This window comes from Monocercomonoides exilis, assembly GCF_001643675.1.
Source record: "Monocercomonoides exilis strain PA203 chromosome Unknown scaffold14-1859848, whole genome shotgun sequence".
NCBI classification, from domain to species: Eukaryota; Preaxostyla; order Oxymonadida; family Polymastigidae; genus Monocercomonoides; species Monocercomonoides exilis.
Genome location: NW_027150559.1, coordinates 1,061,314 through 1,183,209, shown reverse-complemented (window position 1 = coordinate 1,183,209; position 121,896 = coordinate 1,061,314). Strand labels below are relative to the sequence as shown.

At 38.1% G+C, this 121,896-nt stretch overlaps 26 protein-coding genes across 26 annotated transcripts in view; 17 read left to right on the top strand and 9 right to left on the bottom strand.

The window, feature by feature from the left end:
• Positions 1-245: 245 nt before the first annotated feature.
• MONOS_2483 (putative Protein tyrosine and serine/threonine kinase) lies at positions 246-6,854 on the bottom strand (the record flags this gene model as incomplete). The annotated part of the gene is made up of 2 exons (XM_067872407.1): positions 246-6,238; positions 6,323-6,854. The coding sequence occupies 2 exons, from the start codon at positions 6,852-6,854 to the stop codon at positions 246-248; spliced, it is 6,525 nt and encodes a 2,174-aa protein (XP_067730434.1).
• Positions 6,855-10,152: 3,298 nt separating this feature from the next.
• Positions 10,153-11,900, top strand: MONOS_2484 (putative Pogo transposable element with ZNF domain; the record flags this gene model as incomplete). The annotated part of the gene is made up of 3 exons (XM_067872408.1): positions 10,153-10,341; positions 10,429-11,573; positions 11,690-11,900. The coding sequence occupies 3 exons, from the start codon at positions 10,153-10,155 to the stop codon at positions 11,898-11,900; spliced, it is 1,545 nt and encodes a 514-aa protein (XP_067730433.1).
• A 1,741-nt stretch (positions 11,901-13,641) lies between these two features.
• On the top strand, positions 13,642-15,377 carry MONOS_17377 (uncharacterized protein). The gene is made up of 2 exons (XM_067870291.1): positions 13,642-14,106; positions 14,165-15,377. Exons 1-2 carry the CDS (start codon positions 13,684-13,686, stop codon positions 14,942-14,944), a joined length of 1,203 nt encoding a protein of 400 aa, XP_067730432.1. The 5' UTR covers positions 13,642-13,683; the 3' UTR covers positions 14,945-15,377.
• Positions 15,368-21,172, bottom strand: MONOS_2485 (uncharacterized protein; the record flags this gene model as incomplete). Its single annotated transcript, XM_067872409.1, has 2 exons — positions 15,368-17,016; positions 17,148-21,172. The coding sequence occupies 2 exons, from the start codon at positions 21,170-21,172 to the stop codon at positions 15,759-15,761; spliced, it is 5,283 nt and encodes a 1,760-aa protein (XP_067730431.1). The 3' UTR covers positions 15,368-15,758.
• A 75-nt stretch (positions 21,173-21,247) lies between these two features.
• MONOS_2486 (uncharacterized protein) lies at positions 21,248-21,658 on the bottom strand (the record flags this gene model as incomplete). Its single annotated transcript, XM_067872410.1, has 1 exon — positions 21,248-21,658. One exon carries the CDS (start codon positions 21,656-21,658, stop codon positions 21,248-21,250), a length of 411 nt encoding a protein of 136 aa, XP_067730430.1.
• Positions 21,659-21,736: 78 nt separating this feature from the next.
• Positions 21,737-23,377, bottom strand: MONOS_2487 (uncharacterized protein; the record flags this gene model as incomplete). The annotated part of the gene is made up of 1 exon (XM_067872411.1): positions 21,737-23,377. One exon carries the CDS (start codon positions 23,375-23,377, stop codon positions 21,737-21,739), a length of 1,641 nt encoding a protein of 546 aa, XP_067730429.1.
• A 174-nt stretch (positions 23,378-23,551) lies between these two features.
• MONOS_2488 (kinesin 1) lies at positions 23,552-31,259 on the top strand. The gene is made up of 8 exons (XM_067872412.1): positions 23,552-23,589; positions 23,648-23,776; positions 23,850-23,949; positions 24,022-24,095; positions 24,142-24,298; positions 24,358-24,501; positions 24,675-24,866; positions 24,995-31,259. Exons 1-8 carry the CDS (start codon positions 23,587-23,589, stop codon positions 30,919-30,921), a joined length of 6,726 nt encoding a protein of 2,241 aa, XP_067730428.1. The 5' UTR covers positions 23,552-23,586; the 3' UTR covers positions 30,922-31,259.
• Positions 31,260-31,553: 294 nt separating this feature from the next.
• MONOS_2489 (uncharacterized protein) lies at positions 31,554-34,002 on the bottom strand (the record flags this gene model as incomplete). The annotated part of the gene is made up of 2 exons (XM_067872413.1): positions 33,911-34,002; positions 31,554-33,791 (listed from the first exon to the last, which is right to left on the bottom strand). Exons 1-2 carry the CDS (start codon positions 33,950-33,952, stop codon positions 31,554-31,556), a joined length of 2,280 nt encoding a protein of 759 aa, XP_067730427.1. The 5' UTR covers positions 33,953-34,002.
• A 23-nt stretch (positions 34,003-34,025) lies between these two features.
• Positions 34,026-36,505, top strand: MONOS_2490 (putative ubiquitin-conjugating enzyme 1, E2-like protein; the record flags this gene model as incomplete). Its single annotated transcript, XM_067872415.1, has 11 exons — positions 34,026-34,041; positions 34,095-34,353; positions 34,412-34,492; positions 34,560-35,421; positions 35,664-35,732; positions 35,778-35,783; positions 35,806-35,875; positions 35,985-36,023; positions 36,082-36,174; positions 36,242-36,405; positions 36,455-36,505. The coding sequence occupies 11 exons, from the start codon at positions 34,026-34,028 to the stop codon at positions 36,503-36,505; spliced, it is 1,710 nt and encodes a 569-aa protein (XP_067730426.1).
• Positions 36,506-45,192: 8,687 nt separating this feature from the next.
• MONOS_7895 (uncharacterized protein) lies at positions 45,193-46,005 on the top strand (the record flags this gene model as incomplete). The annotated part of the gene is made up of 3 exons (XM_067878257.1): positions 45,193-45,205; positions 45,256-45,454; positions 45,505-46,005. The coding sequence occupies 3 exons, from the start codon at positions 45,193-45,195 to the stop codon at positions 45,914-45,916; spliced, it is 624 nt and encodes a 207-aa protein (XP_067730425.1). The 3' UTR covers positions 45,917-46,005.
• On the bottom strand, positions 45,988-47,930 carry MONOS_7896 (putative RNA polymerase II-associated protein 3). Its single transcript, XM_067878258.1, has 2 exons — positions 46,290-47,930; positions 45,988-46,114 (listed from the first exon to the last, which is right to left on the bottom strand). Exons 1-2 carry the CDS (start codon positions 47,890-47,892, stop codon positions 46,038-46,040), a joined length of 1,680 nt encoding a protein of 559 aa, XP_067730424.1. The 5' UTR covers positions 47,893-47,930; the 3' UTR covers positions 45,988-46,037.
• Positions 47,931-48,069: 139 nt separating this feature from the next.
• MONOS_7897 (Homotypic fusion and vacuole protein sorting (HOPS) complex component Vps41C) lies at positions 48,070-53,554 on the top strand (the record flags this gene model as incomplete). Its single annotated transcript, XM_067878259.1, has 3 exons — positions 48,070-48,505; positions 48,564-49,778; positions 49,919-53,554. The coding sequence occupies 3 exons, from the start codon at positions 48,070-48,072 to the stop codon at positions 53,347-53,349; spliced, it is 5,082 nt and encodes a 1,693-aa protein (XP_067730423.1). The 3' UTR covers positions 53,350-53,554.
• On the bottom strand, positions 53,121-55,696 carry MONOS_7898 (putative tryptophanyl-tRNA synthetase). The gene has a single exon (XM_067878260.1). The coding sequence runs from the start codon at positions 55,674-55,676 to the stop codon at positions 53,745-53,747; it is 1,932 nt and encodes a 643-aa protein (XP_067730422.1). The 5' UTR covers positions 55,677-55,696; the 3' UTR covers positions 53,121-53,744.
• A 1,636-nt stretch (positions 55,697-57,332) lies between these two features.
• MONOS_7899 (uncharacterized protein) lies at positions 57,333-65,441 on the top strand (the record flags this gene model as incomplete). Its single annotated transcript, XM_067878261.1, has 2 exons — positions 57,333-60,942; positions 60,982-65,441. The coding sequence occupies 2 exons, from the start codon at positions 57,333-57,335 to the stop codon at positions 65,439-65,441; spliced, it is 8,070 nt and encodes a 2,689-aa protein (XP_067730421.1).
• Positions 65,442-66,340: 899 nt separating this feature from the next.
• Positions 66,341-70,445, top strand: MONOS_7900 (uncharacterized protein). Its single transcript, XM_067878264.1, has 6 exons — positions 66,341-66,411; positions 66,547-66,577; positions 66,634-66,670; positions 66,715-68,252; positions 68,426-68,510; positions 68,618-70,445. Exons 1-6 carry the CDS (start codon positions 66,355-66,357, stop codon positions 69,936-69,938), a joined length of 3,069 nt encoding a protein of 1,022 aa, XP_067730420.1. The 5' UTR covers positions 66,341-66,354; the 3' UTR covers positions 69,939-70,445.
• A 625-nt stretch (positions 70,446-71,070) lies between these two features.
• MONOS_7901 (Endonuclease III) lies at positions 71,071-72,206 on the top strand (the record flags this gene model as incomplete). Its single annotated transcript, XM_067878265.1, has 4 exons — positions 71,071-71,327; positions 71,409-71,543; positions 71,607-71,697; positions 71,799-72,206. The coding sequence occupies 4 exons, from the start codon at positions 71,071-71,073 to the stop codon at positions 72,204-72,206; spliced, it is 891 nt and encodes a 296-aa protein (XP_067730419.1).
• Positions 72,207-72,297: 91 nt separating this feature from the next.
• MONOS_7902 (putative palmitoyltransferase ZDHHC6) lies at positions 72,298-79,993 on the bottom strand (the record flags this gene model as incomplete). Its single annotated transcript, XM_067878266.1, has 9 exons — positions 72,298-77,906; positions 77,962-78,063; positions 78,112-78,427; positions 78,490-78,580; positions 78,660-78,782; positions 78,869-78,875; positions 78,918-79,405; positions 79,628-79,758; positions 79,989-79,993. The coding sequence occupies 9 exons, from the start codon at positions 79,991-79,993 to the stop codon at positions 72,414-72,416; spliced, it is 6,756 nt and encodes a 2,251-aa protein (XP_067730418.1). The 3' UTR covers positions 72,298-72,413.
• A 482-nt stretch (positions 79,994-80,475) lies between these two features.
• On the top strand, positions 80,476-85,140 carry MONOS_7903 (putative Rubrerythrin; the record flags this gene model as incomplete). The annotated part of the gene is made up of 5 exons (XM_067878267.1): positions 80,476-80,544; positions 80,611-80,721; positions 80,815-84,535; positions 84,679-84,736; positions 84,838-85,140. 5 exons carry the CDS (start codon positions 80,476-80,478, stop codon positions 85,052-85,054), a joined length of 4,176 nt encoding a protein of 1,391 aa, XP_067730417.1. The 3' UTR covers positions 85,055-85,140.
• A 73-nt stretch (positions 85,141-85,213) lies between these two features.
• MONOS_16811 (Rubrerythrin) lies at positions 85,214-86,027 on the top strand. Its single transcript, XM_067869684.1, has 3 exons — positions 85,214-85,282; positions 85,342-85,447; positions 85,506-86,027. The coding sequence occupies exons 1-3, from the start codon at positions 85,244-85,246 to the stop codon at positions 85,868-85,870; spliced, it is 510 nt and encodes a 169-aa protein (XP_067730416.1). The 5' UTR covers positions 85,214-85,243; the 3' UTR covers positions 85,871-86,027.
• A 1,063-nt stretch (positions 86,028-87,090) lies between these two features.
• MONOS_7904 (uncharacterized protein) lies at positions 87,091-88,474 on the top strand (the record flags this gene model as incomplete). Its single annotated transcript, XM_067878268.1, has 3 exons — positions 87,091-87,119; positions 87,172-87,498; positions 87,595-88,474. The coding sequence occupies 3 exons, from the start codon at positions 87,091-87,093 to the stop codon at positions 88,472-88,474; spliced, it is 1,236 nt and encodes a 411-aa protein (XP_067730415.1).
• Positions 88,475-93,559: 5,085 nt separating this feature from the next.
• MONOS_7905 (uncharacterized protein) lies at positions 93,560-93,886 on the top strand (the record flags this gene model as incomplete). Its single annotated transcript, XM_067878269.1, has 1 exon — positions 93,560-93,886. One exon carries the CDS (start codon positions 93,560-93,562, stop codon positions 93,884-93,886), a length of 327 nt encoding a protein of 108 aa, XP_067730414.1.
• Positions 93,887-98,076: 4,190 nt separating this feature from the next.
• Positions 98,077-107,099, top strand: MONOS_7906 (uncharacterized protein; the record flags this gene model as incomplete). The annotated part of the gene is made up of 2 exons (XM_067878270.1): positions 98,077-98,488; positions 98,612-107,099. 2 exons carry the CDS (start codon positions 98,077-98,079, stop codon positions 106,624-106,626), a joined length of 8,427 nt encoding a protein of 2,808 aa, XP_067730413.1. The 3' UTR covers positions 106,627-107,099.
• A 456-nt stretch (positions 107,100-107,555) lies between these two features.
• MONOS_7907 (uncharacterized protein) lies at positions 107,556-110,085 on the top strand (the record flags this gene model as incomplete). Its single annotated transcript, XM_067878271.1, has 3 exons — positions 107,556-107,919; positions 108,001-108,447; positions 108,674-110,085. The coding sequence occupies 3 exons, from the start codon at positions 107,556-107,558 to the stop codon at positions 110,083-110,085; spliced, it is 2,223 nt and encodes a 740-aa protein (XP_067730412.1).
• A 983-nt stretch (positions 110,086-111,068) lies between these two features.
• On the top strand, positions 111,069-112,594 carry MONOS_7908 (uncharacterized protein; the record flags this gene model as incomplete). The annotated part of the gene is made up of 4 exons (XM_067878272.1): positions 111,069-111,198; positions 111,252-111,328; positions 111,417-111,708; positions 111,771-112,594. 4 exons carry the CDS (start codon positions 111,069-111,071, stop codon positions 112,361-112,363), a joined length of 1,092 nt encoding a protein of 363 aa, XP_067730411.1. The 3' UTR covers positions 112,364-112,594.
• Positions 112,595-117,665: 5,071 nt separating this feature from the next.
• Positions 117,666-119,037, bottom strand: MONOS_14513 (putative DDE superfamily endonuclease; the record flags this gene model as incomplete). The annotated part of the gene is made up of 2 exons (XM_067867321.1): positions 117,666-118,676; positions 118,726-119,037. 2 exons carry the CDS (start codon positions 119,035-119,037, stop codon positions 117,666-117,668), a joined length of 1,323 nt encoding a protein of 440 aa, XP_067730410.1.
• Positions 119,038-121,647: 2,610 nt separating this feature from the next.
• The window catches only part of MONOS_14514 (uncharacterized protein), a gene marked incomplete at its 5' end in the record, with an annotated part of 2,063 nt that continues 1,814 nt past the window's right edge, over positions 121,648-121,896 (top strand). The window contains one exon of the mRNA XM_067867322.1: positions 121,648-121,843. Coding sequence (XP_067730409.1) covers positions 121,648-121,843 — 196 coding nt within the window. The remainder of the gene's footprint in view (positions 121,844-121,896) is intronic.

Below are 121,896 nucleotides of genomic sequence, written 5' to 3'. Positions count from 1 at the left end.
GTCTGAGAGATGTGGAAACGTCAAAACGAAAAGATTAACACATGAAACAATCGTGAAAAGATCGCACAGAAACACAAATTTGATGAACCCTTCAATATAATTATCCACACGATCAGGAAGTTCAATTGGATCGGATTTAAAACAAATCACAAGGTCTGAGATGTTTTTATAAATCATCATTTCCAAAGTTTTGCTCCATTCTTCAAGCATGCAGACAAGAAACAAAGAAATCAAACCAAGAAGCGTCAAATCTCTTCCTCAAGCTCTTTCAACAAGTCAATCACCTCTGCCAACATGGGTCTGTCATTTGGTTCATCTGCCCACATCTTCTCCATCAGCTCAACCAGATCTTCTCCTTCGATTCCTTCTGTCAGCGGTCGCACTCCATCCCTCATCATTTCCTGCGCTTCTTCTGCATTGCATTCGCTCAAAGGCACTTCCCCTGTTGTCATTTCATGGAGAATCAGTCCAAGTGTGAAAACAACTGCCTTTTCAATTCCCTCTTCTTCATCTACCGCTTCAGGTGCCTTCCATCGCTTCATTTCCTCTTTCTGTTTTTCATCAGTCAGCTCTTCGGTTAATAGGTATATTTCATTTTCGTTTCCTTCCTCAACAAAGATTGAATATGGGCACAGCTGTTTCCCCATCATTTCCATTCTTTCGTCTCCAACTGAAATCAAATGCCCAAACAGCTCTGCAACTGCCAAAACCACTTCTTTCCCATCAACAACATCCATCGCTCTTGTTCCCAGCGTGAAATCACCTTGAACTGAATGAATGACCGAATGCAATATTTTGATGTTCTTTTTCTCTTTCTCTCGAAATGGCTTCTTTGCTGATATAACACTGAGCGAATGAGATTTTGGTGCTCCAGCAGCAGAATCTTCCTCGGGAAATGGCAATGGAGATTCCAAATCTGGCATATCATTTTCATTCAGCTCTTCATCGGCCATTAACGGAGACTCTGGAAGTTCTTCATCGTTGTCAATGAGAAGTGGAAGTTGGCTCGTCATCCCTTCCAGTAATGTTGATGGGATTTCATTCATCTCAAAGCTTCCTCCATTGCTTCCTCTTCTCTTCTCAATCTTTTCCATTATTTGATCGTTTTCTGATTTCTCATTTTCAACTTTCTTTTCTGCTTCTTTCAGTTTCTTTCTCAGCAGCACAATGACTACAACAAATACCAGAAGCACAACTACAAACAAAACAATTAGCACAATAATAACTATTATTATCCATGATGATCGCACTTCATTCCCTCCTTCAACCACCTTTTCATTTCCTTTTTTTGATTCTGTTTTGTTCTTCAGTATTTGTGGAGAGGTTGCAGCCAATTGCTTCCCAAACAGAATCATCACTGATACCTCTGTCTCATCTGCAATCATTGAAATATTTTCTGATGGGATTGTCCCAGTCACTTCTGTTTCTGACACAAAACTGCGTTCCTCAAATTGATATGTCTCAACCAACTCAACATCTCCTGTTTTATACACAAGTCTGAATGACAAATCACATGGCAAAAAGAGCTCTCCCCTGAATTTCACAACAATGTTGCTGCCATTCTCATTCACTGAAACTTCTTCCAGTCTGGGAATGAAGAAAAGAGATGATCTTTCTCCTGCTATTCCTCTCAAATCACATCCATCATCCAGAATCCAAAGAGAAGAATTGGGCAACACTCCATCTCCCCCTTTCAAGCTGGAGACAGACAGTGAAGCAGAATCTGAGCATATGATATTTCTTCGAAGTGATGGATATTTTTCAATGAATGGATTGTTGTTCATAAACTCTCCTTTCTCGATTGTTATATTGCCAGCTAACACCGATAATCCACCTGATGAAGTATTCAATATTGTCACATATTTCATCATTATTGTTGAGTTTGTTGAATGAACCAGAGACCCATTCCATTTGCATATTTCTTCAAAATTATTGTTTCTCTCATTTTCACTTTCTTTTCCAAGCACTCCAACAAATCGACATAAATCCATCAAAGCATCAATCGCATTGCTCAATTCCATAACACTCCCTTTGCCAGACATGGAACTACAGTTTGAGCAAGAGCAATTAGAAAGAGCCATTTGAGCAGAAGTTGAAAACGCAGTGAAAACAGAAGTGCCTTCTGAATTTCTTGAACAGTTATTGAATGTGGAGCCTCCAACGGAAATTGTTCCTGAAGTTGAATCATTTATTGAAAAGATGCAGCCATCAGACAATTTCACTCCATCAGCATCAATTCCATTGAATACAACTTTTTTGCATCCATCAATCACAAACACATTCCCCATTGCTTCAAAATTATTCATTTTCACATTTTTCAATGATATCTCATCTCCGCAAAGCAGAAACGAAGGCTTCTTGAATGATAGGAGTGACACTGAGCAGTTGTCAACATGAAGAATTCCATTTTCGATGCTCAGCAATGTTGAATTAAGAAAAACAACAGGTTGATTGTTGCTTGACAATCCAGCAGAAGAGAAATCAACAAATAAAAGAGAAAGCTGTCCGCTTGCTTTGTGAATGATAGAACTGCCCGAATAAGAAAATAACTGCCCAAAGTTGAATTTCAATCTTTCAATCCGAACATTTTCTGAGGTCGTGATTAGATTTTCTCTACCAGCAACAATCCAGTTCAGATGAATGAGAGAAGCCGACATTGATTGCAATGAATATATGATTACATTCTGTACACTGAATTCTCCAACAATCACAGCTTCCTTTGAGATTAGCAGCTGAGAATAATTCGATGGCACGATATGTTGCGCTCCAACATTCAATGATTGACATGGTGCTTCAAATTCTCCGCATTGCTTGCTGTCTGTGTGATTTTCTGCAACAGCTGATACAAATATTGTCTCACTCTGGTATTTCACAACCATCAGCAGAAGATCTTCTTCCCCAACAAACGAGTCTGTTGTGCAGCCCCAAATCGCCAGCTCCTTCTCAAATGGCGCTCTGAAATCCAGTAAGAATTGTCTATCAACTATTTGTGCATCAATTGAGTAGCATTTCACATAAACATCTCTTCCCCTCTGTGCAGTATTGTCTCTGAATGTGACATTCGATAAAACAAACTTCAGAGGCTGTTCAACTATCGAGGTTCCTTCCAAAAACAGCCACCCTCCTCTTCCAGTGGTCGAGCAGAAACACTCAGATATCATGCAAAATGAACAGTCAAACTTTCCTCCCTCATTCAACACAGAAAATATACCTCCACCCTTTCTACACCTTGTTCCTCCGCATCTCTTCATCGTTGTGTTTCTGATATCAATTTTCAATGGCTCATCATTATCATTTCGAATGATAGGAATATCATTGATTGTGTTCTGAGTGACTTCTTCGAATGAGCTCCACTCAACGAGAACATCTTGATCAATTTCATTTTTTTCTCTCATTGAACTCTTTGAAATACTCAATCCGCTTGCTCCTTCCAGCTCAACATTCTTCATTGTCAGATTATTAATGTTCAATGCTGTTGTTGACAACACAGAAATAATATCTTGTGAAAAGCAAAGTGATTGAATCGTCACAAATTCCAACTGAACTATTCCTCCATCTGCTTTTATCAACCCAAAGTTTATTATTTCTTCTTCTCTGCTTTCCTCATTTTTGCTGAATGAACAATCTTTTACAGTCAACAATCCTTCACTCGATCCAACTTGTAACAAAACATTCAGCCCATTCGTGAATGACGATGGAATCACAAAGTTTATCAGTTCGAAATATGTAATTCCAGAAATTTTCATTGCAGTATCTTGGACTGGTTCAAGTGATAAGACACATTCCAATGAGCACATGCTGCTCTTATCCGATTTCACTGATATTCCACTCACATCAACACTTTTCTGAAGATTCCCTTTTCCAATGATGTTGATATTCCTTTCATTTCCTTCTGCCAGTCTTGTCAACGAATGATCCATCGACAGACAAGGATAATCTGAGAATCCACACACGCACACATCGCAACCTTCGCTCCCAATAAATATCTCTGACCCAATCGCTCGCCAGAAATTGAGCAGTGGAATGGCATTCGTTGTGTCGCTCCCATCAAAGCCGCTCAATGAATCCAACGAAATGTTATTTAAATGCTCAGATACAAATGGAAGGGAGGAGTTTGTGATGCTCTTTGTCAAGTTTGATGATTCGATAAACAGGTCATTTCCATATTTCGCAACATTTGGCTTGCTAGCATCAAAAACAGGGGATGAGATCACAAATGAAGAATCATCATCAATCAGCTTCAGTGCAATTCCTCCTCCAAACCCAGTCTTCTCTTCTTTAGCTGGTGCTGTGCATCCTGTGAATGTGCATGAAATAATATCCAAATGCGTATTCCCTTTCAACTGAGCATCAATGGCCCCTCCTCTGCTTCCATCAGCGAAAACAGAGGATTCATCAAAATCACATCCTTCAATAATTATTTCACCATTTGAATTTTCATCGTTGCTGTTGTCAATACTCACACAGCCTCCACTTCCCGCTGATCTTTCCACATTTGTGAAATGGCATTTCGTCATGTTCAACCACAGAGTGCTCATCAACTCGGTATTTGTTCCACTTCCAGACAATGAAATCAGAGGATTTCTTCTCAATACAATTGATGAAGCTGAGAATGTGTCGATGGCTAAGATCCCTGACTCAACAGACAAGAACAGAAATGTCAATTCTGATGATGGATCTTGAAGAGAAAGAGAACATTGAGACAGAGTTATTGATGATGAAGATGACGAAATGAAAGTGGAGTGAAGAGGAAGGGAAGATGGAAGAGAAAAGATGAGTTTTGATAATTCTGTTTCAACACTTGCTGAAATCATCGATGAATTGGATGTTGAACTTGAATCAGAGATTGTCCAACCACTTTGATCATCATTTCCTCGGATTTCATGTTTCTGTCCAGCTAAGGCCAATTCATCGCTCATCATAATCATTCCACTCATAACCACACGTTTTGAAGCTTCTTGCCTTGTGAGCGAGTGCTTCAAAGTCAAGCAAGGGAATTGGACAATTCCACAATGAGAATGGTCAGATGCCTCGACGTTGCTCACATGTATTTCTTCTGGAGTGGGGAGGAGATAGATGCAGAGAGGAATGGCAACACTGTTGTTTCCATTGTCATATCCTCGAACTTTGTCAAAAGAATCCAAAGTGGCTGAAACGCAAGAAATCTTTTGAAGATTGGCGATTGCTTGCAGATTGGGTGAAATAACAAAGATATCATTCCCCCATTTGGCTGTGTTTGTTCCGAATGAAGAAGAAATCATGAAATTGGGATTTTCATTCAGCAATCGAAGAAGGATTCCTCCTCCAAGTCCATATGATGCTGAACAATAGCATTCATCAAAATTACCGCCTTTCACTTTCACTTCATTTCTATCACTAACGCACAGCATCATCGATCCCCCATCAGCAGATGTTCTGCTTCCACAACCTTTAAATGTGCAAAAATCCATATCGATATTTACCTTGTCATTGGAAAATGACATTACAGCTGCTCCGCTCGTTGTTCTCTCAATCCCATCAAATGCACACTCGGAAAGTGCCAATGAAATCTCATTTGTTGAAGAAAGCGAAAACAGTGAATTTCTGGAAATCGTCTTTGCCCAGTTCACATGTTCCATCTGAAACATCCCATTCTGGGCATTGATCAGTTCTGTCGAAAATGCTGTTTCTGCTGATTGTCTGCTCCCAAAAGTTATGTTCACTCTGCTGATGCTCATTCCTCCTGCTCCACTTATCTCAAACAGCCTTGACCCACGATTATTCGGATGATCCGAGTCATGCACAAGAACAAAGTCTCTGGCAGCCAATGTGCCTGTTGAGACTGAAAATAGAGACAACCCAGATGCTTCAAATTCTGAATGGATTGCTGTGCTCATATTGCTTTGGCCATAAACAGTAAAAGTGTTGACTCCACAATCAAAACTATTTGTTTCGATAATCGTTCCCGAAGATACTTCTACATTGGGAACCAAGTCTGGAATGAGTTGTGTGAGGCAACGGCTGATCGTGCTGCATGGATATGATTCATAAATTCCACAAGCATATGTGTCGTTGCCTTTTGGTTGTGAATCAGTTGAAGAAACAAATCTCACATTTCCAAAATCATTGCGAAGCCATTCGCTTCTGTCTGAAGTCTGATTCCAATTTGTACTAACTCTGTATGATGTTTGCCTTGTCGAATAGCAAGTTGGATCAATATTATTAGATGTTGAACCATGAAGAATAATATCACGTCCACCTTCATTACAAGTATTGTTATGAAAGAAACAGTAATAAAACAAAATACCATTATTATTTGTATTCAGCAACAAGCAAACTGCACCTGCATAAAATGAAGAGCAATGATAAAATAAACAATTTGAAATTACAACTTGATCAGTGCAGTTCCAATGCATAACAGCGCCTCCACAATCAAGTGTTGAATGGCAAAGCAAAAAGACAGAATTAATAATGCAACGTTTTTGTTTAATTGTCATTGTTGGTCGTAGGTTTATTGCCCCTCCATCGTTTCCCGAAGAACAGTTTTGAAAATAGCAATCATCAACCATTGACTGGACATACGCATTCTCAGCCATAATTCCTCCTCCTCCAAAGTCCGAGGTGGCTTGTGCTGAACATTCAGCAAATGTTGTGTGTCGCACAATACATTCTGCAATCTTCAAAGCATATATTGCTCCACCTTTTGTTGAAGAAATGCATCTTGAAAATGAACAATTTTCAACAGTGAGAATAGCATTTTCATTGTCATGAACATAAAGAGCGCCTCCTTGTGGTGCTGTGCAATCAATCCATTCACACAACGAAAACGATTGACTATCTGTAATATTCAGTTTTTCTTTTTTTCTGAAGAGCATTTGTTTCTCTTTTCCCGTTGCTTATTGTTGTGTTTTTGCAGACAAATTCGTGTGAAGAATAAGATCCACTCGAAATCCCTCCTTCAAAGACATTCACACACGAATAAATGAGGCTGTTCTCCATTGAACTGAACAAGTATGAATGGTCCATCTGGTAATCACTGTTCTTGTCATATTTCACAGACATGTTACTGAAGGCACAATGATCAATCTGTTTCATTTTGCTCTTTCCAGACAACAGGAAATAGTCCGATGATGAAACAGTCAGATCTGCAACGATGGAATTTCTCAAAATGACAGAATTCGAATCATCAGATGAAAATATGAGGCTGGAAGGACAAAGATTCTTTTGGGGGATCAAACTCAGGTTTGAAAGGCAGATTGTCCCACTTTGCAAATGAAATGGAGTTACCAATTTTTGGTGAGAAATGCAGGAATCCACAATTACAGTTGATTTTCCTGTAATTATCATAAATGGATAATTTGTGTATCCAATTGCAATACTTTGTAATAAAGCAGAGGAGTTGAAGAATTCAAAAAACGAATTTAACGCACTTGATGGAACTTGATGCAATCCTTTCACTTCAGAAAATATACTTAGTAAAATCAAACTTGCATGAGCGTTCTTTAAACATAAATATTTATTTTCTGGGCCTCCTTTATTTGAATAAGCACGGTTATTGTGCAGATATGTTTCAGAGCAAGTATCCTGTTGTTCTGACTCAAAAAATCGAAACACATCTTGTTCTTCAAACGCTTTGGCGATGAGTAGACAAATCAAAAAAAGCGAACATCCGCTCATGCCCAATTAAAACAGATAATTAAATAATTGATTAAATATTATATTATTTGATCAAAAATTTTTCACATAAATATGATTCTGCAAATTAATATCGGACATAAACAAGAAAAAATGAATATTAAAACAAAAGTTAAAAAAAATTCATTTAACTTTTGTTAACAAACTTTTCAAATTAATATTTGTTCTATTCATTATTCACTTATTTGTTTTTCAAAAGTGATGAGACTTTCTTTTTTTTTATCGCATGCTTCATTTACAGTTGAAGTGCAAAGGAACATTCCTGAAGTAAAAAACTGGAATTTAAAACACATATAACCATTCATTTTTTCCTATTTCGGCTCCAACATTTCCAACAGCAAAGAAAACAATTCATTGAAACCTCAAACAGTTCAAAAAGAATTGTGACACATGAACGCATTCAGATTCAACAGTTTCTTATTTCGCGCCTGCGTTTCTTCTAGCTTCGAATGACTCCTCTTCACAAGCAGTCTTTTGTGAGTGTAAATTGCCTTTCTGTAAGAGACAGCTGGCTCGTCTGTCATCCAATTTCTTTTTTACCTAACAACCTCTTCTCCCCAAAAAATGCTTCTGTTTGACATTTTTTTCATTCTTTCAGATAATAATCTCCAATTATTACTGTTTGTCCTCTTTCGTCCTCATTTCGTCCTCCTTTCTTCTCCCAAACTCCTCTTTCATTCTTTCGAATATTATTCCATATCCCTCTCTTTCCCCTCTTCTTCCAACAGCGATCCAAACCAAAGACATTCACATTGTCTTCTCCCAAAGCTCACTCACTCAGCATTCTCACGACCCAGCAACTGCAGCATAAATCAGCTGTATATGTTTGATAGCATCCTTTGAACGCTTCCAACGAACAACCTGCGGAACAAAGATGAAGATGAATATGAAGACGAAGTCAAAGCAAAAATGGTGGATAAAATGGTCTATTATTGAAATGTCGATAAAAGCAATGAAGACAAGTAAGAGTGATAGCAGAAAAAGAAAAAGAAGAAGAAGAAGCGAAAGACATCAACAGGGTAAAGACTGATATGAATGGGAATCAAATGCTTTTTATTGATAATACAGCAAATCCAGCTGAAGCCATCTCTTCAGAATCAAAAATAATATCATGGTTTGTCTCTTTTCTTCATATTTCTTTTCATTTATTTATTTCCTGCCGTTATCATCATGCTTCATCTTCTTCTCTTTCTTTTTTTCCGCATTCTTTTTTTCCACATTTCCAAGATGACGATGTGTCACACGAACTCAATGAAAAAAAGCCATCTTCTTTCCGGATGTATTGAATAGCTTTCCAGCTTTCTGCTCAAATAATAATCGCGATGAACTCCTTTGATTTGGGCAAAGTGCAGTTCGATAACGCAATCTTCATACTTCTTCTTTCATCCTTTCAAACATCTCTATTTTGGTCCTTTCTTTTCGCTTTATCTTTTCCATCTTTCTTCTTCCATTTCAATTTCCTTGAAACATTCATAAAAAATAACATGCATTGTTCGTTTTTGTGTCACTCCTAAACAGCATCAACAGCTCCGACTTTTTGAAACCCTTCAACGTTCACATTTCTATTTTCTGCTGCATTCCTCAAGGAATAAATGCGCCAGTCGCAAATTTCTCTTTTATTTTTTCTTGCAGCTCGAAACACTCTCACAATGCTGTTGATAAGTCGAAAAATTCTTCATTCCTCAATTTGCACAAATGAAAGAAATCATAAATTTCTGATAACCATCTCCCGATGATGATCTTTTCTTTCTCAATTTTTCCTCCCTTTTCCTCTTCCCTTCTCTCCAAATTACACATTTCATCGATTCTACCAATTCTCTTCTTGCTTCTCTCGTAAAATGCAGCTCATTCACAATCACCTCTTCTAAATTCACATCGAAAAATAATCGATTTATCAACAACCGCCAAGCACGCTGACATGCGAACTTTCAAAGATTGTTGCGTTCCTGATGATTTTTGATGATTTCTTTGATTTCATTCAAATACCATCGGTGCTTGACCCGCACCCTGGTGCCAAACCCGCCCCCTCTTAATGCAGCATTCTGTTGTTTTTTATTATTATAAACAATAGAAATAAAAACATTTCAAAAACAATCGAAATTGTGTTTTATAATGAAAAAACAATCGTTCTTCTTCTTCATCATGTCTTCTTCCAGCTGAATGTTGCTATTTTTTATTTCATTCCCATATTTGATTTTCTGCAAAAATTTGGAAAGTTGATAATTTCATTGTTTCAATAAAGATATATATTTACAAAATAACAAACCATCCATCTGAAAAGGATTGCCTATGATAGAAACATTAATTTTGATAATTCTGGAGTAATTGATCATTCCCAATTTTGATGACAGAAAAAACAGAATTATCATCATCTCAATTGAACAGAGTTCTGGCAACTAAGAACATCGCGCGTTCAAATCCCCATCAAAAAAGCTATTTGCAATTCGGCAGAGTTTCAAAGTTAAATATTCAACTGCTATGAAAGCCAAAGTTATTCCAAAGGATGCTTGGAAACGAGGGATAAGAGCAGAGGAAGCAGGAAGAGAGGTCGGAAGGAATGGACATCCACAAATATTCACAGACAACCAGTTGGAAACAATTGAAAACCAAGTTTTGGTTCTATTGTCTAACCAAACAATTGTTCGAATTCGTGATGTGCAAAACATGGTTTGTAATATTCATTTTCAAAGTTTTTTTAAACTTTTTTAAATGGTTTGGTGTGTTGATCTGATTGAAAATGATCCAAAAACTAAGAATGATTTGAAAATGATCAATAAAAAATATACATACAAATTAATTCTACGAAGCGAAATTTTGAAAGCCGCTATTGCTAGGCCAATAGAAGTTGCAAAAATCAAAGCACAGTCACAAGAAAGAATTAGCAGATGGTTTTCAGAACTGTCAGCTTTAATTTCAGACTATAACATCACATCATCCGACATATGCAATTTCGACGAAACTTCAATCACTTGCGGGGAATCATCATCAAAATTGGTTGTTTGCTTCAAAGATCAAACTCCTCCAGCCGTTCCATCGCCTCCAAAAGAACCGAATGCCACAATTTGCCTCTGTGTCTGCGCTGACGGATCTTCGTTGCCTCGTTTTCTTCTTTTCCCTAAGAAAACACTCCCGAAAGAGTTTCGTTCTCTATCATCATTTGATATCAGATATATCAACTCTTCTTCGGGGTGGATTTCGAAAGAAATCTTCAGACATATCATGATCAATTGTTGGATTCCATTAATCGCAGAGAAAGTCAAACCAACCAGCTTTCATAGCGCTCTTCTGTTGATGGACAATCATTCAACACATAATGATGAATTTGTAATAGAAGCCGCTGAAAAAAACAACATCATTTTGAAGCGATTCCCACCCAGCATGACACACTTTCTTCAACCGTGCGATTCCTGTATCTTTTCTCGACTGAAATCAACATTGAACAACAAATTTGTCATTCCATCTCCATTCTCCCTCTCTTCTTATCGAACACAACTCGCAGAAGTTCTTCCTGAAGCCTTGGCATCTGCATGGACACTTTCAACAATAAAAGCAGCATTCATAAAGAAAGGAGTTTGGCCTGTTGCTGCGGCCCTTGTGCTCTCAAGAGTGGCAGGAGCACCTATTGAAACCTCTGCATTGAAAGAAGATCTTCATTCTTCGTCTCAAGATTGGCGTGAAAAACTTTTTGGAGGCTATTCTCCACCAAAAAGGCAAAGTGTTTCAGCTTCATCAAAACCATCAGATATTTATTCTGTAGAAAAAGAAAACTCCGCAAAATCAACTTCATCAAACATTCCTACCTGTTCTTCTCCATCTGATGATCACGAATTAAATTCAACAACAATTATTGAAGATTTGGATAGCTTTGAGTTGAAAAAACAACTTGAAGATGCTGAAAAGTATTTTGAATTTATTCGATCGAAATATAAAGAAATTGAAAATTTAAAAGCTTCTTCGACTTCTTCAACCTTTAAACAAAGCATTTTTGAAAAAAAATTTTTATTATTTTGTAAAGCTCTACTTCAGATGAAGATAAAAGAGAAATGAAGCAGAAAAAGAAAAAGAAAATATATGAAATCGTGCACGATGATGTAAGTAGAGGAAGCTATTTTGAGGAAAGAAGAAAAATGGAAATTGAAAAGCCAATTCAAAGAGCACTTTCACCGGCTTTTAGTAAAAAAGAAATTGAATATCGCAAAAAATATTATTCTTCTTTGTCGTTGTAGTTTCTTTCTATCGATCTTTCTTTTATCAATAAAAAAGTTTGGAACCGCGAAATGTTGAGATCAATAAAGAAAAACAAATGAATAATGCTTTTGCTGTTCTCACTTCTAGCGACAATGGAGAATGCTTTGTTCAAAGTTATTTGAAGATTGATATTTAATTATTTATAAACTTTTGCAGAACATTTTAATGAAATCATTTCATTTCAATCATATATTCCTTTTCTTTTTTTAAGCGAATATGAAGAAATCTGTAGAAATAAAAACAATTATATTTGTGTTTTGCAAAATTGAGAGGGGGCGGGTTTGGCACCAGGGTGCGGGTTAAGCACCAATGGGACAGTTCTCGTTCGATAAACATATTAGAAATATAGGGGAAAAAAATCAATATAATGAAAGAAAAATATAAACACTCATTCTTGATATCCTGTCTTGCTCAATGCAAGCAATGCCACTTCCACTTCCCCTTGAGCTTCCATTTTTTCCTCTTTCTTCGAAGAAACTTTCAGAAGACAGGGCACGCAAATAGAAAGCACTTCACACAAAAGCTCCTCGTTAAGCAAAAGATAACATTCGCAATGATCAGTCATAAGCTTCTCATCTTTTTATTTTCTCATTTTCATCATCATCTCTGGCTTTTTTTTGACAATGAATAGAATATGCATCATTTCTAATTGTTCTATTGATTATTTTGCAATATCCTATTTGCTTTAATAACATCAGGACATTGTCCAAATGCGCTTTCATTTCTTTGATCATTCTGAAAATTCACAAAAATATTTCTGTTGAAAAAATATAAAAAAAGTTCACTTTTATCTATTTCTTCAATCCTTCCATTCAATTTGTGGATTTTCTGAATATATTCTTTCAGTGGAAGTGCTCTGTTTCAGAAAACAATTCTACATAAATAATTTTAACAACAAATGTGGAATGTTTCAATATCAAAAAATAAATAAACTTAAAACCTCTTCTTTTGAAGATAACTCTTGAAAAAAATTTGTTCCCCCTTTTTCAGCAATTGCATCCATCTTGTTTGTTATTTGTTCGACTTGAGTTGCAAAAATGAAAATTTTTCATTGTTAATTCTGAGAACATTTGTTTTTTTCAAAAATGAATTTGCAATTAAAAGAGAATGGATATGAAGCAGATTCGACACACTTATCGTTTCTATTCTTTTGTCACACTCTCGTAATTCTGTATTCTTGATCAGATTTTTATGGAAAAATTAAAAAAAAAAACAAAAGAAAACCCTTGCAAAAACGAAATATGCATTTTTTGTTCAATTTTAATAGAAAGAGAAAGAAAACAAAAAATAAAAAAAATGAGAAAATTTTACACAAAGATTTTTTTCTAAATAATTTTAATAATATGATGAATAGAGTTGACAAATACAGTGCATCAAATATCAGATGCATTCAAAAAATAAAACCATTATTTTTTAACTGAATTATCGTAATAGCAAATCTCAACATAAATATGAATGAGTTTATCTTTTGTTTCTTTTTAAATTTGAGACATCAAATAATGAAATATCAAAAAATTTTTACAAATTTGAACGCTCTGATTCTTTGATTTATGGATGAAATAACACCTTAGACCTTATCAACAAGAACATAATCAGACTTCTTTCATTTTCGGTTTTAATGATTACTTTTTTTTTTTAAATATCCTTTCTTTCTTTCTTTTTTTTTTCTTCGCTAATATCTAATCCACAGAATTGTTTTTTCGACTTGAACATTGTACAACTTCTGAACAAAAACAGAAATTTGATGAAATTTACAATGAAATGAACAAAATCAATATTAAAGAATTGGAATCCTTCTACAATGACGATGTGTATTATATAATTGAAGAAATAATGAAAGGGAAGAAAATTTCATTGGAAAATTTCATTTTGATATCAAAACGTGTTGGATATTTAAAAGCTTTGAAACGTGTTCACGTTTCGTTTACTTGCGATTCTTGGTTGCGTTACCAATTTAAAACTATGATAATTGATGAAGAAAAGAAAGAAGATATGAATGGAAATTTGCTGGTTGATTTTTGTGAATGTTATGCATTACTATTTGGAATATACGAGACAGATGAATTTCTTTCAATTTGTTTACGTTGTCTTTTAAAAGTCTCTTCAAATAAGGAGAAAAACGAAGAAACACAAAAAGACGTAGAAATGGCTTTGCTATCTTTGAGTGAACTGTCAAATGTCAAGGTATCATGGATCATTACATCTTTTTTAATCTTTATTTAATTTTAAAATGAATCTATAGGAAGCTAGAAAAGAGTTGTATTTGAATCAGATTGTGGAAATCATCAAATACCACCAGGAACATCGCAACCTCACTCAACTTGCATATCAATCGACTTGGAAGTTTTTGTTTTACAGAATTGTCCATCAACAAGAATTAAAAGAATATGTGGAAGAGCTTCATTTCGTGAGTGAAGCTGCGAGAGAATTAGAGGAGCTTGATAGAGGAGTGGATTGGAAGAAAGATGCGAAAAAAGAAAAAGAAAAGCCAAATGTGTGGACAATTAAAAGATGGACTTTATCAATTATAGAATATTACGTTTCTGAAAGATGTCGTGGAGGCGAAGATAATATTCATCTGATTGAAAACATTGTTAAAGTGTACAGATCATCAAAGAAAAATTTCAAAGAAATCACTTTTGAATACTTTTATCTTTTTTACAGAATAATTGAAAATAGGAGTTTGAAAATTGAATATTTGCTGGAAGGCGGTGCATTTAATTTGATATTAGAAGAAACAATGCTTTTAAGTACGGAAAGAGAGAAAACGGAGGCATGTTTGAAATTCTTTCACCTTCTTTCACGAAGATTGGACGATGAGTCTGACGAAACAAATGAAACAAAAGGAGAAGAAGAAAACTATAAGGAAAATAGAATCAAACAGAAAGTGATAAAAAGAAACATATTTGAAAAAATGGAGGAAGAAGGATATGAAGATGCAATCATCAGCTATCACACTTATGAAATGAAATTTATCTATTTTTTGCCTCATGAAATTGACATTTATCTTCATTTTAATTGAAACAACATGTTTCTTGCTATATTTTGTGGACTTTTCCAGTGGACAGTTGCTTTGAATCTGCAAGTGAAATGGATTGATGAACCAAAAGAAATAGGATAATAATAATAATAATTATTATTATTTTATGTTTTTTCTCATGACTGTTCATTTTCATTTTCATTTATTATTCCTTTCATTTTTTCAAAATGAACGAAAAATAGATTTTTCATAAACAATTGTCTCAAAACTATGTCTGTGATTTTCTAGCTATTTTTGATTAATATGTTTTGAAAATTATTTATTGTCGTATATTTTCTTTCATAGTTATATTGTCATGTTATTCTTTTTGCTATCTGCATGTATTTCCTCGCTCAGTTGATTTTCAAAAAGGAAGTTGATATTTTTGATTTTATTTTAAAGTCACTGTTTCCAAAAAAGACATTGCATTAATCAATTAGTGTTTTTTACATATCAATGAGAAACGAAAAATATTAACAAAATGAAGAATTTTGACAGAATGTTCGGACTGCAAAACAAAAATATAAGGATAACTACACCAAACACAAGTTATCGAAAAAATAAAGAGAGAGATTTATTTATCAAAAAGAAACTTTTATGAAAAACAAAGAAGAAGAAGAAACTAATAGGAAACATCTTTATAATTAAAACAAATCGAATTCGAACAATTTCACACAAAATAAAACAATAAATTAAGAGGCATGCTCGTAATAAATGAAAAATCAACTAATTGACGATCTGACCAATAAAAGTTTAATGTACATATCAAAATCATTTTCCGAAAAGCAAAAATCTACAAAATCTACATATATAACATTTAAACAATAGACATAGACAGAACTGTCTGAAGTTTACAGTCAAGCAAACTAAATGAAGAATCACTTGGAAACGTCGAATTATCTGAATTTCTTGGCTCCAAAAACAAAGTCAACGATGAACAAAGCAATTTGAAATTGCGATGTGCAGACTGCACAGGCGACAAAAGCAGACCCTGTTGACCACTTACTTTTCCCTTGGCTTTGCCTTTGTTTTTGCTCTGGCTGTCAAGCTGATCAATCACATGCTGCTCAATCTTTTCAGTCAACTGCGCTAACATTTTTTGCTCCTCCATGCGCTTCGCATCTTCCGTCATTGGCTGATCATCTTCTTTTGCTTCTTTTGCTTCTTTCTCAATCAAAATGACTGTTGATGTTTCCTTTTCTTGTGTGGCCACTGATTCAGCAACAGAATCTGACAAGGAACTCGAACTTGACGAAGCTGAAGCTGAATCCGAAGTGGCTGAACACGCTGAAATACGACTTGCTCCAGACACAACGGAAGAAGCGGAAGCAGCAGGAGCAACATGCACAAAATTACTTGCATACAGCATGTGATTGAATACTTCAACGTTAATTGCATCTGTTTCTATCAGCGTGTCGTCTCGCTTTGCGCAAATATCAGCTTCTGCTGCTCGGCACTCCGTCTCCTTCTCCCACAGCGCCTCTTTCTCTTCAAAGCGGCGCTGCACCACAATGTCGTCGAGCACCTCCTTTGGTGGGACGGTGCCAGACATGGGACACGGCTGGATGCGCTGCAGCAGCACTGCCAGTGCACGCACAGAGAGCGACCGGCAGAGCTCCTTGCGCGTGGCAGACGACAGCAGCAGCGTCATGTCCGTCGTCAGAGCGATGCTCATCTCACAGAGCGGATTCAGCAGGTCGTCGAGCGACGAGTATGGCGGAACGAACATCAACGAGGCAGTTGAAGGCGAAGCTGCACGTGGCTGTTTGGAAGACGAGCGGCAGAGTGAGGCTGGGTGGCTGAGGCGCGGGCAGTGCAGGCGCACCCAGTCACCGATCTCTGTGCACATCATCCGCAGCTGGAAGCCCATTGAGACGGAGAAGCGTGTCTCGAAGTTCAAAAGGTGGTTGGCCAGTGATGCTGAGTACTGTTGCAGAATCTCAGCTATAATGGCATCGACAACAGAGGTGGATAAGATTCGCTTTTGAGGGTCGTCGGGTGATGACAGCTTCTGAAGGTGGGCGTGGATGCTGGTTAATGTGGCTAGTAGACCAGCTGTTGTGTCGTCAGAATATCTGTGTGAACGAAAAACAAAAGTTGACAATGAGAAAGAGAGAAAATCAAACGATTTTAAAGAAATATGTTAATTATTTTTTTTTTCACAGCCAATATTAAAGAAACAACAACACTAAAGAAAATAACAAACTCTAACACATTTGCATTCTTTGTGTGCTTGAATCCCCCTCTGATTTCCATTTCCAGTGCTCTCAGAATCTCCACTGTAACATGCTTGTTCATTTCTGTCTGGAGATAAAACTTGCCCACCCGATGGATGATGTAATTGCAGCAGCTAAGCAAAAGCTCAATGGTTGTATTCAGCAATGAAAGCAGCATTGAGGAGTTAGACTCACTGAACCGAAGAGAACTCGAAGAATGCTGCAGAGAAGAAGGAGATGGAGAAGCAGAAGCAGAGGAAGAGGAAAAAGGTGAAGGAGAAGTTGAAGAAACAGACAAAGGAGAAGGTGGGGGAGAAGACGAAGTAGTAGAAGAAGCCGCCAAAGGAGAGTTCAAAGATGATGACGAACGCGAAAGAAAGCGCAAAGAAAACGATCCAGTTTTTGAGTGCAGTCCTCGTTTCTGAGCAGGTCGAGGGGGAACGCTCTGACGCAGCGGCGTCGAAGTCGCAGCAGCAACAGCAAGAGCAACAGGGCTTTTTGTGCTCTCTCTCATCTTCGCGAAAAAGGAGAGGAGGCAGAAGCAGATGCCGAGCCAAAAGGCAGCTGAGTGCAGAAGAGGCGACTGTGAAGACACAGACAAGTCGCGGACGATGGCTGGCACGAGCAAAGAAAGCAGCAGAGATAAGCAATGGCGCAGAGAAGGGCAGTCGGCTGCTTCGTTCAGACGGAACATTGGCGGAGGCTCGCGAGGGCTGTGAATATCCACCATGGAATCTGAATGTGTCAGAGAAGAATGAGGAGAGGAAGAGGAAGAGGAAGACAAAGACAAAGAAGAAGAAGAAGAAGAAGAAGAAGAGTCCAGAGGAAGCGGAGGGACGTTTGAAGGAGCGAGGATAGGTGACACTGAGAACGAGGCAGCATGTTTCAAAGCTGGTACCGGTGGTGTCTGGTCTTTGTTCAACAGAAGGAAGCAGACGCGGCAGAGAAGCACAGCAGCCAGCGGAACACACATCGGAGCAGCAGATGATCCGCCTTCATCTTCCGAATATTCTGCAACATGGAGCGGTGAAAAAGAAGCTGGCACAGAAAGAGCAAAACGCAAGGGAATGCTGCGAACATATGTGACAGGGTATTCAGTGACTGGAGGATACTTGATGATGTGCAGTGGCGTTTCTGGTCGGGCCATTACAAGCAGTAGCTGAGGCAGCGGTGGGAATGAAGCTGGAATGGGGACAAGCAAAGAATACGCAGAAGGAGAATTAATAAAGAGATGCGGGTATAAAAACAAGGAATTAAACAGGATTGAAGGCAGAGTGGAGATAAACTCAGAAAGCTGTTTGGAATAAAAGCTCTGCGAAGATGGCACATTTGGATTCCACATCAGAAGCGACGCAGCATCTGAAGCAAACTGTAATGATGACTGAGACGTTGGCTGCTTCAACGGGATTTCTTGTATTTGTGTAGAGATTGCTATTGACGAACGAGGAGACGGAGGATTTTTCACAGAAAGAGATTCTTGTTCTGCTTGTTTTAATATTGAATTGTCTTTGCCTTGTTCACTCAACAAAGTATTTTCCTTTATTTCTTCCTCCTTCTTCTTCTCCTTCTCTTTCGATTCTTCTTCCATTTTTCTTGCTTCCTTTTTAGCTTTCTTTTCTTGAATGTCCGCCAGCGCCTTTTCAGCAGCTTCTCTTCTGCTCTTTTCGTCTTCGATTTCTTTCTGCGCAATTTTCAGCTGAAACTGCATGTGGCTAAGCTCAGCTTCCAAACTGTCTTCTTTAATAAACTCAGCTTCGCTCTGTGATTTTTCTTTCTTTTCATTCAATTCTTCTGCTTCATTGGATGATTCGTCAGATTTTATTGCACTTTCATTAGGCTCGTCTTTTGTCATCTTCATTTCTGTTGATTCCTCTTGTGGAGCGTTATTAGAAACAGCTAATCCTTGAACACTTTCTTCTTCAGTCTGAACACCAAATTCTTCCATAAAGCACAAATCTGAAGTATCACAAGCAGCGTCTTCGATCAAATCATCTTTTTCCAATTTCTCTTCTTCTTCTTCTTCTTCTTTCTTTTCTTGATCTGTTTGCATCATAGCGTCTTTCCTCTGTTTCATTTTTTTGGCTTCTTCTTCCTCTTTCTCCTCATACTCCCTCACTTGCTGGCTCAATCTCTCAATCGCATTCACCTTCTCTTTGACTGATTGATCAAGATCCAACAGCTGCTCGCTCGCCATCGTCAGCTCCTCTTCTTTTTCATTCAATTCTTCTCTGGCAGCATCTGCGGCTTCTGCTTTTTCTGCCTCTGCTTTCTGTAATCGATTCTTAAGTCCCTCATTTTCTCTCTTCAATTCATTCCGCAAAGCATCAAGTGCTTCTATTCTTTGACTCAGCTCCTTCTCTTCCTTCTCATATTTGGCTGCCAAAGCAGTTTCTTCAGCTGCTTTTGATTCAATTCTCTCTTTGACCTCTTCGTTCTCTGCTCTCAACTGAATCACATTCGCCTTCGCTTCATTGCATTCCTTTTCCACAGCCAGCAGATTTCCCTTCAGTCTTTCAATCTCCTTCTTCAGCAGCCCTTCCTTCTGCTGATAAATCTGCTGCGTCTCCAGCAAAACCTGGGCATTTGCGGCTTTCTCTTTGCTTTCTTTCATCTGCTCTTCTTTGAGCTGCTCAATCATTCGCTCCAACTTCTTCTTCTCTTCCTCTTCCGCCTGCCGCTCCTGAATAACATTCTCATTGATTTCATCTATTTCCTTCTGCAGCTCTTCAATTTCCTGCTTCAAGGCGCTGATCAGCTCCGAAACCCTTTGCTTCTCCTTCTCTTGAGCCTCCAGCTCTTTCAAGTGTCTTTTCACCAATTCTTCTCTTTCGCTTTCAAGTGCTAAGGAAATTTCCTTTTGTTTTTTGAATCTTTCTGCAAATTCCCCTTCCACTTCAGCGAGTCCCATCTCAAAGTTGTTATTTTCCTGCTCCAAAGTAGCAATCATCTGCATTTTTTCTGCAACCAGCGCATCCACCTCCTTCCGCTGTTCCCTCAATTCTAAGCCATCATTCTCAAGTTCTTCAATCCGCTTGAGCAATGCTTCATTTTCCCTTTGTGCCTCATCCAACTTCTGTGCTGTCAGCATCTCGTCCGCCTCCAGCAGCGCCTTCTCTTCTTCGAATCCTTGCACCAGCCTATCCATCGCGTCCTCATTCGCTTCCTTCAGCTGGGCTATCTCTTCTGCATACTTCTTGTTCCGCTCTCTTTCTCTTTCCTCCATTTCCTGCAGGAGCACTTCACGTTCGCGCTTCAGACGCTCAATCATATTTGTTTCATCCATTGAATGTGCTTCGATCTCCTCCGAAAGCGCATCCATTCGCATTTCGATTTCGTTCTTTTCTGCAAGCAATACTTCCATTTTCCTTTTCAGTTTCTGAACCATGTCGCAATAGTTTTCTATCTCTGCGTCATGTTCTTTTTCTTTAAGTTCAATGGCCATTTTGCATTCCATTTTCTGCTCTTGCAACTTTCTCTTGCTTTCCTCTCGCAACTCTTCCTCCGTCTTCTTTGCCAACTCCTTCAATTTTTTGATCTCATCCTCCAGCTCCTTCCTTTCCTCTGCCTCTTTCTCCTTCTCTTCTGCAATGATCTCTGCCTTGTCTGATTCTGTCGCCGGGCCATCCATCAAAATAGCCAGCTGGCTGCGCATCTTTTCCTTCTTTTCCTTCTCTTTTGCTGCTTCCGCTTCTGCCGCAGCCACTTCCTCCTCCAACCGCTCTTTCTCTAACTTCATCGCCTCTTCCCTTTTCCTCATCTGCTCTTCGATTTCCCTTCTTGCTTCCTTCAGCTGGTCAATTTCCTTCGCATTCTTTTCCTGCTCCTCCTTCATTGTCTTCTGTTGGCTGCTCAGCAAGTCTTTCATTTCGTTTTCCTTCTGTTGCAACGCTTTAATAGCCTCTTTGCTCTTATTTGCAATCATTTCAATTTTTGTCTGGCTTTTGTCTATTTCTATCTTGAATTCTTCTTCAATCTTCCTCCTCAGCTCTTTTTCTGTTACGAGATCCTTTTGCATTGCACTTAGCGTAAAGACCATTTCCTTCTTCTCTGCCTCCGCTTTTACACTGCTTTTTTGGAAGTTTTCTTCAATCTAAGCAAGTTTCATTGAAGTCTCCTCCTTCTCGCGCTCCAAAGCAGCGACTTGTGCTTCTAACTTAGCATTCAGTCTCATCAACCGCATGTTCTGTTCGTTTTTCTGCTCCAGTGCTTCTCTTACCTGTAAATTCTGCTTCAATTGCCGTTCTTTCTCTTCAATCTCACTCACCCACTGCTTTTCTCGGCTTTTCAGCTCATTTTCAGCCCTTTGAGCATTTTGAATCAAAATTTCCATCTCTTCTTGCATATTTTGCCGCTCCTCAGAAAATCTCATTTTTTCCTCTTCGATCAAGCTTTTCATCTTCTCTTGTTCTTTTTCCAGTTCCTCCCTCTTTTCACTTTCTTCCATCACTTGTTTTCTTAACGCTTCAATCTGCTCATTCAATTCCTCTGCTTCTCCTTGCATCACTGCGATTCTCTGCTCCTTTTCGCTGTTCTCCTCCTCCAGCTTCTCGCAGTCCGCCCTCATTTTGTCGCTGATGCTTCACGCCTCCGAGTTCAGCCCGCTCAGCTCGTCTTTCTCTTCCTCCAGCTTTTTGCTCGCGTCAATCGCATTCTGCAGCCGGTCAAGCGCACCCAGCAGCTCCTGCGTGTGCACACTCAGATCTGCTTTCAGTTGGCTGATTTCTGCATCCTTGGCGGAAATGAGCTGTTCATTCGAGTCAACGCACTCACGATGCTTCTGCTCCATTTGAGCTAATTTGTCTTCGAGCTGCCTGAGCTCGTTTTCTTTGCTCAGCAGTGTTTTCTGAGTGGTTTCGTGCTCTTCTTTTAACTTGCAAATTTCCTTCTCATGCATCAGACAAGCATCTCTTAAAGATCCCTGAGCAGTCTGAATTTTCTGCTCTAATTCTTCAATCTCTTTCTGTTTATCTGCTATCATTTCCGTTTTTCCTCCAATGTCAGCACGCAGCTGTAATTCTACTGAAGTCATCCTCTCTTCAATAGCTGTTTTTTCGTTCCTCTCTTTTTCAAGCTCTTTTTCAAGCTCTGAAAGCCGCTCAGTCAAGTCATCGACTTCTGAACTGACCATTCTTCCTGCCTCAGCTTGCTCCTTCAGTAAATTAATTTCTTGCTCCATCTTCGCTTTCTCTTGTTGAGATACTTCGACAGACTGCTTTGAGGACTCAAATGATTGACTCAGCTCCTGAATCTTCTCTTCTGCTTTCTGATATTCTTCATTCAACATCTGCATTTCACTGCTCTTCGCTTCCAGTTCTTTGCGCAGTTCAGCCAACTCTGCCATTTTCTCTTTCTCAGCAAGACAGTTTTTCTCATTCTGCAATTCTTGTTCTTTCAAAGCCACGTGCAGTTTCTCGATCTCTTCTTTGGCTTCAGCAAGACTTTTCCCAAATTTTATCTCTTTATTTGCAATTTCTTCTCTTTCTTTTTCTAAAACTGTTTCTGTTTCAACGTTTCTTCTCCTCAGTTCTTCGACATCTTCTTCCCTCTGCTTCTTTTCGCGAATTAATTCTGCTTCCAACTCACGTACCCTCTGGTTATTCCCAGCATTTTCATCTTCCTCATCAACATCAGATTGTTTTTCTTCTTTTTTAACGGGCTCTTCGCGATGCTCTTGTTGATCTACAAGGGCATCGCTTTGCTCAGCAGGCTCAATCGTTTCTTCAACTACAACTGGACTAATTTGCGGAGATTTTGGCTGAAGTTCTCGAAGTTTTTCTAACTCTTCGGCATTGAAAAATGGAAACAATTTTACGTTTTCGTATGCTGCTGCTCTTTCAGCTCCACGCTTTGCAGCAGCATCTCCTTCTTTAACAACAACGTTTCTGCAGGTGGAATCAGGCATGAGAGCAAGTGGTGCTGTTGGATCAGATGACACGATTTCAACTGACAACCGAGTCCCAGGTAGCATGGATGTTTTAGCAATAGGGAAAGTTCCTTTAAAAATACCCTTTGCTAAATAAACATCCTTTAAATCTAACCTAACTTCACCAAGAACCCGATGAATTGAAGGTGGTAGATGGCACTTTACATAAAATATAATTGGTTTGGGATTTGGTTCTCCTTTTTGTTCAATGATATGACCTTCAAAGGTAAAAATATCGTGAGCAAAAGATGCAGCACCATGATCAACACTACATTTTCTTGTTGAAGCAGAGAGCATGTTACCTCTAACCCATCCCACAGAAAAGGTAGCTCCACACAAAGCAGGAGGAAGACGAGTTAGTTCACTGATTCGAATTTGAAATCGTTGTTTGATTTTCTTTTTTCCAAAAAAACTCATTTCCACCACTCTTTCAAAAATTTAACAATCAAGTTATGTAAATAACTGCGGGATAGATCTATTATTTTGTGAAGGTTTATTTTTGGCCAATGGTGTGCTGAACAAATTTTATTTTTGCTAGAAAGTCTGAACAAATGTTTCCAATTATAGACAAATGCGGCTCCCAGTGGAAATGTCCAAGTTATTTGTCGATTTCGTCCTTTAAATGGTCTCGAGCTTTCTAAGAATGGCAAAATTTGTGTGAATCTTGGAGCAGATAAAAAGAGCGTAGAATTACTTGTTTGTAATGATTTTTGTTTTAAAATTTTAGATAGCTTTCCTATCAATCCTGTTTCTTTGCTTTTTTTAAAAGATGGATGGTGGAAACAAAGATTTTGTTTACGACAGAGTGTTTCCTTTGAATACAGAGCAATCATCTGTTTACGATGAGTCAGCGCGTCCAATTATAAATGGTTTTTTCACAATTTTCTTTTTTTGAAGCAATAATTTTTTCTTTTAACTGTTAAAAAAACTTACGTATGCAGATATTCTCCAAGGAATAAACGGAACAATTCTCGCATATGGCCAAACTTCTTCAGGAAAAACTTTCACAATGATGGTATACGTTTTCATGTTGAAAATTTTTAAAAATCTATCTTTTTTAGGGACCTGATGATTATGATGAAAATACCGCAGGAATTGTTCCAAGAATGATTTCCCATCTTTTTGATTCTATTTCCCATGCGGATAGAGAACTTGAATTTACTGTCAAAGCTAGCTATGTAGAAATCTACATGGAACGAATTCTTGATCTTCTCGATCGTATGATATTTTGTTGTTAACGAATAAATTTAACAATAATTTGTAATTACTATTTATAGCTACAAAAGGAAATCTTGAAATCCACGAAAGTGTTGAGAAAGGAATCTACGTTGCTGGTGTTACTGAATATTTCTGCTCAAATGCTGCAGACTTTATGATGCTTTTAAAAAAGGGAGATTCATCAAGAAAAACTGCTGCAACTGGTTTGATTTTTTTAAAGCAGAAATGAAAATGAGATTATATTACTTACAAATTTTCATTTTATTTATTATCAATATTTCAACATTTTGTAACTGATGTTCTTCTGAAATTGTTTTTTTTTTAACTATTCGCCTCCTCCCTCTCATTCCATCCCTTTCCTTTCAAACTCCAACAGGAATGAACGAGCGGTCGTCTCGTTCCCACACTGTGTTTATGGTCACCGTCCAGCAGAAGAGCAGCATCACAGGCGGTGTGAAGACAGGGCGGCTGTATCTGGTGGATCTTGCTGGCTCTGAAAAGATCTCACAAACAGGAGCAGAAGGGCAGACACTCGAAGAAGCAAAGAAGATCAACATGTCTCTTTCGGGTTTGAGAAGAGTTTTTTGGCTTTTGTTTTATGAAAACAATAATTTTAATCATCTTCATTCAATTATTTTCACTTCATGTTATATCTCGAATTCATCTGTTATTTTTCAAAAAATCCCATCTGCTCAGCCCTTGGCAATGTGATCAACGCCCTGACCGACCCGAAAGTCACCCACATTCCCTACCGTAACTCCAAACTGACGCGTATGCTGCAGGAGACCTTTGGTGGGAACTCCCGCACGATGCTCATCATCTGCTGCTCAGCCTCCAGCACGAACGCCCTCGAGACACTTTCCACACTCCAATTCGGGAAACGTGCAAAGGCCGTCAAAAACGCAGTGAAAGTGAACGTCGAGCTGAGCGCCGCGGAGCTGAAGAAGCTGCTCGAAAAGGCGCAGAGAGAGATCGAGTCGCTGAAAGGGCAGCTGAGTCTGCTGGAGGGAGAACTGGCGTTTTACCAGCAAGGAGACAAAGGGAACGCGAATATGACACCCGAAGAGCGGGCGAAGAGGCAGAAGGAGTTTGCCGAGAAGAGGAAAGCAGCTGGATTGCTGTCGTCATCATCGTCATCTTCTTCCTCTGGCAATGCATCGTTGGGAGGACAAGGAGAAGGCGATGATTCCGATGCCAGCAGAGACCCGATGATGGGGGCGTTCAACGAGATGCGGCGGAAAGTGGCAGCGCTGGAGACGATCCAGATGGAGCTGTTCGAGGCGAAGCAGCAGATGGAAGAGCAAAGGATGGTGAAGGAGAACCTGCTGGCGGAGCTGGAGACAGCAGAGACGCAGCTCGACGAGATGAATGCGCTGAGGCAGGCGCTGGACAGTGTACAGGAGAGAGAGCACGAGGCAGCCGCGAGGGCAGAGGAGCTGGCGATGGAGAACGAGAAACTGAAGTTTGCACTGCAGAGCAGCGAGGCAGTGAAGGCAGGGCTGGAAAAGAGGGCGAGGGAGCTGATGGAGCTGATGGGGGACTCGAAGGGGAGCAAAGCGGGAAGCAGAATCGGAGCAGAATTAGAAGGAGATGGAGAATTAGATGATTCTGCTGGTGCTTCAAAAGCAGAAGGAGCAGGAAGTGGCAGTGGGAGTGCCATTGCTGAGCTGGATCGGCTTTTAACGCTGACTCGGATTGGTGCTTCAAAAAAGACAAGCGATGCGTCTGTGCAGACCGATGCGAGTGAGGTCTTTCTGAGTGGAGACTACGACGACACAGCCAAATCTGCTGCCTCGCTGCACCAGAGACTCATGGAGGTCTCAGAAAAGGCTACGCAGCCGCGCAAGCGCTCGCCTGAGGAGTTCCTTTCAGCGTTCTTCTGCCTCACCGACCCCAGCAGGAACATGTACAGACTGCAGAGAGAGGAAGAAGAGAGTGAAGGAGAAGACGAGAGTCCCGATGAAGGGTTTGAGCACTCGCGCTCTGCTTCACAGGCGCCGTTCACTCCGTCGTCGTTGGTGGTGCTTCCGAAGACATCCTCTTTGCGGAGCGGGCTGCCGTCGCTTCTGTCTGCTCCTTCGGCCAACAACTTGTCGGTCGATCTGCTGGCTGATGATGCGGACTCGTGGCCCACTTTCCGCTGCGCCAACTGCTACGGATGTCAAAGTGCCTCTTCATCGTCTTCTTCTTCTTCTTCTTCCGGTTCCTCCTCTTCCTCTTCCTCTTCTGATGATGGACTCTCTTCTCATTCCCATTCGCACTCTGTGCCTGCTGTCTACTTCTGCACCGTCTGCAAAGCTCCCTTCTGTGAGGCGTGCTTCGAGTCCCTCCACAAAACGGGTTGGATGGCGTCGCATCCGCCGATTGACCTCGGAATGGCCTCGTTTGCGCAGGTGGCGAAGATCTGCTCGTTCCTCACAGCAGAAGGAGGAAGCGACGAGGCGCAGCATCTGAGCGAAGAGCTCGACGAAGAGAACAAAGTGATTGGGAGCACAGTCCCGTTTACGGGCGGGCTGGGCGATGGCAGAGGCCGCAAAAAGAGGAGCAGAATGAGCGGGGCTGACGAGCAAGGAGAGGACGAGGTGTATGATGGAGACGATGAGTTGTCCGCATATGACAATCTGACTCAAGGGAAGCCATCAGCTTCTGCCTCGTCGTTTTCTGCTGCTTCGTCTGTTGTGAAGTCTGCTCCGGGAATGGATGTCACACCGTTTGCTGCTGCCTCTTCAGATGCGAGTGTGCGATGCGCGCCAACAGGAGCATTGTCGCTGGAGGCTGAGAAGAAGAAGAAGGAGAAGGCGAGCAAGGACAGCAAGCTGAAGAGCAAAGACAAGAAGAAGAAGTGGGCACGCGACAAAAAGGAGTTTGCAATTGGGAGCGATGGAGCGTCTATTGAGGCACTGTTATTGTCTGTGCGTGTTGATCCAGCAGAGGAAAGGAAGGCAATGGCACAGAATGACATGGATTCGCGGAGTCTGACGAACGAGATGGCAGAAGAAGAGAAAGAGAAGAGAGAGGGCGAGTGGAAGGAGAAAGAGCAGAAGGCAGCGGCTGCGCTGGCAGCAGCACAGGCAGAGAAGAACGAAGTGGAGAAGACGCTTGCGCTCAAAGTGTCAGCATTGGCAGCAGCGGAGCTTCTGGTGAAGAAGACAGAGAAGGAAGTGGAAGAAAGGAAGATGGCTGCAGAGAAGGAAATGGCAGAACAGGAGCGGATTAAAACGGATCTGAAGAAGAAGCTGGAGGAGGCGCGGAAGGAGAAAGCGGATGTGGAGAAGAAGATTGTCGAGATGGAGAGAACGAGGGAAAAGGAAACAGAAGACAACGAGCATGCCATGCAGGCAAAGGAGAAAGAGTTGAAAGCGCTGAAGGAGAAAGTTGCAGAAGGTGAAGGAACAATGGCAGAACTGAACGAAAAGATTCAGAGCAGTGAGAAGGCACTTGAATCATTGGAAAAGGAGAAAGAGACACTTGAAGCACAAGCCAAAGAGCACGAGAAGGAGAAAACTGCGCTCACAGCCGAAATCAAAGCAGAAGGAGACAAACTGAAAGATGCCACGATAAAAGTTGCGCAGTTCCTTGAAAAAGTGTCAGTGTTGGAGAAAGAGATTTCAGAGGAGAAAGAAAAGAGACAGGCAGCTGAGCAGGAAGTACAGAGCACGAAGGAGAAGATTACACTTGTTGAGAAAGAGAAAGAAGAGATGCATGAGGCTGCTGTGCAGCAGGAGCAGAGCATCCGCACACAGCACAGCGCAGAACAGAAGGAGTGGAGCAAGCAAATCGAAGCACTGAAAGGAGAACTGTCTCAGAGAGAGGCTGAGAAGAAAGAGCTGGAAGCCAGTCTGAACACATCCAGCGCGAGTGTGGTGGAGCTGCAGCAGTCCGTTGCCGAGCTGAAGAAGACGCTGGAAGAAAGAGAAAAAACAATGAAGGAAAGGGCAGATCGCGATGCTGTTGAGATGGCGTGGCTGCGCTCGCAGATGGAGGCGCAGGCGGCGGATGCAGCGACGAAGATCAGCGAAGGGCGGAAGCAAGAGGCAGAGGTGCTGGGAGAGATGAGGGAGAGGTATGAGAAGGAGCTGAGTGCTGTGAAGACTTCCTTGTCGGCGAAGGAGGATGAGCTGAGCAGCGCAACGAGGAGCATGCTGACAGCACAGGAGAAGGTGAAGGTGCTTGAGAAAGAGATTGCAGAGCTAAAGAAGACGTTGGCACAGAACGAGAAGGAGATTCAGGATGAAAAGGAGGAGAAGGAGAAGGCAAAGAAAGAGGCATCAGAGGAACTTCAAAGCGAAAAGGAGAAGCACGAAAAGAAAGTGCATGAGATGGAAACATCTTCGAATGAGCTGAAAGAATCGCTGAAAAAGCTGGAGCAGAGCTGCAAAGCGAGTGAAGAAGAGAAGAAGAGGCTGAGCGATCTGATCAAAGTGAATGAGGCGAACGGGCAGAAGGAAAAAGAGAATGCAAACAACGAAATCAGCCGCATCACAAATGGATGGGAGGAGACGAAGCAGACACTTGCTGAAAAGGAAGAAGCACTCAATCGACTGCAAATTGTGCTGAATGACACAAAGAACAGCAATCAACATGAATTAGAGGCACTGCAGAAGAAGCTGAGTGCGATTGAAGAGTCAAAGAAAGTGCTTTTGCAAGAACACGAGACGCTGAATGAGCAGCTGGCTGCGCGGACAGAGAAATGGAGAGAAGAAAAACATTCACTGGAAGATGCACAACATCTTCTGAAGAGTGAACTCGAAGTGGCGCGGGAGAAAGTGGAAGAGGCAGAGACACAGCTGAAGACAGAGCACGAAGAAACGCTGGCGCTGAAGAAGGAGATTGAGGCGATCAAAGAGCAACTGGATAATTCTGTGCAGGAATCGTCCACTTTAAAAGAGGAAGTGGCGAAGCTGAGTGAGGAGAAGACTAAAGCGGCTGATGTGATTGCCCAAGAGAACAACAAGTGGGAGGACGAAAAAAGAGAGCTGTACAGTCAGCAGAAGATCTTATCAGATGCACTGACCGCACAGAAGAAAGAAGCACAAAACTTTGCTTTCCAGGCGAAGACACTCAACGAGAACCTGATCCTTGCGCAGAAAGACTGGGAGCGGCAGAAGAATGTGCTGACGGAGTCGCACAAGACGGCGCAGGAGACCGCCAGCAAGCTGCACCAGCGTGTGCTCTATCTGATGAAAAGAGAGACCGAATGGGCGTTGAGGCTGAATGTGGAGCGGAACAAGGTCAAAGACGCAACCACACAGCTCACCCGCGTGAAGGACGAGGCGCAGAAGGCGAAGAGCCGGCTGGAGGAAGAGAAGAGAGAGAATGAGAAAGCACAGAAAGGGTTGATGGACGATCTCTCAGAAAGGATCGAGAAAGTGGTGCAGCTGCAGCTGCTGCTGGATTCGATGAAGCAGTCTGCGCATATTCTCACTGAAACGTCTTCTGGCTCTTCTTCCTCCTCCTCCTCTTCTTCTTCTTCTTCTTCCAATGTGTCTGCAGACACTGCGATGAAGATGCTGAAGAAGAGGATTGTGCAGCTGGAGGACAACATCCAGACTCTGTCGCAGAGCAATCTGGATGAGAAGCGATTGAACAGAGTGCTGAATGTGGAGAGAGAAACACTGCAGACTCAGTTCTCGCTCGCCTCGTCGCGTGTGGAGGTGCTGGAGAAGCAGATCAAAGAGGCAGCGCACTCACACCGCATAGAGAAGGACAAGCTTGTCCACGACATTTCGCTCCTCCGCGCGAAATGTGGCCTTCCCCCAGCATCGTATTCGGAGCTTATGCGCTCGCCATCATCGTCACTGAAGACGGTAAATGAACTGGAGGCAACTGGCATCAAGCTCACAGCCCAAGGGCTTGGATCTGCTTCTTCTGCTTCTGCCTCTGCTTCTGCTTCATCATCATCATCTTCTTCTTCTTCTGGTTCTGTTCTTGGATCGCCTCAGATTTACACTCCGCACATGGCACTTGCTTCTTCGTCAGCTTCGTCCTCTCCTCTGAGTGGCGGTGCTGTCGCGAAGACGATCCGGGGCGGAGGGAGAAGCCACTCGCAATACAATCTGTATTCACCCAATTCTTCTTCTTCCTCTTCACTCACACCTCTTTCACCCGCCGCGCCTTCGTTTGGCTCGTCGCCGTATGCCTCTAACACAACACCAATACATTCATCTTCACTGGCAACCAGTCAGGTTTCTCCTCTTTCGTATTCTTCCTCTTCCATCCAAGAAGCCGATCAGGTGCAGACCATCCCGCGACAAGAGACTCCGCCACAACCCATCTCACCCTTTGACATGAACCCTTCTGCTGTAAATGGTGCTTCTTCTTCCTCCTCCTCCTCTTCCTCTTCATCTTCCTCATCCTCATCGTCATCATCATCATTCCCCTCACACAGCCAGTTCCCTGTCTCAAGCAATCCCATTCCTCCTCCTCCTCAGCCGCCTTCCTCGTTCCTCGACATGGTTCGCCCCCGCACAGCAAGTGCTCGCTCGTCTGCTGCTTCGACACCCGCGGGCAGCCGCTCAGGCACACCAACTCCTCTGCACCCGACAGACCAGAAGATGGCGAAGCTGAAGGAGAGCTTGAAGCTGAAGAAAGAGGAGACGAAGAAGCGGCTGAACCTGTCGTGAGGGTTGATGATAATGGTGGTACTGGTGATAGTGGTGAATTTATGTAGAAATCTTTCTCTTTCTCTCTCATTTTTTTTTTGACATATATTTGACATTTTGTTTTTATGCCTCCGTCTTTTTTGTAGTTTTGTCGTCTTCTGGTTTTTCATGTAAAGAGTAGAAAATGTGTTTTATTTTCTTTTCTTTTATTTTTCTTCCTCTTATTTTTTTTTAGCGAATGGTTTAACTTTCTTTATTTTGCACTTCCAACTGAATATTTTTTTTTTTTGATTATGAACACATCACTTTATTATTACCAATTAAACCCTCTGATAAAATAAGTATTCTATTCATTTGTAACGAATGTTTTTGGTTTAGGAAAAATTAACAGCTTTGTGAATCAACAAAAATGTCTCATTTTCTTTTCGTTTGGTGTCTTTCGAATTCTCACAAACTGCATTGGGTGCTTATGCTTTTTTTCAATTCAGCAAAAGTACTTCGATAAAACGATGATTTTCTCGAATTTTCTATCATTTCTAAAAATATTTAATATTTTTAAAAAAAGCACCAACCAATTCAAACATCCTATTTTTCATATAAAACTCCAAAAAATAAAATGAAAAAGAAAAGAAAAGAAAAATAATAATAATAATTCACCTTCCAAACAGTGGAATCTCCAGATCGCTTTTCTTGTCCACGCTGTGCATCTCGTAATACAAGCTCTCCAACTCCTCCTTCGTGGCCGAGCGCTTCCACTTCCCTTGTGTCTGAAACCAGCTCTTCCATCTCCTCTTCAGACTCACCTCCATCTCATCAAAGGACCACAGGAACTTTCGTTGTGGAGGAGTCGGTAAGAGACACCGATGGCGCACAGTGCTTATTGTTTTGTGATATTTCTCTTTCTTCTTGTTTAGAATCTGCTGAAAAATGGATTTATTTTCTTGCTGTGGTAAATGTGCTTCGAAGCAAAATGAAATTACTGTGACATTTTCATTTGCCTCGCTGCTATCTGAAGAAGAAGAAGAAAGCATTGGTGCATCTGAGTCTTCGTATGTATCTTCTTTCTGGATGAAGCTCGAACTTTCATAAACATTTGCAAGAGGACGATTATGAAGCAAGCGAGAATCTGCTGATTGAGGAAGCAAATAGGAAGATGACTCATGAGCCGAAGATGAAAAGTCACTTTTTGAAATAGAAAGATTTGAAGAATTGTACGATAAATGTGACTCAGAGTTCAAATGTTGTGGAAGTGAGTGTTTATTGTAACTGTCTTGTTGTTCTGTCATCTGGTGAGACTCCAAAAAAGTGTCATCAAACAAATCATGAGAATAGCTATCAAAAACGCTGTATTTCGGAAGAGCATTCATCTTTGAATTGAATGAGTTGATAAAGTCAACCTCTTTTTCTTCCTCTTCTCTTTCTTCTTCTTCTTCTTCTTCTTCTTTTAATTTTTCACAATGTGATCCACTGTTCTTTAAATGCTCCAATTGTCTTTTTTGCAATGTGCCATGAATGTGTTCGGTGTATCTCTCAACATCACTCATTCCATTCAGTCTTGTTTCCTTCTCTAATTTCCGTTTGCCTTCTTCTATCTGAAGCCTCAGCTTAGCCAGCTCTTCCTCCTCTGCCCCAGCCTCCTCCTTCTCTTTCAGTAAAATCTTCATTTCTTCTATTGTTTCATTTTCTGTCAACTGGGAAATATTCCTGCTCTCAATCGCTTTTTCCTTTGTCTCCAGCTTCTTTTCGGCTTCTTCCCATATCCTTCGCTCGCTGGCTGAAGATATCCAGGGCTTTCGCACCCAAATCCCAAAAATGCTCCAGAATTCAGTAGCTTCGCGTATTTCTTCTTTGATAATCTTCCTCTTATCGCTTCGTTCTTTAACCATTTTCTTCATCTCGCTATTTGTTTTCTCTCTGGACAACTCTTTAGCTTCTTCTTCTTCTTCTTCGACATTATCCTCCATTTCTTCCCCCTCTCCACTGTTATTCTTGACATTCTCCTTATAAAGCAGAGAAGGCAGTTGTGTTGTGTGTGACTGTGCTTTCAGATCCATGTTTGTCCATCTCTTCAGCATCTCCGTCAACGTCACCCTCATCAGCATTGAGCGCTTCTCTCCTTCCATCCGAAAATCCACATCAGGCACAAATTCTCTGATCCTGTTCAGCGGAGGCCGCCACTTCGAGAAGTTTTCGAAAAGAAGCTGGTCAAATTGCTCTGAATCAGAAATTTGAGACTGAGAGGAGAGTCTGTCAGAGTTTTCATCTGATATTGAATTATCATTAGAAGACTGCAAGCTATCATTTTCCTCGTTCTGCTCATGAGGCTGATTCTTTATTAATTTTTCGATTTTCATTCTTTGAGCTAAGGACTCTTTTATCTGTGCAGAAAATGAAGCAACATATTCTCTTGATTCGTTGACGAATTTTCGAGGTTCATATATCTTTTCGTCGTCTCGTATTGTTTGAAAGTCATCCAATTTTTCTTTGAAAAGTTCTTTGTCAACAACAGTTTCTAGATACTTTTTGCGTAAACGAGAAGGCAATTTGTTTGTTGGTATCTCCGTAAGACAGTCATTGAAAGCAAAATGTGAGTTACAATTAGGAAATTGAATAGAAGTTTTCATTTTCGTATTCTCAGAAGCATCAAAAAGAAATGGAGAAGAAGATAGCCCAATTGATTTATACGTTTGAGAAGAAGGATTATGAGGCATTGACAAAGAAGAACTTATTGAATGTGAAGGCTTCAATTCAACTGTGTATTTCCCCTTGGATGAAGAACGATATAAAGCTGTAATGCTGCTTTCTCCCGCACAAGATGAAAACATTGAATCTGAAAGGCTTGAGTTAAGCTGTACAGCTCCATAAACATCTTGTTCCAATGCATTTGTGCTCTTTTGGATTTCAAATATTTTAAGTTAAAGACAAATATTTGAAGAATCAATGAAAAAAAAAGAAAGAAAGAAAAAGAGATAAAGCATAATGCAAACAAACAAAAAGAAATAAGTCACACGTTAAAATTATTTATATTCTCTTTTTTATCGTAATGTTTCATGACATGTGGCTAATTAATTTTTATTCAATTTGATAACAACAAATTTCTTTGATCAATTCCCAAATATAATGCTATGGAAGAAGACGCTTGTTTGTGATTTTATTTTTTCTGAAGTTATTGTGTGAAATAAAAAACATTTAAGCTTTGTTCTCTGATCAAAAAGTTGAGATATCTTCAGAGGTGAGTGAAGCTATTCGGAAAATCCATGAGAAGGAGCTTCAAGCGTATATTTTTGTTTTAAGGGCTTTGCGCTCTCAAAGTGTTGCACCGACATGGAATCAGGTGTTGCTTCTTCAAACTCTTAAATCAATACTTCACGTGCCAGATGATATAGCATTGAGAGAACTTCAACGCGCAACAATGGACCCTTCATTAGCCAAAATTGCGCAATTGAACCAATCGTATTTAATCCTTTTATTTTGTACATTTAAAATTATTATCGCCACACAATTTATTTAGTTTACCACATCCTGGACTTACTCGACCAAATTTAGCAATTGTTCATGACAAACAAAATCATTTTCATTTTGTGGATGTAATGTTTGTTATTTGAAATATGAGCACTCAATTTAACTTACGTTAACACCATTGTTTTGCATTTAAATAGAGAGCCAAATGAAGAAGAGGAGGAGGAGGAATTTGACCCATCTGTTCTGCACCAACCTGTTGTTCCACAACCTAAATCAAAGCAAAAAATGAAGGCTCCAAGAACACGGGGATCTACTGCACCAGCTAAATACAATCCACCTCAATCTCGCGACATACCGACATTGGAGAAAATTCAATCAATGCCCGACTTACGAGTAGATAAGTACACACTTCCTTCACTTAACATTATAAAAAATGTACCCAAAGAAAGATTAGATACATTGAAAATAATATGTCTTGCTCATATCACACAAATAGAGCGAGAATTTGGAGAGGCTGGAATAGAATTGGATGACACAGATATCCGTCAGTTGATGGAAACTCAACAACTAGAACGTGAATGTGTAGACTTTCTTGGATTGGAAAGCGGATGGGAAGACAGAGGAGCAGACGAACGTGCAAGCAGTATATCTTCAAACATAGAAAATGATGATGCGCAGAATGACAGCAGCAATGATCCGTTTCCGTCGAATGATGCTGATAATGATGACGACCCGTTTTCAGACATTGCGCCTCCTTCTCTTCCATTTGCATCATCACCTCAGAAACAAGATGCAAGCAATTCAGCATCCTTGTCGTCTTCTCATGAGCAGCTGCCAGAACAGCCTGATAGCACTCTAACTGAATCAAATCATCCACCATTAGAAGATAACTCTTCAAAAGAAGAGCCAGATTCCTCACTTCAACTTTCTGACACGACAACGCCATCTTCCTCATCTTTGTTTCAAATGCCTTCTTTCCTTAACACTTCATCTGAACCAGAAACAAAAGATCACTTTGATGAATCTTCATCTCATGACACTCTTTTTGAGGATGAAAAAGTGAAAAGAAAAGGTAATAGCGATTCTTCAGCTATTTAATTAATAGTAAATTTTCAACATTTCTTTTTAAATTGCGTTTATTAACTTATTATCTTATCATTTCATTTTTTCTATCCAATTTTAAGTGAACGTTGCAAATTTTAATTTGTGGTTTTATTTATATATGGATTCAAATTTTTTGATGCATAATAAGAATAATAAAAAAACAGAGAAAACAAAAAAAGAATAAAATAATCAAACAGATCAATATTACCAAAAGACAGATATATATCAAGCTGAATGTCAGGTCCATCGAGAGCAGCGACCCTAAGGTTGATGAATGACCTAAAGGCTTGTTAATTTTTTTCTATTTTTAGATTATTGTTTTCAATATTTTTCATATAGGCTATTCGTGATACACCTCCAGAAGGAATAACAGCATCCCCTGTTTCAGAGGAAAATCTATTTGTTTGGGGTGTGAATCAATGTTAAAACTTAATTTTTTATTCATAAAATAATTGTTTTGTTTTCTTTGCTATTTTTTTGCGATTTTGATTTGTGTTCATCTTTATGAATGTATTTAGATGCAATACTTGTTGGTCCAAGTGAAACTCCATGGGAGGGTATAATAACGCAAAACATTAGTGATGCATTTTCATTATTTATTTTTCTTTTATGCAGGAGGGCTTTTTCCTTTGAGGCTCCAATTTCCGGACAACTATCCTGAAAAGCCACCGTCAATTCGTTTTCAGTGTGAAATGTTTCATCCAAATGGTATGTTTTTTAATCCAGTTTTATATCTTCAAATGGTTGATATGTATTTTAAAATTATGTGGGACAGTTTTTCAAAATGGGCAAATTTGCCTTGATGTGATACAAAAATTATGGACGCCAATTTTTACTGTTTCATCAATTCTCATTTCAATACAATCTCTTTTGACTGATCCAAATCCTTCTTCTCCTGCTAATGTTACAGCTGCGCATCTATACCAAACAGATAGAAAAGTATGTGATTTTTAAACCTTTATTTATCAATAATTAATTTTATTTTTAGGAATATAATAAACGTGTACGAAGATGTGCTCAAAAAACACTTGACGCATAACCTTCACTTCATGAAGATTTCCACTAATAGTTGTAATTTCTGTATTTTGCAATGAGAAGTCATAATAGTTTCTGATTTAAATGCTTGATACTTTTATTAAGTTCGGAGTGTTGCTGCTTCAGACAGTTCATATAACTATTCATTTTCCATTTCGCCTTTCTCGATTATTCATTTATCGTTGATCATTTATGTTGTTATTTGTTTTTAGACATTTTGATTTTATCCTTTCCATTTAGCAGTGTATTTTTTCTTCGTTCAATATCAAATTTTTGAATGCTTTTTGTTTACAGTATTTTTTTTAAGTTCTTTATAGAGAGAAAACACTTTCAAAAAGGAATATTAAGTAAATTTGCTTGAAATTTATGAGAATATTGGATAATACCATCATCTCAACGACTGACAAAAAATAATTGTGGCGATCTTTTAGAATTCTTTGTTTCAATCAATTGTGGAAAATGTCGACTTTCAAGGAATTTATCTTTATTACATGAAATTCTTGTATAAATTATTTTGGGCTAATGTTTCGAAGAAAAGATTTTTGACTTTGAAAAATGAATATCATTTTCAAAGTCAAGAAAAGACTGTGAATTCACAAAAACGCACATTTGAACCTTTCAAAATTTGAGACTGGTTTTCGAAATCTAACATAAAATTTTGGAGAAATGACTTGATTTGTCAAATGCATTTTGTAAAATGTTCGTTGAAGTTTAATACGGATATCGCATAAAATACAGGACATCGCACAAAATACCGGACAAGGTCGATTTCATAATAACCGCAAGTGGAATAATTCTGATAATTTTCCTCAAAATATATTTCATTAATACTGACTCATTAGATAAACGTGACTTTCAACACAGCTTCATTTGTGCTCAGAAAGAATTAATTATTAAATCTCAGAGAAACTCAAAATCCTATTTCTCCGAAATTTCAAAAATAATTCTTTCTGAGCACAAATGAAGCTGTGTTGAAAGTCACGTTTATCTAATGAGTCTGTATTAATGAAATATATTTTGAGGAAAATTGTCAGAATTATTTCTCTTGCAGTTATTGAGATATCGATCTTGTCCGGTATTTTGTGCGATGTCCGGTATTTTATGCGATATTAGTATTATTTCCATTGATAATCACAGATTGAAATCAATTTGTGAAATAGAACATTTCTCGTTTTGAATTATTAAATAATTTCTTCACTTTATTATTGAAATTTTTGTCTTTGATATTTGTTGTTTGATATCAAAAAGAAACATACAAAACTCAAGACAAATATAAAAATTGGGTGATTATTATTGAAATAATAACTATTTTCTGTGTGTTATTTTTTCAAATTCTGCTTGTCGTTGGGAAAAGCTTTTGAAATTAAATGTTTTATTTATCACAAATGTTTTAAGAATAAATGAATCAGCTCAAATTATAATTTAAACTTTTAAAATGAGCCTTTTCACTCTTCAGTGATCATTTATTTTAACACAAAGAAAATTTTTGAACATAAAAATTAGAATGAAAAAATATGATTACAAAAATACTCACCCAATTCACATTATTTGTTTGTTTTTCAATTTTATTGTGTGGTTTTTTGTATTTTCAAACTTTTTAGCACAAATCGTTTCAAAATTGTTTCTATCATGAATTGATGTGATTGTTTCGGATCACTTAATAATTGGCTGATTCTTTTTGAAATCATACTTTCATTCTTGTTTTGATCAAAATTTTTATTTTAATGGGATTCTTGTTAAAATATGTTTCTGCAATAACAACATCAGAAACAACGTGTGTTATCAGTTTTGTTCAATTTTTCAAAATCCCATTGAGAAAAAAATTTTGATCAAAACTCGAACGAAAGTATGATTTCAAAAAGAATCAGCCAATTAGCATTTTCTTATCTTTAAACAATATTAATTGATATTATAATATTACGATTTGTGACATGTCGAAAATTTTTTGGAAAGTCTCAAATGTGTAATTGACAAATAATGTATTTTTTTTCTAACTTTGATCAAATTTCTGTTCATACTTATAAAACTTCACTAATTAAAAAGCTATTTCTTGATAAAACTACTGCACACATTCTTGTGTGTTGATTCAAGAGTGTTAACAGAATTTTGATCAAGATATGGGTAATTCTTTTTGAAAACTTTCAAATGTTTAATTTCCAAATAAATTAAAATTTTCATATTTTGTTCAAATTTTTGTTAACGTACTCCAAACTTCACTAATATGCAATCTATTTCTGAATAATGCTATTTCACTCATTCCGAAAAAGATTCGTGAGAAGAAACAGATATTTGAGCACATCATGAAATTCATGATTTATTTGAAAATTAAACATTTGCGACTTTTCAAAAAGAATTACACATTTTGCAATAATTCGAAATAATTAACCAATTCAATACATATTTTTTTCGCAATGAATATTTTTTATCCGGTGGGGCAAAATATTTTCCTTCTGGCATTTTCATTGAAAAATTATGCACTTTTTATTGACTTTTTGAGATCAATAAACACAACAAAAATGGGTCCATTTTTTTTTAGACATTTGTGAAATGTTGGAGAACTTTTCACTTTGATTACAACGATGCCTGTTTACGGAAATGTGAATCAAATTTATTTTGAAAACTGAGAAAGTGAAATAAAGTTGTGAGTGAATTAATTTTTTCTTGCTTTGTGCATTAAAAGCTTAAAAGTCCGAATTTTCCCCAGGTGAGTATTATTTTTTGGAGAATATTTTTTGATAATCATCTGGGTGAATATTTTTTGAATCTTTGTTTCCTCTATCAAAAATATCGGTTTGATAATTCACTTTGGATACTGTTAATTGTACACTGAAAAGTTATTGCTCCATTCGAAGATAACATTTTTATGAATGTTATTTCAAACATCATTTTTCAAGAAACAATATTCTTATTTTTTCTTTTGAATAATGAATTCCTCTTAAAAGAAATAAAACATTTGAAGAATCAGAATTCCGAAAAAAAATATAATTAAGAAAATAATTTTCCATGTTTCAGCCATTATGGACAACAATTTCTGACATCTTTTATAAATCTCTGTAACCTGACAAATTGGCTGAAGCCTGGTCTGTCACAAAAAAAAAAAAAGAAAAGAAAAGAAAAGAAAAGAAAAAGAAAAAAAAAAAAAAAAAAAAAAGAAAAGAAAAGAAAAGAAAAGAAAAATGAAAAAGAAAAATAAAAAGAAAGTTTTTTAGTTTAAAATAAATATGAAATAAACTATTGCTAAAACTTCTAAAGACTTTTTAAAGCACTTTGGAAAAGATTTGTTGATAGCATCTGTAATATCTGGTCGTTTTTTGTATTTTGTCAGTGACCGTCAGTGACGGTCAATGACAAATTGTGACAAAAAAATTCATCAACTGACATTTCGTGACAAAAAAATGAAATATTGGGAACTTGATCATCTTAATCAAATATTTGATTTTTTCAAAAAAAAATAAGAATTGTTGTATGTCGATTTTCAAATTCATTATTTGAGTAATAAAGAATTGTGAAATCGTTAGAAATAACCATTTTTAACAAATCATAAATATCGTGTCAGTCATTTTGTCATTATTTCAATTTTCTCTTGTTATGTCACGGAGGTTTTCTTGAAAATGTATAATATTAACATGTTTTGTGTTAAATTTTTTTTTCTAAAAACATAATATAAAATCATAATGATATATTTTGATCAAATATTTGCTTCTGACTATTCATAACTTTATTGCTCAAGAAATACAACGATTTCAAAAATATCACGAAAACAAAAATTTTGAGATATTAAATTTTCATTTGAAGTTAAAAACGCTAATTCATTATTCGAAAAAGTTATTTATGTTCTGATGCTTTTTCACAGAAGGTTTGCTTGATATCAGAAGCGTTTAACATTACGACCCTAAAAATTTGAAGCGCTATCAGATGTCATTTCTCCGGACAAACTTGGAACGAAAAGGAAATTCACACAAGTCCATGTTTGCTTCACTTCGAGGGTGAGAAAAATGCGTTGGATATTGTTCACGAAAAATTTCAACAATATGATGCAATTACAACACAAGAGTTAAGTGAAATCATTAATTCGGAAATGCAAAGGCAAAATTCGAAATCATAAAAGATATCTCTTCAATTTGGATTTTATCCTGTAATTAATCATTTTGTTAAACAACTTGTTCCACCTTCTCCAACAAAAAAGTCCGGATTCATTTCGAAGCACATTCTGAAAGAACTCTCTCCCTCAAATATTTCCCCAGTCAAATTGAACTCATCATTCATATCAAACATCAGAGAATGGTTCAATTTTATGTTCAACAAAGATATCAAGCCATCTGTCAACAAGCTTAATATATTTAATGCAGACGAATGGAATGGTGTTTTTTGTTCTTCCCATTAATTTATCGTGCCGTCCGAAGCCAAATGAACACCTGCTTCCACAGAAGATCACACAAAAAATCATATATCAATAATGACCACCATTGGACCATCTTGCACAGCACCTCCACCATTAATCATAATTTCTCCCTTGAAAACGGTTCCTCGTGAACTTTTTGAGTACAAAAAAGCAGGCTCGTGTGAAATCCACATCAATGCATCAGGATGGATGGACAATAATGCTTTATTCTGTTCTTCTGTTTATTTTTGCTCGTGGATTACAATTTGTCTGTCGCTTGGAGTTATTCCACTCAATTCTTCTGTTTTTTCAATTCTTGATGGTCATTTATCTCGTCTTTGTTCTTCAGGGTTGGTTTAATTTGCCAATATTTTATTTTCATTTTCACTCTGCCTAGAAATATGAATCATATAATGCAACCTTTTGTTGTTGGAATTGCATGTTTTCTTCGCAACGTATTCAGAAAGCTGCTGAGAAAAAGAAAAATTGGGAAGGAGGAGGATCACAATGATGTTTCAAAAATGAAAGCTGCAGACAGAAGAAAAATAATAGTTGAGCGTGTAACAGAAGCAATAAAAATAGTAACATCATTTCTACACAAGCGTAACGGATTCAACACAACCGGATTGTTTCCAATCAATCCATAAATCTTTGCTTCAAATCCATATGTTTCTGATGATACAGATAACCCTAAGTTTTCAGAAGGAATCAGGACGGGTGAATTTGAATTTCCTTTTAAATGGTTAACAAGTCCGAGTTTTATTTTTTCATTTCAAAAAAGAGAAATGAAAAAAAGAAAGAAACATATAAATTTCACAGAATAAATTTTCGAATAAGATCCTTATGAATTATTGAATCATTTTGAATAAAAAATCCCACGCTTTCTTTGTGACAATTGAGAAATAAAATTGGTTTCATGACCGATCGAGAGACAATTTTTATGTCAAATTTACAATTGCAAATGTTATAATTATTATGCTAAGATTATTAAATATTAATTCAAATAAACCCTCTGTGACATGACAAGAGAAAATTGAAATAATGACAAAATGACTGACACGATATTTATGATTTGTTAAAAATGGTTATTTCTAACGATTTCACAATTCTTTATTACTCAAATAATGAATTTGAAAATCGACATACAACAATTCTTATTTTTTTTTGAAAAAATCAAATATTTGATTAAGATGATCAAGTTCCCAATATTTCATTTTTTTGTCACGAAATGTCAGTTGATGAATTTTTTTGTCACAATTTGTCATTGACCGTCACTGACGGTCACTGACAAAATACAAAAAACGACCAGATATTACAGATGCTATCAACAAATCTTTTCCAAAGTGCTTTAAAAAGTCTTTAGAAGTTTTAGCAATAGTTTATTTCATATTTATTTTAAACTAAAAAACTTTCTTTTTATTTTTCTTTTTCATTTTTCTTTTCTTTTCTTTTCTTTTCTTTTTTTTTTTTTTTTTTTCTTTTTCTTTTTCTTTTCTTTTTCTTTTTCTTTTCTTTTTTTTTTTTTGTGACAGACCAGGCTTCAACCAATTTGTCAGGTTCCAGAGGAATAAAGAAACTCATTTGTCAAAAAAAATTATATTATTCATGATCAATATTTAAGTGGAAGGATAAAAGCAATCAGCAAGTGGATTTACACAATGTTTGATATTTGTTTTTCGCAAATTCAAAAATAATTTTATAGATTTGAAGGGCTAAAGAAAAAGAAGATTTTGAAAGCACTTCTGGAAAAGAATTATCTTTTGATGAAACAGTTTATTATTTTTCACAGAAGAGCAATGAAAAAATTCAACAAGACATTATTCAGCAGCTTGGAATAAGTCTTGCAAACATTTCTCTTGATAAAGTTCAGGGATTAACAACCGATTCTTTTGGGATGCTTTCAACTTATGTTGAAAATCATTCAATTGAATTGACAAGTTCAATTCTTTCCCTTTTGGAGCTTATTGCTTTTAAAGCGTCGTCTTCGTGCTCATTAATTTACGAAGCAAAAATTAGATCTATTTTTAAGCGTTCTAAGATGAAAAAAATACTTCTGAACCAAATAGTTTTGCGAAGAACGCCTCAGCACTTGAAAAACATCATTGCGCGCATTGCGGCAATGAATTGCTTCAAGTTGACAGTTGTAGAAACGAGGGCAATTGCTGATACTTTTGAAATTCTTATGAATAAAACATTAAACAAAGAAGACTCGTTTATTACGTACTTCTCCTTTTGGAAATTTGTACGTCGTAGTATGGAATTGCTGAATGATTTATGATATATATAGATTTAACAATTTCTTTTAATTTGCTTTTAAGTTGGTTTATTGAAGGAGCAAAAGAAAATTCTGAATATTTTCACTTCTTTGCTTTATAATGCATATTCTTTTCCTCCGTTGCATCAATGGTTGTGCCTTGAATCATTAAATTATATTTTCTGTTATAATCATGAGACAATTTCACGGCTTGGAAAAGAGAGAGTTCAAATGGTAATGAAATTATATTATTCACTTACAAGAGAATGGTTCAACAAGTTGCCTGAAGATGATAACAATTACCCTCAGCAATCTTCTTCGTTAAATGCAAGCGAATCAGAGCAGTTTGCTTCATCATCAGACACTAGTTCAATTTGTACTTCTTCTGCAGTATCAAATTCAGTGTTATGTGCCGAGCCAACAAGCTTTACAAGCTCATCTTCTGTTTCATCGTCTCCACAGAAAACAATCTCAAAAGCGATAATTTCATGTTCCGAAAGCACAAAATCGTTTGCTTCTTGTCACAAGGTTACTTCCTTGCAAAATCCCGGAAAGAATTTAAATTTTCCGGTTCGTCAGTTGAAAGGTAAGGATACAAGTGAAGGAATGCAAGAGAAAAATATTCAAAGGATAAATTGTTCATTTCATCAATCAACTCGAAAGCATTGCTTCGTTCCACTCTCGTTTGTGCACATACGGCCTGCATTTGTGCAAACAAAAGGAATTTACCTGCATCCAATAACTGTTGATTATTCTGTATCTAATGAAAATAATTCGCAAATAAATCACCGCCAAGAAGTAATTCATTATGTTGAAAAATACGGATTGAACGATCCATTTTCGTCAGTTGTTAAATTTATTAAATATTTGACTGAAGACGAATTTAAAGCAGCGCGACTGACAAGAAATCCAGTGTATCTGCAGCTTTTGGTTGCTAGTTTGCGTGCCGTGAAGAGAAGCTCTATTTTTTTATCTTCTCTTTTATTGTCTAATCATGACTTACCACCTATTGTAAAATATGCATCGCCTAAATGGCAGTCTCATTTAAATGTTGTTTTGATGAATCTATTTCGTTCACAATTCATTATGCTTGAGCTCTCGAAATACCCTGAAATATTTAAACGTGCCTTCGATTACATTACACACGCGCATAGTGTTTATGGTCGACTGGATATTTTGTATGTATTTGAAAAGACATTAACAAAGATGTATTTGGAAATGTATTCATGTCTCAACAATCAGTTGAAGGAAGGAAAGAATTTATCAAATGAGCAATCAAGAACTTATAAATTAAATTGTAGTCACACTGAAGAATTAAGCCGAAGCAAATTGAAGATGGCTGTTATACGGTGTGAGAAATTAGCAGAGCTTTTTGAAGAAGAAGGTTGCAAGGATATTGTTGATCTTTTCACGCATGCGAGCTTGAATATATATGACGGAGATTATATTTATATAATCAAAGAGATGAGGAAATTTTTGGGAAGAATTAATGAAATGAAAATTATGAGAGTATATTCAAAGATCAAATGAATGGAAAATACGTGAGGTTAATAACAATTAAGCAACCTTATTCTCATTTTGACCAATGAATACATAAAAGTATATATATATATTTTCAGTCTATTTTCAATGCAGCCTTGTCATTCATTGTTTTGTTTAACAATAATTTGAGATAATAGTTTTTTTTTTTTTTTTTTAGTTTTTATTTTTTTTTTTTTTTTCAGATAATGCTGTTGTTATTGTTGATGGGCGATACATTATATAATTTATTGGATCAGATAGATTTAGTTGCATAAGCGATCCAATTGTAATTCTCCTTTTTTTGTATGTTCATTGGCTTCTTTTTTGGAAGAAATTAACATTTATATTTAATATTTTTCATTTTTTGAACATTTAATCAAATTTCTAAACAATGATTCACATATATTATAATTCATCATTTCGATTTACAGAGAAATAAATTTGTTTTTGAATTGTGCAAATTACATACTTTTTCATCTTTCACCATTGATGAGTTATGGTCTACTTCTGATCAGTTTTTTGTTTCTCCTCGAAAATGGGAAGACACGGTTTGCTTTATTTATTATTTCGTTTGCCATTGTTTTACGAATCCCTTGAGGGTTCCAACAACGTGGATATGACAACCCACTTCTCAACAGAGTACCAGCTCCACCTCCTGACAGAACCATCAAAGATTATCTTCAACGAGACAGACCTGATTTTGATGAAGTGAAAAAAGAGTTAGAAAAAAGAAAAAAAAGCAGTCTGGAATTTTGGGAAGAACAAGAAGGTGACGATTTTAAAAAACAGCTCAAAAAGTTTGAATTTTTTGGTTAAAATTAGTTTTTTGCAATTTGACCTATTAAAGGATAAGAAAAGCTCGCTTGGAGTCCCATGAAAAAAAGAAAAAAACTGAAGTTAAACCAGATCTGGATTCTGATGAAGGAGATGACTATGCTCTTGATGATGCTGATATGAAGCCTGTTAAAACATCTTCTCATGATTCTTCAGACGAAGAACATAAAAGCGAAAGTGAACATCATTCTCAAGAGAAGTCAGAGGAAAAGAAGTATAGAAAAGAAAAGCATTCACATTCAAAAGAAGAGAAAAAAAGGTCACGCAAATCTCGTAGTTTATCATCCAGCAGATCCAGCCCTTCGTCCTCTCGTTCTTCTCGTCGTTCATCTTCGTCGTCGTCATCATCACCAGAAAGGCGTAGACACCATCATAAGCATTCACATCATCATCACGCCCACAGTTCATCAAAGAGACATAGATGATCATTTATCATACCTCTCAATCTTCATATTTTTTTTCTCTTTAATTCAAAAATTAAAAAAGACACACACTCAAAAATAAAAGCCAGTTATTGATTTTATTTGAGCGAATGGTTAAAAAAAATTATTTGAAAAACAGAGGCATTAATGCTTGTCCTTCGCTATTTGACTCAGAAAGGCGTGTAAATAATGATTTTAATCCTGACCAGTACCAAATTGAATAGCAAGTTTAGACATGTCAAATGAGAAATATTGAAGTCGATGGATGATTCGTGATTTAAAAAAAAATTTTTTTTAAAAATTATAATTAAAAATAATAAAAAAAAAGGTTATTTTAAAATTGATTGCAAGTCATGACAAGTTAAAAAGCGCAAACCTTCTTTTTCCTTTTTACTCAAAAAGCGAAACGCAGTTTCAATTTTGGGGAGCGATGCAACCACCTTCCAAAACTGTATTGCGCGGGAGATGCCATCCGGCGTGGAAGTGAACTCTGAGCCTTCCTCCTGCATCATCCCCATAAAGGCAACAAGATGGTCTGGCGACACTTTATCGCCCAGCACGTGGCGCAGGGACTCAGGCTGGATCATAAACATGGTCGTTGAAAACACATTCAGATGCTTCTTCATGTTGCGGAAGACTTTCTCAAACTCAACCCAAGTCTTCGGAGGCTCAGAAGGCACAGACGGTGCAAAAGTGATGTTGAGTGATGTTGAAGGAGTTGATTTACTTGAAGATGAAGATTTTGAAGTTGTAGAAGAAGAAGAAGAAGATGATGATGATGGAGTTGACGACGAAGTGGGTGTTTGTTCTTCTTTTTTTGAAGATGATTTTACAGACGATGAAGATGTGGTGGTTGCTGGTTGTGAAGAAGAAGCCGATGCAGAAGCAGAAGCAGAAGCAGAAGCAGAAGAAGAAGCAGATGAAGCCTGAGATGAATCAATTTCCTCAATCACGGTCAACTTCTTTCGAAGTGGCGCTTTGACTGGCTGAACAGGCGTCGATTTTGGTGTCTTGTCTTCTTCCTTTTGGGGCTGTTGTTTTTGCTGCTGTTTTGATTTCTGTGATTCTGCTGTTTCCTTTTCATTGGATTTTACCGGCTCTTTTGTTGTAATTTTCAAAGAAGTCTTTAACATTGACTCTCTCATCAGTTTTTGCACTTTTTCAAGTTCGCTGTTGATCTCTTTGTTTTGTGGCTCTAATGCCAAAGCCTTTTTGAAGTCGTCAACTGCTTCAGCATATTTTCCCATCGCTTTCCTGGAATATCCTCTTCTGACCCAAGCCTTTGTATAACCGGGATCAATGGAAATTGAGGTGCTACAATCCATTTCTGCATCATTAAGTCTCTGCATTTTTAAGTAGCATGCAGCTCTGTTTGCATATAATACTGCACTTTTCCGATTATAAGCAATACCACGAGCATAGCACTCAACAGCTTCTGAGTATCTGCCAATTCGATATAAATTATTGCCTTTCTCTTTTTCTTCATTTGCATTAAATTCATCTTCTTCGTCTTTTGATAACTCAACAATTTTTGGACCGCCTTTAACATTAGAAGTTGGTATTTTAGAAACATTTGAAAACGAAGAAGATGAAGAAGAGGCCGACGAAGATTGCTTTTTCTTTTCTGCTTCACGAAGTTTTTTCTCTCTTTCTTCTCGAGCCTTTATTGCATCTCTTTTTTGTTCTTCATCATCAATTTCTTTGAGAGCAGCATCTACATCAAATTTTTCCCATTTGTCATATTCGTCTCTCCTTATTTTTTTCTTTGGTTGAGTGGATGGTGAAGGCTCCGCCTTTTTTTCTTGTTGGGCTTCTTTTCTTCTTATTGGAGGTAAGTGAGACATGTCAGGTCTGCCCATTTTCGTTAATGCTTCATCTTCTTTCCTGATCTCTTCAAACCAAGAACCTAACGCACCAATTGTTTGTCTAGTTTCTTCGGCATTTTGCCGAATTTGTTTTTGAATTTCTATCATCGACATTTTCCAGAAATATTTAAAAAATAAATAAAAAACAATTTCTAATACTACCTTAATTTTTTAATCAAAAAATTTCTTTAAAAAAATGGAATTAAAATAAAAACAATTTATATACCCCATCAAAGTGTTTCAGAAGTTTTCTGAGAAAAACATTGATCTTTCAAATAATATCTTCGTGAAATGGAGAGCGAAAAAGAAAAGGAAATTGATGGCTTAGCCGAAGACATTGAGCCTCTCCTTAAATATAATTATATTCCTCTTTCTTTTGCTTCGGATATACGCTTGGTTGCAACGTGTTTAACCCTTGATTTAAATCAGATAATTGTTGGTACTTCAAGTGGACATGTTTACGTTGTGAATCATCAAGGCATTTTGCTAAAAGCCTACAAACCAGTATCATCTCCAATCACTTCGCTTACACTTTCGGATGACCATTTTATTGGTGTTGCGTCTGAAGAAGGTCTTGCTGTTGTCATTTCACCAACTGAAGAAGGAGTGGTGTTTAAACATCAGTTTTCAAAAGCAATAAACGCAATAGCACTTCATCCGAATTACGGCAAGCAAAAAGAATTCGTAGCTGGAGGATTGGACGAAAAGTTGACACACACTTCAAAAGGTAAATACAAAGCCAATTGTTTCTTTGATATATTTATTTGTTTTTTGAATTCTAATAGGTGTTTTCAGGGTAAATACAATAGATATTTCTGCTGGTGATGGAGAAATTTTAAATATTAAATGGAATGGAAAGTACATTGCCTGGGCAACATCACTTGGAATAAGAATTTACAATTGTGAACGTCAAGCAATAATAGCACGATACACTTTATTTCATGCAGAAAAGCGAGCACTTACAAAATTATACCCGTTTTGCCTGTGCTGGAGAGGAACAAATGATCTATTTGTTTCAATTGGAAACCAACTGTTCCTATTTCGCGTTCTTGAAGTACCCGATGAAAAAGGTAGACTCTCATCTATTATTTATCAAATGGACAACCTGTGTTGCTGTGTTTGTGGAGTTGCTCCGTTTCTCGATCACTTGGCGATTTTGTGCAATTACGAGCCAGCCACACCAACAACACCTCGCGATCCACCAGAATTGCATATCATTCGCTTGGACATGCTGAAGCCTGGAAAGGTCTCATACGAGGACTTCCGAAATGCAACGGTTGTTTCAGATACACTTGTCGTTTCTCCATTCGAAGGAAAAAACATAAACAATGAAAAGGACACCTCCTCATCTGCTTCGTCATATGCCTCATTCGAGCACTCGAACCTGAGGCTTCTTCATCTCTGCGATCCATTCAGACTGTTTGTGTTCTTCTCAGGCACTGGAACAAGCCCAGGGGCTGATCCTGCTTCTGGTTCAGGAAATGGCGGAGTGCTTGCAGGAAGTGTGGTGTGTGGCACCCACATCACAATGGATGACCACATCCAATGGCTCCTGTCCCACGAAAAGTACGAGCTGGCGCTACAGGACGCAGAATCGTCTCGCCCAGGCCAGCTGAAACAGACGAAGATTCCAGATATCGTATCACAGTATCTGAATGTGCTGCTGGGCAAAGGTGACTGGGCAAAGGCCATTCAGCTGGCAGAGCGCTATCTAAGAGGCAGCGTGCAGCTGTTTGAGATGATTGTGCACTGGTTGATCAGCATGGAGCGGCTGGAGGAGCTGCGGCAGCTGCCAGTCGCTGAGCCGCAGTTGGGGAAACAGACATACGGAATGGCGCTGTGCTATTTCTTGAGTCGCGATGTGGGTAGGTTCAAAGCGGAGCTGAGGCGCATTCCTCGCCAGTTGTATGAGCCAAGTGCAGTGTTGATGCAGATGAATGAGATTATCGGACTGTACAAGGAAGTTGCGTCTGTGGTCACGGATCAGCCGATATTTGATAGTTTGCTGTTTCTGTTATTATTATTGTTTTACAATTGTATTTATTGGATATCCTTTTATGCTTTTCTTTGATAAACTATATTTATGTCGTTTTATTTTTTTTACAATAAAAAATCATGTTATTAACAAACAACTTTTCAGAAACTGAGCGATTTGAGCCAATAAGATTTCGGAGTCTGCCTGACAAAGTTCTGTTTCTCCGCAATGTGACACACAAATGCATAACACGCGAACTGATTCTGAGCAAATGCCTGAGCAGCGTGGGGAATGCGCTGAAGTCCAAACGAATAGCACTTCAGAAGGAGTTTGAGAGCTTGAATGAAATGTACATGCAGCGGATGAACCAGATGCAGGAGATCTGCGAAGAAGACGATGCAGCAGAAGATGAAAGGGAAAGGGCACAGGGAAACAGCAACAAAGTAAATAACAACAACAACAGTGGTAGTGATAGCAAGAGCCATCTGTTTAATTCATCTGCTCCGCAGTCTTTTTTGAGCGGACTTTCTGACTTGACGTCTGATGAGCTGCAGTTTATTAGAGACAGAATCGCACTGGGAGCATACGGCGGCATTCCTGCTGGCTTCACAAGGGCGTTTCTTGAGTCGTATTCTCCTTTTGCTCTGCAGAAACTGGAGATGCAGAATTATGCGAAGGAGAAAGAGAGAGAAAGAGAGAGAGAAAGAGAGATGGAGAAGAACAAAAGATTCATGAAAAACGCTTATAATTCTCCACAGCAAATGAGTGGAAGCGCTGGTTCATCCTCTTGCTGCTCCATTTTTTGTACTCTTTCCTCTCTTTTCTCCTTCTTCCACGTGTCGTCATGTAACTGCCCATCTCACACAGCTCTTGAACAAAGGCCTCTTTTCAATTACCCTTCTCCCACATCCAAGTCATTCATCAACCAGAAAGCAAAGCACAATCCATCTTCATCGCAGTATCGGGGACAGTTGATGAATTCAGATTCAGATTCAGGTTCAGATGAATCCAATGGATCCAATGATTCCTCAATCGATGCGAATTTGATGGCATCGCTGTCGCTGCAGCTGCAAAGGAAGGAGCATCAGGCAGCACGCGATGTGCTGTGGCTGATGGAGAAAGAGCTCAAAAGAATACATTCTGCACTTCTCCACTGCAACAGGCTCATTCTTGTTTTTCAACATCTTGTCTCACTCTGGGTCAAGTCATCAAATTCTTCTGCTTCTGCTTCTTCTTCTTCTAATTCTGTAAATGCTGAGAAGGAAATGAATGAAAAGGGTGATAAAAAAACAGCCGGAGCAACTCAGATGGATTCAACCGCTGCAGAAAGCGGAGCAAACAGCCCAGCTTTCTTTTTAGCAGCAGCACAAAAACGTGTTGGCTTCACTTCTCCATCCACTTCATTGTCATCATCATCTTCTTCTTCCTCTTCCTCCTCCCCAAACACATCCACGCCCATCCCCCAAGCCACCATGAGTGCCCTCACGCAATTCCCCTGCATTCTGTCTGAAGTCGTGACACTTGTCGTCGTTCAGCTCGATTCTCTTCTCAGAGAGCTTGTCGAGCCGCGCCTCGAGCTCCTCGAGCGGCTGGGCCTGTGGCAGGAGCAGTTTGCGCTGCGGATGTGGACAGCTGACCGGCGCGTGTTCGACATCATCCAGCAGTTTCCTACACGCTCACTGCCGTTTGTGAGCTGCTATTTGGCAGAGCTGTGGGAGATGGACGAGGAGAAGACGCTGCAGATTCTGGTGCAGACGAAGAGGGACTCGATTGGCGGGAGCAGAGGAAGCAACATCCTCCTCCCGGGTGACGCTGATGACAGAGGCATAGCTGCTCTTTCTGGGATTTCTTCTGGTTCATCCTCTTCATCTTCTTCGTCTTCCTCCTCCTCCTCATCTTCTTCTATTGGTGGAGCAGGCGGTGCCTCTGGCCTGGAATCCCCCGACGAGTTCTACTTTCGTGTGTCTTCTGTTGTAAATGCACTGAGCTGCGGTGTCGGTGTGGTGTCAGAGCAGCTGCAGATGGCACGTGGAGGAAGCGCATTGTCACAAGTCGGTGCGCTTGGGCGTGTGGTTGGGTGTGGGCTGGCTCCATGGCTGAGGGAGAGCGAAGGAGGGAGGCGGATCTTCACGTATCTGCGTGCTGTGTGGGGGGTGCGGAGGCAGCGGTGCTCGGGGTGGGAGGACGAGATGGTGGTGCTGTATGCTATGTACCGGCCGAGCGAGCTGCTGAGTTTCCTGACAGAGTGTTCAAGCTACAACATGACGAGGGCGCTGAAGTACTGCGAAGACAGGCAGTTTGCTGCAGGCTTGGCACATTTGCTGACGCTGATGGGATTCCGCTTCAAAGCGGTTGAAGTCATTGTGAAAGCAATTGGCGATGTGAAAGCAGCTGTCGAGCTGTGTGTTACCATCCCTCCGTCTTCAATGCACAATTCTGGTGTTCAATCATCTTCCTTATCTTCGTCATCATCATCATCCTCCTCCTCTTCTTCTTCAAACTCATCACCTTTATCCCAATCCAACTCCTCCTTGTCCTCCATGGGTTCCTCTTCTTCTTCCCTATCTAATTCTTCCTTCTCTTCATCCAACCCAAGCTGGATGCGCGACGATCCATCTGGAGGCAGCAGCAGCACCAGCAGCGATCCGATGAGCAAGCTACTTCTGATGTGCCTGTCGCAGGACGACCTGCCACAGCTGGTGCGCCACTTCTGTTCGGAGACGCTTGGAACGAGTGTTGTGCAGGAGCTCGTGCGGAAGTCGTCTGAGATGGGCATGGGGCTGGGCAGAGAGCTGTCTTCAGTTTACCCCCAGATCACTGTGGGCGGGCCTGCCTCTGCAGCTGCGCTGTCGATACCTGCATCTTCTGGTGCTGCTGCGCTTGCTCCGCTCGGCTCATCCTCCTCCTCCTCCTCCTCCTCATCAGCAGCAGGAGCAATAGCAGGCACAGCCCAGTCGATCATGCAGCAGGGCGTGGTGGATGCGCACCTGCTGATCCGGAGCATTCCCTCCGGGCGGATCATCCTGGGGCTTAAGCGAGCGATCATCTCGCTGCTGAACGAGTGGCGGTTGCACATGTCGGTCGTGTCTGCCTCACAGACAGCGACTGAATGCGATAGCTTCAATTCAGTCACTGATCTTGTGAGAATAACGAAAAGGGGCATAAAACTGCAGAGGGGAGAGACTTGCCCCATCTGCAGACAGCGTCTGTTTGAGGACGACGGCTCTGAGACGAGCAAGTCATCTATGGTTTTATCACTGCCAAATCAGAGTGAATCTCTTTCTTCATCATCTTTATCGTCTTCTGCTTCTGCATCTTCATCTTCATCTGCATCTGTTTCGTTATCTTCACCATCTTCCTCTTCTTCTTCTTCATCCTCATCCTCCTCTTCTTCTCGTCCACCAGTGCGTATTATTCTGTATTTGTGTGGGCATGGCTGCCATGAACAGTGCCACATACGAGCCATGGAAGAGCGCAAGATGTTTGGAATAGACCCACCCAGCACCGCTTCTTCCTCTTCTCTTTCTTTGTCCTCTTCGTCGCAATCTGCTCACACACGCAGAGTCAACATGTTTTGCTTCAAGTGCACTCACTGAAGCAATTCAATGTTGTTATTGTTGTTGTTCTATTATTTATTTCATCTGCCTCTGCACTTCAAACACACTTCATTCAATTGGATAATTTTTTTTCGATTTTTAGTTATTTTAATTTTTTACGAGATATTTCTGATACTTTCTTAAAAAAACTTCATCATCTGCTTTTGCGGACATTTCACGAACGCAACAAACTTGCTCTCACCTCAAAGATCTGAAAACTTGTCTCTCTTGTCACAAAAATATGACTTTACATTTAAAAAAAAAGAAGGAAAGAAAAAGAAAGAAACCATTGTGTGGTAAATGGAGAAAGTTTAAAAAATAGTACTCACATAAAGAAAGAAAAATGCAATGAAAAAAGAGGATTCATAAAAAATAAAATAAATAAATAAATAAATTTATTCTTTCTTTTCAGTTTCCTTCTCTGCTTCATCTTTTTTTTCACATTCTTTCTCTTTCTCCATCTGCGCCTCTTTCGCTTTCTCTTCGATCAGCCTCTTGATGTCCAGCGGGCGCAGCCTCATCATCGCCCTCACCTGCTCATCAGTGATCGCCTTTCTGCGCTCCTGGTGCTTCGCTGCAAGATCACACAGCACTTTAATCAGCCTCTGCTTGATTGTCCCTGACATCACCAGATGCGACTCGTCCGGATCGCCCTCTGCACCCGCCAGGTACTTCCGTCCTAGCTCTGCCAGCTCTTCATCAGGCGTCTCCAGGTCAAAGATCTCGAGATAGGAAAACGCTGCATCTCGTTTGAGGTCTTTAATCTTCGCTCCGTTTTCGGCCTGGTCTTTTTTCGTGTCTGCGCCAATGGAGAAACCGCTGTTCACTGCGCGTGCAATGGATTTTGGGGTGTCGCTCATAAAGATCGTCTTCGGGGTGCCTTGCGCTGCTGCTGCCTTTCCAGATGGCGTCGAAGAAGACGAGGCGCTATCTGAATTAGACGCAGACGCCCCAAGCTGTGCTGATGCACTCATCTTCGTGGCGCCTCCGCTCAGATCAGGAACGAAGCGCGAGTAAAGTGTGCAGGGCGCTGGGAACCCTAACGACGATGCCAAGTCCAAACTCATCCGGAAATATGGATCCTGGTCAATGGCACAGGGAATGAGGCACTGCACAGCCCACTGTGATTCGTTGCTTTTTCCTTTTCCTTTGCCTTTGGAAGAAGATGAAGAGGCCGATTTTTGTTTTTGCACTTTTCCTCCTTCTTCTTTTGGTGCGGCTTCTTTTGTTTCGATTGCCTTTTTCTCTTCTTTTTCCTCTTCCTTTTTTGGCTCTTCCTTTCTCTTCAATTTTCTATTCCATGGCTTGCATGGACCAATTGCAGCGCCTGTTGTTGTGTCCGTATATGGAGGCCCAAATAAATGCGGGAACGAACACGAAAAACTAGGAGCTGCCTGAATTGAAGGCCAAGTGTAAAATCCAGCTGGAGAAGATCCATCAAAACCATAGATTTTTGATTCAGTGTGTGCTGTTGTATTCTTTAACAGACGCAGAACAGGACGGTACATAGCTCCGATATAATCCAAGTCAGAAAAAATGAATGTACGAGAAGGATCAAAGCCACACGCCATCACATCCTTCGTGTTTTCAAAAGTCATATGCTCCACATCCTCTATTGAAAGTTCTTTTTTGAAAATAAATTTTTCATCATTTGACATTTGGATAACAAGAACGCATTTGAAAGCATCTTGAAGATATTTTGCGAACATAAATTGAATCATATGTCCGAGATGAAGTGATGTTGAAGATGGGCCTCGCCCTGTGTACAAATAAATAATATTTCCTTGTTCTAAGTGATCCAAAATAAGATCAAAGCCACGATGGCAATAAAAAAATCCACGGCGCAACCATGGATGAGCAGGCATTCCAGTTAAACGTTCAAAGCGTTCGATCAATTCATGATCAATATGTTTCAATCCAAATTGAGTAACAAGTTTATCGTAATCGATTCCTGATTCTTCGGATCCTGCAACATCCCATGGAGAAAATATTTCACATTTTATAAGTTTTGGTACGTTAGACGTAAACAGAGGAGCAGAAGCCCAATATTCTTCAGTAATTTGCTTTTCTCCAAGATAAAGTGTAGGCATTGTAGTTAGGTTAAATGCACTTTTAATGCTTCCCTGTATGTCTTCTAATTTATCCGAGCGTGCAACCATAACTGTGCGAGTCATATTTTTGCAATGAACATCTACAGAAATTGGTTTTGACGATTCAATCTTCTTTTTTTGTTCGTTTAATTGAACAGCTTGTTGTGAAATTGTTTCTTCAAGTTCTTTAACACGCTTTAATAACGTTTGAACATCGTTTTCATCGTTGACAGACATTATAAGAGCAAATTAAAAAATAACTTGATCAAATAACCATTAAGTGTTTTGATTCAAAAATTTCATTTTCATAAAACTGTTTTGAATTTAAAAATAATTTTTCAAAGAAAAAATTATTTTTAGTGTTTGTTTTGAACTTTTTGTATTTGTTTACGCCCACAATAAACAATTTCGTGTATAAATCGTGTGATATCAAATTCAATTCTTTATTTTGTATTTGTTTTCATAGAAACGTAGATAAATATTACGTATAATGAATTTTGTTCCACGCAATTTTTTTTTATCATCATCATTTACATATAAAAAAATTTAGTATTTTTTTGTATACCAATGGAAAATAAATAATAATAATATATTGAAAAAGATTGGAATAAATCTCTATTGTTTTCATAATTGAAATTTTTTGCCCAAAAAATACAAAAATAAATCAAAAAGAAATAAACAAAACATAAATATGGAAGATCAAAATTACCCATAATGAAAATATGGATAATTCGAACATAAAAAACAAAGATTTCGAGCCAAAAATGCTGTTAATTGCGATAGCTATTATGATCAGTGAACAGAAAATACTTCGTAAAGATTTCATCGAGTCTGTGGGACTTGAAGTGATCTGCGCAAGTGATGATTTTAATAATGAGAAATTTATTCCTGCACATGGAAATAGATTTCCGAATGAAGAATTGAAAAACAAAATCAGCGGTGATATTCACAACGAATTATCTTCTTCATCGCACAAAAAAATCATGAAGGAAAATGAGGTAACAGAAAGGAAAATCTTCGAAAATGAGAAATGCAAAGAAGGCAGATTTCCCGAATGCGAAAAAGATTGCAATTTGAAAAATCAACGGCAGATTTTCAATAGGAGCTCAACAATTCTGAAAAAATTCAATTCAAAGAAAGGAGAATGTTTGATCAAAGGGTGCTTTGATTTGAAGAATGCTTCAGTTGGATGGAGTGGATTGGAATTGGTATCTGTGAATGAAAAGGCTGCAATTTGCGGAACTGAAGGGAGTCTAGCTGCTTTAAGAGGTTGCATGGTTATAATGAGTTGTGGAACATCTCTTTTTGAAATGAATGGGAGTTGTGCATTACTGGAAAATATCACATTGCAATCATCAAATCCATTATCGAACGAAATTTCTCCGCTTTTCTCATCAAAAGGCACAATCAGCACAAATTCCGACTTAAACTTCCTTTTTGTCTGCCTTTCATGTTTTTCTTCATTTTCTGTCTCCTCTACTCCATTTCTGGCTTCTTCATTGATTGAGAATGTTATTCTTACTGGTCTGAAATTTTCCAATATTTCATTTCCATCTTCGACTGGCACTTCGCGAGCAGCTTCCTCCCGCGAAACCACCTGCGTCATGAGCTGCTGCTCATTCTCAACAGTTTGTGATGCGTATGATGGCGGGATTGTTCATTCCCTCAACAACCCCTTGGCCTCTTTGACCGCCTCAAACCTCATTTGTTGGGTGTTGTCGGACAAGAAATGTGAAATGTGAAGGAACTTCAGTGGTTCCGTTGAAACCCGACAGACAGAACGAAACATTCAACGGAGTAAATTCATTCACTTGGTGTGAGTGGAACGGATCAAGGACGACTGGAACAAGCGATTCTGTTTCTGATGGAATATCGAGTGGCGGGGCGATTTGCATGTTTGATCAATCATCAGCCTCATTGTCTGTTTCTCAATGTTCTTTCAATGACTGCTTTTCTCATTATGATGGGGGAGGAGTTATGTGCCATAATATAAAATCTGTTGAGATAATTAACAACACCTTCAATTCATGTACAGCGAAAAATCATTTCGGAGGAGGAGCGTTCATTAGTTCGATTTCATCATGTGTTCGGATTATTGGATGTGAAATGAAGAATTGCAAGGCAAATAGTCAAGGAGGAGGTTTGTTGCTTCATTCTTTTCAAATTTCAGGAACAGAATGCACAGGATCAATAACTGGAGAAGGGGAGAGCGCATGTGTCTTTAACTGCAATTATTCTTTGTGCTATGTTGAAAATATAATAGGTGGTGGGATGTGGTGTTACGCTGTTCCTTTCTCATTTTCAATGAGAAACATTCAATTTATCTCATGTTCAGCATTTAGAGAGGGAGGGGGATTTTGCTTCAGACCAGAAAAAACCTCAAAGCCAGATCATGGAATTTATTGCTATTTTTTGTTGTTTCATGAATGCCATTGCAGATCTTCAGATACTCCATATGGGCATGATGCTGAATTTGCAGACACATTTAATCTGTTTTTGAACTCTGAAAATCCGTTCCATAAATGTTATACAACAAATAGAAATGACAAAAGAGTTTGCTATTTGTGTAATTACTCCAATGCAGGTGCATGGACATTTGACCAAATTGCTAAAAAGGATTGGCTGAAAGACAAGACGATTTATGTCTCAGTGAATGGAAATGACTTGCATGAGCTGTGTGGGACGAAGGAGTCAAATCCGTGCAAAACTGTTAAGAAGGCCTTTGAGATGTGTGAGGAACAGATTAGTTTATCAATCACGCTGCTTGAAGGGGATCACACAAGCGAGGCAACAACGATTGAAATTGGGACAAAGAAGATTTCGGTCATTGGGAAGGGAAGGGAAGCAAGTTCGATTGGAACAGGAGCACTTTCATCTCCATCAGCAGCAGGAGCGCTATTCATTGTGTCAACAGGTCATCTGTGGATAAGTCAGTTGAATGTTGATTTTAACTCAAATACAAATCCTTCTTCACCGAGTGTGGTTGTGGTGTCTGATGGGAGTGGGTCACTCTCATTGGAAGATATTGTGATTACCACGAGTGAAACAGGAGAATATGTGATATCATCATCAGTGTTTGTGGTGCCGCTGTCACAGCTGTCGATGGCTGATGTGGAGATCAAAGATATGAATGTCTCAAAATCATTGTTGTCTGAACCAGTTCTGTCTCCTTCTTTATCCTCCTCATCTTCCATTTTTTTGATAGACACAGCATCTGGAGAAAGTATTCTGGCGAACTTGACGGTGAATAATGTGAAGCTGACAGAAGGAGATGGGGTGGTTGTGGCAAAGAGTGTGAAGGAAGGGGAGACATTTGTTGTTCGGAATGTGACAGTCGAGGATTGTGGGTGTGAGAATGGCAGTGGTGGAGGGATCAAGGTTGAGTTGGAAACAGATACGAGCAAGTATCAGGTTGAATCATCAACAATCAACAGATGCAAGTGCAGCGGATATGGAGGAGGGATGATGCTGCATCTTGCTGATGACTCACACGACTTCTCGATTGTGTCAGTTGACTTTTCAGGGTGTTCTGCCTCATTGGGAGGGAATAATGTGTTTGTGAATGGGAGCGATTCGGTGAGCTGGGGAATAAGCTCCTCAACGCTGAATGTTCAACATGAAGATTCAAAATACGATGAGCTGGTGGGATATGATCGGAATGACAAAACAATGGGGCTGTTCCCATTGAATGTGTATTTGGATTCATATCCAGATGCAGCACATGTGGGGAAGGGAGAAGATGTGGTGGGTGGATACGACTCGTGGTTCTGTGGGTTTGACTATTATCCGTGTGCCACCATCACCCATGCAGCGCAGGTGAGATATCCCAACACAAACAAGAAGATCGAATTGGATTCAGGATTTGAGCTTTGTGAGGCAGTTGGAATGACAGATGGCTGTGAATGGGAGATTTCATGTGTGACAAAAGGGATGGAAGTTGGGGCGAAAGCACCAGAGAATTTTGAGTCATCTTGTCTGATTGAGGTGTTGAGCAAATGTTCAGTGAGAAACATCAAGTTCTGTATTCCATATGCTCTGTCCGGTGCATCATCTTTGATAACATCCAATTCCACTCTCCTCACACTCACTGACTGTTCTGTTGTTTGTTCCTCTGAGAATTCCATTGGATATTGTTTTGTGAATGTGATTGGGGGAAAAGTGAAAGTAGAGGGATTGGCGATCACAGAGACCTTGAGATTTGGAGAGCATTCGCTGGTTGAGTTTGGTGAAGGGGTGGAATCAGTTGTGTTTTGTGGGTGTGAGGTGAACAACATTGAGAAGAGAAGTGGAGATGGAGGATGGGTGAGTGGAGTTGTTGGAGCAGAGAGAGATGAGGGGAAGAATGGGATTATTGTGTTTGAATCGTGTGTTGTGAAGGGGTGCAGGTGTGTTGGTGGAAGAGGAGGAGGGATATGTGTTGGAGTGAAGGGGGAAGGGAGTGTTGTTTTGAATGGGAGTTGTGTAATTGATGGGTGTGAGGCAAAGAGTTCAGGGGAGAGTGAAGAGAGAGGAGGAGGGATGATGATTATGATGGAAAGCAGGGGTGGTTCATTGAAAATGAAATCAGATAGAGAGGGTTTGTTTGGGGAGAATAACAAAGCTGAATATGGAAAAGATGTGTTTGTTGATTGTGGAAGAGATGTATTATTAGAGTCGAAAGTGAATGTGAGTTCATTTGAGTTTTTTGATTCCAGTGTGATTCCCTCAGATGCCCTGAAGTTGTGTGGGAGTGAGAATGGGAGAGAAGGTGAAGTGATTCCACTGTTTGTGTATTTGTGCTCAATTGGCGCAAAGTTGAGAGTTGATGGGAGAGGAGAGAGATCATTGGATCAGAGCCATTGTGGGTTTGAGGAGTTTGGGTGTTTGACGATTGATTATTGTGTGAATATGAGGGCGAACAACACCATTCATGAAATTGAAATTGCTTCTGAATCATCAATAAAAAGTGAAATGAAAGTGGCTTCATTTGGGGTGAGTGTTTCAGGGAAAGAAGAGGGGATGAAGGTGGCTGTGAGGGATGAAGGATCGATAAATCAAAACAACCTTATTGAATGTTCAAAATCATTTGAAATGAGATATTTGTCATTTGTGATGAATGAAGAAATGAATGGGAGGAGAAATGCATTTATCCACTCCTCATCATCATCATCAATCATCACAATGACCAGCTGTTCAGTCTCGTTTGGAAATTGTGAATTGATTGGATACAAAGTGATATGCATTGAGGGAGGAGGGCTGATTGTTCATGGATTTATAATGGAAGGGGGAGCGAGAATGAATGGGAAATCTCCAATTGTTATTTCGAACGGGGTTGAATTGGAGATGAATAACAGCAGAATGAGTGCAGTGAAAGTGACAGGTGGTGCTGGAGGAGGATGCTTGAATGTTGAGATGTGTGTAAATGGGAATATGAATATTGAAGGATGCAATTTGTCATCAAAATGCTCAGATGGAAATGAAATGAAAGGGGGAGGGATGATGATATCAATGGGAATGGGAGGGAGTTTGGAAATGAAAAATGTAAAGTTTTAGGGATGCGAAGTGCCAACAGAGGATAACTCAGAGAGAGGAAGAGGAATGGGAGGAGGGATGTTTGTGAAGCTGTCAGACCAAATTGGATCATTTGTGCTTGAAGGAATGAAATTTGAAAGATGCAATGCCTGGAAAGGGAAGAATGTGTTTGTTTCAGGATGGGATCTGAGTGAGATTGTGAAGAAGGAGCACCTGAAATGGGAAATGAATTCAGAGGAGTTGGGATCATTGGACGAATTGAGTGGATGGGAGAGGAAGACGACAGGAGAAAATGGATATGTGATTCCACTGGTTGTGTATTTGTGGAGGAACTGGAGTGGGGATGGGTTTGTTTCAAAGGAGAAAGGAGGTGACTTCAGTGGATGTGGATATTCTGAAGCACCATGCTCATCGATTAACCACTTGATATCACTTCGATATTCAACACTTGGAGGAGGGGAGACACATATTGCCATTGCGGGATCAGGATTGCTGAGCCATTCCATATCATTTTCATTTTCATTTTTGTCTTCTTCATCATCAATTTCAGAGTCACCAAAAGTGGTGATTGAAGGGACAAAGAAAGGGACAGGTGTGACGATAAGTGATGAAGATGAGAATGATATGAATGATGGTTCAATGATATCCTCGAATGTGAGTCTGTCATTTGTGAATGTGTCATTCACAATGCAAAGCACCTCCACTTATCATGCAGTATTCATTGAATCGTCAGGAACAAACACATTATTGTCTGTCTCAGATTGTTCATTTGGCCCAGGGAGAGGGGTGGCAGAAAGTTTTGGATTTTGTGTGATGAGAGTGAATTTGGGGAGTGTTGTGATTGAGAGGTGTTCGTTGAGTTTGATTTCAGAGTTGAAAGGGTTGATTGCGTTCAGTCCAAGTGCACATGAGGTGACTGTTCAGAATGTGAACATTTCATTTGCTGATGTGACAGAGAGAAGTCTGATTTCGATCATAGAAGAGGATAACCAGACGAATGGAAAGGAATGCACTTTTTCAAATGGGTATAGACCAGTTTTGAGGATCGTGGGATGTTCATTTGCGAACATCACAAACGAAGAAAGCAGAGCGAGTGTTATTGATGTGGGATCATTTGAACATGGAGTGGAGTGTGTGATAGAAGAGTGTTCAATCACAAACTGCAAGAGCGCTTCGAGTGCAGAAGGAGGAGGAATGAGAGTGGTGCAGAAGAGCGAAGAATCAGTTTTGAAAGTTAATGGCAGCTCATTTTCGATGTGTAAGTGCTCGACTGGTTCAGGGTGTGGAGGAGGGCTGCATATTGATGGATATGATCCGAATGCGAATTATGGAAATGAAACTCAGATTCCATCTCTGAAATTCAAGATTGTGAACATCCTGTTCGTTATGAATGAGGCACATGTGGGGAAAGACATATTCATCAGATGCTTCTCAATCGCCCATCAGATCAACGAAACGCTGTTTGCGTTGAACTACAACCAGGAGTCATTGAACTCGAACAACTCTATCTGTGGGAGGGATATTGAAAGCGAGGGAGATGTTGATCTAATTCCGCTTATCACATACTATTATTCGACACAGGTGTTTTTGAATGGAACAGGGAGTGATGGCAGACAATGTGGAGCACAGACCAATCCTTGTTCCAGCATCAATTGTGGGGTTGACCACATTGAGCAAGGTGTGATGAATGCAATTCTGATTGATGGGGAAGGGGCTGTGACAAAGGAATGTGTGGTTGGAGACCTGGATGTGAATTCATTGAAAAAGACACAGGGAATTGTTCGATTGAACTGCAAGATTGAGAAATCAGCTGAGAAGGATTGTGTGATGGAGTTTGTGAATGAATGTTCAGTAGAGAGGTGCTCATTCCAGTTTGAAGATGGATTTGTGTCAACTCACAATTGTCTCATGAAAGTGAAGAATGGGTCAATGGAAATACAGAAATGTGAATTCTTCTCTTCTCCAACAACGATTGAGTTGAAGTTGAACAGTTCAATTGCAAGCGATGAAAGCGGAGAGCTGAAGATATCAGAAACAACATTCAGGGACATTCATTCAACAAAATCAATACTTTCATTTTGCAAAGAATCGAGTGTGATAATTGTTGAAACAAGAATGTCAAATATCAAATGTGAGGGAGATGTTGTGAGTGTTGGAGGGAAGGCGAAAGTGGAGATGAAGATCATGGTGATTGAGAATGTGACTCTTGGGTCAGAAACATGTGTTGTTGCGATGGAAGATGCAGAACAAGAGGTGAGTGTGCTGAATTGCTCATTTGGAAAATGTGTGAATTCGGTGGACAAGGGAAGCATGATGCAGATGAGACGATCCAAGGAAGTGAAGGTTGAGGCATGTGTGTTTGATGGAGAAAAAGAAGTTGAGATTATCAATGAAGAGGTTGAAGGAAAAGAAGGATTATGTGAATGGAATGGGTCATTGGTTGATATTGAAAATAGCAAAGTGGTGATGAGGGAAACAACGATTATGAAGAGCAAGAGAGGTGGGCTGTGGGTGGGTGGAGGGAATGTGAAGATTGAGAAAGGTGAATTTGAGAACAACAATCCTTCTATTGAGGGATACGGATCAGCGCGAAGGAATGCTATTTGTGAAGGGAATGGCGAATTGAATGTGATGAGTTTGAAAGGAGGAGATGGAGTCTTGCCAAATACATCACTTTGGATATTGAATGAAGGATGTGAGTTTGAAGGGATGATTGAGGAGAGAGCATCATCATTCTTCATCCCAGTCGTGGAAGAGGCGAGGAATGAGACAGCATCTGATGGGAAAACAATCATCGCGCTGAGTGGGAGACTTCTTCTCCCCTGCAACGTATCGTTGAAGTTGGGCTTCAGGAATGGAAGGGAAGAGGTGGTTGAGAGCTATGGGATTGGAGAAAAGGAAAGTGTGTCAGAGAACGAAATTGTTGCAGTTGTTTCATCGGTTCAGATGGGAGCAGTGGGAGCAGAGACAGAAGTGTCTGTGAGTCTTCTGTTTGGAAAAGGTGATTCTCCTTCATTGACTGATTCTTTCATCCTGAAGAACAGAAGCGAAACCGAAGGAAAAGGAGATGACAGAATTGTTGAAGGAGGAAAAGAAGGGAAATCTTATTGGTTGTTGATTGTGATTGTGCTTGTTGTGATATTGTTGATAATTCTAATCTCACTTGTGATATTCATTGTTCGATGGAAGAAGGCAAAGAACGAGAACAAAGATCTGAGAGAGATTGTGAATGACAACTTCAGAAAGGATCCGAAGGCATTTGAGATGGTGACGATGGAGATGTCGCCAGAGGAGCAGTGGAGAAGGATAGAGAGGGGGGCTGAGAAGAAGAACGATGAAAGGATCAAAAAGAGAGTGTATGAGAGGAATATGGAACATTCAGAGTCATCAGAGCATCTTCTGTCTGAGAGTGGTTCAACTGAATACATTCTGGGGAAAGATTCAGACAAGATTCCAGAATGGATGCTGGAGAAGGTTGATGAAAAAGAAGAAGAGATAAGGAAGAGAACTACATCGCCATCCATCTCATCAATTTCATCCACTTCAACAACTGATTCAGATTCAACATTTGTTCGGGGTGAGGATCTGTGTCCAACAACCTCATCCATGTCGAATCTGGTGGATGCTATGGCCTGCTCGTCACCGCATGAGAAGCTGATTGTGGATCTGAGGGATTCACTGTTCATGCTGCTTCATGGGAGGAATGAGAAGAAAGAGATGGCGATTGGGAGTTTGAAGGAGAGGGAGATGACAGCTGCACAGATTCTGTTCTGGGTGGCGAATGGAGCACTGCATTCATTTGATGAAGAAAAGGAATTGCCTTCGCTGGCCAACCTGAGTCCTCACATTGTGCTGTTTTCTGAGCACATGGTGATCTGCATTGCCCTCCACTCCGACTGCTCATCTTCAGATGATTCTGATTCATCATCCATCTGTTCGATGTCCATCGTTTCTTCATCCTCGTCAAATGTTTCAGTGATGAGCGAGAGATTCACCGACTCACCACCACCTTCATCAGCGTTTGAGGATTGTGAAGACAACAGGAAGGAGTGTCTGAGGTGGAAGGCGCCAGAGCTGCTGATGAACAAGAAGATGGGAGCAACAAAGGAATCGGTTGCATTCTCGATTGGGATGATGCTGTGGGAGTGTCTGACCCTGGATATCCCGTTTGGGGAGTATGAGGCGGGTATTGCAGGAGACAAGATTGTGAAGGGAGAGCGGCCTCAGCTGGATGTGGTGGAGAACACAACATATGGGAACCTGATTAGAGTATGCCTTTCGCCTGGGCGGGAGGGGAGGCCTATGCTGAGCGAGCTGAAAAAGGAGTTTTTTGAGCATTTCCCAGCAGAGGCGAAGATTCTCACAGTGTCAGATGCGATTGACCTGAAAGAGGCGGATACCAGAAATGGACACAGGGGGAGAGAGGAAAGAAGCATGGTTGATGATAATAATAATGGCAATGATGTTAAGAATGGCGATGAAGGTGAATAGGAAGGGGAAGATACAAATACAACTACAGTAATTTCTGTGATGAATGAAAAAGAAAGAATGTTTAATCTTTTGTTGAACAAAGTTCAAGTATTTATCAATTTATTTTTTGGAAATTTTGTTGTGTTTATTCATTGCTCTTCAATTAATAATAATAGTGCTCATTTTTTAATTTCGTGTGTATGCATATGTCTATATATGATTGTTGTATATGTATTGTCATAAAAAATAATGTTTTTTTCGAAAACACTTGTGGATTAATTATGTTATTAAAATTTAATTATGATTTTTATTTGATCGAAAATAATTGATGAAACTGCAAATCCTGCCCCGTTGATCATATTCTTCAAGGAATCAAAAATTTCAATTTCACAAATTTTTGTCGCTTTTCATTTTTTCGATTCATGAATTATTTAACATCTTTCAATTTTAGTGTGACAATTATTTTCTAGCGAAGATGATTTTTTTTAAAAAACTTTTTTTTTTTTTTTTTTTTTTTTTTTTTTTTTTTTTTTTTTTTATTTTTTTTTTTCGAAATATTAGAGCCTTTTATGTTATGTATATGCAAATTTTTGTTTTATTGAATTGTTCAAAGTTTAAGTATGTTTCAAAAATTGATTTTTTTTAGGTGAGAATCCTTCGCCGTTCAATCGCTATTTTGAAGAATAACAAGATGCATATTTAAAGGACAATCTACAAAATGAGATTCATTTTAACAATTCAGAAGTTTATTATTTCAAAACAATTCTGATTCTTTCATTATCCATTGAAGAAAAAAAATAATTCACTGAAACGGTTCTGGCTGGATAAAATTCAAAAAAAGAAAATAACTTTTTTTGAGAAAACAACTCTTAAAAAAGTCAAACTCAAAATATTTAAAAGAATCTGCATCCCATAAACAAAATATTTGAAGAAAATGAAAATTATAGCGTCAAGATTAAGCAAAGGAAAAGTTATAAAATTGGTTGCAGGGGTTTATGGCAATTTCAATAATTAATTTTTATTTCATTAATATATATTTTCATGCGAGAAATTCGCAATTTGCCTTCATTTTTTATTTTTTTCAAAAATTGCTTTTTTTCATGCTGTTTGAATTTGAATGCGACAGAACAAAAAAATGAATGAAGAGAAAAGCAAATGTTGGCAATTATTGTCTTTCTTACATTGATTTCCATTTTTTCTTGTTTTTCAACAGCTATTGAAAGATTGGAGGAATTGACAAATAAATTGACGTTTGCGCGCTTTCCCAATTGAAATTGATTTTATTCTTTAGCAGCATAACAACAATGACTAAGCATCAGAATTTGCTTAAAAGTTCAAATGAAATTCATGACATCATCGTGAAATACAAAGGGAAAATGGATGTGGTTCCTGCGGGCATTTTGCACTCTTTGATAAAAGCTTGCATCAGAGTTTTTAATTCTACAAATAACGAAGAAGAGACGAGAGTTTTTGCATCGATTTTAGAGATTATTTTTAATCCAAAATCATATTCAGACAACTTTAACGCTTTGAAACAAAAAATCGTATCAACGAACATGAGAGAGCGATCCTTGCTTCATTACAAGTTTGCTTCGGAAAGGATTACTGGAGTTTCGCATTATTCCACGTCACCTTTGCTTCATAATATGATAAAAGATGGAATGCTGATTTCTTCAGTTATAAACCAAATTCGTTCTTCTGAAAGCGATGAAACTTTGAGCGTTTTGGGGGAAATACTATTTCACTTAGTTAGATTAGCAGAAAAGGGGGAATTTAAATCAATTGCTGATCATGGATTGTTTGACGGTGTTAGAAGAATTTTAGCTCGATGTAATTCGTTTGAAGGGCTACATTTCGCACTTGAGGCAGTATTGCACAGCATTACGAAAGTCAATCATTTAGAGACGAAACTTAATTTGCACGTAATGGTGAAACTAAGAGACTGCGATTTTGAAATTGAACTTCTTGAAATTGCTTTGGGATTACGAACAAGAGGTCTGCTTTACGAGAAGAACAAAAAAGAATATCAAGACTTTTTCTGTTATTGCAGGACGCACGACGAGGAAGAATTTATTTCAAAATACTTTTCAAATGACGACGGAAGCGAAATGACTCGAAGAAAGAAGACAAGGGAAACACAATCAAAGAAGAAGACAGCAACTCAAACAAAGAACAACAGCAAAAAAAACAAAGACTCAAAACGAAAGCAGAAGAATCAAAAAATGGAGATATCTGATGAACAAGAAGAATTTATAACTATTGAAGATGATAAATCGAATATCTCATCGTTTTCCGCTTCTGATCCATTGTCAGCTACAGAACAGTGTTATGGAGACATCGGCAATGAGGAACACGTTCGCCTCCCTCTGAAGATTCGACTTGAAGCAGTCCGTGTGAGTATTTCTTTCGACAATGGCTCATTGCTGCTTTATGTTCCAAAGAGACTACTGACATTGCTGTCAGAAGGGTTGAAGCTGCCAGATGGAGCTGAAGATGAGTATCTGCATCAGAAAACAAAAGAACTTAAAGGCAAAGCAAGTTTGGAAATAGAAGAAGAAAAGAACAAAGAAGAACTGGAAAAGGAAATGGCAAAGAAGAAAAGCAAAACAAAGGCTGAAATTTCATCAGACAAAATAAATGATAAAACAGAAGATGGAAAGGAGAAAGCCGGAGACGAAGATCAAGACTGCTCCGACGCTGATGCAATAACAAATATTGAAGGTTATGATGCTTGCAAGAGGAGCATCCCTTTGACTGCATGTGATACAACTGAAACCATAGAGCAGGTTCAGGAAACTCTTTTGATGACTGCACATTTCTTGAAAAAAATATGTGTGACATTTATAACCAAAACTAATGTTTTATTTGCTGTTTTTCTTTTTCAATGCGAAGCAATATCTCTTTGAATGTCATGTTTTTTTTTTTAAATTTGACTTTGTTAATTTTATAATTTTATTAAAACTTTAAATTTTTGTGTGTATATATTTTGCTTCTTTTCTTCTCAGATACCGAGAAATATATTATTAACTTACAATTAATTCCAGAACTTATATTTGCAACGCTATTTGATCGCTTGAATCGTCTAATGAAGTGTGCTTTTTTCAATTTCGAAAGAAAATAGATTCTCATTTATTTTTCTACTTATTCTTTCTTTGAACATGCTACACGTTTAATTGCCATGTTATGTTCATTTGTAGTTTTCCATTTAAACGTTTTTACACTTTGGCTGGCAGCTGCATTGAACTGATATTTGCGATGATGCCAGATTCACTGTTCTTTCGTTGTTTGCCTTCTGTTGAAGAGCAGATTGCATCTGATCTCCACTTGATCGAGAAGGAGATGACTGGAGTTAAATCTAATGATTCATTACTTGCACAATCATCAACAGAATTATCGTGCAATTCAGAAAAAGACGAGTTCAGCTTAAATGAAAAATACATAGCATTTCCAAACGATTTTTGTTTGACTGCTTTGAAACCTTCACTTAACAATTGCCTGGCAGGAAGCGATTTCACTATTGCGTATGAAAATTACATGGATGCTCTCTTGCTAATAGAAGCTTCGACAACTTTCTTCTTTCCAACTTTTAACAGTAGGTATTGCTTATCGCAGTTCACCAAACGTAACTGTGAAGAAATCAATCAGCGTTCTCAGCAACTTCATTATTCGTTTATAGCTTATCGCTTCAGACACAACGTGAGTTGTCTTCTGTCTGCAATCGCTTCACACAAGAATTACGCAGATGAAATTATCCTCCGTCCAGTTTTCGGATTTCTTATGTCCAAATTCTCATTCCGCTTTCCAGTGTGCGCCGCTGATTCAGTTGGCTATTCAGAGAACAAACATTTCTATCCATCTTCTTTGGAGTCTGTGCCAATTGCAATATATATGGTTGTGACATTGGTTCTTTTAAACGTTGTCAAAGAGCTTCCGTATGCGTTTGAGATGGGCTACGTGACGAGCTTGCTGAAGTGGATGGTGAACTTGTCGCCTTGTTCTCCGTGGCTGCTCATTCACGGAATTATTCGAATTCGCGAAGCTGCCGTCCTCTTCTCCTTACCATCGCGCAAGCTTCGCCTTGAGTTGGCGGTGACTGCTAACGAAGCAATACAAGAAAAGAAAAATAGAGAAAATTATGAAAAGTTCTTATTCAAATTTGAATTTGGCAGAAAGTGGGAAGGGATCTCTGCTTTGGAAGTAGATACGTGCCTTCCAAAATCTTACGCTTCGATTGTTTCACAAGATGATACAACATTGGAGTTGCTGGATTTTGCAGAAGATGAAGAGGAAGTTGAAAAGAAAGATGACACGGGAACGCTGCTCTATTGCAGACTTGAAGATGATTTGGAAGAGACAGGAATAAGAGATCTTCTGGAAACATTCCCTCAGGACAGAAATATTGAACCTTTCTGGCTGATGAAGGGAACAATACCAACAAAGGCGAAATATGTAAATGAAAGAATGTACAATTATTTAGTTAATGAGATGTTACAAAGGGGCCCAAAGCTTCAAATGTAATAATTATTCGCATTCGAAATATTTTCAAATGGTTTTGCGTAATGTTTTATTTGATTATTTGATTATTTGATTAATAAATTATTTGATAATTTGATTTAAAGATTGTTTGTCTATTTGTCTATTTGTGAATTTGTTTATTTTTTTTTAACAAAAATTTTTTCATAAGTTGAATGGTATCTTTCTGTTAACTGTTTTTTGCTTTCAAAGTTAAGAGTGAAGTTAACAATTGCTTATTGTTATTGAAAAATGTGAATGATAGTTCTTTTGGTTCTTTTTTTATCATTTTTCTTGAAAATTTTTCGGTTCTATTTTTGTAACATGATTGTAATTTTCTTAATCCATTATTTTTTACCTTGCTCTTAACATTACAAGTTAATAATTTTTTTTTTCACATTTGTGTTGATTACTTCTTATTTTATACTTATTCCACTTTTACAAATCATCTAAAAAAATTATTCAATTTTTGCAAAATGCACTCAACATCAAAACTTTAAAACAAAACTGTAATTTGCTCTAATCTATATATTTGCAATAATAGAAATTGATGAATGATAAATGCTCTAGGGCTGCTTATAGTCATGTTATTGAAGAAAAGAAATCCATATACAATCAAATACCGAACAAAAACCAAGATTCAATAATTTGAATAAGGATATGAAAAATTATTTTGTTGATGATGATCGGAAATTGCATGTTCAAAGAAATATGATTGTTTTTACTGTATTGTTTTTACTGTATTGTATTGTATTGTATTGTATTGTATTGTATTGTATTGTATTGTATTGTATTGTATTGTATTTTTTTTTATTAAATTTGTTTGTTTGAATGAAGATTCCATAACTTAATTTAAAATCGCCAAAAAAGCAAAAAACGTTGTTTTGTTGGGATATAAACTTTAATTTTTGGAAATAAAAATGCCAAAAATACAAATAAATAAAAGGAGCAAGAAAAGTACTGAAGAAAAATCTTTGACCCAAGGCTTGTGTTACTAATTTTCTTTCAAATAAATATAGAGAAATATATCAGAGCCTATTTTCAAAGCACCAAAAAATTGGAAGTTAGTAAACAAATATATTTGTGCAAATTTATTTGAATGATAATTTGTAGAAACGTGTATGATGCGATTGTTGAAATGAGGAAAGAAAGAAATGCTCCAGTAGATGAAGTCGGAGCTGAAGCTTCTGCCACAGCATCTGATCCGCCTGAAGACAGACGCTTTCAGACTTTAATAGGACTTTTGCTTTCCAGCATGACAAAAGATCAGCAAACCAATCAAGCAATATCTAATTTAAAAAAGGATGGATTAAATGTTCAATCAATTTTAAAAAGAAGTGAAGAAGAAATTGATAAACAAATCAACGTTGTGGGATTCCATAAAACAAAAGCTAAGTTTGAAACATGATCTTGTTCTTTGTTTTTTTTTTTCCTTTCATTCTTTTGTTTTTGAAATTTTTTTTTCATTATTTGCAGAAATATAAAAAAAGTCACCCAAATACTTCATGACAAATATCATGATGATGTTCCTTCAACATTAGAAGAATTACTTCAATTACCGGGCATTGGACCAAAAATGTCCCATTTGTATCTTCAAATTGCATTGGGTCGGTTTGCCATAAAGAGTAATTTTGTTTTAAAATTTTTTGAACAATTACAATTAACAATATGAAGAACTGAAGGAATTGGAGTCGATATTCATGTACATCGTATTTCTAATCGATTGGGTTGGGCAAATAGCACAAATCCAGAGGGAACAAGAAGAGTTTGAAATAGAATAATTTTTGAAATAAGTTTTTTTTTTTTTTTTTTTTTTTTTTTTTTTTTTTTTTAAATTTAATATTTTGATATTATCTATCGGATTAGCAACTTGAATCTTGGCTTCCGCGAGAATATTGGCAGGAAGTGAACGTGCTGTTTGTTGGATTCGGCCAGCAAATTTGTGCTGCAAAGCCGAAATGTGAAATGTGCACCATTCACAAGCTATGCCCTGCTTTCCGTGGTATCAAAACTTCAAAAAAATCGAATAAAAAGAAGAGAAAGAGCAAATATTCGGAAACTGAATCGGAAGAGAGTGAAGCAAGCGAAGGAAGTGAGACTTATGACTCTGATGATGATGATGATGATGAAAGTGAACAGGAAGACGATGACGATGATGATGTTAGTTTGGGAGCAGAAAAGAAAAGAAAGAAGAAAAGCAGCACGTCAAAAAGAAAGATGAAATCAGACGACAACTTAATGGACATTGAAGATGTGATAAGAGCTGACAGTTGAAAATGCAGAAATAGGTTCGTTTGTTTTCTTTTACTCAAGCCAGAATCCATTGCGAAGTATTTAAATGAAGTTGTAACACTATTCTTTATTAGATATTCTTATTGTTTCATATTTATTTGTTTGTTTTGTTTTTCATCAAACATCAAACATCAGTGAAAACTGAAACATTAATAAAAAGAAACGAACAAAAGCAAAAAATTAAAGTTTTTAATGAAATGAATGATGAGACAGAAACGGCGATGGGGTTATTCCAGGTGGAGATACAAAGCGGTCATTCATCGTGGGCGTAGTTCGAGGCGAGAGCGGATTCGTGGCTGGCTGCGAAGGTGAAGGAAAAGGGAAAGCAGAAGCAGAAGTCGAAGGCTGGCGTGGAGGAGATGACACCTGGCGAGTGCGATTCACTGGCGAAGCACGGAAGTTTGGAGGTGGGATGGGCGGTGGTGGAATACCTTGGAGATAGTCCGGGATGGAGTAAGGGCTAACCTCAGAAGAAGGGCTCCCCCCTGAAGAAGTGCTGATGCCTGTGTTGTGGTGTCTGTCAGCTGTCCAAGACTGGCCTGCTTTCTTCTTCAGCTGCAGGAGCGAAGACTCGAGCGAGCTGAACGGAGCAGCGACAGAAGGCACCGCGCGGTTGATGTTCGGCGGAGATGGAGCATTCCTCCTTAAAGAGCGGAGTGGACGAGTGGGCGACACGCCACGGAGCGCAGGGGCAGACAAGGGGACACCATAAGAAGAGAGAGAGGCAGAAGAGATTGGCGAGGGAGGAGTAGGGTCCGGCGCAAGGATGACGTGGACGTTCTGGCCATTGGAAGAGAAAGAGGAAGGAAATGAAGAAGAAGAAGAAGAAGAAGAAGATTGAAAACGATTGTATGCTTGTGAAGTGGCATTGTATTGCGATGGAGTGCTGTATGGATCAGTTTGGAGAGGAGAAGAAAGAGGCATCCTTTGTGCATCGTAATAGCTTTGATGAGGATTGGAGAAGTTCTGAGCTGATTGATTAACAGGAGATCTCATTGGAGACGAGCGTGCTGGAATGCGAGAAACGCTCGAAGAAAACGAAGAAAGAGGAGAAGAAGAAGCTGAGCTCATTGAGGAGTTCGTAAATGTAGGCAAAGTTCTTGGAGGAGATGGGCCAGAAGGTGAACGTGTGAATGAAGAAGCCTGAGGAGGTTGGGAATGAGGAGAGAATCCTGCAGGTGTCATCGAAGGAGACGAGCCGAGCTGTGAATATGGATAAGAAGCTGGAGAGGAGGAAGATGTGTTAATTGGAAATGAAAAGGAAGAAGGATGATATGACTGCTGTGACATCACTGGGCTTCCTGTAGTTCTGTTCGCCCGATCAGGAGAAGGCGAAGAACGGATTCGTGAATACTGCTGTTTGCTGAAGGACGCGTTCTGCTCTGACTCATCACCTGGGTAACCTTCTGGCGAATCGTCAGACGAACGTGCTGCTTTTCTTTGCTCTGTGTTCTGCTTCAGCTCGCGCAGCATCGACAGGATTTCTCTCTCTTTCTCCTCCAGCGCTGTCTGCACATCCTTCTTCCTCTGCACTTTTGCTTCGATCGGAGACGGCTGCCGCGACCTGGGCGGGCTTGCTGAGCGCGGCGGTGAGCGAGGAAGAGGAAGAGTGTCCACGCCAACCACAATTGTCTGCTGCGGTTGTGTAGATGGAGACTGAGACCGAGAATAGAGGCGAGAATTCGGTGAATGTGTTGGAGATCTTCTGTCGAATTTGTTCGGGCTTGTGGAATTCCCAGCAAAAGAAGACGTTTTCTGTGAAAGTCGTTCCCGATATTCGTCTTCTTGCGACTCATCACTTGATTTAATGGAGTCAATTTCTTCAAAGGAGCGATCGAGCTTTCTTCCGCGCCTTTGCGGTTCTGCACGTGAAACGCTTCGGCTATGGCTCCTTTTCGGCGAACTGGAAGGAGATTTTGATTGGCGCTTGGCATGACTGCGACTGCGACTGCGACTGGGTGTGTGAGTGTGTTTATGATTCGGACTGTGACTTGAGCTTTGGTTGCGGCTGCGGCTGTGGCTTTGTTTTGACTTGTGATGGTGCGATTTGGCGGGACTTCTGCTTTTTTGGCGTAGCTTTGAAGGAGAGCGGCTTGCAGAGTGGTGAGAAATGAGGGAGGAGGCAGAAGAAGAATGACGAAGTGGCGAGTGTGTGCGATGAAGTGGGGATGGAGACACAGAATGAGACAAAGATGGAGACGATCGGATCTGCCCTGTCTGCCTGTCGACTGTTCCATCAAGAACACCAACAGAACGCGATGATTGTGACAAAGGGGATCCAGAACGCGATGAAGAAGCAGAAGAAGAAGCAGAAGCTAACCCTGAAGAATTCAAAGGAGAGCGAAATGAAGGTGAATGTGACGAATGTGCTGGATGGGCTGAAGGCGAGCGAGAGCGTGAAAGAGAGAGGGAGCGCGACCGGAAAGGAGATGATCGTTCAGGAGAAGGAGACAAAGAGTTGTGCAGAAGAGAAACAGACTCGCGGAGCTCTTTCATCGTGTCGATGGGGACAAATGCGCTCGATGCAGCATTGGTTGTGGGCTGTGCTTCGTCGAATTCTTCGTCTATTTCTTCATCTTCCACTTTTTCTTTGCGTCTAACAGAATTAGATTGTTTGCGCTTTCCTTTTGAATGAGACACATTTCGTGTGCGCCCGCGATGTCGATGGTGGTGATGCTTGCTTTTGTGCTCCTTCTTTTCCTTGTTCCTGCTTTTGCGCTTCGGAGATTTCGATTGCTTTGATGCTTTTTTAGGAGAACGAGAATTATTTTCTGTTTGCGATTCTTTTTCAGCCGGGATCTGCTCTTCTTCCCTCTTTTCTTCTTCGACAATCGAAAATTCCCTTTGAACTGCTCCGATCTGCGGAGACAGCGGCGTGAAAATCATCGGAGTGATCTGAGCAGGCCGCTCAGAAATCGGCGACAGCATCTCGCGGCGAAACGGGTTTCCGTCGAGCGCCGCTGGTGCAGAGAAGCCAGCGCTGTCTGTGTTCTGCCGAATCCAGTTGGGAAGCTCAAGCGGTGGATCGTCCGAAGGGCGCCTGGGTGTCTGCCCGAACTCGTCTCCTTCTCTGCCTCTGAAGCGCTTGTCTTCAAACCGGAAGCGATCAGCAATTGGCGTGCTTTCTGTTGTCTTTGGCGAGGCAGGCTGCGACGAGCTGGCTGAGGAAACAGCCCAAGGAAAGGCATCGGTATGGTCCTTCGGCTTGATGGGAGACCGTTTTGAGGCGATGATCTCGTTCAAAGTGAACGACTGGTTGACGAGCGGCTTCGAGTCGAGTGTGGAATTCGACTTGCGCGGTGTCCTTTCGGAGACTAGCGGAGCAAATTCGAAGGAATTCGAAGGAAGATTCAGAGACGGCGTGGGAGCATCAGCCGATTGGCGTTTTGGTGACTGTGAATGAGAATAGCTACCGCGCCGTAGAAGAGGAGAAGAGGATGAAGAAGCAGTAGCAGACGGAGGGACAGACGGATGAAGAATGAGCGAATTGCCCGCCCGTCTGTTCATCTGCGGTGAATAACCAGAGTCCTGTCTGTAGTAATTGCGCATCTGCTGGTTGTCGCCCAGAATCGAAGAAAGCGATTCATCAGACTGATGCTGCAGTGGCTGAGATTGTGGCATCTGAGGCATTTGCGACATTGGCGACATTTGCGGCATTTGTGACATCTGTGACATCTGTGCCATTTGCTGCATCTGAGGCATTTGTGTGACTTGAGGCGCGTGCGGCGCCTGCCACAGAACAGGAGCCATCAGCGACTGGGGAGTGAGAGGGATCTGAAGGAAAGACTGCTGTTGCTGTTGCTGCTGCTGCTGGTTCTGCTGTCCAGACGGTGTGACAAGATAAATGGGCGCCTGATGTGCAGAAAGAAGCGGCTGCGACGAGCCAGCTGTTTGTGCGGTGGACGTCGTGGATGTTTGGAGTGTTGCTGAAGGAGTTGCAGATGGAATGTCAATTGTCAGCTGCTTCGATCTGAAGGAAGGCGTAGATTTGGGTGAAGGCTTGGCTGAAGATGAAGCAGAAGAAGATCCAGAGGAAGAAGAAGAAGAAGAACGCTTTTTACTTGTCTTCTCTTCTGAGTCTGTGCTGCTTTCTGAAGACGAATCAGAACTGTGTTTTCTGTGCTTTCTTCTTCTGTAGCGTCTCCTTCGATGTCTCGCGTCTTTGTGCCGATGCTGTTTTCGTCTGTTTGAAGTTGCTGTTTCAGACGATGATGACGAATTGTTTGAAGACGAATCAGACGAGTCAGCAGAAGGGGAAGAGCTTCTGTGTGTTGTAGGAGCATCTTCTGCAGCGTCTGACGAATCATCTTCTTCAGTTGAATTTTTATCGCTTTCCAAAGAATCGTCTGAAGAGCTTGCTGACTCATCACTAGAACTGTGCGAGTCCTGATTTGAAGACGAATCACCACTCCTTTCATCAGAATCATCATCTTGTGAAGAATCATCTGACGAACGGTCGCTGTCTGACTTGTTGTATTTATACTCCTTTGCACGCTTCGCTGCTCTTTGTCTCATCTTCTCTCTTTCTTCCTCGCGAAGCTCTTCCTCTGTTGCTTCCTGTGTCTCTCTGTGTTCGTACGTGAGAGGGTTCTTCTTGCCTGGCACAAACACCTCCACCTGATATGACGCTTCTGTGCCGCCGGTGCTCATCCGCTGCTGTAGAATCTCCGTCCTCTTCTTCCGTTTCATCTCGCCCAGCTCTTTCGCTCGCGCAGCTTCGTCTCGCTGTGTGTTCTGTGCTGATGGTCCACTTTTGCGCAACCCAAACGTGGAGCGCTGCGACGATGGGCCAAACCTTCTCGCAGAAGGCGTTGCTCTGAAAGAAGCGGAAGAACGTGCTGATTGGCGAGACAGGACTTCTGAACTGGACGATGACGATAAAACTCGATTTATTGGAAGTCTCTTAACTGCTGTTGCATGCTGTGGGTAATGCAGATAAGCGTGATCATCATCCTTGAAGCCTTCATCTTCTTCATTCTCCATTTCACTTCCAATTTCAAATTTTTGTGAACGAACAATTCCATTTCTTTGTTTCTTTGGCGTGGAATGAGCACTCGAGCCTTGCTTGAACTCTCTCGGCGGACCAGAGCCCATAATTGCCCTTTCTGCTGGAAGAGCCGAGGAAGCACGCCTTGAATCTCTCATTATGTTCTCCTCGCTTTCTTGATCAGAACCTTCTGATGAAGCATTAGTCTGAGACAATGCTGTTGAGACAAGCAAGTTCCGAACCTCCCCAACGCTGCGCTCCAAAAGACGAGGAGTTGTTGACGTGGAGAAGATGCGAAGAGACTCTTCCAAAGTCTCAGATTTGCGTATTGTGACGCGAAGGGGAAGCGGAGAACGAGGACGAGAAAGGCGCTGGGTGGCAGACAAAAGAGATGGAGGCAGCGAAACTGACGAGGCAGAGAACGAAGAAACAGGATCGACAGGAAAAGACGAAGGTTGTGAGGATGACGTGGAAGCAGAAGGAGATGGAATAGGTTGAGTGTACTCGACGTGCAAGACGAGCGGTGAGTGTGGGGTGGAATATGACAATTGAGGAGGTGTAAATGAATAATCTCTCTCTTGAATGTGCTCATAGATATCGGTTGTAATGTCACACAGTTGCTTCAAATCTCGTAAAGATGCAGAAGATGATGAAGTTGCTTGTCTATGAGCTTTTAAAATTTCGATTACAACGGGCTGATTGAAAAAAAGAAATATTAATGTTATATGAATATATGACTAAAATTCAAACTGCTTGATTTGTTAAATCAGATAATGCATCTGGATCTTCACAGCTAAGTGCAACAATTGAAAGAGTATACAGTGTTTCAACTGGACGCATTAGAAGAGTAGCCTATATTTAAAAATTAAATATTTTTGTGGAGGGAAAAGGTGTGCATACCATGCTTTCAGGAGTCAGTGGTCTACCCACAATTGTTGTTACTAAATTCCATCGCTTTCCTTGTGTCCATTGCATCACCTGAACAATAATTCTCTCAATCTCCTCTGATGTCAAAAATGGATTAACAAAAGCATCTTTCGATTGTGATATTATCAGTTCTTTGGTTTTTTTTGATCCCAATATCTCTATGCATCTTTCTATCAATATAAAATACTCTGGGGTTACTAAAATGGAAGAAGAAGAAAGTCTTAGAAGAATGTGAAGAATTCGACGAGAAAGAGAGTCATTCTCCGTAATAGACTGTATCATCATCAATCTTATTAAACAATAAATGAGACTATGATGAAAGGCAGGAAATCTATAATATTTGTTCAATACCTTGATATTACTCTGCAGCAAAGGACTTGATGTGAAAATCGTTGTTGTTGCATAGACGTGAGGAAAAATTCAAAAAATGATGTAATATCGCCTTTAATATACATTGCGCATATTTTTAGTAGCAAGAGAACGAACATTGCGTTAATGTCACCAAGAAAAAAAAAGCAAACCATTTTTTGACAAAATCGAATTTGCTGCTTCGTAAACAGATATTGCAAGCTTTTCAAAAGCTTCATTCAATTTACTTTCCTTTTTTTCATTTAAAATGTGGTATGAATAAGCAGATAAAGCTGCTTTCATAGAAAATAAAATATGAAAAAAAAGTGGTTGATCACTTAGCCATTATTAACTTTACAATTTTTGAAAACAAAAAATAAACTAATAAACTTAAAAAAATAACCATGACTTTAAAGACACAATTAATCAACGATTTCTTCTTCTCCAAATGAAATTCCCATTTCTTTTTGATATTTCTCTCTCTTTATCCTCTCTTCTTCTTCTCCATCACTTAAGCATTCTTCTTCGAATACAGCCTCTGCCAACATCTTTTGCATCTCTTCCTGGGTTGGTGGTCGTTCTTTTTTCTTTTTTTTCAAGCCTTTTGCTCGAACGGTCGAATGATTTTCAACCATTTCTTTGGTTTCAGATACATCTTCAGATGAATGGTCAAAGCTTTGCTTCAAGCTCTCCTCATCAAGCTTAAAAGAATCGTCAATCCAATCTTCTGGGTGAATCTTTTGTGATTCAAAGAAAGGAATTGGCCACAAAAGAATATTCTTTCCAAGAAAAGATTTGAGATTTCGAAATGTAGATCCTTCATCATACATGTGAACATGTTTACCTTGGTTTAATGGATCCTTTTTCTCATACAATGGTAGATTTCTTGATTCGACTGTTGTTATGTTTGTTGCGAGAACTTCGAATTGGGAAGGAAGAACAATAATCGCCATCACAAATGCTACTGAAGAATATATCCAAAGAAAAATTACGAACATCATTCGGATAAAGAGAAAAACGAGAACCCCTGCCGATAATTCAGTTATGTCGGCCATTACGAAGTAAATGACAAACCAATAAATACCAAGAAAAAATGAATATGCACCAATTAAAGGAGCATAGACAAGTGTCAGGAAAAAACTTTTGTGATTCCTCGCTCCAATACAATTCCCAACCCAAGGGCAATGATGATCCATCCTCATGATGCATCGATTACATCTACTGCAATGATGAGCTCGTGGAACTTTTGTGCATTTGCATGGCCCGCAATGCCTCAAAGTTGTTGTTAGTGAAAGTTGTTGTGATGGTTTCCAGTTTTTAGGAATATATCCAGGGTTAGAAAAAGCAGTTTTAATGTATGAGACAATTAATAAAGCGTAAAAAATTACATAAATAACGCAATGAATTATTCCTGCTGTTGAAGGAAGCATATCAACGCAAATTATAAATCCAAAAATTGTGATAAAATTTAATATCAATATAATGAGCCATCCAATTCGCACAGCATTCATACAACAACAAGAAGATGATTCCAAAAATCAAAGTTTTGAATTACTTTTTTGATCAAAATGCAATCGTCTCTTGTGCAAAAAGCTAAGGATAAAATGCTTCAATTTTCTGATAACAATTCAAAAGATGTTATTGCATTTCCGGTATAGCAACATTTTATCTTTTTATAATCTATACTTACGAAAAAAATAAAAATATAATATTTTAAATGTTTTATTTTCATCTGTTTTTCAATATTAATATCATTTTAATTGTTGCAACTGAAAATCGATATTTTGTGTTGCCGTTCAAAATGGAAATGTGTTGTAGAATGGAATCTTCCATTTTTTGTTTCGAATGATTCATCATGGAAATCCTTTACAAAGAACAAGCATAATCAAAGATCTTATTTCATTGGCAGAAAAAGGTTAAAGGCAATTTATTTGACTGTTAGCTGTTTGATATTGTTGTTTTTTCTCAGACTCACGCTCTGCTTTGCAGATGTTAAATGAAGGAGTAATTGATCTTCTCATTGCGCTTTTTCAAGAGGACAATATCACATCTGCTCATGTATGTTTCTATTCATTGTTATTATTCATTCTTTTTTCTATTTTTTCTGATTTTTGACTTTATTAGGCTGAAGCTTCTTCTTTGTGCTTTTGTTTATGTAATGTAGTTACGAGTGATCCTGATTTTGATCGATCAAGAGCGAGCTTGCTTTTGTCTGTTCTTCTGAAGAATACTACAGTGTGTTAATGTTTCTTTTTTACGTTTAATTTTTTCAAAAATTCTTCTTGTGAAAATTTGTTTTGATATTGAAAATTTTTTCGAAACATTCAGTCTTTGGACAGTACGATATGCACTTGTGCTTGGGAATCTCTTTGTGCGTTGATGGAAATCTCGTTTTATGCAGAGAATCTTCTGTGTGAGATGGGATTTTATACGCATCTGGAGAACTATTTTATCCAGCGATATTACAACATGGATGTTAGCGATCTCATTAAGTCTCAGGCATCTGAGCTGAAGTCTATGATGACTCTGCTGAAATACGCTATGCAACGTCACAAAGTCCGGGTAAATGCAACAATTCAGAAGGAAGAGGAAAGAAGAAGAAAACAGCTGGAAGGCATTTATTATCCCACAAAAGCCATGCAGCAAGAAACAGACGCAGAGAAGCTGCAGTGGATGCTGATGTGGAGGATGGAGCAGGACAAAGCTGGGCTGATAACACTGGAGCCGCTCTTCCGCAGGTGGAAAATGCATGCTGGCACAGCGGAGTCGCCTCTTTTGAATGACATTCGCGAGATACATGAGAATATAACTGAGATGGGAAGAGTGAGTGTGCCGAAAATGAACCCTGATTGCAGGGTTCTGATGACCTGTTCCACAAATTGGGATAAAAATGGCAGAGATAGCACGATGAACAGTTCTGAAAAGGAAGCAAAGGGGATGAGGAGAGCGAGCAATAGCGGGCTGAGAGAAGAGAAGAGCGAGGACATTGACGAAGAAGAGGAGCTTTTGAGGAGCAATGTGAGCAGCGAGGACGACGGTCTGAAGCTTCTGTGGTGGTGGCAGGCGGGGCATGTTCCTGTGGAGCAGCGCCATTGGTGGTCGTGGAGCACACAGCTTTGCGGCGGGTTTACTGTGCCCGAAAGATGTGAGATGCTTCATCGGTTCTATCGCCACCTCTTCCAGTTCTCAACACCGCAGTTCAAAGAACCTGTTGTGTACTTCCCCTTTCAAGATTCCAGTGAGCGGTTGTTTGCTTCCGATTCGTCTGTTTCCTCTGATTCATCTGAAGACTCGGAAGAGCAACTGCAGCCTTCTTTTCCTGCATCTTCTGTTACACTGCCAAGTGGGATAACCCTTCCTCCACCGCCTCCACCGCCTCCTTTGTCCCTCTTTGCACAGAAAGATAAGCAATTACAGGAGGCCAAAGAAGAAGTGGACTTGGAAGCTCTACAGGAACTGTGCCAGCTTAATTCGCCTGTGACGAATGGCGACGATCAAACGCTGTTTATGTCAGGTGTTTCTCCGTCTCCTTTCAGTTTCTCCGCTTCTGCATTGATGTCATCTGTCGGATCTATTTCTGACTTAGACATAACACCAGCAACTGCATCGCTTTGCCTGGGCGCCTCAAATGCCCAGGCAGATGTTGGTTTCCGCGCAGTCAATGAAACAGCGGCAAAATTATCATCTGATTCCAAAGTGAATCAAGAGCTGCTTTCAAAACTGAGCAAAAATATGCAATTGCCAAATATCAAAGGCACATCACTTGCTTCTGATCCTTCTTTGTCTTCAACTCAACCTCAAAATGCATCAGGAGCTGCAAGTGGTGCATCAAGTCTTGGATCGCCATTTGCAGCATCCTCCCAAAGTCAGTCTCTGCAGGAAATGAAAACGCGCTTGTCTTCTTTGGCTGAAGGCACAAAAAGCAGCACGTCCCGTTCAGATGGGAAGAAGCGCTCACGAGAAGCAGATGAGCTGAAAGCAGTGCATCTTTTGGCATTGGCCACTGAGCGTATGAAGCGTGCCCGCCTTGAAAAAGCGGCTGGCTCCTCTTCTCAAAAGCCGCTTGACGGATTGGATGGTCAAGATTTCATTCAACCTCCATATGAGCAAACTAACATCGATTCGATCGACAACAATCTTTCTCTTTCATCACAACCCCGGGCTAATAGCGAATCAACAAAGAGCCAGCCTTTTTTATCACCTCAATCAACACAAATTCCGGCTGAGCAGATGAACCTCTCTTCGGATTCGCCTTCTTCCACGTCATTGTTTTCGTCCACGCTCACACGGCAGATGCTGCAGCAGCGCAATGCCAGCCGGTTCGACGAGATATTTTCTGATCTCGAATGGATCCAGCTGCTGGCCCACATCGAAGACTTCGACTATCGCTCTTTTGATCCGCTGCAAGCTGTGTTGGCTCTACAGGAGGCAGCGTCAGAAGAGGTAATTGTTGAGGTGGCGAGTGTTTTGATCAGTGTGATTGTTGCGGCACACACAAGATTCATGGCTTCTTCGTTACAGAGTGGCAAAGATGACAAAGCATCGAATCTTTCTTCTTCTTCAGAAGGATCGTTCATCGAAAGCACAGCCAATACATTTCCATCAAACTACCCAGACAGCATTGCACTGACAAACAAGCTGCTTCAGAGAGGGCTAGGCAATGTGTGTTCGAAGCATTTGAGGCAGTTAATAGCTCTTCACAATGACTCGTGGGAATACAGCGAGGCAGAGGACGATTCGAATTCTGAGGCAGAGGAGAGCGACTGTGGGTCAAAGAAGAAAGAGCTGCTGGAACAAGATCTGTTTTATCGGGTGGTGATGAAGCGCGATGTGATTCTGGGTGCTTCAATGGCAATCATTCAGCTTGTTCGTGTGGTGTGCTTTGTCAATCCGATGGCAGTGTTTTCTTTCTTTGAGCAAAATGTTGTTCCGCCGGTCATTCAATTTTGCTGCTTTTTGCCAAATTCTCTGATGAATCACTCAATTTCATCTGTTATTAGGGCATTGTGCACTCCTCCTGCTCTGCCAGATTCTGTCTTCATTGATGAGAAATCAAAGAAAAGTTTAAGTTCTTCAGAGTCATTGAATCATCAGATTTCTTCAGAATCCCCATCGGCAGTTGCAAATACAACGCAAAAGACAGCTGAAAATCAAAGCGCAAAGAAATCTTCAGCTTCGTCATCATCTTCTTCTTCTTCTCTGTCTGAACCTGAAGCATCTCTTCCTTTTTATCAGCAGTCCAACCAAAACGGGTGGGAAATGTTCAGCTTGCACCATGTCATGAGTGGAATTCTTCCTTTGCTTCTGCGTCTGCTCTCCCATCCAGACGAGGCTGTTGTGAATGACGCTGCAAGCTCGCTGTATTCAATTGCCTGCGATGGAAGATTAAAAGGGAAGCAGCACAAAGACGATTGGAATGAGTATACAGGAAAGATCAGGCAGAGCATTGTCGTCACTCCAACAGCCAGCATCGTCCGACCTGACAGCTCCTGGTGGAACACTGCCTACGCCCTCATTGCGAAGGGGGACTACAACACGACGCCGAAGAACCTGGTGTATGAGCCCGGGTCGAATCTCTATCTGGAGGCACTGGAGAAGGAAGACGGGATGTATGCGCTGCTGAGTGTGTTCCACAAGTCGCGGCTGAGTGCGGCGACGCGCTCGATGGCTGCGACGGCGATCATTGCGTTCTGCGGGAGCACGTGCATCTGCCGCCCCACGATGGATCTCTTTGCTGCAAACGCTGCGTTGCATAAGCAGCTGGCACGGGAAGAAGGCATCGATGTGGAGGAAGAAGAGGAGGATGAGGAGGAAGAGAGGGAGGAGGAGGAAGCAGATGAAGAAGGCATCAAAGTATCTTCTGTGTCAAAAAATTCTGGAACAAAAATTGTGTCTGCAAGGAAGCGTTATGGCGAACTCTCTGTTGTTGATAGCATTCAATTGTCTGTCACTGCTTTGCTTGCATTTGCATCAGATGCCATTGCTTTGCTTTCTGAGAAGGCGTCTCCGCTTACACTTGATGACTGCATCGCCTTGATGAATAATACAAGTATGTTAATTTTTTATTTTTTATTTTTTATTTTTTCCCTTTCTTTTCTGCTTAAACTTTGAATGTTCAAATCATTTTATAAATATGATTATTTTCATTCATTTCTATATATATATGTGTGTGTGTGTGTGTTGTAACTTTAGGAAATTTGGAGCTTCTAATTGCATCTGGGCTCTTTCAGAAGTTGGAATCACAATTTATGTGTGAAATTTTTCAATCATTTAAAAAAATAAATAATTTTATTTATTTATTTATTTTATTTTATTTCCTTGCATGTATTTTGATGATTATAATTTTTTTAGAGATGGATCAACACAACAACAAAATGCTTCGTTGAATACGATTGCACTTCTTTTAAACAATGTTGGTGACGATATTAGACAGAAAATTATAAATGTTCTGCACCCTGTCATTCTTCAAACGAAAATAAAAACGTCACATTTCCTTAGTGAAGAAGCCCGCACAGTTCTTTCATTTCTCATTCCAACAGCTCAAAGCCAAGAAAGTATAACTCTTTAATGAATGAAAATCCAATGTATTATAAAATTTTGTTCAACAATTTGTTTTTATTTTGGATGATATAACAAAACTGAAGATAAAGTCTTTTTTTATTTTTTGCTTTATGTTTCGATCAAAATATATTTTCAAACTTTTTTATGATTCACGAAAATAGGGTTTGATCAGTGTTGAACAATAAAAAAAGTTAACATGTCTGAAACAGATAAATGCGTTATGGATGCTTTTACTGTATGAAAACTAGGTATTTTATATGAACTTTCACTCTGTTCAAATTTACAATATTAAAGGGTGAATCAAAAGCCAGAAACAAGTATACTTTTTACGCTGAATTGGCAGAAAAACAGGGACGTCCAAGAATTGCAGCTCTTTTCAAAGCTGCAGCACAAGCTGAAGGTTTGGATGAACTTAAAATTACAAACTACAAATGCGCATTTCTCGAATTTTTTTGTAGAGATTCACGCTAGAAGATTGTTTAACATTATGTTGAAGGGAAAAACATTGGAAGATTGCTTACAAGATGCAATCGATGGGGAGACTTATGAATATACTGATATGTATCCCACCTTTAAAGCAAAGGCAGAGGCAGAAGGTCGTAAGTCCGAAGCGGCGATTTTTGCAAATACCGCTCCAGTTGAAGAGTGCCACTCACAGCGATATAAAGCAGCCTTGGAGGAATTGAAGAAGGGAGTTGATCTCGGAGACACAGGACTGAAAGTATTTTTGTGCCCAATTTGTGGATATATTGAAATTGGCACTGATCCACAACAATGTCCCGTTTGTAAAGCACCTGCAAGTAAAATGATTGAAGTGAATTAAACTATTCGAAGATAATGAGCAAATTCAAATTTTTTAAACTTGAATCATAAAGCGTAGATTCATTTTGTCTTAATTGATCCTTAATTTTGTACATTTTTTTTTCTCATGCATTATTCTATATTATTTATTAAACAAGCATGAAATCACCTTCAAATGATTTTGAAAGTCTTATTTATTCCTTAAAATTTAGACAACGTTGAATTACACCAACAAATATTCAATTCAGCATTAAAAATTCAAAATTTTTAGTTTTAAGCTGAAAGGGCATTAACAATTTTTTTGCGTCGAATTATGTTTTTCACACTAATTAGTTGCTTGTGAATTTTTTTTCTTTCATTTTATATCTTTTCACTGTTTTGTCAAGTAGCATGACTTTTATCAAAATTTCAATGATAAAATAATTATGTTTATTTCTTTGTGGTTGTGCTCCAAAGATATCTTCATTTTCAACAACAGAGAGACAAATCCTGTATTGACAATTACAACTTCTTGAAATTTGATTATAAAAAAAAAGAAAAGAAAAGATAAAGATAAAGATAAAGATAAAAATAAAAATAAAGAAAGAAAGAAACTGTAATTAAAAAATAAAAATTTCAGTGAAAAGAAATGAAATGAAAAACACTATTGAAAGGACGATATAATGGTTGGTTGCCTTTTTGATATTCACAAAAATGAACTCAGTTTTTTCGAATTTCTTGATTACAAATTGTTCTTCCGGTATGTTAAATTTTAAATGATAAAGCTTGAAGTTCCATATGGGTGATAATTTTTGAAATCATAACTTTTTTCGGTGTGTTGATTTTTCAAACGTTGTTTGTCATTGGGAAGAGACTTTGTATTTGAATTGTTGAATTATCACAACTGCTATCAAAGCAAATGTTTTTCTTATACCTCTGTGACATGACAACAAAAAAAATGTCTCGTCAGTCAAATCTGATCAAACTAACCCACAATTTATTTTGGATTGAATAATTTATTTTATTTATGTGGAAATTTCGTGATTAATAAAAGATAATTGCCTTTAAAAAAAAGATTAACTTATGAAAATTATTTAGACTATTTCCTTAACAGCAATCAAATGAGATGATGATTTGTTACTCATTCTTTTTGTGAATTAAACAGTTTGAAAACAAATTTGATAAATTTAATTGAAAAAATAATTGAATAATTTATATAGAATTTATGGAAAGACTCTTTTGAAATTACCACTTTTGAAACAAATGTCCAACAAAAAGCATGAATCCAAAGTGTTTGAACATGACTAAATGTGAAGCAATATTTTTCACTCGATCTGCTTAAAGTGGAGGCTGTGTGAGCATCGATAACAGCAATGATGAAAATGAAGATTTAAATGCAGAATTAAATATTGAAGGATGCGATTTTGATGGATGCTCTGTGCTTGCTGATGAAAGCAAAGGAGCTGCAATATGTGCTCAGTTGAAACGGAATATTCAGTTGAATATTATTTCATGCACAATAACAGGATGTACAGCACCAGCTGAAGAAGGCAAGACAGGGTTTGGGGGAGGGATGGCACTGAAGTTGATTGATCATTATTCTTCATTTGTGATCTCATCACCTGTTTTTGATTTTGAAAAACCAAATATTGCAAAATATGGAAATGACCTGTTTGTTGAAGCATCAAACTTGACAAAGAGCATCACAAATGCATCCCTTCCGTTTGTATGTAAGAATCTGAATGATATTTCTTAAAATTCTCTGAGAGGCTTTGATGGGAGTAACACAACGAATGCCATTCCGCTGGTCAATTTCTGGAGAGCAATTGGCTCAGAGATATTTGTTGGAGGTGAAGGAAAAAATATGGGTGCATGTGGATTCTCAGATTATCCTTGTCTGTCAATCGAGTATTCATTGGATCGATTGCCTGAGGGAAATGAAAAGAATATTAACATTATTGAAAAAGGAGTTCTCCAAAAAAGTGTTGATCTCGGTGGAATTTCAATATGCTCAAATAATACAGACATGTGCGCTTTGGAGTGCCTCTCATCACTTGAAGCAGCAGAAGAAGCAGCAATGAAGATTCAGGGTATCACAAAATTTGAATTAATTAACTTTGTGATTCCTTCTTCATTCATGAGTGGAGTCAATTATTTGATGCATGTTGGCGCAAGCGATGGATTATTGACTCTGAAAGACTGCTCGTTCACAAAAAATGAAGAAAGTGAAGAAGAAACGATTATGTTTGGGCTTATCAAGGCAGATAGAGGGACAGTCAAATTTGAATTTGTTTCGATGCAATCACTTTGCTTTTCAAAGGATGTTATTTCGATGTTATCAACAACAATTTTGAACATCAAAAATCTGATGACGAAGAATATTCAAGTGGATGGAAAAAGTGGATTGAGGATATCAAAGAGAACAGCTGAAAGGATTGAAGGAATCTATGAAGCAGATAAAATTATAGTTATTGAATGGAGCTTATTCGAAGAAGTTTTCCAGAACACAACAAAAAATGTTCAACGCAGCCAGAGTGAGCATCTGCTCGTTCGAGTCCCAGTCCTTTGCGCTCCATCTCGACGCCACAATCCAACACTGCCCCACCATCCTAGTAACCTATGCAAAAGTCCAGATCGAGTGTTTTGAATTCCTCTTCGTTAGGCCAAAAATTCTCTCTCGAAGTTCTGTCGTGTCTCTCGTCAATTCCACCTCTCGTATTCCTTTGTTTCGTTTATATCTTCAACAACCTCACCATGCTTCTCGCCTGCTTTAACACTCGGTGCTCCTCAACTTCTTCCTACTCGCCTTCGAGGATTGCTTCTTGAGTGTCAACTTCTTCTCCGTCCCACACCTCACGTTAGCTCTTCTGCTTTTCCTCCTTTCCAATTTTGAACACTTCTCCCTCACAAACAAAATCACCTGCGACTCCTTCAGCTCGTCTATGCCATCTGTATCTTTCCCCTCTGTTCTCTTTGCATTGTCCAACTGCAATTGCTCACAACGTGCCCTATCCTCTGAGAAAGAAGCAGATGAACAGACGCTGCAAGGGAGCGTTGAGAGCGTAAGGTATTCACCCGAACTCTAGCTTGTAGTGCGATTTATTTAGAGAGCTCACATAAAATGCAATGCAATAACAAATAGAGTCGGAAACGGAAATGGATAAGACAGCATCTGCTCGTTGAATGGATAACTGGTACATCCGTGCAACGCAACGGCAGCCATCAGCTATCTCACGGTGCCAAATTAAAATGATGGAGCATTGTCTATCTCTGGATGTGTTCCCCATATGAAGATACAACGTTTGGGTTATAGCCCCTCTGGTGGAAACGGCCCTTCGGAAAGCAGCTATCCTTCTTCTAGTCCAAAAATCGCCTTCTCGGATCTCGAATCGCTGAATCTGGTGAGCTTGAAAGGAATTGAAGGCACTTTTGAATACACCTCTTTACAGATGCGAACCGAGGAGCGTCTCCTGCCCGGATTCATCTCCATCATCTACTTCCCATTATTCGTCCACGTGCTGTCATTTATTGAGGTTAAGGAGTCCGGAAGCCTCATGGAACTTAACTCTTCAGGTTGCCCCTCGTGCACAGCGACCTCACTTTCCGCCTCATCATAAGCATGGATGGCGTGTTTGTGGCCTACAGCCACGAGAACGCAGATAAAGGGTATGTGTCGGAAAGCTAAACCCAGGGGAGCGTACAGCTTGCCACCTTTGCTTCGGAGCACCACACTTCCGAAATTATTATTGCTGTTCGATTTTGCAAAGCCTTTGGCGTTCTGTGTGAAGCATAGCCACTCATTTTCAAAAACATGTCAAAGCCTGCCAGTGCTGCCCATCCAGCTAAAGCAGCTAAGAATATACATATTCTGACTGTTGCTTCTCATCTTTGTCTTCATCCTGCTGTTCCTGGATGTATCGACTATTCTGGCTGAGCGGTGGAGGAAGGAGAAGAACATGAACAAGGGACTGAAGCAGAATGTGGATGGCACAGCAGAAGGAACCGAAACTTATTCATTTGGTGATGATGAAGATGTCTTTCGAGGAGTGGTTCTGAAGAGCTGAGAGGAAGGGATAAAAAAAGAATGAAGAAATAAAGAGGATCTGTTTTTGACCACTTCGTCAGTATCGAATCTGGTGGATAGCACGGCAAGCTTTTCGCCTCTTGAGAAGCTTTATATGGATCCGAGGGATTCGTTGTTCATGCTGCTTCATAGAAGGAAGAAAACAGAGGAAAAGATAAGGATTTTGGAAGATTGAATGTTCATCAATATTTTTAGGAACAAGAAATGGTTTGTATTTAAGATGATAACGATGCATTTTATCATCCATTCATGAAATTTTATTTTTTTACGCACGAACAACCAAAAGGAAGGCACTTTTAAATAAATTTAATATAATTTCGTCGTTCATTTAACGTTAATAACTGGGGAAAAAAATGTTTATAAAGCAAAGCTTTCCATTAATTGGAAAAAAACATCACAGTTGTGTTTATATTGAAAGAAACGAACGTTGAATAGTGTTTGATATGAAAATAAAAACAATCATATATAAAAATTTATTTATTTTAGTGTTCTATTCCACAAAGGCTTTAGAAAAACAATAATTGTGATTTGATTAATGAAAGCTCCGAATAGCAAAGCAAATTCCATTATTTTTACAAATATTGCAAAATATAAACTGAAGTTTCAACAGAAAAAACATGAATGCTTTTCTGAAAACGCTTAAAAAACAATAAAAACCCAATTCAACAATCAAATAAAAAAATTTCATTTATTCAGATCATTTTGTGACAAATGAGTATTTTTCTCAGAAATATGCAAAATGCAAAAGCTATTCAATTTCAGCTTGAATTTAGGAAAGTTTTAAAAAATGACAAAATGACTGACCTGACTTGTCAGTGATAGATCAGACGAATGACCAACCACAATAGTTAATTTTGATCTATTTGTCACAAGAAAAAAAGTTGTGAGAAAGAACACAATTTTCTATCGATTATTAAATAATGTTGACCACAATAACAATTTTAAAATATTAAAATTAAAAATATTTCTATCCTTTCAAAAACTGCGTTATAAATTGGAAATTTTATCTGATTCGAAAAAATGACAAATTGAGAAAGCCATGTCTGTCATTTTGTCATTGTTTCAATTTTCTTTTGTCATGTCACAGAGGTATAGTTTTTCTCAAATAAAGATACAGATTTTTTTCAAATAAGCCTTTTCACTTTTCAGGATTCTTTTGTTGTTTTTCAAGTAAAGTTTTTGAACCGAAATTTTTGTATGAAAAAATGTGATTTCAAAAATAATCACCCATATTTTGTTTCATATTCTTCTTGGATTATAGACACATAATTTTACAAAGTTTGAGGTGAGTTTGATTATCTTTTTAGAAATTAAAATCAAAATATCCTTATTAATAACATTCTTTATATTTGTTCACGAAAAAATAAAAACGAATCCATTTAGGGTGAAAATACGGACTTTCAAGCTTTTTTTGCACAAAGCACAAAAAACTTGCTTCACTCATAACTTTATTTCGCTTTCTCAGATTTCGAAATTGATTTGATTTTATTATCCGTTAACAGGCATCATTGAAATCAAAACATAAAGTTTTCCAACATTTCAAGAATGTCTAAAAATGGGTCCATTTTCTTTGTGTTCTTTGATTTCGAAAAGTCAATGAAAAGTGCATAATTTTTCAATGAAAATGCATGAAGTGAAACATTTTGTCCCATATACGGTTTGTGCAAAAAATACCGGACATCGCACAAAAAACCGGACAAGATCGATTTCTCAATAACCACAAGAGGAATTTTTCTGACAATTTTCCTCAAAATATATTTCATCAATGCAAACTCATTTCATATACAAATCTTTCAAAGCAGCTTCATTTGTTCTCAGAAAAAATGATATTTGGATTCTCGGAGAAAAAGGATTTTGAGTTTTTCCGAGTTTTTAATTATGATTTTTTCTGAGCACAAATGAAGCTGTCCTGAAAGTATCGTTTATCAAATGAGTTTGTGTTGATGAGATATATTTTGAGGAAAATTGCCATAATTATTCCTCTTGCTGTTATTGAGATATCTATCTTGTCCGGTATTTTTTGCACAAACTGAATAATTCATTTCGATAGATTCAAAATACAGAAGAAACAATTGATTTCGCCCAATAATCTTCAATTGAATTGGATTTGATTCGTTGCACATCCGCCTGCAGCCCAATTCTTCTTTTGCAAAAAATTTTTATTGTGAACAGATGTGTGATTATCATTGAAATCAAAATTTTTCTTTCATAATTTTCTGTTCAAAAACTTACATGAATATTTTCATATGAACGTTGAAAAGTGAAAAGGCTTATTGAAGACATTCTCATCTTTCAAAAGGTGAAAACATTTGTTTTTATTGCAGTGATGATAATTCAACAATTCAAACACAAAATCTCTTCCCAATGACAAAAAATCTTTGAAAATAAACTTCCCGAAAAAAGATATGATTGGCATAAGTGTAAAAAAATACCTCCTTCAGTTTTATGATTTTTTTCATTTCAACAAATTAGAAATAAATAACATAAAAAAGCAACACTTTTGGGTGGAGCAGTTTTTTGATTCTTTGACTAAAATAACTTCAAAAAATTTTTGTGATCAATCCCATAACTGAATTTTCATAATCATCTTTTTAACTTTTAATGTTTATTTGCGATAATTGAGAATCAATCTTAACATCAAGTGAAACTGTTTATTTTAAGAAACAAGTTGAGTGTGTAATTTATCATTATTTATTTTATTTTAATCTGTAATTCTTTTGATATTTAACTTTCACTTACTTATCAATAATAATTCATAATATTTCGTTGAAATATGTTTTTCTCAATGAAAACATTTGCTATAGAATGTTCTATTATTTCAATAGATACATATTATCATTCATCATGGAGAATTCTTTTATTTATGAGTTTTTTTATTTTTTTGAATTGAAATGCTTTCCATAAAAAATGAAGGCTGTCGTTCTTGTTTTTTTATTAATTTTGTTTAATGAGATATTATTGTAAGATAACGATTATTGTTCATTTTTCTTTTGTCGAATTGCCTCAAATAATAAAAACTGTGAATGAAAATCTATAAAAAAATGTGCAATGCTAACGTGATCTGTTTTTTGTGTGTTCGTTTCGTAAAAAAATGAAAAGAACAAAAAACTTCAAAAGGAATAAATACAAACGATACATATTTTTCCATTGTTAACCAAGCTGCTCGAAATACACTTGAAATGCTCCAACAATCCCGATGCGTTCCCAATTCCACAAAATATTAAATTCTATGGATAAAAAGCCAAATTTTGAATCGGCTCAATAGAAGTTTTCATTTTTTTCTTTTTAAATTACCAATGATTTCTGAATAATGCATGAAATTAAAGAAGATGAAGATGAAGTGGAAGAAGAAGAAGGAGCAATTGGAGCAGCAGAAGAGGAAGAAGAAGAGGGAAGAATTGTCAGCTTCTGTTTTTTCAGAGAGCTGTGATTGAACTGGGAGATTTGCATTGGCAAGCATCGAGTCAAAAGACAAGGGAGTTTGTGTGTGCGCTGCTTTGACGGGAATAACAGGACGAGAAGAAGGAAGCTTAGAAAAGGGAATGGAAGCATTATGAACTGAAGAAGAAGAAGAAGAAGAAGATGATGATGATGATGGCGATAATGTTGTTGAAGGACACATCAAAGAACCCATAAAGCGCGAGAAAAATGCCTGACATGTTGGATGCACAGGTGTTGCAGTTGAAGTTACAGCAGTTGGCTTCCCAGTCCATTCTATACGCGCTTCAGAGCATTCAAGTGTCTGCATTTGGTTCTGTTTCCTTTGCCTCACATCCTCATCCTCCTCCACCACTTCTTCCTTCTTCTTCTTCTTCTTCTTCTTCTTCTTCCTATTCTTCTTCCTATTCTTCTTCCTATTCTTCTTTTTCTTCTCCTTCTTCTTCTCCCCATCACCGGCCTTTTGAGACACCGATGATTGCCCCATCACCTCCTGTGCATGTTGCATCGTTATCATCGCCTGGCTTGTCTGATTGACAGCTGTTTTGAATGTGAATAGAACAACCACAAAAACACGGGCAAGAACAAGAGCTATGTGGAGAACAACAAAAAGGGAGGTGGAAGATCTGAAGGGGTTGTTGTGGGTTTGGTGGTGAGTGGATGGAAGGAGAGAAGAATTCACAATTGAAGAAGAAGTGAAAGAGGAGGAGGAGGAGGAGGAGGAGGAGGAGGAAGAGGAAGAAGAAGAAGAAGAAAAAAAAGAAGAAGAAGAAACCGATGTTGCTGCTGATGATGATTGAGCAGATGTTGAATACAGAAGAGCATCTAACACATCTCCTGTAGTCGTCTTGATAATCTGTGAATCGCTGAGTGAAGGAGCCCAAACAACCACTTCACATATCAAAGAGCCAGAAATACGTGACTGTGGAGGAACATGCAACATCTCTGAAAGCTTTGCCAGCTGAGAAGAACCTGCCGAAGATGGAAGTGATGAAGAAGAAGAAGGTTGAGAAAGAAGAACGTTGTGTGGTGAATGAGATGATTATTACAAACACAAATGTTCTCGTGTTTAATCCTCCGCTTATCCCACATTTGAATATGCTCATCTGTTTTTTTTTCCTTGTTTCTTCTTTCTTTGTTATTTCTCTCAAAGCACTCTCCTTCTTCTTTCCATTCATAAACCTTGTTAATAAGATTTGCAGTTTCAACAGTTTGTATCTCTTCATCTGGTAGAAGTTTCAATCGAGTTCTGTGCAGGCCTCGAAATAGACACCTTCCTGTTCCAATGCATCAGTCAAATTGGATGGCTGATGAAGAGCATCAAATACATCAAACTCAATGTGTATGGTTGACATCTTTGATAAAGAAGAAAATGAATGAAAAGAAGATGATTGATTGGAGGATGATATTGAAGATGAGAAATGGGAAAAGAAAATTTTGTCTGTTGAAAAAAAGCCAGATAACGCGATATGCTGAGTGTGCTGATTAGAGGAAAGATGATCAACAAAAAAGAAGCGAACGAAGAATCAACTTCTATATGATGTGGAAAAAAACATGTTGATGGCAAGAGAATGCGTTGATGTATTGCTCCGCTTTGATGATGAAAATCATTCAATAAGGAACGATGAAAAGAATAGGAAAAAGTTGTGGAGAATTGAAAAAAAAAGATGAACCAAATGAATTTTCATAATATCCACAACGTGAACAATCTTTCGATAAAGTTGATGCACAATTTACAGTGATTTTCGTATCAGCTTTTCTGAAGGGAAGTGTTTGAGAATGAACAGATATTTGGGTGAGTAGAATGAGGGAGTCATCTTACGTATCTGTCACACATTCAAAAGCATACTCGATTGTGGCGCATGGCCTAAGATGTGTTTTTCCACAGGCATCAGCATCAGTTCCGCTGTTAGAAACGATTTTGTTCTGTGCAATGAGGGGGAGCCAGCCATTATATTCAGCGTTGTCTGCTTGTCCATTATTATACACTCTTTTTGTTGGTGTTGTTGAACCACAATTCTCGAATGGAGATTGAGTGATGGCATTTCCACTGAAGAACACATCGTTTCATCTTCCATTAGTTGCAGTATTTCCATCAAAGAAACGGAATGTTATGGATTTTTCTCCATTCATCCAGGAATAAGTCGAATAAAAGAAAATGGTTGCACCTCCATAATTCGCATAAATTGTCAGTTTGTTATTGATGAACTGGCATTAATTGATTGAAAACTGAATTAGCTTTGTAGAGGAAAGATTATGAAATGAAAAACCAGCGGAAACACACCAATATTTGAAAAGCATTTGCTTTTTGTTAACAGAAACTGTCAGTTTGACAGAAAACTGCCGATTCAAAAATGCCATCCAGTTCCACACTCATCAACAAATTTCAAACTTTCCACTTTGTTTTCTTAGAATGTCCTAACAGAATTTGACTGTGGATAACCTAAACAAATAGATTTTCCATATAAATACGAGTAACTTGCGAAATTGGATTTTCAGATATCTGCATCTCACGAATTATAAACAATAAATAGATTTGCATTTGGTAAATAAAAAATACTTTCAACGAAATATTATGAATTATTATTGATAAATAAGTGAAAGTTAAATATCAAAAGAATTACAGATTAAAATAAAATAAATAATGATAAATTACACACTCAACTTGTTTCTTAAAATAAACAGTTTCACTTGATGTTAAGATTGATTCTCAATTATCGCAAATAAACATTAAAAGTTAAAAAGATGATTATGAAAATTCAGTTATGGGATTGATCACAAAAATTTTTTGAAGTTATTTTAGTCAAAGAATCAAAAAACTGCTCCACCCAAAAGTGTTGCTTTTTTATGTTATTTATTTCTAATTTGTTGAAATGAAAAAAATCATAAAACTGAAGGAGGTATTTTTTTACACTTATGCCATATGATTTCAAAAATAATCTCCCAGATGATATATCAAATTGTGACAACAAAATAGCTCTCAATTATAATAATAATAATAATAATATAAATAATAATAATAATAATAATAATAATAATAATAATAATTATTATTATTATTATTATTATTATTATTATTTTTTTTTTTTTTTTTTTTTTTTTTTTTTTTTTTTTTTTTTTTTTAGGGAACATATCGTCAATCTCTAAACCTTCTTTCAGCATGTTTTCATCATTTTCTTACAACTTTGTGATAATTAATTTCTTTTCATAAGCATTGATGGGTTATGATCTTATTGTTCAGCATTTAAATCCATGTAGCAAACTTTAATCGAAAAGAAAAATGTGATATCTTACAAAACTTTTATTAAAATTTTAAAAATTTACAAGTATTAAATTTTTAATGGCTTTCTGCACAGTTTGAAATATTATTTGTTATTTTGTATTCCTTCGTATTTAGAGGTTGCAATCTAATTTAGAAAATAGTTACATGCAAGCATTTTTAATTGTCATCAAGATTCTATTAAAATTTCTGTTTTCTGCCTTTCTTTATGGAGAAATTTGTAAAAAAGGTTAAATCATCTGTTTGGCTGTTGAGTATCCTTCATTGGCTTTCTAAAGCAATTTTGTGGTTCACAACTTTAAACATTTATTTTCAGATTTGAAGTTGTTTGGATATTTGCGAAACGTTGCTACATGCGTGGAAGAATAAAAGATTGTTTAATTATTGGTGCTTTCACTGATAATCAGGCAGTCGCAAAGATCTTTGCTTTAGCGACGAAATGCATGAATATGGATTTATATCTTCAGGAGATTAGCAAATATGAGGTGTTTTGGAAAGAAAACAATGTTGAATAGAATTCAACAGAGCAGAATTCCTGAGTCAATAAGAGATTGTTCAGAAAATGAAGAATTAAATGCGTCCAACATTTCCTTGAATAGCAGAAAAGCATTTTTTGAGAAGCGAAAATATTCCATTTCCCAAATCATATTGATATTTTGAAAGCAAACGCTGAAAAAAAAATGAGAGAAAAAGAATGAGTAAAATAAAATATTCAACAACCACAACAAAAGCGAATACACAAATTTAATTAGGAATTGTGGCAGCCAACTGTGGTTTTCGAAGAAAAAATTGATGCATTATTTTTATTGATTAAAAGTTCCAAGGAATAATATGGGTAATCCAGAAAATATAAATATTCCTGCGCATCGTCATTTTCTTCAAAAAAAGCCAATCGCATCACAGCGTTGCAATGAATCTGATATTTTCGATTATTGCAAGCGTCTTTGCGATTTTTAGCTCAAAAGAATTGTTGGGCAAAGAAATAAACCAATTGGACGCAACAGTTATGCTGCAATTACAACAGTTCAACAATAATTTCAGAGCGCAGCAAATTCTTCAATACAGTTCAATTCTCTCGAAATTTCAAGTGATGAATTCATCTCTGAGTGCCTCAAATATTTTGCAGTGGCATTTCGAAAGAAAACCATGTTTTTTTGTTTGCAAGAGAGGACATTTGAACATCAAAGAATATACGATTTCATTTTCATCAAAAAATAGCCCATTTGCTCTTGATGAAGGAAGCATCTATTCTGTGAATCTTTCTACCTTCACATTCAGGCCATTTGCTCGTATTCCCAGACTTTTTTGCTCGTCCTTGCCAAAGAACTTCAACAATAGAATTGGAGAAATCTTCCTTTCCGATTCTTCGTTTTCATCATTTGAACTGATATCAGTAATATTTTTAGCGCCGAATGTTAGTTGCAATGTGAAAGCATCTCATCTGATGATGGCAAACATTTCTGTTGTTACGGGAGCACAAAGAGAAATGGATTTGAGAGCGAGAACAGAAACAACGATTGAGGGCTGCTCTTTTTTCAGAGTTTGGGATGTTATTGATGGGGGTATTTTGAGATCGGTGAACAGCCCATGTGCTTCGTTGAGAGCAACAAACTCCTCATTTGAGTGCTGCTTTCGAACGATGAATGTGGATGAATCAGGCGGACGCAATATGACAAGGCAGGAACTGGGAGCAAATGAAACACATTCTTTCACAGATTGCGAATGGTATCAAACGGGATATGTTGGAGTTGGAAGCGCTATTTTTTTGTATGGAAATACAACTCTTGAATGTGAAAGATGCTCATTCATGAATATGAGTCATCATCACGATGGAGCTGTTGATGTTCAATCAGCAGCAGGTGTGATAATATCTGGCAGCAATTTCACAAATTGCATGGCAGATGATAACACAGGTGGAATGATAATTTATATGCTAAACGGAGATTATTTTTTTTCCGAATGCATTTTTTGCGAATGCAAAGCTAGAGTAAACTACGCAGGAGGATTACGTATTCATCAGCTTTCTGGAAAAGAAAATGGGACAATTAGAAATTGTAAATTTATTTGTAATGAAGCAGGATCATTTTGTGGAGGATTATATATGGAATACCATCCGAATTTATATTTAATCTCTGAATGTGAATTTGATGGAAATTTGGCAAATGGAACTGGAACATCTGATTATGAAGGAGGAGGTGGGGGTATTTTCTTGAGAACAACAAGTTGGATGGAAACTGAACCACCTCCAAAATTGATATCATTTTGCTTTTTCACCGGAAACAAGGCTGAAAATGAAGAAGGCCATGATGTTAAAATCAAAAACTATTTTTTGAAAGGTTCGCCATTTGAGTCGTCGTTCTCAACAACCCCCTCAAAGAGAGTATTTTACAATAACAGTCAGACAGATTACGATGCATGGCTTCCAACAATCAAAATAACATATGCCAGAATAGATGGAATTACAGGGCCAGTCTGTGGGGCAACACAGACCAGCCCATGCAACACGATTGAGCAGGCATACAACATGATTGAGAAAGGAGCAGAGGGAACTGTGAACATTCTTCGATCGATATATTCTTCAACTGCCTTATTCATTGGAGGGGGAGATATTTCGTTCAAAGGCGAAAGCGAGAGCGAGTGTGTCATTTCCACAAAATTGTTGGATTCTCATGAGTGTTTGTTCACATTGGATTCGGGATCGATGGGATTGTCTTTGGTGACGATTCATCACAACAGTGAAGAATCATCGTGTTCATTGTTTGCGATCCAAACAGGAGCACAGAAACTGACACTAAAAAATGTGATCATATCAGGGGCAGAAGATGGGCAGAGTCACACATTTGATGTTTCACCGTTCAAAGTGATATTTGAGAAAGTGAAGATGGAAAACTGTTTGATTGAGGATATTGGTCTTGGAGATTGCTCTTTGTTGGAGGAAGAGGAGGATAGTGGAGTTGGGAGAGGGATGCTGGGAAATGTGACAATCCAAAGGATCTGTCGGATGAGAGGGGATGGGGTGATATTCAGCACTGAAAGTGAGAGAAGCGATTCATGGGAGCTGGAGAACACCACATTCAGAAACTGTGTGTGTAAGGAGGGGAATGGGGGTGTTATTGCATGGAAGGTTGGTCAAAGCGGGATATTCAAGATTGGCAGAGGAAATGTTGCAACAGAGATTGGAGAATGTGTGGCAGAGAAGGGAAATGGAGAGGAGAAGGGAAGAGGAGGAGGGATATATTTGGAGCTGTTATCTCCATCAGTTGTGTTTGAGATTGTGAATGTGGGATTTGAAAATAATCTAGCTGTTCATGGAGTGAATGTGTTTATTGCCTCGAATCAGCTGGAGTTAATTCCGAAAGGGAGATATGGATTTGTTTCACATTTGAGTGAAGATGTTCATGAAGTGGAGGGAGAGGGAGACACAAACAATGTGACACTGGTGATTCCGATTGTGTGCTATCTTCTGGATGTTCCAAGGAGTGAGATCTATGTTTCGGCTTCAGGGGCAGATCATCCAATGTGCGGACACACATTTTTCGAGTGCCGAACACTGAACTGTCCGATTGAGAGGGAAGAAAGCACACCAGCAGATGGAACAACAACAGCAACAATCAAAATTGGGAATGGAGTTGAGGTCAGCTCAACAGTGGCGTTTTCGAAAATGGCAAGGGTGATTGAAGGAACAGGAGATGATGGATCGTTTGTTGTTGAAGGTGAGGCAAGTTGCAAAGGTGATGAGGAAGGATGCGTTGGAGTATTTGTGGTGCTGAAGGAAACAAGGATGAGGAAGATTGGGCTGATGATGCCATCTGTTCTTGGACATCATGAAGCAATATTCCAGTTGAAAGGAGAAACACTGAACTTGAGCGAATGCATTGTTGGATTTGGAGTTGGAGAGAATTTTGTGGAATACAATTTGATTGTTGTGGAAAAGGGAGAAGCGAATGTGACCTCACTGAGATTGGATTCAATGAGGTTCGGGAAGCCTGTGATAAAAGCGAATGGAGGATTATCATCTGTCTCGTTGAAGAATGTGGAGCTGAATGATATGACCTTTGAAGGAGAAACAGGATTTGTTGTTTGTGAGGAAGGAAGCACACTCACAGGAGAAGGTGTGATTGTCAGTGGGTGCGAAGTGGGAAGAAACAGTTTGATTTTGGCAGGGAGCAATTGTATTGTTCGGATGAGTGAATGCAAGTGGAGTTCGTGTAATTTTGTTGATTCAAGGGCGATAAAAGGGAGTGAAGCAAAGGAGATATCCATTTGGGGATGCAATGGGAGCAATGTTCGAGTGAGTGAAGGTGATGGAGGGATAATGAGCGGAGTGATTGGAGAAGGAGGCATGGTGGATGTGTGGAACACGAGTGTTGATGGTTGTGTGGCAGAGAAAGGGAATGGAGGAGGGATGAAAGTGGAATTGAAAGGGGATGCACAACTGAAGATCAGGAGTGAAGAAGAAGTGACGTTGATGAAGAAATGTTTGGCTGGACTGGAAGGGACAACGAATGGAGGAGGATGTGGAGGAGGGATGTGGGTAGGGATTGAAGGAGAGAGATATGGGTTTGATATGAGAGGAGTGAGGTTTGAAGAGAACAGAGCAAGGTGTGGGAAGGATGTGTATGTTGTGTGTGATGATTTGAGGAGGGTTGTGAATGGAAGCAGTTTCTCTTTCAGTGAAAGGATAAGTGAGAGAGAGAATTCTCTGATGGGGATGGATAGACAGAAGTTTGTGAGTGAGGTTGATCTGTTCATATTCATTGATGGATACAGCTCGTCGATCATTGAGGTGGAGAGTGAGAATGGAGACAATGGAATCTGGTGTGGGATGGAGAATTGTCCGTGCAGGAGTGTGGATTATGGAATTGGAAGGCTTGGTGGAGAGGGAGAAAAGAAAATAGTGATAAGTGGGAGCACGAGTGTTGAGAAGGTGGGAGATGTGAATGGTATTTGGATTGAAGGGAAAGACAACAAGAAAAAGAAAGTTGTTGTGGAGAAAGGAATTGAAGGAGGAGGAGGAAGTGTTCTTGATTCGAAGGGATTGAGTGTGTTTGTGAATGTTGGATTTGAATTGCCTGGATCCTTTGAACAGAGGAAGGATGTGGTGATAAGCTCATCAACAGCAAATGGTGTTTTGGAGATGGAATTGTGTTCGTTTGAGATGCAGGAAGGGGAAGAAGAGGCGATTGAATATAGAATCATCAGGAGCAGTGGACAAGCTGTGAGGATGGAGTGGATATCAATAAATAATATCAAGATAAAAAAGAGTCTGATGGATCTTGCACTTCTTGGGATGGAACAGAATGGAGCAGAGGGTGAAATTGTGAGCATTAGCAACTGCTCATTTGGAAGTTTGTATGTTGTTGGTGGAGATGAGTCAGCTGTGATATGTGAAGAGGTGAGGAAAGTGATGAAGATAGAACAGAGCAACATGAGTGGCATCACAGGAGGAGAGAGCATGAGTGGAGGGGCAGTGAGGGTGAATATCCTTGATTCAGGGATGATTTATGTGAAAGAAGGGATGATGGAAAGATGCTCAGCAGAGAAGGTGAAAAGCGGGAAAGGAGGATGGCTGAATGTGAATTGCAGCGAAAGGAGGGGAGGAATACCATTCAAGTTTGAGGGAGTGAAGTTTGCTGAGAATGAGGCATTTATGGGGAAGAACATGTTCATTTTGGATTCAGATCTGAATGTGACAGTGAGGAGCGAGATATTTGCGATTGATGTTGAAGGGATGGAAGATGATCAGAATCTGTTTGTTGGAAGTGATGAGAAGCGGACAAACACGGATCTGTTGCGATTTGTGATTGAATACAGGAGCGAGAGGATTGTGGTGTGGGAAAAGGGAGATGATGTCGTTCGATGTGGGAGTGAAGAGGATCCATGTGAGACATTGGAGATGGGATTGAAGCACATTGAGAGAGGAGGAGAGAGAAAAGTGGTGAGAGTGAAAGAAAAGATAAGAGTGGAGGGGAAACATGATTTGAGTGGGTTTGAAGTGGAATCAGTGGGAGCAGGATACGAAGAGATGGAATATGGAACAGTTGTGTTTGGGAGTGATGGAGAAAGTGGAGCAAATGTGTGTCTTCGCAACAGTGGAGCAGTCACTCTGAGAGCACTGGAGATGTGTGTGATGAATGTTTTGGGAAATGGAGAATCAGGGATGATTGTGAGTGAGGGAGGGAAAGTTGAATGGGAAGATTGTTCAATCTCATGGAAAGGAAAGAGAGAAGGGATGGGGGATGTTGCATTTTGTGTTGTGAAGAAAGGGGAGTTGGCGATGATGATGTTCAAAGTGCTTTCATATTTTGGGAAGAGAAGTGTGTTTGTGGAGAGTGGAGAAGTTGTGAGTGTGATTGACGAATTCACAGTCACAAAAGCTACATTGGAAAGTGGGAGTCTGTTTGAAATTGAAGGAGAGGGAACAAATGGAGGAGGTGAGATGAGGATGAAGAATTGCAGTATTGGAGCAGTTGAAGGGGAAGGAGTTGATCCGAGTGTTATTTCGAGCAAGAGTGGAAGTGGAGTGACGCTTGTTGTTGAAGATTCACTGGTTGAAGGGTGCAGTTGTGGGAGAAGCACAAAGGGAGGGGCGATGCTGTTTGAGTTGAATGAAGGAGGATTGTTCCATGTTGTGAACACGAGTGTGAAGCAGTGTGGATGCTCAGTGAGCGAAGGCAAAGGAGGCGGGGTGTATCTGAAGACCGAACTGAAGGGAGAGTTGGATTATGTGTTTGATAAGGTGATATTCCGAAGGAACACAGCATTCATCGGGAATGATATGTTCATTGTGTGTGACTGCATCGAGAGGCAGATCAACGAAACACAGTTCAACATCGACTTCCGTGATGTGGAGTTCATCAGGCAGAATGCGATCTATGGGATGGATGCAGGAGAGCACAAGGAGGAGGCGATGGACTTGATGAGTCTGATTGTGAAATACCAGTCAGACACGATTGTGGTGTCGAGCAAAGAAGGGAAAGGGGGAAGCAATGAGCAGCAGTGTGGGAAGCCCTTGTTGCCATGTGCTACGATTGGGTTTGGGCTGAGGCACCTGACATACGATTTCTTCAGCCAGGTGTTTGTTGATGAAGAGTCAGTGATTGATGAGGAAATTGGATTGGAGACACTCACACTGAGCGGGATGCATGAAGTGCAGAGTCGAGTGGTTGTGAAAGGGAGAATGAACTGCAGCAAAGAGATGATTGTGGAGACAAATGGGCAGGTATATGTTCGATGGATTCAATTTGCTTTTGAAGAAGTTGAAACAAATCAAAAACCAGTCGCACATTCATCATTCATGAAGATAAGTTCGGGAAAGACATCGATCAGCATGTGTTCGTTTGAGGGAGTGAGCTTGGCTGAGAGGGAAATGGTGGAAGTGCCATTTTGCTTGATATTTGTGGAAAGGGGAAAATGCTTAGTGGGGAATGTGAGTGTTATGTGGATTTCATTTTTGAGAGAAGCTGCCATGATAATGGAAGAGGATACTGAAGTGAATGGATTGACACTCAGAAATATTGAGGCAAACAAAGACTTCATGAAGATCAGTGGAGCTGAGAATGTGAAGATAGAAAAAATGGAAGCAAGAGATGTGAGGATGGGAAAAGGATGGTTGGTTAAGGTGAATGGAGATGAAGTTGATATGAGCAACAGAGAAAAAAGTGAGTTTTCGTTTTCCATTTTGTCGTCTTCGTTTGACAACATCACATGTGAAGATGAGAGTACAGGTGTGGTTGATGTTGAGGGGATGGAAGGAAATGTGGAGTTTTCGAACTGTTCGTTTGGTGGGTGTTCATCGAGAAGAAAGAAAGGGAAGATGATATCTCTTTTGATGTGCAATAATATTCAGATGAAGCAGTGCTTGTTTGATGGAAAGGAAGAAAGAAAAAAGGAATTGAATGAGGAGTTGGATGTGTGCAAATGGAATGGGTCAGTTGCTGAGGCAAAGGAGAGCACAGCGGAGATAAAGGATACGAGTTTTGTGAACAGCTTTGATGGAAGTCTTTCTATTTGTGGAGGATCTGTGACTGTTGAGAAAGGAGAATTTATGAACAACAACCCATCAATAGAAAAATATCCTTCAATCAGAAGAAATATTCTCTGTTCAGATTCTGGAGTGTTGAATGTGATGAGTTTGAAAGGAGGAGACGGATGGGAAAGAAACACATCCTTGTGGATTCTGGATGAAGGATGTGAATTGAGCGGGATGATTGAGGAGAGAGCATCACCACTGTTCATCCCAGTTGTGGAAGAGGCGAGGAATGAGACGGAATCTGAGGGAAGAACAATCATCACGCTGAGTGGGAGACTTCTTCTCCCCTGCAATGTTTCGTTGAAGTTGAGCTTCAGAAATGGAATGGAAGAGGTGATCGAGAACTATGGGATTAGTGAAAAGGAAAGTGTGTCAGAGAATGAAATTGTTGCAGTTGTTTCATCGGTTCAGATGGAAGCAGCGGGAGCAGAGACAGAAATATCTGTGTGCATTTTGTTTGGAAAAGATGATTCTCCTTCATCGACTGACTCATTTATTCTGAAGAACAGAAGCGAAACCCAAGGAAAAGGAGATGACAGAATTGTTGAAGGAGGGAAAGAAGGAAAATTCTCATGGGCATTAATTGTATGCATTGCGATTGTAGTAATACTGTTAATTATATCCATTATATTCATTGTCCGGTGGAAGAAGGTGAAGAATGAAGCAGAAGATCTGAGAGAGATTGTGAATGATAACATCAGAAAAGATCCAAAGGCATTTGAGATGGTGACGATGGAGATGTCACCTGAGGCGCAGTGGAGGAGAGCCGAGAGGGAGGCAGAGAAGAAGAATGAGGAGAGGATAAAGAAGAGGGTGTATGAGAAAAGCTTGGGACACTCGGAGTCATCAGAGCATTTATTGAGTGAGAGTGGTTCCACAGAATATATTCTGGGGAGAGACTCAGACAAGATTCCAGAATGGGCTCTGGAGAAGGTTGAAGAAGAGGAAATAAGAAAGCAGACTCCATCACCATCAATTTCATCCACTTCAACAACTTCTAATGATTCAGATTCATCATTTGTTCGAGGGGAGGATCTGTGTCCAACCACCTCATCGATGTCGAATCTGCTGGATGCAATGGCCTGCTCATCGCCTCATGAGAAGCTGATTGTTGATCTGAGGGATTCGCTGTTCATGCTGCTGCACGGAAAGAATGCGAAGAAGGAGATGGCGATTGGGAGTTTGAAGGAGAGGGAGCAGACAGCTGCACAGATCCTGTTCTGGGTGGCGAATGGAGCGCTCCACTCATTTGATGAAGAAAAGGAATTGCCATCGCTGGCCAATCTGAGTCCTCACATTGTGCTGTTCTCAGAGCACATGGTGATCTGCGTTGCCCTCCACTCTGACTGCTCATCTTCAGATGATTCCGATTCATCATCCATCTGTTCGATGTCCATTGTTTCTTCATCCTCATCGAATGTTTCAGTGATGAGCGAGAGATTCACCGACTCACCACCACCTTCATCAGCGTTTGAGGATTGTGAAGACAACAGGAAGGAGTGTTTGAGGTGGAAGGCACCCGAGCTGCAGATGAACAAGAAGATGGGAGCAACAAAGGAGTCAGTTTCATTCTCGATTGGAATGATGGTGTGGGAGTGTCTGACACTGGATATCCCATTTGGGGAGTATGAGTCAGAGGTGGCAGGAGACAAGATATCGAAAGGAGAGAGGCCGAATGTTGAGAAGATCCGAGGGAGTGAACTGTATGAGCTTGTTTGGTCATCGATGGGAAAGGACTGGAATGATCGTCCGACACTGAACGAGATGAAGCGGGAGTTTTATGGGCATTTCCCTGCAGGGGCTGTGATTGTGACGATGTCTGACGCGATCTGTGAAAGGGATGGGGGGAGCACGAGAGAGGGGGAAGGCAGTCTTGCGAGTGGGGAAGAAGGCTATTCGACAGTTTTTGAGATCACATCAGAGGCAACAAAGAAGACAGAAAAGCAGGAGATGAAAGAGCAGTGAAAGTGAGTGGAAAAGGAGAATGTGAAACAAAAAAAAGGAGAGAGATCAAAGGAGAATGTGATATTTCTTTGCATCGAAGAATTTGTGAAAGAGTTTGTGAGATGTGTTCTGTAATTTGGTGGTGGTTTTTTCTTTTTCAAAGAATAAGTGGATATTAATAATCTGTTGAAAAAAGGAGCTTGTTTTATTTGGGATGGGAGTGATTTGATGATCACAATCAGCTGCTCACAGGTCAAAGGATGATTGTTGCCGTTATTTGAAATCGAAATATTGGAAACAATTGTTTGAGGAGATATGAGCAACTGACGGTTTTGTTCGTTTTATTATTTTGTTGACAAATTTGGAAAAAATCAATTGATTTCTGATTGCAAAATTTTGGGTCTGTATCAAATTTTCTTTTAAAATTAAAAAAAACTTAGCACACACCTCAACAAATTTTATTTTCACGTCAACTTATAAAAAAATAAAGCAAACAAAAACATTTTTGCATCAAATATATAAATCAAATATAAGATTATTATCAACAATCTTTTTTCAAAAAAAAAGTTTCAGGAGGATTGAAATAACTTATGAAAACAACAATTATATTTTTTTTTGGGATTCATTATTCGTTTATTTTTTTAATTGAAATTGTTTTAAATCTAAATAATCGAATGAAAATTTTTATGAATTGATAATTTTTTTATTGATTAATCAGCAAATTATTCGGAGATGAGACAACATATTTATAATTTAATTGAGGGTTAAGATCCTGATTATTTGTTTTGATATTTTTTTTTCCAATAAGTTCGAAGCAAAGCATGCAAGAATTGTCAGAAAATAATTTTATTGATTTCCTCAACGAGCAAATTGAACGAATAACTATTTCTTCGTTTCAAGATCTTCTTTCCTCATTTTCATCCAATAATTTTTCAGAATTGAAAAAACTAATGGGGGATATTAATTCACGTAGAAGTGAAAAAGCTACGGAAGTTGTTATGGAATTAGCAAAGCGCGGAGCAAAGGAAAGCAAAAATTTCCACATGAATTTGTTTTTTCCGCTATTTGGTGAGAATATTCCAACATCATTTCTAATTAAACTTTTTGTGAAAAAAAACATGACTCACCATTCGCGTCTAAACATAGCATTGACAATTTATTTTATTGAAAAATACAGACAAATTGAAAAACAGCTTTTATTTTCAATTGCAATTCATTTGCTTGATCAACTTACAATCGCAACATCTAGTCCTCATCTGTGGCCCATTGCACGGGATATTATCTTTGCTCTTTCGTGCGCAACACAAAATCATAGTTTATTAAAATTACTGTTTCTTTTTATAAAATTTTGTTAATTATTTATATTCATGTGATTGCTTTTTATTATTGTTTAAGACAACTGTAATCTTTTGGAACCACTGGAAATACCCATTAGACTAATTCCTTATATGCATCACCCATGTACGGGTATCTCTCTGGAAACGATTTCTGCGTTGAATCTATTTTCTATCGTTACAAAAGATTTAGCTCCAAAGCTTCTTGATCATGGAATTGTACCAATGATATGCTCGATACTTCTGTCTACGATTCCAGCAATTCCATCGCCTCAGTTGATGCAACCGCTATCCATTCCTTGCATTTCATCAATTGATGATTCATTAACAAATTCTGTAGATGACCATAGCCCAAGTTGCACAAATGCTATCTCGTCGTATAACACAATGCACACAACAGGCGAAGCAGCGCAGCTGAATGAGGCGAGCATTTCTTTGCTGCACACGCTTAGCACGTTTCATAATCCCGTGCTAGAATCCGCTGTTCAGACGCCTTGTCTCTTTTTAAGTGTGGAAAAAAAATAAAAATTCATAATTTTTATTTTTTTCTTTTCTTTTCTTTTCTTTTAACTTCTTTTCTTTGAATAATGCTTTTTAAAATTGTTCATCATAATTGTCGCTGTTTTTGCCTCCCCCTTCTTAACACTTATGTTCATTTTATTATTTTTATCATTCATTTTTTTTCAAAAAAACTTCTCCTTTTATAATTTTATCAAATGTTTGTTCTTTGCCAGGAATATTTGACACGTTGCTGTATTCCCCAAGCACCCCACCACGAGTGACGGCGATCATCTTCATAGCATCTGTGCTGTCAAACGGAACAGCTGAGCAGATTGTGTTGCTGTTGATGACAGGGCAAAGGAGAAGCAAGAGCTGCGAGGGTGCAATAGAACGAGTGGTGGACGAGAAAGAAGCGGCCTGGTTGAGAGAACGAAGACGAGAGGAGGAAATGGAGGAGGAGAGAGAAGAAGAGGAGGAGGAAAAAGAGAGAAGGCAGAAAAGAGAAAGGTGGATGGAAGCGGAGAAAGAAGAGAAGAACAAGAACAAGAAAAGAGATAAAAACATCGGATACAGCAAAAGCCATGTGACGGTTCTTGTTGGGCGGAAAATGGCGTTTGAAAAAGAAGACAGCAACGAGCGTGGATCGAGCAGTGACAACGATAGAACCATTCATCATTCAGAATCGGACAGTTCGAGCAATGTGGCTCAGATATCAGACAATGAAGCAGCTTTGTCGTCAAAGTCATCGGAAGAACAAACCACATTGGAAGCAGCTTCTTCTTCTTCTTCTTCTTCTTACGATCCGTTATCTTCTTTGCATGCCCATCCTTTCTTTCATTCTGCACATGTCCTACCGATTGCCAATCTAGCTGCTGTCCCTACCTCGTCATATCACACAATGCCGTTGGCTGCACCACAACAGTTCAAGGCAGATTCAGAACAAAACTCACAAAATGTTAAAAGTTCTCAGTCAAACTGCAACAATGCTTACTCAGAGGCGTTGTCGTATTCCTCGTATTCTCCTGTTCCTTCGGTGAAGAAGCCCAGCTTGGAGCTTTCTGCGCGCAGCGGGTGTTCCAACAGCACTGCGCCAGTGAGGAAGCGCAGGAATGGCAGTGTGTTTGGTGGAGGAGTGGAATGCCTGATCAGAAGCGCTTTGGACGATTGTGACGAAAATGTGCGGTATTATTCGGTTGCTTCGCTGCACCACGCATACAGGAAGCTGATGCAAATAGCAGCGGCAGATGCGAAGGAAGGAAAAGAGAAGATAAGTGACGAAAGGGCAGAGAAGGCAAAGAAAGAAAAGAGCGGAGGAGAAAGAGTAAGAGGAAGAGGAAGATGGATAGGGGAAGGGAGAGGAAGAGGAGGAGATAAGGAAGTGAATAAAGATCCAAAAGGAAGAGAAAGGAGATTGTTTAGGATTGAGCAGCTGCAAGGCGAAGGAGTGTCTCAAAGAGAAGAAGCAGAGGAGAGCAGGGGCAAAAACAGGCATCAAAACAGAGTTAGGGGAAGAGTGGCGCTGAATGTGCTGATGGAGCAGCTGGAGGAGGAAGGGATGTTTGACACGTTTGTGTGCTTTCTGTGCAGCTGCGATGCTGATCTGGTTGGATTGGCACGCACAGCGTTTTTTGCATCGCATTGTTAGCAATAGATACAATTAATAATAATAATAATAATAAAGATGATGATGACCATGAAGAACGCTTATGAATATTTTAAGATATTCTTTAGTTATTATTATTGTTATTATTAATAGAACACCTTTTTGTTAAAACATGTGTAAATTGTGGATTCGTGTTGATTATTTTTTCTGTTTGCTTTTTTTTTTTTTTTTTTTTTTTTTTTTTTTTGAGATTTGTTGTGATTTGATTTGAATTTTGCGTAATTGTTTGACTTTTCTTTTTAGTTCTAAATTTTAATTTTTATATTTTAAGTTATTAATTTTCTTTTATTTATTTATTTTATTGAAGTTAATGTTTCTTCAGAAATCTTCACATATTATTTTTTGATTTTTTTGTTTTTTGAGTGTCTCTTTCTTGTTTCCATTTCAAATTTTATTCTTTTTTTTGAAGTTGTTGTAAATTAAAAATTGAAGACTTCTTCTTTGTGTTAATAGTTTGATTGGTCTTCTATCTACATTGTGTTTTGTATTGTTTCAGTTGGTGCTTTGTCACATTGTTTGCGGAATTAGCTTATATGCCATTGAATTTTATTTTTATTATTATTTCAACATTTTAATTGTTCGCTGTCTGAGTTTTCAGTTTTAATATAAAAAAAATATTCAAGAATATGCAATTAAGTTTTCGCTTTAAATTTTCTTTATTTATATTTTGGAGAAAGTCAATGAAAAATTCAGCAACGCTCGCCCCTCAAAAATAACGATGAAAGCTTTTCAAATCAGATAATGAAAAGAAATCATTCATTTTTTATCATTGACGCCTTCAGACACATTTGTTCACCGGGATATTATTAATATTGAAAATATAGACTTTTTTAATCAATTATTCATAATAAATGGAAATTGAATGAATGGTGTTTTTTTTTTTTTTTTTTCCATCCCTTTAATTAAAAATTTATCAATACAGGAAATTTTTAAATGCAGGAACAGTAATTGTTTGGTTGTTTTCTATGCTTAAAATAGAAATACCTTTTGAAAAAAACCCTGAGGAATATAGCCCCAATTCTTTAAAAGAACAAATTAAAATTCAGCTTGATTCTCATTCTTTATTTTTTGACGGGCGAATTGTTCGGTGTCAAGGTTTGAAACATCGTTCTTTTTATCTCCATTATGTTGCACTCTTTCATTTTTAGATAAGAAAGGTTGTTTGACTTCTTCTGAAACCTCGCAAAGTGTTGAAGCTAAATTATTATCTGATTTTCATTCAAGGGTATTGACTTTTATTTATTCTGTTTTTTTTTTATCATTTATTTATTTTTATTTTCAATTTAAATAATGCACATCTTGAAAACGTACAGGCCTATTCATCTGTTCATTGCGAGAAAACAGATGATCCATCAGAGATTGGACTTGGAGATGATATTTTACGAATAGTGTTTTCTCACGCTGATCCAGAAACTTTGTCTGTCCTTCCTCGTGTATGCAAACGATGGAAGCGCATTTTAGATGATCAGATGATATGGCGTGATGTTTTATATCACATGCATCCTCAAGAAATAGGGATTCTGGAAAAGGACGTTCAATTATTATATCGCCATAATTGGAGACTTCTTTTTTCAACGTATCAACGTGCTAAAAAAGTTGAAAGTGGTTTGGATAACTCATTTATAAAAATATTGTTCATCTTTTGTTGAATATTTTCCACACAACAGATGCAACACTTCGTGATAACTTGTGTGATGGATTGAAAATGATTATAAAACTTGTTCAAAAACATCTACCAAAAGTATTTCCAACTGAAAGTGCATCTCTTGTATGCTTGGCGTCTGCTCTTGAACAAAGAGGGATTTTTGATTCTGAGAGTCCAACAATTCGGGCAAAAATTCTTTGCAATCTTGGAGCGCTGAGCGATCATCTATTTGGTGATAGTCATAGTGCAGAGGGGTTATTTCGTACTGCTCTTGTTTTGAATAATACAGATTCAGTGTCTCTTTGCAATCTTGGAGCATTGTTGCAGAATTCACGGCATCGTGTAAAAGAGGCGGAAGATTGTTACATAAAAGCAATGAACGTTCAGCCATCTTATTGGGTTCCATATTCAAATTTGGCATTTTTGCGCTATAAGTACCATGCTGATATTGCAGGTGCTCGTGCTCTTTTTCAAAAAGCCCTTGAAAGAGGAGCAGAGAACTCAAGACAAATTCAAACTTGGCTAAACTTGCATCCAGCTCCTCCTCATCCTTCATCAGAAAAGACAATGGAAGAAATTCAAAGATTATTTTCACCCACCCCACCTGCGTCATAGAATCCACAACGATGAGCATAGAAAGCATAACAAACAGAACGGAAATTTGAAGTTTTTAAAATAAAATAACTTTTCTTGAATAAATATGAATCAAATAAATACATAAATCTTTCTCGATATTTTGAAGAAATGTTCATAGCCAATTAAAATATATATATATAGCCATATCATCTTTTTATAGACTTCAATTGTTATTCTTCAATTATCTGAAAATGATAAAAAAAAGATAAATCAACTTCAAAAAACAACAAAAAATTCGTCCACTCCGGGAATTGAACCCGGGCCATGAGAGTGACAGTCTCATATTCTACCGACTATACTAAGCGGACTTGTTGAAAATAGACCTTAAACGAATTGAGCGGGTCAATTCGAATTGATTAAGTCTAAACGTTTTGTGTCTTTTTTAATGGTTTTGACTCAATCAATTCGGTTTTCCCTCAATCTTTTTTGTGATCAAAAATACAAAAGTTATGTATCAATTTTGATCATAATTATTTGAAGTTTTTTGTGTTTTCTGTCACAGAGCAGTTTGCTTTTATTAATTTTTTGATATGTGTATCATTAATGTATTCTTAATATATTTGCGTTAAGTTTTTTTAAGATCATGAAAAATTCATCGAAATTTTTGAAACAAGTTTTTTAAGTTATTTTTGATTTAATAATAAGTTTCTTATGTTCAAACTGTTATTTATTGTTTTAATTATGAAGTTAGTATTTATTATTTCGTTGGTTTTGTTTCAGTTTTATTTTGAAAGGATGTTATTTATTGAACTATTGTTTTTTCATAAAACTTTGTCTGAATTATGAACTTTATAATCTATCTTTTTTATTTTTTATAAAGAAAAGAATTGATTAAATGATAAGTGGTTGAAAAATTTTTCAATTCGAATTTCTATCATTGTTTTTTCTGTTTTTTTAAATTTCGTTGTATGTTTCCAATTCTTTTTTGATCATTGAATTTTTTTCTTCAAATCAATCAAAATTTAACAAAATATAAAAAACAAAATGTTTTTAATGAAAAATTTGTTAAAACAAAAAATTAATATTGAATAAAGAATTTTGAAAAAATCAAAACATAGAATCTTTCGTTTTTTTAATTAAAAAACGTTCACATTTTAATATATATATAATATAATTCATTTATTCTTTAAATATTGAAAGATATGAACAACTTAATTTGTGAAACTTTCTATTGATCATGCACCCAGAATTGAATCAATTGGTCTTGACTCAATCAAAACGGTTTTGAGTCTCACTTTTTGGTTTTATATTTCACTTATTGGTATTAGTCAAATCGAATACCGCATTACTGAGTCATTTCGTTTTAGTTCTAATAGACGTTTTTCGAATCTTGAGCAAAAAATAAATTTGATTTTATAACATAGATGTCAACCTCTTTTTTTGGAATTGATTCAATCATATTGGAACTGTCTCAATCTCACTTGGTCCAAAATAGGAATTACGAAATGTTTGAAAAACTGATCTTATTATTTTTTTGTTTCTTATTTTATGTGATTCCTTCGTTTCGATTATTCACAAAACTTTTATATTTTATGCATCTATATAAAATCCACGGTGTTTTGATCTGTTTTCAGCAAATTTTGAGTTTTTTTATAGTTCAAAAGGTTTGCATTTATTTTTAATTCTTTCACATGATATCCTTGCGATTGAGCATTTTTATTAATTCTTATGATTATTTTCATATGTTTTAAGCTATTAACAGCTGTGACGTTTTATTTTAAATCAGGATCATTAATAATACTTTTTCAACGTTTATTTCATATAAAACTCAAGGGGAAACAACGATTTTTGTTTCATTTCAATATTTTTCATAAATATTTTATGACATACATACAATAAGTTATATTTTTTATTCTCTTTTATTTTTTTTTTTAAAAAAAGGTGAATGATTGAAAAATAGAAATAATAAAAGAAAAAACTAATTTCTTTGTTCCAAAAGAAGCCTTAAAGGACTTGGCGTAATTCTTTTCGCCTTTTCTGCTTCTGATGAACGTGGAGTTGAAGGAAAAGGAGATGAAGAAGATGCAGAAGAATGTTGGATTGATTTCCACTGACCTGGAAAACACCAGGCCATAGAATTATCATCTTCGTCACTATCATTTTCTTCCAAATCAATCCTTTTCGTTTCATTTCTATCTTTTTCTTCTTTTTCTTCTTTTTCTTCTTTTTCTTCGATTTTTCGCTTTTCTTTCTTTTCTTCTTCACATTTCTTTTTCAGTGCGCCTTCCTTTTCATTCTGTGAAATATCTGAATAAAAAAAAAAGAGAAAATATAATGGTTGAAAGAGTTATCAAAAAAAATCAAATAAATGATAAAGAATATAAATATGGGTAAAGTAATGAATAATAAACTGTCTATTTGTGCCTTTAAAGAAGTTATTGTGGGTGTAATTGACAAGCTCGGATTCAATCTATTTTTCAATTTTATTCGATATCTCTCATTCGCTATTTGTCTTGCTTTTTGTTTTTGTAAATGCTCCGTCCACAAGTTGTCCAAAATACGCTGATTTGCTTCCCCATCTGCTCTTGTCAATGGATTTCGTAATATATGAAAATTGGTCAAACAACAAGCCACACAGAAATAATCAGCAACCCTTTCAACTTCAAATGGCCACTGTCTTCTAAAAACTGAAAAGAGGGTCTTCAGACGACCGAAAAACCGTTCCACGATAACTCGATGAGTTGCTAGCTCTGGTGTTCCCACTGGTTTGGTGATAATTGCAGCCAAATCAGGTCTCGCTCCTATGTAAGCCGAATCAGCCAATATTTTTGCCCCTCCCAAACGATCCAAAAATTGAGGATAATGATCTTTAAAGACTGTAAAGTCATGAGTGGAGCCAGAATGAATTGCACTGATAGTACTTGCTGTCCCAACTATGGGATTGAATCCAACCTCAGCTTTCACACAATATGTGTGATGTTTCCCACTAAAAAACTTTTTCCCAAAGTCTAATCGACCTCCAGGTCTGTTGATGGGAATGATTGTACAGTCCAAAACAATTCCAACCTCCTTCATCACTTCAATCCTGTCAGGGCGAAATGTCAAAAACAAATCTGCTAATGGAGCTCTGATATGAGAAACAATACTGTGAAGAAGTCTGACAAGAGCGTTTTGAGTTTCATAGAAAGGTGTGGATAATAAAAGTGTGAGTGTTGTTGAACCGTGATGAAGAAAAGTGAGTAACAAGAATAACTGTTCATCAAAATTGTTGATTGCTTTCAGTTTCCCTCGACGATGAGGAACTTCCATTTGAAGAATGTGAATGAGAAAATCAAATTCTTCTTTTGTGAATCCAGTAAGTCGAAAAAAAGAAGAAACAGGATCATCAAAAAAGTCACAAGCTTTTTTGATGATGGAAATTTTTTCTTCCTTTTGAAGTGATTCATTCCGTTGTGGAATAATATTTCTCCTCTCCACACTCTTCAAAACGTCCAAAAAATTTGAATGTGACATCAGAAAAAAATTAGAACAACTTTCGTTTGATCAAAACCAAATATTGAAATTTTGTTATTAATGATCACGAAACCAACATTTGTGAATATGAATGTTATTGAATCAAATCAAATAAGTTTGATTCTATTCGGTTTTCAATCGATATTATAAAGTGTTTATATATCTTTTGCGGATGCATCAAATAAAATACAAAAGGTTCTAGTAGAACTTTATTGATTTGACTGAGTCGCGAAAATGTGACTCAGTCAAATCGATTTATGTCTGGTTTCTCGAATTTCTCTATTTTTAATCGAATTTCCCTCAATCTCACCAAGGGCGAAATTATAATTTTTATGATCACGAATTGTGATCGAACATTTTTTTGTTTTGTTTATATTTTTACTATTGAAAGCTCATGAACGTTGAACTTTTTAAATGTTTTTATTTTTTATATGAATATTTCGAAATTAACTATGTTTTTGTTGTTTTCTTATTTTGATTCTGGTTTTTTGAAACTTTCAAATTTCGCAATTGTGACTTTGTTGTTAACTTTTAATGTTGAAATTGAACCAAATTTGTTTATGTTTTGAACAACAAACATTTTTATATCATTTTTTTGTTGATTTTCAATATTTATAAACAATTATACTTTTTTGTGTTTTCTTAACTGTTATGTGTTTAATAATCAATCATTATTTGATATTTTTTCATTTCGAATAAAAAATAAAAAGAAGTTATGATTCTAAAGCTTCTTTTTTTGTATTTTTTCTTTTTCTGAAAATTTTAATGAAATGAAAAAAACAAATGAAACTTGTTCTTAATATTGAAAAATGAAATGAAATTTACTTATATCATTTTTATAATTCACCAATAATCATTATCAAACAAAAACAATTAGAATTTCCAGGTTTTTCCGTGAAATGTCAATTATTAAAAGAAACTTACTAAATAAAAAACTATTTTAAATGAAAAATCATTATATTCAATTAAAATGATATAAAATGAGATGTTAATTATTAATTTTTATTACAAATTTTTTCATAAATATTTTGATCATGACGCCCAGAATGGAAATGATCGGATGAGACTGAGTCACATCCAATTTGACTGACTCTTAATGGCATTAGATCGATCTTATTGGATGTTGACCGATCTAATGCCACTTGACGCAGTCAATTCAATCAAGTTCTAGTGGGGGACTAAACCCGGGCCGGGGAGGAAACCCGGGCCATTGATATTAAAATGGGAATTTTTTTATTTTTCCTTTTTTAGTGTTTGTATTTCATTTCATGAACTGAAACAAAGAAAAACAGTACAGTCCAAACCGGATATAATCACATCGGTTTTTGCACAACTTTTTGTGACTATATCCGATTGTGATTATACACGATGATGCTTTCCACAGAAAAAAATAAAAATTAGTTATCAAACGAATTAATTTAGAGTCGATTTTTTTATTTTTGGAAATTCTATCCAAATACACTTTTTTCATTTGCGAAATCAATTTTTTTCATAAATACACATTATTTAAACTTATTTGAGCATGTTTTTGAAAAAGCGAAAAATTGAAAATTTTGATCAAAAAATCGATTTTTCAATGAAAAATTTACCCATTATGAAACAAAATGTGATTATATATTTTCAGGCCTGTGATTATATGTGATGAAAAATGAATGAAAAATTGGACAAAAATGTTCTTGCACTCAAAAATGTGATAATATACGAATGTGCTTATATTCGACGTGATTATATCCGGTTTAGACTGTAAAGATAAAGATATTTAACTTATATATAAAAGCTGTGCATTCCAAAAAAGCTGCAATGATATGGAATAAAAAATAAAATGTCTTCAGAACAAATCAGATAAATCATCAGAAGAATAATAAACAGCTCCAAATGAAGATCCCATTGGTGCAGATTTGGGTTCAACTCCAGGTGATGCCCATTCTGGAGGATTATCAGGAAGATTTGAAAAAATCTTCTCCGGGTTAAATGGCCATAACCCTGTGCTTTTCCAAGAAGATTTTATAGTTTCTGGATACGAAGCGGCGGCAAGTCCATTTCTTAGGATTTCAATAAATATTTCTCTCTTTGATGATGCTGAGGTTGTTGTTCCGCTTTCTTTGGCTTTTCCGAACACCCTTTTCACACTTGCGAAGATGTATTGATCATTAGGCTGCAAAATGTGTGAAGTATGTGATGGAAGTTTTACAAGATCAATTAAATTATCCTTGCATAATTGAAGAATTTCCGTCTGAAAATGTCCCACTCCACCGTCCATAATGAGGACGGCATGCTTTTCTCTCTTTCCCACTGCAATTCTTTTATTTCTAATTTCTGTGATTACGCACTTTTTGAACAAGTCCAAAAAAATTGCTGATGTCACATGACCAGATAAAGAAGGAATGAACACTTCGTGCGAAGTTGTTCCTAGCTTGTATTCTTCTGGAAGCGTTGAAAATGGAATTAATATGGGTGTCAAATATCGACACCCGTCTGCACTTGTCATGAAGATTATTGAAGTCGAAGTTGGCAAGTGAACTTCAGGAACAACTGCAGAAGGCGTTGAGGATGAAGAAGCAACAAGTTCAGGTTGTTGTTTGGATGAAAAAGTGGAAGTTTCATCTAAGTTAAACAATAGCTGTGGAATTGGATTGACACTTTCAAACAATTTCTTCACTTCGTCAAAGAAGGGGACGATTGTATATTTCGAAGTGTGGGCTGCTCTCCCTAAAGGCAAAGCAATTGGTTTCGCAAGACTAATTTCAATATGCCTTTTCAAAAATCGCTTCACCCAATGTTTGTCAACCGTTTTGACTTCATCTCCTTCTTTTCTCTTTGTTTTTAGCAAATCATTAGCCTGAATTATAAAAAAAAATTAAACAAATAATAATTAGCGAAATACAAACCATTTGTGTAATTTCCATTTTTGAATGAAACGTTCCATGCTCTGCATCATGAATTATCACTGTTGTTAAATACTGTTCGTCCGAATTGTCAAATTGAGTTGGTCTTCCAGATTTTCCAGGTGTATTCCTTTTTTTTTCTGCGGCGAGAGCTCTTTGCACTGAAGAGCGAGAAAGTTCCTGGCTTCGGGCAATTTCTCTCGTTGGAATGTTCAGGATGTTGTGTAAGTAAATTGCCTTCAAGTGTGCATCTTCCAACTCACGAATTTCAGCAGTTGCGCAAAGTCTTGATGCAGAATTTATTGTTTTTTTCATTAGAGATCACAAAAATCAAACTATGGGTGAGGCCCGGGTTTCCTCCCTGGCCCGAGTTTCCTCCCCGACTAGAAACGGAGTCTTTTCTAAGTTGAGCTTGTGACTTCAAATTCACAGAGTTTTTAAACTGAATGAAAACCGAATATAAATGATTTGATTTTTATCAGTTTCGGTTAAAATCACATTTTTCTTTTCATGAACTTGTTTACCTGTTTTTAATTCATTATCCATCATATGAAATCACAGAATGAAATATATATGAGTGATTATTTTTGAAAAAATAACTTTTTTCGGTGTGTTGTTTTGAAAAAACGTTTATTTTCTTTGGAGAGCAATTTTTTGTTCTTCAATAAAAATTATGATAATTATTTTAAATGAAGATATTTGAGATGATATTTGTGAAAAAATATCAATTAATGGTGCAATAACTTATCTGTGTTAATTCATCAATATTGAGCAAGAATTCTCAAACCGAATTTTGTGGAAGAAAATTTTTGATTGTAAAATAATCACAATTCCATCTTGTTATTTCAATTTTTGGATCAATTTCCCAACATTTTTCAATGTTAATTTACTGAATCAATTCGAAATTGATTGTGATAGATTGAAATTAGATTAATATAAGTTCAATTTAGTTCATCCTTGTATGAAATTGATAAAGAGTATCGAAAAAAGTTTATAGATTTTCTGATTCTGTCTAATTCATAATATATCCATTTCATTGAGATTGGCATTACAGGTCCAAAAATGAAACAAGAAATTAGTGGTTTTGATAAAAAGAAAAGAAAAGAAAAGAAAAGAAAAGAAAAGAAAAGAAAAAACAAGCAAACTGCAAAAAGCATTTTTCATGAATTCAACAGTCACTCGCGTAATTTCATTTCACAATCCAAAATTCATTCGGAGGAAATAAAAAAGAAAGCATAAACAAAGTTTTGCAAAGCTCACAATTGAAAGTGTATTCCTTTCCGCATCGTTTGAATATTGACAATAGTTTTTTCTTTTGCTTTCTTTCTCTCTCAATTGCTCAACGAACAGCAAGACATAGCGATCTTCGTTTTCATTAGCTTAACAGCTCCACGTGTGTGCTCCTTGAATGGAATCATTATCTGGTACCTTATCCTTCACGCTTCGTGAATAATAACATCAATCAATAAAATTGGTCGATTTTTTTGATAAAACAAAATAGAATAAATATTGCAACTTGAAAAAGAATTTGTTCCATATTCTTTCTTGTTCGTTTATCAAATCCAAATATCCAATTTGAAGTTATCTAATCTGACTTCTCGTTTGATGTTTCTTTTTCCTCAATAATCTCCATTTTGCTCTTCCTTCATTTTCATCTTCCCCTTCGTTGTCAAAGATATCAAATGACCTTGTTTGTCTTCCAACCAATTCAATTCTCCTTCGTCAGATGTACTTGTTTCCCCTTTCAGATTCTTCTTCCAATCACGATGAACCCTCAACCAATGTCCAGCAATTGTACCACTTCGATCGACTTTCTGTCATTTCATGCTGATTCATACCTTGGACGACTGCTTTTGTCTGACTTTGTCTGACTTTTGCTTACTTTCCTTTCTTTTCTTTTCCTTTTCCCCTCAGCATCAAGACTCAAGCAACACATCAACCAAAAAGTTTTTACCATTTATCAATGAACTTCGAATTCTGAAAATCGTCGCGAGAATGATTGCCCATCCAATAATTCCGTCTGTTCAGTTCCACTCAGAAAATCCCCTTTTCCCATCGCCTCTCCATTTATCGCTTTCTGCCCATTTTTCTTTTTCATATCTTCGCAAATTCACCTCATTGTTATTTCACTTCTGCATTTGAGAAATGGCTGCAATGCTTTCCTGCCCGGCTGTCCATCCATTTTCCGAAATCCGCAAATTCTTCCTTTTGTCATGCAATTCTAGCAATAATTTGAATGTGCTCATCGGCAGTTGTTCTCCCAAACCCTGCAATCAGACTTTTGAAAAAAAATTAACCATTCCACGTTGACATGATTAATTTGTCTTTCTTTTTTTGAGGTCATCCTTTGAAGCAGCAAAAGAATCAGATTTCTCTTTCATTTCTATCATTTTTTCGATGTCTGTCTCTTTTATCATTAAGAATAAAACAAAAGCATCCTCAAATACAATCAAAACAACAGAAATGCGCAAAATAGTCAAACCTTCAAATATCTTGTCCACAAAAATAGCTGGACCTTCTTCAATATAATGGAAAAATTGTTCATCAGAAACTGTTTGGCGAATCCATCTTACAAGTTTAAAACTATTATCAACAAAAAAAATGCAAGAATTCGATTTAAAAAAATGTAAAATCTGGTGTTGTTTCCTCAAATATCATACTCAAATATTTTGCTCAATTTTAAAGATTTTTTAATAGGATTGATCACAAAGAGAAAAAAGGATTTGCTTGGTCTTTGGGCAAAACTCATCGAACAAGCTTTATCTGAGCATTTTTTGCAACTGCACATCTTTTAACAGTGATTATATTTGGTTTGTAATTTTTTTCTCAATACTTTCTTGATAAACAATTATATTTGTATTTACCAATAATCTCATTTATTGATTGGAATTTTTGAATTTCAATTGGCAGGACATACACAGCAGAATGAATGCAAATGATGATGATTACGATGATGATTACGATGATGATTACGATGATGATTACGATGATGATTATACTGACGATTCAAGTTTTGAATTTAAATATGATATGGGTTATGTGGAAAGACATATTAATGAAACATTTCTGTATGATGATGACGATAATAATTATCAAACAGTGCTTACTGAAAAGTTTAAAAGTTTGTTTGAATTTATTTTTCAAAATGTTTGATACAAAATTTTGAAACTTTAT

Coding starts and splice junctions, on each gene's coding strand:
- MONOS_7900 (XM_067878264.1), top strand. CDS start 66,355: ATGAAAATTATAGCGTCAAGATTAAGCAAAGGAAAAGTTATAAAATTG. Junction 66,412..66,546: donor TTATAAAATTGGTTGCAGGG/GTTTATGGCAAT, acceptor TGAATGCGACAG/AACAAAAAAATGAATGAAGA. Junction 68,253..68,425: donor ACATTTCTTGAAAAAAATAT/GTGTGACATTTA, acceptor TTTTCTTCTCAG/ATACCGAGAAATATATTATT.
- MONOS_2488 (XM_067872412.1), top strand. Junction 24,096..24,141: donor GAAAAACTTTCACAATGATG/GTATACGTTTTC, acceptor TATCTTTTTTAG/GGACCTGATGATTATGATGA. Junction 24,502..24,674: donor AAGAAAAACTGCTGCAACTG/GTTTGATTTTTT, acceptor AAACTCCAACAG/GAATGAACGAGCGGTCGTCT.
- MONOS_7898 (XM_067878260.1), bottom strand. CDS start 55,676: ATGTCTGTCAACGATGAAAACGATGTTCAAACGTTATTAAAGCGTGTT.
- MONOS_7896 (XM_067878258.1), bottom strand. CDS start 47,892: ATGTCGATGATAGAAATTCAAAAACAAATTCGGCAAAATGCCGAAGAA. Junction 46,115..46,289: donor GAGTAAAAAGGAAAAAGAAG/GTTTGCGCTTTT, acceptor GGTACTGGTCAG/GATTAAAATCATTATTTACA.
- MONOS_16811 (XM_067869684.1), top strand. CDS start 85,244: ATGTCTGAAACAGATAAATGCGTTATGGATGCTTTTACT. Junction 85,283..85,341: donor GCGTTATGGATGCTTTTACT/GTATGAAAACTA, acceptor ACAATATTAAAG/GGTGAATCAAAAGCCAGAAA. Junction 85,448..85,505: donor AGCTGCAGCACAAGCTGAAG/GTTTGGATGAAC, acceptor ATTTTTTTGTAG/AGATTCACGCTAGAAGATTG.
- MONOS_17377 (XM_067870291.1), top strand. CDS start 13,684: ATGAACAAAATCAATATTAAAGAATTGGAATCCTTCTACAATGACGAT. Junction 14,107..14,164: donor GTGAACTGTCAAATGTCAAG/GTATCATGGATC, acceptor ATGAATCTATAG/GAAGCTAGAAAAGAGTTGTA.